The sequence below is a fragment of the Panthera uncia genome, assembly GCF_023721935.1.
Source record: "Panthera uncia isolate 11264 chromosome A1 unlocalized genomic scaffold, Puncia_PCG_1.0 HiC_scaffold_16, whole genome shotgun sequence".
NCBI lineage: Eukaryota > Metazoa > Chordata > Mammalia > Carnivora > Felidae > Panthera > Panthera uncia.
In genome coordinates, this window is record NW_026057576.1 from 19,245,173 (window position 1) to 19,389,351 (window position 144,179).

Genomic DNA, 144,179 nt, shown 5'->3' on the forward strand with positions numbered 1-144,179 from the left:
TATCACACTGTGTTGTTCTGAGGATTAAAAATAGAATGATCATAAAGCTTTTAGCATGGTGCCTGGCACGTAGTTGATACTCAGTAAATGAAAGGGTAACTTTTCCAGTGAACCATACATATATTTTCTCTTTTAACCTACTAGATTATTTAAAAACATTTTTTTTCCCCAGTCATAAAGATGAAAAGCAAAAGGTTGGAAGTGGCTGGAAGTAAAAGCTCCTCCTTCTGTCCCCTGTAGATATTTTTTCCACCTGTCATGTTTCAGAGGGCGTTTGGAATTCTCCAGAAGCCAGTAATGGGGTCAGGTACTGTCTCTCTAGAATGTGGTCAGGTCTTTCTACACTAGACGTTGGTTTTATCACTGGCTCTGATTAGGCTAATGCTACAGTGACCCTGAAAGTAGTAATTTGGATGGGACAGAGGGGGAAGAACAAAAAAATTGGTATCAGTCATGACTTCCTCGAGCCTTTTGCAAAGATATTTTATTCCACATTATAAAAACAGCTTCTGCTTAATTCATATCTCTTTGTTCCTTCATCATGCATTTTTCCTTCGTGTTTAAATCTTTCCTCCTGGTCTCCCTCTCCATTTGGTCCAAACATCCTCTTCGGTTATTTCTGGTTCAGCCGTTTAGAACATGCTGATTTATGGTGCCTTGCTAAAGATATGTGGTAGGGGAGGAAGCTGCCAAATGCAATGGAAGACATTTGCAATTCAGCAGAACGGTCTTAACTACAGTGCTATGTTTCCGCTGCAGGAATTTTAGACAGTGTCATTAAATGAATAGACAAAAATCCAGACAGGCAGGATGGTTGCTTTGAGGACCCTCTATTTGTGATAGGAAAATCAAATACTCCCATTCCCAAATTGATTGAGCTTAGCTGGGGAAAGGCTGGATGAACTCTGATGGTCCGAGGGAACTCTGTGACGGGCTTTGCGCAAATGCCCCTCATTCAGGAGTGAAATCTGTGTGTGGGACCATGGGACTCGTTTGCCTGCGCGTTCCAGATGCCTCATCTCGTTGCTTCATTTGTTCTGATGACCCCTGGGCTCAGCTGCATGCTCCCAGCCCTCGACTCCACTCCTGATTCCAGAGGTAGACATTATAACTTTCCAAAGAGAGCAAATGAAAATGAATTTTGTTTTGAAAATTTTGTGACCTCTATTGACCTAATTGAAAATGTCACAGATCTGATTTTTATAAACTATGTGATCGTGCACACATTATGATGCCTTTTCAATGCCTGATCGTGCTAATTTGTGATCAGTGTTTTAATGTTTTTTATATTTATTTATTCTGAGAGAGGGAGAGAGAGAGAGAGAGTGAGTAGGGGAGGGGTAGAGAGAGAGGGAGACAGAATCCCAAGCAGGCTCCGCATCTTCAGCGTGGAGCCAGATGTGGGGCTTGAACCCACAAACTGTGAGATCATGGCCTGAGCTGAAATCAAGAGTTGGTTGCTTAACGGATCGAGCCACTCAGGTGACCCAGTGATCAGCGTTTTAAAATACCTGCTCTCCATGGCCACCAAAAGGCACTGTAGAGATGCAAATTCTCCATCCCACTTTGAAGTAAAGAGTGTGAAGAGTGCTTTCCTGGTGTTGATGTACAGGGTTGAGTCAGGGCCTCCTAGGAACACCCAGGTACCCTGCTAAGGCCTCCCCATGTCTCTTGACCCTCAAAACCACAGCAGTGAGGAGCTCTGTGGGGAGCTCAGTGTGGAGCTCTGCTTTCATTTCTTCTGTCCTCGCTCCTCTTACCCCCTAGTTATTTCCATGTCTTCTTCTCTTCTGCTTCAAGCATCAAAATGGCGGGAAGAATTTGGTTTTTGGTTGAAGGTGGAAGGAAGGCAGAGACTCCTCCCCCTTTCCAGGCTCTGTGGTTGCAGAGAGAACAGCTGGTCTCCCAGTCAAATCACAAATGTGACCAAGACCGTTGAAACGCAACTATGTGGTCCTCAGTGTGCCAACTACGGATGGGCCTGGAATTTTGTGTATTTGACTCTCCTAGAACCAGATCTTTCATGTGTTATACCTGGATATTCCTGATGACCTTCCAAAGGCAGGGTCAGACTTGTAAGTTGGCACACCCCCCTTCCATCTGATGTAAGCAGGGCCTCTTATTTAAAAGGAGACGGGTTTCTCTCTAGTTAGTCTTGTTAATGACCATAATTAAGTCACAAGGATAGAATTCTAATAGAATCTGCTGATAACTCCTGAAACCTGAATTTAGCCCTGGACAACTGTGTGCTGCTCCTCCTGGGCTAATCCCCATCAGGTGTCGTGTCTGAGAAGAACCATCCTGTGAATTCTGCTTACAGTTAAATTTGTGAACAAGTAAATAAAATGCATTAATATTTTGCTAACAAAAGAATGAGAAAATGATGCATGCTATACTGGATGTAGCTGGTTTAATTACTCCTGTTTTGGGAAATCTCAACTTAAGAAGTGTTTTTGCCTAGAAAAACTTTCTCACATTTTATTCTTAAAATTTCAGCCTTCTTCACAACGCAGCACAGTTGTTACTTGCTTTCACAGGAGTGATTCCTCACTTCTTTACAAGAACAGAACGCTCCTATCACTTGCCAGGCACCTCACTCTTCCTCCTAGGTTGTCGGTGTTGTTTCATTTCACCTGCTGTACCACAAATTCCCCAGGGGGAAGTTCAAGTTACATAGAACTTTGTATGTTTTGATGTCATTTAGAAATTCTGAGTGTATTTATTTAACAGAATGAATGAATGAATGATAATAATGTATTATTTCCTAGCTATGTGATCTAGGACAATTTCCTATCGACTCTGTGCTTGTTTCCTTGTGAGTAAAATGGTGAAAACTACAACTTTATATGTCTAAGATTAAATGAGATCATGTGTATAAAATAGCACAAGGCATGGCACATTGAATTCTCAATAAATGTCAGCTGTTTGTTTTATCATCATTGACAAGGAATGCAGTTTTTCAGTGGCTACCTGGAGGTGAGGTGGTTTCTTTGCTGACCAAGGGCTTAGTGGTAAATGAAGGATAGATATGATCACAGTATCTCATAAAAGCAAAGTAACAGCAATAAAGCTAGAGTCATTTCAACTGGTAAAATGATGCTTCAAGTTCTCTATACAATAATGGGCAGGTTTCCAGAAGGGCCCAATGTACTCTTAAGCATACATTCACCGCATAAAAATACAACTCAGCCTCATCATAAATTTGATCTATAGCCAAGATAATCTTGTCCATTATCAAGTGAGTGCATATCGCGTTGGTCTCCCTGTGATCCAGTGTGCCTTTGGTGGTATCTTGAGTCGTCTGCTCTTTGAAAAGGACTCTACAAGGAAGGTTGAATTAATGCCTTATTTCTCTCTGCGTTCATTTCCCATAGCGAGCAGAGACCTTTGCGATCTATGACCCTCAAGTCAACAATCAAGTAGGTTTGGCTAATATCTCTGGACAATGAGGTGGGGGCAGTTTCTTCACTAGAGATTCTTTTTTCAAAAAGCTGTATCCAGCATGTTTTCTCTTCATGTTCTCTACCTTCCCTAATTACCCCAAAGCCATTCTGTATCCCTTTTCTCTGGCATCGTGGCTTTCACTCATCTTCCCGAACAAAACCCAAACATTCACCTCCCCCAGGAAGCTTTCCTTATTCCCCAGGAAGAGTTAGTTGTCCTCATTCTGGGCAACGCATATGGTTCTTACCTGGGTCACTGCCATTACCTTACCGTAGGGCAAGGTTTAAAGGTTTGTGTCTATTGGTAGACTATGAGCCACTAGAAAGTATGGATTTGTTTATGTCTCTAACACTGTAACAGGAGGGCTTGGGGACAGTGAGAAGACCATCTCTGAAGTCTTCTTTGAGCCTCCTTGGGGCAAAGTGCTTGTTATACTTGGGACCAGAGTGCTACTCCAATGGCCATGATGGCTACCACCATGGACCAGCCCCAGCCCCAACCCCTCTCCTGATTTCCCAGCACCAAGTAAGCCCACATTATTATGTGATTCCTGGAGAGGGTGTGGGAGCCCCAGTGAAGGCCAGGATAAATTTCCTATGGGGACATGCACATGGCAGGTCAGTGCTTCAGTAGATGACATTTGATCTATGGAAACAAAGGAATCCAATAGATCACGTACTGTAGAGATGTGGACGAATGTCATTCAATACCTAATAAGTGCTCCTCATTTGTGTGGATATTCATTTACTCATCCTTTCAACAAATATTTGTTGAGCACCTGTCAAATGTAAGGCCAACGGTATGCGAGTTAGAGGAGGGCCTTGCTGTCAGGAGGGTACTTTAGTCAGGGTGCCAAATAAAAAATAATGCAATATACGGAGAAGACACTTAAAAATTGTGATCCGTATCTGGAAGAAAGGCCAGAGGCTGAAAAGGAATGCAGGGAAGGGGATGCATGTGTGTGTAGATAGTTAGGTGGCAAGAAGACACAGACAAGTGGTCCATCAAGGAAGTCCTTTCAGAAGAGATGGCATTTTCTTGGAGTCCAAAAGAATAAGGCAATCAAGGCGCAAAGCAGAGGCAGAAGAGCATCACGGGTGGAGGGACTGCATGTGTAGATTGTACGTAGTGTTGGGTGACCTGTAAGAAGTATGTTGCATCAGCAGAGAGTGAGCCAGGCAGAGAAGGGGGTTGGGAGGGAGGTTGAGAGAGATGAGGGACCAGGTCATGTAGGCCTCTGTGGCTCGGGGACAGGCAAATGGAATTTTAGTCCAAAGACAATGAGAAGCCACTGAAGGACTTGAAATGGGACAGTGACGTGACCCACCACACAGATTCCATGACCTTCTCCTCTTTATTTTTCTACTGGGCTGTGAATGCCTCACCAGCTCCTGCGGTGTCTTATGCAGGGAGGTTCTTACTGCACGTTCCCAGGCGATCTGGTGCTGCCTCTTCTCCCAGGGTAGAGCGGGACACGCTGGCCCTCTTGAGGTCTGACCAATCTGAGGAAGGTGGCCTCAAAGCTGCTGGTGCACTAAGAGGGAGGCCAGGGCTCTGAGAACTGCCCTTGAAACAGACAGGTGGCCTCCCTCCTCCTCGATCATTGTTTGCCTCACACTGCTGGGTTATTGCACCACATTTCCTAGTACCCTAGTGTTGAGTCTGCTAGCTGTTGGATTTTTTTTTTTTTTACTGTTTTATTTATTTTTGGGTGGGTGGGGGGAAGAGAGAGAGAGAGAGAGAGAGAGAGAGAGAGAGAGAGAATATGAGCGAGCAGGGGAGGGGCAGAGAGAGAGGGAGACACAGAATCTGAAGCAGGCTCCAGGCTCCAAGCTGTTAGCACAGAACCCGACGTGGGGCACAAATTCATGAACTGTGAGATTATGACCTGAGCTGACGTTGGATGCTTAACCGACTGAGCTACCCAGATGTCCCATCTGTTAGATTTTTTAAAATATATGAATAATTGCATGGTAAGTGCATGGGCATGATGAAAACGGGACCCGCAGCTCCAGGGCGCGGCTGTGGCTCTGAATGAGATTCTCCATGCACAGCCCCATCCGAGGGGACCCCGGGCTGTTTTGTGTTACACATGTGGCATTGGAGGGTACAAAATCTCCAAGGGCTTGGGTTGGTCTACCCTGAGGGAAATCTTGGAAGGTGACGATGGAAATGACTTTCAGTCTGAGGCTAAGAAACAGGTCAAATACCTGAGCCCTCAGATCTTCCTTGAAAGGCTGGGATTCTAACCTGAGGAACATTAAAGAGAGCAAGTAAGTGCGTTTATGCCATTTCAGTGTTCTTCAAACATGTGGATTTAAGCCAGCTGGGTTTGAAATCCATTCAGTTGGTGTTTTTGCCAAGAGTTTTGTGGGTGTAGAGTTTAAAAATAGCTATGTACACATAGGATGTCTGTAGGGAAATATGGGCAAATTCTAGGCTGGAAAAAGGTTCCGTGAGCAAGTGCCCTCAGTGTTTAGCCCCGAATGTTTGTAAAGACAAGAAACATTTTAGAGGTCAGAGTAACAAGCCTGTGTTACTCTTGGTCCAAACCAGGGTGTGTCTGGATCCAAATGTGGGTGTGGATAGAGTGACTCAGAAATACGTAATGGGGAGAACGAAGGGCCCAGAAATAATAACTGAAATTTAAACAGAGGTGAGGAGGGGGGAACAGAGAAAATTTCATACAAACAGATCAGAAAAGTCAGGGTTTTTCAGTCTGGAAGCATAAGGGCAGATGGGGTTGAAAATAGAAAACAAAGTTAAAAATGGCGGAGGTTCTGTGTACATCCAGACTTGCTCAGCATGGCCTCGTGAGTCTTCCTCCTTGCCTACAATTCCTTCCTCTCCGCCCCCCCTGCAGGACATTTGGGTTGAATAACCACGAAGTGAACAGCCTGAGGCGGGTCAGGGGCCTTGACTTGGGAATGTGAAAATGGGGATTTATCATGAGTGGCACACCAGCGAGGCCGCTGAAGAGCTGTGACAAACGTGAATGCCTCCCTCGTGTGCTCATTTGAATCTTACTTATTCAGGTACTGCTTTGGACCAAGGACTAGTTTATAATTTGCCTGGGTAGATCGGCCTTGTACCTAAACAACAGCAAGACTACCTGTGATTTGTCCTGAGTTGCGGACGACCGAGTGTTTACACAGAATGGCACCAGAAAGTGCTCTGGTAGCAAGAACCGGTCAGACTTCCTGAGGGAGGCGCTGTTCGCACTGGCCTTGGTGGAAGGTAGGGTTTGGGTGTTGGATGGGCGGAGAGTTGGAGGAATAAGCTGAGCTTTGGCATGCGGGTGGGGAAGCACAGGGTATATTTAGTGGAGAGTTAAGAGCCTGTTTGGCCAGAGCATAGAATAGTGCTAGTATGTACAAGGTGACGGGGGCCAGGTGGTGAGAACCTTGAGGGTGTATCTGGGGAGCGGGTACTTTTGCTTGGTTCGCAAGAAGGGGCCATGGCAGGAGGGTGTGCAAAGCACTTCTCAAAAAAAAATTGGCAGGAGTGGGGAGATGCGGGGGCCATGAAACTAGTTGGGAGTCTGTGGCCGTAGACGAGGGCAGTGGTAACACGGTTTATAAAGACACTGGATAGTGGGCGTGGCTCTCAGGCAGCAACATCAGGGGTGCAGAAATACTTTTGTAAATCAAACTGATTGGGACGTGGAGCCATCGTCCTGTGTGTCGTAGGGAAGTTCCACTGTAGTTACAATTGAGTGCTGCCCTCCCCCGAATGGGGACATACAGGAGTCCAGGAGGATTAATGGTAGGTGAACTGGGGAAGGGTCTCTGGTCTCTTGTAGTCTTACTGACAACCTTGTCATCCTTGCCGTTCAGCCCCAGAGGCGTTCTTGAAGCCGGTTTCTGTATGGTGTAGACAAATTTCTTGAGAGGCGAAGTATCTGACCGCCCTCACTTTACAGATGGGGAAGTGGAGTCATGGAAGGTTACAGAACTTGTCCAGGGCTTCACAGCTAGTAAGGAAGGAGCCAGGATTAGAAGACCCTTGCTCTAATCACTAGTCTACAACACCTGTGTGGCTGGGGTTGGGGGGAAGGAACAGAAGGCACGTAAAACCTGGAGAGGGCGAAGAAGCAGGAATGGGGACAGAAGTGATGTGAAAATTGAGAACCCTCAAAGTGGCTGGGTTTCTCTAGTTTTACAATCCTTATTTGTTCATTATAAAATTAATAAATGTTTATCATGGAAAATGTGTCAAGTGCAAAAAAGAAAATGAAACAGAAAAAATACCCCCCATGATGATACTATCCGGAAGCAAAAGCTGTTCTGCTTTGACATACTCCTTGGCAGTCTGTGTTTCTCTGCACTGTTTTACATGGTCAAGGGCAATCTATACACACGTGTTCAGGTTGTTTCCTAGTGGTTTGCTATTACAAATTGTACTATGACCAACAGATGCATAAGGCTTTACTTCCGTCTTGGATAATTTCTTTATCCATCCAGGGATAGAGGCCTGGAAATTGAGTTACAAGGCATGAGCATTTGTAAGGCTACTGAGATCTATTGCCACGCTTCTCTCCAAAAAGGTTGCACCAATTACTGCTAAGAGCCATGTAGAAACATAAATTGAGTATTAAGAACCTTTGCTCACTTGAAAAGTGAAAACGACCTCTTGCTGTGCCAGACTTGGCCACTTGATCTCGTTTGTTCCTTAGAATGACCCTATGAAGAAGGCCTCGTTTCTTAAAATATTATTAATCTTGCTGCCTCAGTTTGTGAGAAATGAAGGTGGTTTGTTTTTGTTTTTGTCTCTTTTTAAAATTTTTTTAGAGAGAGTGAGCAGGGGAGAGGAAGAGAGAGACTCTTAAGCAGGCTCCATGCTCAGCCCAGAGCCCGACGCAGGGCTTGATCCCATGACCCTGAGATCATGACTTGAGCTGAAATCAAGAGTTGGACACTCAACCACCTGAGCCACCCCAGTGCCCCGAGAAATGAAGTATTTTGATTCGGGTCACACGGCCAGTATGTCTCAGTGATGACATTCAAATCTGGTTTTTTGGATGTGAATGCTGAAGAGAGAAGAAACCATGAACAGAACTGAGGACTCATACGGCAGAAGGAGCTGGTCTTGCCTGGTATGTGAGTGTGGTGCTAGTTGGGTGTGGGTCACACTGATTTGGGGACCGGATGTGTCCATGTGGCAGGAAGCTGGTCACATGTGGTTGGGTCACGATCCTGAGCCTGCCTCCACAGCTGCCGCCGGTTCCCTGGATCCAGCAAAGGCACAAAGGCGAAGCTGGACAGGGAATCACTCCTGGGAAGTACGGGGCAGGGCCGTGAGCTCGGACACTGACCAAAGAAGCAAAGGGGTCCCTGTGGGTCCGCACAGCCAGCTCAGGTCATAGACCCAGACTGCCACTGAGCTTTATGGGTAAGGAGAATTCCAGAGCTGCTGGCATGGGGTGATTTACTTGTATAGGACACAGGAGGCTCATTTTGCAGGAAGTGGAACATAACTGTCGGAGTGGAAATAGGACCAGGACTCTCCTTGCTCAACAGATCAGCTTCCTCTGTTGAGCTGGGCTGCATTTCCGGTCTTTAAACCACGTCCAAGGGCAGAGGACCTGGCGGTCAATCCGTTCTACCCATTAGTGTTGTGTCCTCTCTGATGAGAATCAGACACACGGCAGGTGATGAGGAGGGAGGCGGAGGGGACGGTGGGCAGTTCTGGTCGTGGCCGGATAGGGGGCAGGCTCGCTGCTGAGGGCAGTGCAAACCCAGGCAGCTGAGGGGCGGTTGGCAAGTCGGAGCAGGTGTGGACGGTTGGAGCCTGTGAGTTGCGTGGAAGTTGGCCAAGCAGCGATGAAGGTTGGGTGGATGGGTGAGCCCCCCGCCCCGGGGAGGCCGGGCAGTGAGGCCGGGCCAGCGCTTGCAGGGACAGGACAGAGGGGAGCGTTGCAGGTGCCACACGGCCCGCGGCGCCCGAAGGAGAGAAGAGGCGGGAAGGCACAACGGGTTGCACAGGCTTGAGGCGTTGGGGGTTGGCGAAGGGAAGCTCAGCTGGAGATCTGGGAGCAGCAGTGGCGGCAGGTGGGCACAAGCACAAGGTCTGGCTTTGCCAGCAGCCGCTTGAGATGGAGGAGAGACAGAAGCCGGGAAGCTGAGGATGTGATGACGGACAGGCATTTTCCTGTCGGGGGGAATCGTCCAGAGAGACGGTGGCGAGGGGACGGCGGAACTTGTGTTGTAAAAAGCGCTGGGAAGCCAGCCCTCGCCGTGCTCCCTGCACTAGGGAATGTGAGGAGCCTGGAGCCCCGGGGTCAGAACACGTGCCATCCTGCAGCCCCAGTGTAGGAGGAAAGAACCTCAGCCTTCACTCAGTATGGCTGTGCTGTAGGCATCGCAGGGCTTTCATGCAAATTACGCAATTTAAGTCTCCTAATTATCCCCCAAGGTAGGTATTGTTGTCCGTATCTTACAGATGGTGAAACTGAGGCCCAGGAGAGTGAAATAACTTGCCCTCAGCTCACACAGTGGGTGATGGTCAGAATTGGAAGCCAGGCCTGCTTGATGCCAAAATCTGAACACGTAGGTACTTGCACCAGAGGTTAATTCCATCAGAACGATCAGCGGGACTATAAAATCTAAACATTAATGATGGTAGTAGGGGCGGCTGGTTCTCTGAGGGAGAGACGACGTCTCTTCTGTTCAGTCCCGGGTCCTGAGCACCCAGCCTGACACGTAGTGGAGCTCAGTAAATGCTTGTTGGATGAATAAGTGAATCTCTTCAGAGCAATGAAGAAAGAAGTACGGGGACCTGAATTCGTATCAATTCTCAGGAAGCTCGGGGAGGGATGCTGAGGGGATCTGTAACTTATCAGGAAGGGCTTCCAAGTGCCAGGGAGAGGGGTAGAGAGTGGAGTAGACTTTGGAACCACAGAGCATGGGTGAGGATGCAGAGGGGCCTCCAGAAGATGTGGTCTCTCTTTGCGTGTACCATGGGTAGAAGCCTCTGCTTTCTCAGTGGGATGTTGGCCTCATCACCTGCCCTCCACGTGCCAAACTATAGATTTGGTCTCCAGAGTGGAGGAAGCCAGCCTTCAGGCTTTCTGCCCTCTCCCCACAGTGTGGCTGGAGATGTCTAGCAAGGCTCAGTCAACCCATGGTTGTGTCTGCTCCTCCAGATCTTGTAAATTCCATCCTTCAATCAAGAAAGCTATCAACTTGGACCAAACTGGTATCCCTTGAGAGAAAATCACTCCTGGAAATCCCTTTCTAAGTGATTTTTAGAAATCTGTGCTAAGGAAAACTTGGTTCCCATTGAGGAATACCATCAAGGCAACTTAAATTATAATGAATTTAAGGCAATGTCACTAGATTTTCAAATCCTATGTGAGAACCAGGCTACTCACGTTTCCCTTTTTGCTTTGGCTTCTGGGAGAGTCATCCACAACAGTTAGGTTTTTCTTTCGTTATGGTTGGCATTATTTATGGACCCTTTAGCCCTTAGCCCTGCTTTTCTACTTCTATTTGCATTGTCTTCAGTCGTGATTTCAGTTGCTGTGATACCTTGTAGAAATAAAATAAATGCAGAATAATAAGTGGAAATGAAATGCTTTCTCGTTCATCTGGGTGGAGCCGTCTTCAACGAAAAGGGTGGTTGCTGGCCCTCCTGGGCATGGCGGCCAGCAGGTGGCACCAAAGCTTTCCCACAGCCAGCTAGCTAGGGAGGTGAGTTGGCCTGAAGGATTTCGTTCATCAGGCCCTTTCTTGGACTGTGCCACACACATGTGGAGTTGCTCCTGTTCCAAAATGCTCTGACCTTTGTTCTAGAGATTGGGCAAGGCTGACCTCGGGGAACCTGGCTGGCTTCTTCCAGATGCTCAACTTATAAGACCAGTGTTTCAAATAACGGGGTGGTTGCAGCAATCTCCAACTGGACTAGGCCAGTTGGGGCCTGTGCCTCATCTAGCTAAGCATTTTTTCTATATCATCTTAGGCAGCTGGGAGTGGGACCCTCATCACAGATGGAGAGTTCAGAAAGCATGCCATAGGGACCCAGAGAAGGGGCCTTTTCAGTTTCACCAAATAACTCTGGAGACTTCTGAAATGGATATGTTGATCCTAATTTTGGGCACATAATTGGACAATAGTTATCACATCTCTAGAAAAATTATTAAAGACCAAAGTGTGCCAACATTACCATTGATATTTCTTCCGTTATTCACTCAAATTATGTGATTTAAAGACATTTTGTATCTAGACTTCTATGCCCAGGATTAGAAAACAGCCTTCAGTAAAAGTTGGAAGAGTTTAATTATATAAAAATCTTTAAATTCAGGTTCCTGACCCCTCCTGAATCCATTTTTATAAGGTAAAGTCAATTTCTCATGTTATTTTTCTCAAGCCTCTACTGTATCTGATCAATTATATTTCCAAGGAATTAAAGAGAAACAGAACCCTATAAATCATAAGAGGCATTTGTGTTGAGACCAGAAACACGGAGAGATGTGGTGGGCAGGGAGGGGGAAAGAGGACTATTTAGCTCTCTCCACTGCTCTCCTGAAATTCAGATTTGAGATCATTGACCACAATGGCTCGTTGATAGCATTCTGGGGGTTTGGGAGGGAGGAGCTCTTCACGATTACTTTTATTTGTCCTAAAGAATCTCTTCCAGGAATTCTGAATCTACTTAGGTGTTTCTTACCTGATGAATTGGAGAATTCATTCATCTACACAGACTCCAGCAGGGGGAAAGAAAGACTCCTGTATTTTTCCTGATTTACATGGTTTTCCCAATAAAAGTAAACATTTGGTCTTACTTGGAACGCACTTTACAGCACGGTCCCACTGACTTCCGTGTGACCGTTCCCCTGTTCTTGGGTCACAGGGCTCAAAGAACACCCAGGACTATATTCCATTTTGTACACACGTCAGCCCTCCGATCACAAAATTATCTTTGGTAGCTCACCAACCCACCCCCCATGGGTGACCCAAGATGATTTCTGTAGGGGCTGGCAGGTCAGTTAGGAACTACCTAAGAAGCATTTGATCTTTCTAGCCCATACTGGGTGGTATTTAGAGTAGACCACGGTGGGACCATAAGCAGTAATTTGGGGAGTCTTTTTGGAAAAGAGACAAGAGATGGGTTGTCCTAGACCAGGACATGTGGCACCATGCCCCACCGCCTGTGCAACGCTGGGGGGAGATATAAGGTCAACAAGAGATTGGGCTCCATTAAATGACAAAAAACTAGGGCTAAAATCTAGATTTCCTACACCACAGAGCCTAATCCAGGAGGGAAATAATTTGAGACTGCCTCGTGTGTTTCAATTGAACAAATTTATTGAGCATTTACAGTATGTCAGCATCTATCATGACAAAAGTAATGAGGATCCCCCAGTGCGTGTCAGGAGACTTCCTGGATGAGGAAAATGCTGGTGCACAGCCAGAAGTTGAAGCTGGGGCTTTGTCAACATCTCTCTGTGACATTCTTCTGCACAGGGTGTACGGGCACTTCTGACCACAGCCTGGGAGGGAAGGCGGGGGGGGAATGCATGAATGTGTGTAGTGGGCTTCCCTCAGTGCTCCCCTTGTGTTACAGGGGCATCTTGCGTTTCCTGCTTTTAAATGGCATCGCTGACATCCTTTGGGGTCGCTGAACTGGGTAGACTGGACTGTGCCGAGGGTGGGTCACAAAGAAGGGATCGGATCAGACAGCATCAGGGTTGGGCTCCGAAGCAATCCTGGGGGTGCATGCAAGTATAATAAGGGTACTGGTGGGGGGGGGAAGCCAGGAGGAACCAAACTTGGCAGTTGGTCCACTTCTTTATGTCTCATGGACCTTTGCTACGCACGAGCTTGCCTCCTGTTCCTCAGAGGCTGCATCGACACCTCGGAGTTTTCTCTTCCCTAACGTTAACATGTTTCTCATCCTCAGCTGCCGTGAGTCACATTTCCGGAGGGGAGGTACACAGCTAGTGGCTTTCTAGGAACCATCTCAGCAGAAAGAAGTCCCTCACTGCTCTGAGCCCTGTGGTTCTGTAGTCACTGGCATGACGTGAGGACCCCACAGCAGCAGAGGGCTGCAGACTGAGAAGCTTTACTGTGGACTGTGCCTGAGATCGTAAATCAACCTCAGTCCAGCACGAGGCTTAGGCCGGTTCTTGTGAAGAAAGCTCTACTGGAACTCAGCCACGCCCATTCACATACACATCTTCCATGGCTGCTTTCGCACTGTGATGACAGAGTTGAGTAGTTGCAACAGAAACCCAATGGCTGGCAAAACCTAACATGTTCATTACCTAGCCCTTTCTAGAAAAAAGTTTGCTCTCTCCTGGCCCAGAATTATAAGAGATCATGTTTTTATTTACTTAAAATGGAGCATATTATGATTTGGGAGGCCGGGAATATCCGGGATGTTTGGGACAGGATCTGAGCTTCTCGTTACAGGGAAGGCAGAGGCTTAACGGCAGCTTGGAGGACAGTGTCGACGAGGATTCTGAGGCGGTGTCTGGACTGGTCTGGGCACTTCCAGAGAGGTGAGAGCTGGGCTACGAGTCATGTAGGCGAGGAGCACCCGATGAGGAAATGAGCAAGGCAAATAAATCCATGCCCTTCTTTCCCAAAGGTGAAAGCACTTGGCACTGCTGCGTTTGGAACTGTAAACATACCCTCACTGGAGTGAGAAAGGTGACACTGAACTACCATTCAAGCTTGACAGAGGCAGACAACAAACAGGCAGAAAAGGCTAAGGTTGGGCTAGAGCTCCTGCTTCAGTTAAGGCTTCTATGTACTCATGGGAGGCTAGCAATGAAAGTGTTCGTCCAGGGCGGCATTTCCTGTAAAGCTTCCCATTTGGAGAAGACGGGGGCATTTATTAATCTGTGCAATCGAAATGCCGCTTAAAAAATGTTACAAATTATTTAAGGACGAAAAGATCAGGGTGTGTGACAATGCACGTTTATTGGAGACAGTGGTATAAAATGTGGCTCCTGTCATTTATATAGAGACGTATATACGTAGCCCTTGGACTGTGGGTTTTAAAGTTGAAGAATCTTAACACTACCTACTCCAATGAGCAATTCTTCAGTGATCCAAATAAATCCGGGTAGTGGAGTGGTCCTCCGCAGACTCTCCTTGTTATGGTGAAGGTGTCACTGAAAGGTGGATGCCAGTCTGGTTTTGGGAACTCAAATCACAGAGTCTGTCACTCAGGATAAATCCTTCTAAAATATATTAGCTACCTTCGCATAAATCCAGATTTCCCGATGTCGCACGGCATCCAAGTGAGACGCTACCATAGTCTGATATATGTTTACTGTTTTATCAAGCTGAGGTTTTTCACTATTAAGCACTCCCTGGAAATTCTCAGGGCCACTGGTCCCTGGTAATGCAAATACGTACGCAGAATCCAGTAAGCTGTACATTACGTTATGGTGCACTAATCTCTCCTACAGGTCACTTAGTATCTTTCCCACATTCAACGTTTTGGCTTTGTTTTTCCTTCACAGCATGAAAAATTGCCAAATCAGCTCCGGCTGACTAGGTTTTCTTTTCATTTCAAATAATTATAGGAAGCATTTAAATTGTATTAAGTGCACTAGACCGTATCTCAAAGAGAACGGAGGATTCAAAAAATTTTTACAACAGAAGCTTGAGAATTTATTTGCATAAAAACGCTGGTTTTTTTCCACCGAGTGTCTAGAAACCTGCCCCTTCTCAGGTAAGCATGGGCCGTGCGGCCAACGTGTGATGAGCCGGATCCCAGACAGACCGGGGAGCGGGGCTGAGAACGCGGGCGGGGTTCGGGCCCCAGCGGGGCCAGTAGGACCCGAGCCAGTGTGTCTGAAAAGCAAGGGCAGAGGGTGTTCAGATGTAGAATTCCTCTATGGCATTGTCCACAGGTCCGGCCAACGCTGGGGGCGGTGGGGCATCCCCGCCGGTCTGCTCGGCGCTGGGAGCAGCACAGGGAGGCTCTGGCGCGGACTCTGTCAGCGAGGAGGGGCCGGAAGCAGTGGGAGAAGCAGCAGCTGTCGCGGAGGAGCTGGCGGGCCCTTTGGTGAAGAAAGGGAGGGAAGCCCAGGAGGTGTCTGTGGTCACCCCGCCCCCAGCGGGCAGTGGTCCGTCTCTGGAACCCCTGGGCTTGGACCAGTGGCCGCCGCATCTTGCAGAGGGGAGGGCTGCTTCCCCGGTGCCGCAGAACCTACTGGGTGCGGAATACGCAGAGACCACAGAGAGGTCCGAGGAGGACAGGCGGAGGCCCGTGTCCACGTCCGTCTCCTGGGCCCCCTCCAAGTCATCGATGGAGAGGAGGCAGCCATGCCTCCACTCCGATGCCCTGTGCCCCGCGTCACCTGTGTTTGAGAACCACTGTGGTAGGGCCGAGGAGCCCGGGGAGGGGTCTCCCGTGGGCAAACAAAACAAGGACTTGCTTCTCTGGAAAGACCAGGGGAGGCTGGGAGGGCCGCTGGCTCGTTGGGGCCCAGGAGGCAGGCCCGTGGGGCCGGGCCCCAGGTGTGACCCTTCCGGCAGGGGCTGCTGGCTGCCGCCAGGTGTGCTGCTCGGGGCCGGGGCCGGGGCCGCGGTGCTCGGCGGAGGCGCGGGATGAGGTCTCTGCTCTGACGGGGGCTGAGTTCTGCCGGGTTTCGGAAACTTCCTGTGCACCCTTTGCGCCTGTAGGGGGAAGAGGGCGCATCAGGTTAGCGGTGGGCGGGACTGTCACGAGACACACTTCCTGGTCACTAGAAAATTCCAGCAGGGTCACGGCCATCAAACAAGACCAGGAATTTCCTTCTCCGAACTCTAACGCGAAGACAGAGGCGGCAGAGCTGGGGAGAGTGTGGCTCATCTCAGCCTGAGGAGCCCTCTCTGAACCTGGGAGGAGATGCAGGCCCTGGCCTTGCAGGGAGTAACTGCTTGCTCAGCGGATTAGCCACAAGAATGAGGGTTGGGCTGCGCACGGAGGAGGGAGATAAGAATTACCAGTAAGTGCAAACAGGATGCTGGGAGGATGTGTTTCTCTCCAACCAGAGCACCACTATTTGCATGTAACGCATGGGAAGATGAGGGCGATCAGGGTGGGGTAGCACAGAGCATCTCGGCTCAGAAAACACGGGACTTGATTCCAGTACATGTGTGATTGCCAGGACATATCCTAGGGGTGGCCCGTGGCTCAGGGCAGTATATCTGTGACGAGTGAGGGGCTATCAGGAAATTAGCATTTATTTACTTGCCGTCTGGGGCCACCGATCCTCCACAGACCTTGCCTTCCAGGACCTGGACAGGAAAGGGGGCTGTTGACTACTGCCTGACACCGTGGATGCCCCACAGACCTTGGATAAGCCGTCTCTCTGCCTTTAACACCTCACCCTGTTGTGCTATTCCCCCACCCTCCCTGTGGCGCACCAAGAACCTGCTTCCGTTGCACAGAACTGGGGACTTCTCTTTCCGCTGCACATTCGCACTTGGGTCTGCTTCTCTGAGATTCTCCGCCTGGCCTAGCTCAGTGCCCAAGCTTACGGGCCAACCTTACTATGCCAAGTTTCCATGAAATAATGGTTTTGGGACTAGCAGGTTTGGCTCTATTAAGTACAGGATCATCTGATTTATGAATCCTTGAGATAAGGATTAGGAGGATGGTTTACTATTAGAGATATTTCCTGGCACCCAGCAGGCTATGAGACACCGGCCCTTCCCTACACAACAAGCACTCTTACCTCCCTATTAAATGGGAACTGAGTCTTCCCACAGCACTTGGGGAATAGTTGAATGTAATATACATTTATCGTGCATCTGTTACAGGCAAAGGAGAAAGGACTGCAATGAGACTCAGTCTTTGACCGCATGAAACTTACATTTCATTGAAAGGATAGGAGACAAAAAAGAAATTGGTCAGACAAGAACGAGACTGTGATGAGGGGCACAATAATAGGGCTATGAGGGCAAGACCATGCCTACCCGGTAGGAGCAGAGGAGTCTTCAGGGGAGGTGGCCCTCAAAGTGAGCCTTTGAGATGGGCAGCTGTTCTCCTGGTGGATGGCATGAGTGGAGAGGAGGCTGTTCTGGAGAGAGGCCAACTCAAACAGAGGCTGACTGTTGGCAGGTAAGCAAGGAACTTGCAGGGGGCACTGGTAGTCTGGCTTGATTACAGTGCAGGTGCATGAAAAGCAGTGACAGAAGATAAGTTGCAAATGGAGTCTAGTGCCATAGTGGTCAAGGAGACCTTGACTAACTGGGTAAGAAATCTACATACTTCTCTTTATGTTGAAGTCTTAATTGTTGGAGTTATTTTGACCAACAAATATATGAATATATGACCATTCCTTTCATCGATTTCTAAGATCTTTGCCTAATTGCAGATATTGCAATTTTTTTTTAAAGTTTTAAAATTTATTTTGAGAGAGAGCACGCACATGTGGGGGAGGGGCACAGAGGGAGAGAAAGAATCCCAAACAGGATCTGCGCTGATGTGGGGCTTGATACCACGGCCATGAGATCGTGACCTGAGCCAAAATCAAGAGTCAGATGCTTAATGGCTGAACCACCCAGGGGCCCTGATATCTCTTAATCTTATAAACAGACTCACTGACTCATTCTTTCAATCAACATCAAGGAGGGTCTTTTATGCAGGGCTTCCTCACTGGTGTGTTTATGCTTTGAATGGGTTATCAAAGGCGAGCTGAGATCTGGATCTCTTTCACCAGCAGCCTGTTGCACTATATAAATATTATCATTTTCTATGTGCTCTTTGGTGTGAGAAATGTCTGGAGGGCCAGGCCAGATAATTTTGCGTAAGACATGGTCTTAGCCCCCAACAATTAACAATACAATGTTCAAGTATAATAAAGTGAGCTCTGATGATAAAGTGAATGGCAATATACAAGCCATGTTAAGGCACAGAGGAGGGAGAGGTTGAATAGGGGTGAGGCAGCATGGGGAAAGGTAGGGTCACACTTGGATGAAATCTTAGAAGTGGAAGAAGTGTTTGCCACCTGGAGGGCAACAGGTGAAGCATGGAACCACACTCAGGCACAAAAGCAGCCTGATCAGAGGCTGGAGGCAAGAACCAAAGCCAAGAGGTGAGCTCTGAGAGGCGAGAGGAGTCTTGTCGTGGTGGACCCCAAATCATGTAGTATGTATAAGGCACCTGCATTTCAAAACCCAAAGGCCTGAAAGCAAGATGGTGGCATGGCCAAATCTGTGGCAGCAGGCTAAAGGAGAAAGGACTGGATGGGGAGGGGAGGCAAGACTGGTGGCAGAAAGAGCATTTGGAAGATACTGCTGTAGTCTTTCACTTTTTAAGATTCATGTCAAGTAAGCTGTATTTTCAGTTGCTCGCATGAGTTTCTTAAACATCAGTTCAGATATTCAGGATTTTGTATGGCTTTGCTGTCCACCCTTCCTGATCCTCTCCTTAATTCTCAGTCTCTACATCCTGTAGCGTGGATGTGTACCCTTGTCCTGCCGATTCTACTCCTGCCCTCCAGGCTCTGGAGAGCATCCTGAAATTCCCAAATCATTCTGCCAAGGGTGGCTTAAGGAGCTAAAGGTGAAAGCGGCAATTGAGATTTCTGACGGTCTGAAATTATTGACGCTTGAAGAATGTGACGCAGAGTGCTTTTAGTGCAGGTTGTGAGTGGGTTCGGTGTCAGTCTTCTAAAGATAGCACTCCACAAGGCTGTCCTCACCATGACACTTCAGTTTGCAGCGGCCCCAGCTTTTATGTGCACGGGGGACCTTGCTGAACACGGCAAGAAGACTTGGAGCCGAGCTGGTTCCTGCTGGAGGTACGATCCACTCAGTAGGGCTTGCTTCTCCATGCCCCGGCATCTCCCGGACTCCCACCCAGCCCTTCTGACTCTGGAAGGGTAAGCATGAAGAGTCCTACCTTTGGGATGGGGACAGGAGCAGCCTCTGAAGGCACAGCTGTGCCCAAGAGGTATCACAGCGAGGTGGCTGTCGGGGAGGCAAACTGATTTTCTTACTCGCCGGAGTTTGGCCAAACAAGAGAAGATAAATCATGAAACTCTTTACAGAAGGAAGTCCTCGGGGATGGAGGATGCTTTGGGAGGGGAGAGGCAATGTTTATTAATTAAAATGTCTACCAGGGCCAATTCCCCGGGGTGCCCCAGTGTATTTTCTTATTTGGAAATTTTCTTACACATTACCATATCACGTCCATCTTTGGAGCCTTATTCGAGGAGCACGCTCTTGGCGAGCATGTTTGCATTCTCAGTATGCTTGAAAAAGGGAGCCTCTGAATATTACTTCCTGAGAAGCCAAAGGCCAAGCTTCCCAAGAAAGAAAGTGCTAGGAGACATCTCAATCTTTCCGCTGTCAGGGACAGTGTGGTGTTAACTTTGACTTAAAACCAGGAACAACTGGCAGAGGAGGAACACTTGATGGCAGGTATTGTCATCGCTGTGCTTGTTTAACAAACCTACCTGTGCTCTCTTATTTTTACTCCATTATGAAGGCAGGAATTCAGATAAACCCTAAATTATGCTGCTTTGAAGAGAGGAGGAGGCACCTGGTGTTTGTCACCAGAGGGGGGCCCAGGTGCACCGTGGAAGTGCCAGCTGGGCAGGTGGGGCTCCAACTGGACCGGTGTTGGCTGGTGGTAATGACAGGGTCTGGGGGCAGGGAGCTGCAGGAGGGTGGCTGCGAGCCTCCACACCCCAGCTCTCGGGCTGAGCACACGTGGGATGTGTTTGCAGCACATCTGGTATTCCCTGGTGGTATTCCCCAGCTCTGTACAGAAGAAGCAGGGTCTTGTCTGTTTGAAAGACAAGTCGCGTAGACCAAACACGGAGCTGCTTTCTTGTGTCCTCCTGGCTGCGGTAGCTGTTTCCGGACTCTCTCGTCTGCTCGTCTGACTTGACCAGGAACACTAGAGGCTGAGAATGAATGGTTGGAGATGTCTCAGGAAACCCCTCCCCAGATGATCTTTCCAGAGTTGAAACAATACCCTATGTGCCCTCCTTCCTTGGAAGCCTCTCTCTGCCCTGGCTTTTGTCTCTCAGGACTGCCTTCTGTGACAGCAGCAATGTACCTCGGGGTCACCTTCCTTTCTCTTTGAAGCAGTGCAGGCTAGCTGACTCACTGGAAGCCAGTGGTTCCCCCCTTTGCTATTTATGGAACAGAATGGCATTAGATAAATGAATCTGCTTAAGGCAGCTAGCCAGGAGATCTGATTATGTCTCTGAAATCCTCAAAAACTTGAAATTGCAGTAATCAACCCAGAAGCTTCTCATGCAACTTTGAGCATAAACAGTTTGCAGTTAGGGAGGTAAAGGAGTCTGAGCCGAAGCATCTTTTTCAATGATCTGGGTGTCAGTAGGTTCATTCCCTGGCACATGGGTAGATTCCCCAGTGAAGGGGATGGGATTCTGCCCCTGACCCAGTGACCCTGGGCAGTGTCACACCGGAGTTCACGTTCATCCTCACACTTCCTTTCTGAGAAAGGTCATTTCTTGTTGTGTCCTTGGCACAAACACAACTACTGTGGCATTGTCTGCTATGTAATGAGCCAGCAATAGAGCTTTTAACCCAGGGACTAATAAAAAAAAAAATTAGGGGCAATTCAAGGAAATTGGGCAATGGGTTCACATGAGAAATCAGATTTTTGTTCTAAAGAAAAACACATCCTCCTTCTCCTTTCACTGTCCTTTGGGAAGTTTCCATATAACCACTAAGAGGGATACACACAGGCAAAGCCTATGTTGTTTGTGAAATTCTTCAAAAATTTTTGAATAAAATTATTTTACCAAAACAATTCTTATTAAAATATAGTTGATATATAACATCAGTTCCTGGTGTACAACATAATTTTTCGATGTTTATGTATATTGTGAAATAAGCCTAGTTAATCCATCACCACAGATAGACTTTTTTTTTTCCTGTAATGAGAACTTTTAATTTGCTTAGCAACTTTCAGTATACAGCCCAGTATTGTTAACTACAGTCATCAAGCTGTGTTACATCCCCAGGGCTTATTTGATAATTGAACGTTTACATCTTTTGAACAGCTTCACTCCCCATCTCCCAATTCTGACAATCACTAGTCAGTTCCTTGTATCTATGATTTTTTTTTTAATCCACATATAAGTAAGATCATATGGTACCTCTCTTTCTCTGACTTATCTTGCTTAGCATACTGCCTTAGCATAGATAGACCCTCTGTTGTCATAACTGGTGGAATTTCCTTCTTTTTCTATGGCTAAAAAAAAAACATTTTTCTTTACACGTTCATCTGCTGGTGGGCACATAGGTGGCTTTCGTACCTTGGCTATTTTAAATAATGCTGCAGTGTACGTGGGAGGGTGCGTGCAACTATCTTTTTGCGTTACTGTTTTCATTTTCTTTGGATGAACGCTTACGAGAGGAACTGCTGGATCACATGGTGGTTCTATTTTTAGTTTTTGAGGAATCTCCATGATGTTTTCCACAGCGGCTGCAACAATTTACATTCCACAGCCTTTACTCCTCATCCTTGAGAACACGTTGTTTCTTGTCTGTTTGGTAACAGCCATTCTGATTGGGGGGGAGGTGGTAGATAGCGTTTGTGGTTTAGATTTGCATGTCCCTGATGATTAGCGACGTGAGCACCGTATTATGTACCTGCTGGCCCTCTGAAAGCCCCCTATAGAAAAATCTCCATTCAGCATCTCTGCCCATTTTTTAATAAGATTTTTTTGTTTATCTGCTACTGAGTCACGTGAATTCTTTATCTGGATATCAACCCCTTACCAGATACATATTTTCTTCCACTCAGTAGGTTGCCTTTTCATTTTGTTGACGGTTGCTTTTACTCTGCTGTGCAGAGGCCTTCTAGGGTGCAGCCTCACTGTTCATTTTTGCTTCTGCTGCCTTTCCTTTTGGTGTCAAATCCAAAAAATCATCACCAAGACCAATGTCAAGCAGCTTACCACCTGTTTTCTTCTAGGGATCTTATTTCAGTTCTTAAGTTCAAGCATTTAATCCATTTCGAGTTTGTTTGTATGTGTGGTATAAAACAGTGGTCCAGTTTCATTCTTCTGCATGTGGCTGGCTGTCCAATTTTCCCAGTCCCAGTTGCTGAAGAAACTGTCCTTTCTGCATTGTTTATTCTTGGCTCCACTGTTGTAAATTAACCAACCACATAAGTGTGAGTTTATTTCTGGGCTCCCTATTCTGTTCCATGACTCTTTGTGTCTGTTTTCATGCCAATACCATACTGTTTTTATTGTTATAGCTTTGTAATATAGTTTGGAATCAGGAAGTGTGAAGTCCCCAGATTTGTTGTTTTCTTATGATTGCTTTGGCTATTCAGGATCCTCTGTGGTTCCATACACATTTTAGGATTATTTGTTCTAGGTGTATGAAAAATACCATTGAGATTTTGATAAGGATTGCACTGAATACGTAGATTGCTTTAGGCTGTATGGACATTTTTTTTTTTTTTTTTTTTTGGGCAATACTGATCATTTCCTTCCAAACCATGAGCATGAAATACCTTTCCATAATCTGTGTCTTCTTCAATTTCATCAATGTCTTTGGTTTTCAATGTATAGGTCTCTCAACTTGGTTAAATTCATTTTATGTACTTTATTCTTTTGATGAAATTATAAATGGTATTGTCTTAATTTCTCTTTCTGATAGTTCATTAGTGTATAGAAATGCCAGAAATTTGTACATATTGATATTGTATCCTGCAGTATTACTGAATTCATTAGTTTTAACAGGGCTTTTTTTGTTTTTTTGTTTTTGTTTTTTTTGGTATAGGCTTAAGGGTTTTCTATTTATAGTATATAATCCATCAATAGTGACAGTTTTACTTTTTTCTTTGCAATTTGGGTGACTTTTATTTCTCTGTCTTCGTTAACTGATGTAAGACTTGCAATATTATACTGAATAAATGTGGGGAGAGTGGGAATCTTTTGTTTCTGGCCTTAGAAGAAAAGTTTTCAGCGTTTTACCACTATGTATGATGTTAGCAGTGGGCTTAACTGTTATATATATATATACCTTTATGATGTTAAGGTGTGTTGCTTCTATACCCAACCCCAGTTTTTTTTGTAAATGTGGAATTCTGTCAAATGCTTTTTCTGCATCTATTGTAATGACCATACAATTTTTATCCTTCATTTTGTTAATGTGGTATATAACACTGATATGCAGATTTTGAACTATCCTTGCATCCCTGGAATAAATCCCCCCTTGATCATGGTGTATAATCCTTTTAATGTATTGTTCAATTCAGTCTGCTAATATTATTTTGTTGAGGATTTTTCCATGTATGTTGATAAGGGATAATGATTTGTAATTTTCTTGTGGCATCTTTGTCTGGTTTTGGTATCAAGGCAATGCTGGCCTCGTAAAATGAGTTTGGAGTGTTCCCTTCTCTCCTATTTTTTGGACGAGTTTGAGAGGGATTGGTATTAATACTTCTTTAAATGTTTGGTAGAATTCACCAGTGAAGACATCTGGTCCTGGACTTCCATTGGGAAGTTTTTGATTATTCATTCAGTCTCCTTATTAGTAATTGGTTTGTTCAGATTATCTATTTCTTCATGATTTAGTCTTGGTAGATTTTATGTTTCTGACAATTTATCCATTCTTTCTTTTCTTAAAATTAAAAAAAAATATTTTTGATAGAGTGTGCAGGGGAGGGACGGAGAGAGAGGGAGACACAGGATCTGAAGCAGGCTCTGTGCTGACAGCAGAGAGAAAGCCCAATGCTGGGCTCAAAGTTATGAACTGTGAGGTCATGACCTGAGCCAAAGTTCAATGCTTAACTGGCTGAGCCACCCAGGTGCCCTGGCATATAATTTTTCATAGTAGTCTCCTATGATCCTTTTTTTCTGTGGTACTCAGTTTAACATCTCTTTCATTTCTGATTTTTTTTTTTGAAGGATGTCCTTGTTTTTTTTTGTGATGAGTTGAACTAATGGTTTGTCAATTCTGTTTTAGCTTTTCTTAGGTTCATTGATCCTTTTATTATCTCCTTTCTACTAAATCTGGGTTTTCTTTTTTCTTTTTCTAATTTCTTGAGGTGTAAAGTTAGGTTGTTTATTTGAGCTCATTGTGGTCTCTTGATGTAGGCATTTATCTCTATGAACTTCTGTCACAGAAATGCTTTAGCTGTGTCGCACATTTTAGCATGTGGAATTTCCATTTTAATTTGTCTCATTGACAAATGAGACACTATAAAATCATTATAAAATAACCTTTGTCTCTTATTACAGTCTTTCTTAAAGTCTATTTTGTCTGATAGAAGTATAGCTTACCCCTGCTTTCTTTCCATTTCTATTTGTATGGAAAATCTTTATCCCTTTACTTTCTGTCCGGAAGCATCTTGTAGGTAGTATATAGATACATCTTGTATAGAGATATGTTTTTTAAAATCCATTCAGCCATTATGTCTTTGAGGGGAGAATTTAGTCCATTCACACTTGCTTATTTATTTGCTTATTTATTTATTTTGATAGAGACAGAGAGCAAGGAGGGAGGGAAGGGGCAGAGATAGAGGGAAACAAAGAATCCCAAGCAGGTTCCATACTGTCAGCATGGAGACCAATGCAGGGCTTGAACTCATGAACCATGAGATCATGACCTGAGCTGAAATCAAGAGTCAGATGCTTAACCAACTGAATCACCCAAGTTCCCCCATTTACATTTAAAGCCATTATGGCCAGGTATGTACTTATTGCCATTTTGTTAAAACTGTTTTCTGTTTTATAATCCCTTTCTTTTCTTGATCTCTTCCTTTATGACTTAATGATTTTCTGCAGTGGTGTGTTTAGATTCCTTTCTCTTTATCTTGTGTGTATATACTACAGGCTTTTGCTTTGGGGTACCATGAGGCTTACAAAAAAACAACTTATATACTGTAGTTTATTTTAATGTAATAAGTTTGAACACATCCTAAAGCTCTAAATATTTATGCTCCACCCCAACATTTTTGTTTTGATGCCATAATTTATATCATTTTATCCTGTATATCCAATAACAAATTACTGTATAGTTATTCCTACAACTTTGTCTTTTAACCTCCATACTAGCATCATAAATGATGAACCCATCACCTTTACAAAATTAGATTTTTCTGAATTTTACTATATATTTACTTTTAGCAGTGAGATTTATACTTTTTTTGTTTTCCTGTTACTCATTAACATCCTTTTGTTTCAACTAAAAGTAGTCCCCTCAACATTTCTTGTAAGACTGCTTTAGTGGTAATGAACTCTAGCTTTTGATTGTGTGAAAAACTTTCTCTTCTTCAACTGAAGGACAGCTTCATCCTGTATTCTTTGTTGGCAGTTTTTTTCTTTTCCTTTCAGCACTTTGAGTGTATCATTCCACACGCTTCTGGCCTGCAAAATTGCTGCTGACAAATCCAGTGATGGTCTTACAGAGGTTCCCTTGTATGTAAGAAGTTGTTTTTCTGCTTTTAAGATTCTCTCCTTGTCTTTAACTTTTAACACTTTAATTATAATGTGTCTTACATGGGTCTCTTTGGGTTCATCTTCTTTGAAACTCTCTGGACTTCTTGGATATGGATGTCTGTTTCCTTCCCCAGATCAGGAATGTTTTCAGCCATTATTTTGTCAGATTTTCTGCTCCTTTTTCACTTCTCCCTCTGGGGACCCTTATAATATGAACGTTAGTTAGCTTCATAGTGTCCCATAAGTTCCTTAAGCTATCTTCACTCTTGTTCTTATTTTTTTCTGTTTGCTGGTCTAATTGGAGGAATTCCAAAGCCCTGTCTTGAAGTTTACTGATCCTTTCTTCTGCTTCATCTAATCTGTTGTTGAACCCGTCCAGTGCATTTTTCAGTTCAATAACTGTTCTTCAGCTCTATGACTCCTTATGTGGTACTTTCTTATATTTTCTTTTTGTTGAACTTCTCCCTTTGTTCATTCATTTTCTCCTGAGCTCAGTGAGCATCTTCATCAGGTAAGTAACTTATCTCTGTTTCATTAAGGTCTTTTTCTGAGATTTCATCTTGTTATTTCGTTTGGGACATGTTCTCTCGTTCATTTTCTTTGATTTTCTGTGTTGGTTGTGTTAGAGAAAAGAGCCACACTTCCCAGTCTGAAGGACTTATTCATCCTTGCTCTAGCTCTTTATCTCAAAAACTTTGTGTTTGTCCAAGCAGCCCATTTTATTCCTAATTGCTCCAAACAATTGAGGGCGCTCTAAGACCTGTGAGTATCCCAGAGGGAGGATCTCAGTCAGCACCTAGATTCAGGCTGATGGAAAGCAAGAACCTCAAGCAGCACATTTGAAAGTATGCAAATATACCTCTTTCAGCAGAAGACTGGGTGACAGGCATTATTGTCTGCTCCCTCTGCACTGAGCTCTGGGATGACAGCCAGTTAAGAACCATTTCTTTGTTTGCTACCATCCCACTGAATCCGGGAACACAAGCCCTGCTGGACACCAGAGCCAAGCTATCAAGGAATGTTTTCTCAGGGTGGCAGCCACAAAACCTAGGGCACCAAAAAATATAAAAGCTCCTTTCGTGGAGACACTGGCAAACTTGGGCCAGGAAGAGGAAAAGTGTGAAGATGGAGAGCACAAGGATGGTGCCCACCAGCCCTCCTGGTCTCTGGAGAGGACTGTAGTCAGCTCCTATACAAGTGTTTAAATAAAAGCATGCCCCACAGGCCATAGCTATAAAGATATGCTAATAAGCTTCTTTTAAAGAGTATTTCAGTCTGATGCTTCTTTGCTGTGCCCTGATGTATAGCTGGTTAAGAACTCTTTTTCAGTTTGTTAAAATCCTGAGGAACCCATGAAAGTAAGACCCCCTGGACACTAGAGCAAGCAGCCAAGGAGTGTCTCCTGGATGACAGCTGCAAAAGTCAGGGCACTGTCTAGCCCTTTAAGAACTATTTCTCAGGGCCCCTGGGGCTCGGTCAGTTAAGCATCTGACTCTCGGTTTTGGCTTAGGTCACGATCTCATGGTTTTGTGAGTTCAAGCCCCGAGTCAGGCTCTGCATTGATAGTGCAGAGCCTGCTTGGGATTCTACCTCTCTCTGCCCCTCCCCTACTCACACTGTCTCTGCCTTTCTCAAAATAAGTAAACTTTATTTTTTTAATAAAAAATTAAATAAAAAAGAACTATTTTCCAGATCACTATAGCCTTGTGGGTCTCATGGACATGAGGCCCATGGTTTTCAAAGCTAGATGTTTTGGGGACTTATCTCCCAGGTTCAGGTCTTAGAAGCTGTAGTACCACAAGAGGAGTTCAAAGCCTTTACTCCACAGGGAGAGATTATGAGTTGTGAGATCCCTCTTGATGGTGGGTTACCTTGCCAGGGCTGAGATTCATTGTGAGACTGTGTCTCAGTCTCTCTGACCATTTTTTTTTTAAATTGAAGTAGAGTTGGCACACCACATTACGTTAGTTACGGGTACACAACACAGTGATTCAACAAGTCTGTATGTTACACTATGCTCACCTCAATTGTAGCTACCAACTGTCACCATAAGACACTATGACAATAACATTGACTGTGTTCCCTATGCTCCACCTTTCATCCACAGGACCTACTCATTCACTAAGAGGAAGCCTGTATCTCCCACTCCCCTCCCCTCTGGCAACCATCAGTTCTCTGTATTAATGGGTCTGTTTCTGTTTTTTCTTTCATTTTAGTTCACTTAGCATCCTACGTTCTAGGTCCATCCATGTTGTTACAAATGGCAATCTTATCCTTTCTTATAGCTAATATTCCATTGTGTGTATGTATGCATTTGTGTATACGCGCACACACATCTTCTTTATCCATTCATCTATCAGTGGACACTTGGGTTGCTTCCATATCTTGGCTAATGCTACACTAAACATAGGGGTGCATATATCTTTTTGAATTAGTGTGTTTGTTTCCTTTGGCTAAATACCTAGTAGTGGAATTACTGGATCATAGGGTATTGGCTTTTAATTTTTTGAGGCACTTCCATACTGCTTTCCACAGTGGCTGTACCAATTTATATTCCCAACAGCAGTGCATCAAGGTTCCCTTTTCTCCATATTCCTGCCAACAGTTCTTTCTTACCGTTTTGAAACTAGCTATTCTGATAGGTGTTGATATTTCATTGTGGTTTTGATTTGCATTTCCCTGATGATTAGTGATGCATCCTTTCATGTGTCCTTTCATGTGTCTGTTGGCCATCTTTATGTTTTCTTTGGAGAGATGTCTATTCAGATCCTCTGCCCATTTTTTAATCAGATTATTTTTCTGATGTTGAGTTGTGTAAGTTCTTTGTATATTTTGGATATTAACTGCTTATCAGATATATCATTTGAAAATATCTTTTCTCACTCAGTAGGTTGCCTTTTCATTTTGTTGACAGTTTCCTTTGCTGTGCAAAAGCTTTTAATTTTTGGTGTAGTCCCAGTAGTTTATTTTTGTTTTTAGGAGACATATCTAGAAAAATGTTGCCAAGGCTCATGTTCAGTAGATTGCTGCCTATGTTTCTTCCAGAAGCTTTATGGTTTCAGGTCTCACATCTAAGTTCTTAATCCATTTGGAGTGGTGTAAGAAAGCGGTCCAGTTTTATTCTTTTGCATGTAGCTGTCCAGTTTTCCCAGCACCATCTGTTGAAGAGACTGTCTTTGTTGTATATTCTTGCCTCTCTTGTTGAGATTAATTGACCATATAAATGTGGGCTTATTTCTGGGCTCTCTATTCTGTTCCATTGATCTGTCATTTTTGTGCCAGCACCATCCTGTTTTGATCACTATAGCTTTGTAGTATATCTTGACGTCAGGATTGTGATACCTCCAGCTTTGTTCTTTCCCAAGATTGCTTTGGTCATTCAGGGTCTTTGTGAGCCCATACAAATATTGGGATCATTTTTTCTGGTTCTGTGAAAAATACTATTGGTATTTTGATCGGGGTTGCACTGTATTTGCAGATTGCTTTGGGTAGTATGGATATTTTAACAATATTTTTCTAATCCATGAGCATGGAATAACTTTCCATTTGTTTGTCTTCGGTTTCTTTCACCAATGTTTTGTAGTTTTCAGAGTGTAGGTCTTTCAGCTCCTTGGATTAGTTTACTGGTACATATGTATTCTTTTTTTTTTTAATTTTTTTTTAACGTTTATTTATTTTTGAGACAGAGAGAGACAGAGCATGAACGGGGGAGGGGCAGAGAGAGAGGGAGACACAGAATCGGAAGCAGGCTCCAGGCTCTGAGCCACCAGCCCAGAGCCCGATGCGGGGCTCGAACTCGCGGACCGCGAGATCGTGACCTGAGCCGAAGTCGGATGCTTAACCGACTGAGCCACCCAGGTGCCCCCGTATGTATTCTTTTTTAATGAAGTTATAAATAGAATTGTTTTCTTAGTTTTTCTGCTACTTTGTTATTAGTGTATAGAAACACAACCAGTTTCTGTGTATTCATTTTGTATCCTACAACCTCATTTAATTCATTTATCACTTCTAATAGTTCCTTTGGTGGAATCTTTAGGGTTTTCCACACATATAGTATCATGTCATCGGCAAGCAAGTAGTGACAGTTTAACTTCTTCCTTACCAATCTGGATAACCTTTATTTCTTTTTCTTATTGCTGTGGCTAGGACTTTCAGTTCTATTTTAAATGAAAGTGGCAAGACTGGACATCCTTGTCTTGCTCCTGATCTCAGAGGAAAAGCTCTCAGGTTTTCATGAGTAGCAGGTTAGCTGTGAGCTTGTCATATACGGCTTTTATTATGTTGAGGTAGGTTTCCTCTAAACTCCCCACTTTGTTGAGTTTTATTATGAATGAAGGTTGAATTTTGTCAGATGTCTTTTCTGCATCTATTGAGATGACCGTATGATTTTTATTCTTAGTTTTGTTAATGTGGGTATCGTGTTGATTGATATGCTAATATCAAAGCCTGCATGCATCCTGGAATGAATCCCACTTAAGGTGAATGATTGATCCTTCTAATGTACTACTGAATGCAGTGTGCTAGGATTTTGTTGAGGATTTTTACATCTGTGCTTATCAGGGATACTGGCCTATAGCTTTATTTTTTTCATAGTGTCCCTGTCTGGTTTTGGTATCAGGACAATACTGGCCCTGAAGAACATGTTTGGAAGCTTTCCTTCCTCTTCTATTTTTTTTTTTTTTTTTTTTTTTGGAATAGCTAGTGAATAGGTATTGACTCTTCTTTAAGTGTTTAGTAGATTCACCTGTGAATCCATCTGGTACTGGACTTTTGTTGGGAGTGTTTTGATTACCAACTCAATTTTGTTACTAGTAATTGGTCTGTTCAGATTTTATATTTTTTCCTATTTCTTCTGGGTTGTCCTATTTGTTGGTCTATAATTTTTTTTTGTGGTGGTCTCTTAGAACCACACATTCTGTGGTGTTGGTTTTTACTTCTGTTTCTGATTTTATTTGGGGCCTCTCTTTTTTTGAGTCTGGCCAAAGGCTTATCAATTTTGTTTATATTTTAAGGAACCAGCTCTTGGTTCCATTGATCTTTTCTGTTTTTCTTTTTTTTTCTTTTTCCAGTCCTTATTTCATTTATTTCTGCTCTTTATTATTTCCTTCCTTCTACTTAACCTTGGGCTTTGTTCTCTTTCTAGTTCCTTTATTTGTAAGGTTAGTTTATTTGAGATTGTTTTTATTTCTTGAGATGGGCCTGTTTCACTATAAATTCCTCTCTTAGAATTGTCATCGTTGTGTCTCAAAGATTTTGGACCATTGTGTATTCATTTGTTTCCATGTATTTTTCGATTTCCTCTTTGATTTCTTCATTGACCCATCCATTGGTTGTTCAGTAGCATGCTGTTTAGCTTCCATATATTTCTGGGTTTATTTTCCAGTTTTTTTTCTTGTGATTGATTTCTACTTTTCATACTGTTATGGAGAAAAAAGATGCTGATTTATTAAAACTTGTTTTTGGCCTATATGTGATCTAGTCTGGAAAATATTCCATGTGTACTTGAAAAGAATGTTATTCTGTTGTTTTTAGGTGCAGTGTTCTGTTTACATCTGTTAAGTCCATCTGGTCTAATGAGTCATTCAAAGACACTGTTTCCCTATTTTCTGCCTGCAGGATCTATTCATTGATATATGTAGGGTGGTAAAATTCCCTACTATTCTTGTATTTCTGTCAATTTTTCTCTTTATGCCTGTTAATAGTTGCTTTATGTATTTAGATGCTCCAATGTTAGGTACATAGATATTTACAATTGTTATATCCTCTTGTTGGATTCCTTTTACTTATGTAATGCCCTTCTTTAAAACAAAAGATAAAGACTGTAACAAAAGAGAAAGTCTATTTCATCTGATAAAGCACTGCTACCCTATGTTTTGTTTTGTTTTTTTTTTTTGCATGGAATATGTTTTTGAATCCTTTCACTTTCAGTCTTTAGGCATCTTTAGATCTGAAGTCTCTTGTAGGCAGCATAAAGATGGGTGTTGTTCTTTTTTTTTTTTTTTAATCTGTTCTGCCACCCTATGCTTTTTGATTGGAGCATTCAGATTATTTACATTTAACGTAATATTGGGACACCTGGGTGGTTCAGTTGGTTAAGCATCTGACTTCGGGTCAGGTCATGATCTTGTGGTTCATGAGTTCGAGCCCTGCGGCAGACTCTGTGCTGACAGCTCAGAGCCTGCTTTGGACTGTGACTCCTTTTCTCTCTGCCCCTCCGCCACTCATGCTTTGTCTCTTTCTCTCTCAAAAAATAAATACCACGTTAAAAAATTTTTTTAAAGGGGGAAGATTTATGCGATCTGAAGAGAAACCAGAGTTATTGACATGTGTGTCCTTATTGCCATTTTGTTAATTGTTTTCTGGTTGTTTTTGTAGTTCTTCTCCACTCATTTTTTTCTCTTGGTCTCTTCCCTTGTGATTGATGACTTTCTGTAGTGTTATGCTTGGCTTTCTCTGTTCTTTTATCTATTACAGGTTTTTGGTTTATCATTACTATGAGCTTTATATATAGCATCATGTCTATATCAAGTGGATGGTCACTTAAGTTTTAGAATGTGTCCAAAGAACTTTTCTACTCCCCCTCCACATATAAAAATGCTGTCAGTTTTATATCTTTTTATTCATAATTTCCTTCTAATTATGGCCTTTTCCACATCAACCTGTCCCTTTATCATTACTTTTAAGGCTGGTTTAGTGGTGATGTAGTCCTTTAACTTTTGTTTATCTGGGAAACTTGTGATCTCTCCTTCACTTATGAACGATAACCATGCCGGGTAGAATATTTTTGGTTGTAAGATTTTTTTCTCTCCCAGCTTTTTGCATTCCAGAAGGGAGTAGCATGATACATTCCATTTCTGCTGAAAAATCAGTTAATAGCCTTATGGGGTGTCCTTTATATGTAACTTTTTGCTTCTTGCAACTTTTAAAATTCTCTTGACCTTTAAACCGTGGTATTTTAATTATTATGTGTTATGGTGTAGAACTCCATGGGTTTATCTTGTTTGGAACTCTTTCTTCAACTTGGATGTCTATTTATCTCCTTAGGTTAGGGATGTTTTAAATTATTTCTTCAAATAAGTTTTCTATACCTTTCTTTCTTATTCTTTTGGGACCCCCCCCCCATAATTCAAGTTTTTGTCTGTTTGATGTCCAAGAAATCCCTTAACCTACTTCACTTTTCAAAATTTTCTCCTTTAGCTGTTCTATTGTTTTCCAGATCACTGATCCGTTCTTCTGCATCTGGTAATCTACTGCTGACTCCCTCTAATATATTTGTCATTTCAGTTATTGTATTTTCCAGCTCTGATTCTTTTTTACATTTTTTTCTTGGTTGAAGTTCTCATTGGGTCCTTCTACTTTTCTCTCCAGTCCAGTTAGTACCTTCATGTACCATCACTTTACAGCCATTATGAGGCATGTTGCTTATCTCCATTTAATTTGGGTCTTTTTCTGAAATTTTTTGTTTTTATTTGAAACGTATTCTTCTGTCTCCTCATATTGCTTGACTTTCTGTGGATCCATGAGTTAGGTAGAATAGCTACTTCTAAACTCAAAGGAATGGTCTTGGGTATAGTCATCCCCTTTGTAGACTGTGGGTGCAAGCCAGGGTGTCCTGGGCTCTTCAGCAGAGGGCACTCTGGTAGGGCACCTGGAACTAAGGCATGGTGCCACTGGGGGGTCCTGGGATGTTCTGGACTAAGAACTAAGAGCTGAGGCAGGCATGAGCTGCTCCAGAGCACTCTGTACTGGGGGTACCCAGCTGAAGTTGAAGTGGTATGAGCCTGGAGTACTTCAGGTTGCTTGTGCCTGTGTCACCTTCGTGCAATAGCTGAAAATGTATTAAGTGCTGAGCAGGGCTGTCCTGGTGTGTGCAGCACTGTGTTGAGGCCACCTCAGGGGGACAGCTGGTGTGCTGTGGGCTAGGGGCCTGGAGGTCACTGAGTTAGGCTGGCTCGGGCACATGGACCCTGCTCCCACCCGTACTGCCAAGCTTAGGGGTGGGGAAGCCTGCCCCTTAGACCCAGGGAGAGGTCCAGCAGCTCTCTTGCCTTGCGGCCGGGTTATAGTGCTAGTTCCTTTGTATTGTAGTTGCTGTTTTAAACTGCAGCCTTTTTTTTCTGTGCCCTAGGACAGATGAATCCGCTCACAGCCCCTTTGTACTAGCTCTTCCCACTTCAGTTCATAATGTCAAGGGTTGGGGGGGGGTTCCCTTCATGCCCCCAACTCTCTTGATATGTGACTTCTCGGTCTTCTGTTATGCAGAAGCTGTTCATTCAGCCCTCAGGGGGGAACTGCTCCATAAACAGGTACAGATTTGGTGTGCCCATGGAGGAGGGTGAGTTCAAGGTCTTCCTACATTGTCATCTTGGATCAGGACTCCCGCTCTTACCCACTTTAATGTGGGTGTGCTTCTTGTTTGCCTGATCTGGGGGATCTGCTTAACTTAGTTTTTGGGTTTCCTTCAGAAGAAAGCAAATCTCACAGCTGTAGTCTTAGTGTGTCCAGGGAAGGAGGTGAATCTGGGACCCTCCTATGTCACCAGCTCAACCTGAAACCCTGTGTTGTTTTTTAGAGTGGTCAGCTCAACCTGAAACCCTGTGTTGTTTTTTAGAGTGGTCATTGGAAAGAAATGAGGACGGTTTAGAGGAAAATCACACTGTAAAGGTAAACAAAACCTGTGCGCATTTGGTGAAATCAGTGACATTTCTAGATAGGACATTTGAATAGTGTCAAAGAGATTTTTCTAGGCCATATAAATCTTGGCTAGATGGTTATTTTATCCTGTGTGTCATTCTATAATAGAAGAAAAGTACTTTTTCTCCAGAACTGGCCAAATGGCAGCCAAGTGATAACCATCCGCACTGCCTGGCTTCCTGCTAACAGTCACACAGCCTCCCTAATTTCACGGCACACACCAATCTGCGTGATGTGGAGAAGGACAAATCTGAACGTGTCCCTTGGCGGAACAGACCCAGTAGCAAGCTCTGCAACACTGTACAGTTCCAGAAAGACACAAGACTGAAGGAGTAATCTTTGTGTTTTGCACCTATTTGGAAATAATATTGTTCCCCAACACACCAGGTAGGCTTATATCTCCATGACTTCATGCTTGTCTGCTTAGAGAACACTTGCCCATCTTCAGAAACCAAACTCAAGGTGATGGTGGGAAGCCTCCTATCGCCACCTTCCCTCTTTTGTGAACAATGTGCACTCACTTCTCTTGGGTGTATATCTAAAGGTGAGCTTATTTTTTTAGCATTAGAAGGTACTGGAAAACAAATGTCCAAACTGACTGTATCAATATATACTTCTACTAAGAATTTGTTTCAGTTGCCTCACACACTCACCAACATTTGGTGTTACTGTTCTTTAAAATTTTTGCCATCCTGGTGGGTTTGGCATTTTCCAGATGACTGATGATATGGAGTATCTTTTTATATTTTTATTGGCCTTTTGGATATCCTCTTTAGTGAAGTGTTTGTTCTTTGTGTATATTCTGGATTCAATTCTCTTTTCAGATGTATACATTCAGATGTAAATATCATCATTTAAGGCTGGTACTTACTATGCTGTGTTTTAAGAAATTGTTGCTACCCATCTACCAGCTGTGCTAAGTCACAGTGTGGAGAACCTAACACAAAAAAAGCTTGGAACCCTGAGGACTGCCACACATAAGACAGAGAAAGCAGCATGTATCTAATAAAGCCACTATCTGTCCTTTCATAAGCCTGACCTTGCAAATCGCCAAAACAGAGCCATTCTGCAGAAATGTATATTTATATGTAGTTAGAGGGACTGGTTTAACTATAAAATCCCGGTGCTGCAAGGCTTTTAGCAACTGGGTTGAATGACTTCTAATATTGGTATAAATGTTCATATTTGCACATAACAGTCACTTAATAAATTCCTACTGAATACAAAAATACATGTGAGGTAAAAATACAGATATTCTAAAAGTGATTATCAAGGGAATTTTAAAGTGCTTATACATATATATATATATATATATATGTATATGTATATATACACACACACAAGTATTCATAAATGGTTTTTGTAGGAAAAGAAATCATGAGAACTCTGGGATTATGGTAAAGTGGCAGCAGCATCTATGATAAAAATAAATTTTTCAAGTCAAGGAATGCCTCAGGGACCAGCTTTGTTTAATATCAGTGGCAGCTCTTGGGAATATGTGGCAAGCATCATAGAAGATACTACATAGAAAGGGACTATAAACAGCTGGAACTGCTAGGAACCTACCAGGCTATTGGATATATATTAAAAAGCTATCCATTTGAGGAACAATAGAGAAAATCTGAGAAAAATGGATCCGAGGCTGATAAATTTAATGACAGAATCTGTATCTAAATACGATTCATTAGAGGAGCATATCATGCCCAAAAGTTAAGCTTGGTCTAAGTCCTACAATTTTCCCTGAATGCTTTATGTATTACCTTACTATTGGTTGTAAAGTAAGGAGGCAAACCGAGCTGAGTTTTGTATTAACAAAGGAACGTTAAGAATTTGATTAAGGATTTTCAAAAGAGAAACATCCCTTGTCATAGTTCAAATGAAGAGATCTTAGAAGTAGCTGGCTGAAACGGTTACCAACAACTTAAACAAAAATCCCATTTTTTGAAATTCAAAGAAAATGAAGAAATCCTATTTGAACTATGGGGCATGATCAAAGAAACCAACTCCTTCTGGGACTTCTAAAACAAGGATAAGAAGGGAGAAAGGAAAAGAAATCTTAATGGCTGAAAACTCCCCCAAATCTGGGGAGATATATGGTCATCCAGGCACAGGAAGCTCGAAGATCCCCAAAAAGATTTAAGCCAAAGAGAAATCTTCACCAAGACACATTATAATCAACTTCTGAAAAATCAAAGACGAAACTTGAAACCAGCAAGAGGAAAAAGAACCATCATTACATACAAAGAACTCCCAATAAGGCTTTCAGTAGATGTCTCAACAGAAACCTTGCAGGAGAGTGGGGTGATATATTCAAAGTGCTTAAAGAAAAAAAAAAAACTCATCCGACTTTCTCATACAAACAAAAGGTGAGGAAATTTATCACCACTAGACCTGCTCTACAAGTAATGCTAATTGAGTCTTCAAACTGGAATAGGAGGATGCTAATTAGTAACATAAAAATATATTAAAGTATAAAATTTACTGTGAATATATATTGAAATTCAAAATAGCACAATGGCGGTACATAAATCACTTTGAAATCTAGCATACAAGAGACAAAAGGGTTGAAAATAACCATGGCTACAATATTATGTTAATGGACACAATATAAAAAGATGTAAATTGAGACATGAAGTCAAGGGGTAGAACTTTCTCATGCAATTGAAGTTTTTACCAGCCTAAAATAGAAGGTTATAAGATACCTTATGAAAGCTTATGGTAACTGCAGAGCAAAAGTCTATGACAGATAAACAAATGATAGAGAAAGGAAGGAAACCACTACAAAAAATGACAGCAAGGAAGGAACTGTAAGGCGATCAGGAAGCAATTCACAAAATGGCTACAGTAAGTGCTTACTTATCAATAATTAGGCTAAATTCTCCAATTAGAGGACAAAGACTAGCTGAATGGGTTAAAAAAAAAATGACCCATCTATATGCTGTCTACACAGGACTCACTTAAGCATTGAAAGACACACAGGCTGAGTGTGAAGGGATGAACAAATATTTCAAGTAAATGAAGACCAAAAGAGCAGAGGTAGTTATATGAGATAAAACAAACAGTAAGTCAAAAATTATAACTAATGTAAGGCGGTCAATTCATCGGAAGGATATAATAATTTTAAACATCCATGCACCAGATATGAGAGCACTTAGAAATACTAAACAGTTGTTAACAGAGAGCAACAGACAGCAATACAAATAATAGTAGACTTCAGTATGCCACTTGTAACAATGGGCAGATTATCCAGACAGAAAATCACTAAGGAAATGGATTTGATGACACTTCAGACAAAACGGATATGAGACAGATACAGAACATTCCATCCAACAGCAGAATATACGTTCTGAAGTGCACACAAAACATGTCTTAGCAAATTTAGGAGTAAATAATACCAAGTATACTTTCTGATGTTAATGCCATGAAATCAGAAAACAGTAATAGGAGGCAAGATTCACAATTCACAATTGTGGAGATTAAACAACATACTCATGAAAAAGCAATGGGTGAAAAAAATCAAAAGGGAAGTAAAAAATATCTATCAAGACTTATGGGATGTAGCAAAAGCAGTACTAAAAGTTCAGAGCAATAAATGTCCACATCTAGAAACAAAAAAAGATCTCAAACAACCTCCCTTTAACCTCAAGGAACTTGAGAAACAATAAGCTAACACCAAAGTTAGTGGAAGGAAGGAAATAAAGATCAGGGCAGAAATAAATGAAACAGTAACTGAAAAGTTAATAGAACAGATCAGTGAAAGGGCACCGGGTGGCTCAGTCGGTTAAGCATCCAACTTCAGCTCAGGTCTTGATCTCAGTTTGTGGGTTCGAGCCCCATGCTGGGCTCTGTGCTGACAGCTCAGAGCGTGGAGCCTGCTTTGGATGTGTGTCCCTCTCTATCTGCCTCTCCCCTGCTTGTGCTCTCTCAAAAATATACATTAAAAAAATCAGTGAAACCAAGTGTCGTTTTTTGTAAGGTAAAATGGACAAACCTTTAGCTACACTCACCACAAAAAGGACTCAAAATCAGAAATGAAAGAGATGTTAAAACGGATACCACAGAAATATAAAGAAACATAAGAGACTACTATGAACAATTATATGCCAACAAACTGGACAACCTAGAAGAAATGGATACATTCCTATAAATATACAATATACCATGACCGAATCATGAAGAAATAAAAATGGGTTAAAGACTTCTAGAGAAAACATAGGAAGTAAGCCCCTTAACATTGGTCTTGGTGATGATCTTTGAATTTGACACCAAAAGCAAAATAGACAAGTGGGAACACATCAAACTAAAAGGCTTCTACACAGCAAAGGAAACCATCAACAAAAGGAAAAGGTTACCTATAAAATGAGAGAAAATACTTGTAAAAATTTGCACATCATATATCTGATAAAGGGTTAATATCCAACAAACTAAAGTCCTAACTCAATAAGAAAAAAAAAAACAAAACAATCTGAGTAAAAAAGGGGCAGAGGATCTGAATAGACATGTTTCTAAAGAAGACCCACAGGTGGCTAGCAGGTATATGATAAAATGCTCAACCTCAGGAATCATCAGGGAAATGCAAATCAAAACCACAATGAGGTATCCCCTCACATCCATTAGAATGATTTACAGAAAAAAGACCAGAGATAACAAATTTTGGCGAGGATGTGTAGAAAAGGAAAACTTTATACACTGTTGGTGGAATGTAAACTGGTATAGCCATTATGGAAAACAGGATTGTGGTTCCTCAGAGTACAAAAGATCTAATTACCATATCATCCAGTATTCCCATTCTTGGATATATACCCAAAGGAATTGAGATCAGTATCTTGGAGAGAGAGCTGCATACCCATATTCACTGCAGCAGGTTATTTCCATATCTTAGCTAAGTAACCATCAATGGATGCACGGATAAAGAAAATTGGTACATATACACAAGAATATTACTCAGCCGTGAAAAAGAAGGAAATCCTGCTATTTGTGACAACATGGGAGGCCTTTGAGGGCATGATGCTAAGATAAGTTGGACAAAGATAAATATCACTTAGATCTGGGGTCTAAAAATAATAAACTTGTAAAAACAGAACACAGCGATGGTTACCAGGGGCTGGGGGAACTGGGGAGACATTATTTAGGATTACAAACTTATAATAGGCAAGTTCTGAAGATCTTATATACAACAAAATGATTATGGTCAACAATACTGTATTATAACACTCCACGTTGCTAAGGAACTAGATCTTAACTATTCTCAGCAAAAATTATGTCATGTGATAAAAGTGTTAGCTAATGCTATTGTAGTAATCCTACTGCAATGTTTTCAAAGCAACACATCGTGCACCTGAAACTTACACAATATGTCAATCATATCTCAAAAATATGGAAAGAACTCAGCTTTTGTTATTTTTGGTTTGAATTATCCAAGTAATTGCTGCCGTTCTTCCTTTTAATTTTCTAGTGCACTAATGCTAGACTGGGGGACTCAACCTTGGCCAATTAATATACTGCAGGCTATGGGATTATTCATTAAAGTAAAAAAAAAAAACCAAAAAACATTTGGGGGCCTGACTGGATCACAGGGATTAGTTTAATTCAAGGTTTCTCTCCTTCAGCACAACTAACATCTTGGGCTCGATAGTTCTTTGCTGCGGGTGGGGGGAGGTGTTCTATACACTGTAGGATGCCAGAAGCATCCTACTCACTGCCCCCGCCCCCCCCCCCAAACATGTTACAACCAAAACTGTCTCAGGACTTTGCCAAATGTTCCCAGACATGGCAGGGGTGGAGAGATTCCCTCAGTTGAGAAGCACGGCTAGTCTTTTGTATTATGGAAACATAATGCCCTTTTATTAGCTCAGGGATCAAAATTCCATGGGAACGTCTCTCCATCATTTTTTTCTAAACTAAATTTTTATTTTTATCAACTGAAATGTGGGCAGACTTTTAAAAACAAAGTAGTGCTGGAGCACCTGGGTTGTTCAGTTGGTTATGAGTCTGACTTTGGCTCAGGTCACGATCTTGAGGTTTTTGAGTTCAAGCCCCATATCGGGCTCTCTGCCATCAGTGTGGAGCTTGCTTGGGAACCTCAGTCTCCCTCTCTATGCCCCTCCCCTGCCGGCGTGCGTGCACTCTCTCAAAAATAAACATTAGGAAAAAAAGTTCTACAAAGCTTATGATGGAAAAAAAAAATGTTCTGCTCTGACCGCTGAGTCTCATTTCTTAGAGCAGCACTGTTCAATAGAACTTTATGCAATGAGAGAAACATTCTAGATCTGTACTCTCTGGTATGTTAGGCACTCACCTGTCCATTTTCCCTAGTCTCTCTCCATCTTTCGCTTTGGCATTTTAGAAATCCGGTAGCTTATATTCTTGAATCCAGTCAGGAAGGACGTTTGGCTGGTGCATGGCTGTCAAGGCCACAGAATTCCACCTGCTTTTTTCTGGGTTCAGTACAGCACTGCTACCCTCCATTAGGTTTGGTGTCCCCCCTTTCCAGAGAATAAACTTCAGTATTCTGATGGAATCAGGAAGAGGCGGCTGATTTGGGGTTCAACTGCTGTGTTTACAGGAAGAGGCAACAGGCCAGACGTGGCCCATGGTTCTGCTTTGTTGAATTCTGTCAGCAAAGCTTTTTATACCAACTTTTGAACCAATTTTACCACCCCCTCACCTAGGCCAGAAATACTGTGCATGTACTCCGGCCCATTTACCTTGGTCATCCTCCTTCCTCAGGGTCCTGGCGACACTGGGCCTGGGCCATCCAATCTTGGGCATTCAGTGGGTTGGAATGATAGTTTGTGGGGGGAGGTAGGGCATGTGGTTTGGGGACCCTTGATCCTGTAGGGAGCAGAGGGGATGTATTCTCCCAAAGATAACCTATTGACCTGACATGCCCCCAGCACTCCTATATGGAGACGGGGGTGGAAGGAGCTCTGGTTCTGCTGAATTGGGCCCCCCAGCATGCTTTGAAAAGAGAAATGGCTGGTTTCACAGTTGGAGCTTCTGTGAACTTCAAGTGTGGGGTACTTATCACCTTCTTTGTTTTTTGGCCTGGACTCCAATTACTAATTTATGGATAAGTGTGTGTTCCTTACCACGTTCTAACATAAACCAATAAAAATGGGTTATCAAAACTCAAAGGCAGTGGTATTTCAAGGCTGAGTTAGCTGTCCATATCCGACAAGGAACTGCACCTAAAATAAGGCAAGACAAAGGCACGTCTACTAACCATCTTCGAAAACTTGAAGTGGGCTTGGCCAATGTACATGACTGCTAGACTACTGCTGGTCATGATGGTCCCCTCCTGGCTGTCTTCAAATTTGGCCCCTGACACCATCATCAGGATCGCTGAATACGTGTTTACCAGAACAAATTTAATACATTAATTTTCCAGAACAGAGTCCTTAAAACCCAAGTTATCTGAAAGCAGAATGTATCGTATTGCCTAGGTCGGTAGTTTACAATCCTGGCTGTACACACCGGGGAAGCTTTTAAACAATATTCCACTCTAACTGAAACAATCTCTGGGGTGGGCATCAGTTGAAAAACTTCCTAGGTGATTGTAATGTGAAGCCAGGACAGGAACGGCTGTTTTATTTTTTTAAAGTTTATTTATTTTGAGGGAGAGAGAGAGACTGTGTATCAGCATGTGTATCTGAATGGGGGAGGCGGAGGGAGAGAGAGAATCCTAGGCAGGCTCTGCACTGTGAGCGCAGAGCCCAAAGTGGGGCTCAAACTCACAAACTGTGAGATGATGACCCAAGTGGAAATCAAGAGTCAGACGCTTAATGGACAGCCACCTAGGCTCCCCCAGGGACTGCTGTTTTAGTTCAACTTCCTGATTTACCCTTAGCCCTGGCTTTATTTCTCTTGGGCCTGGTCCCATACCTATTTTTATGGCTACTGAAAGTGTATATTTTCAGGGCTGTATACTTTTCAAAACTTTAAAAACCCTTCTTCTATCGCTGGGAAGATGGACCCTAAGCTCATCTTGTCCACATACACAATTACGTAGCACTCACATCAGTGTAAGTAACCCAGAAAATGACCCAAAGACTGGCAGAACAAAGTCCACAACTAAACTTAGGGAAGAGGCCACACTGAAGAGGGTAGGAAGGGCAGGAGAGGCGGTGGGGAGCTAAAGGATCTGTACAACAGTCTGTGGGAAGGAGGGGCCTGTGGGTGAAACTGTCACACCAGTGAGCCCATGCTGGGAGGATAAATACCCATAACATTTGGCTTTGAAAACCAGAAGGGCTGAATTTCATGAGTTCTTACAATCAGCAGGACTTAAAAACTGGAATTTAAAAAAATCAGCAAGCTCAGCTCTGGGAGAGCTGGTAGGGCAAGAGGAAACTGAGTCCCTGCCTTTAAAGAGACAGCACAAAAAACAGACTGGGGAGATCACAATAGCAGCAGTTTGAGAAATGCCTGGGGCATATGGGAGGGAGAATTGTTTACTAATTTCAGAGCCTATCCTAGAGGGCCAGAGATCATTGGGAGACTCTTCCAGGAACAAAGGAGCTGGCTGGTGCCATTTCCCTCCTCAGCTGCCCACCCCCCCCCAAGCCTGGCAGAAACACAGAGCCACCTGCATGAACCAGCAGGCACTGACTCTTGTTACCTAACCTGCTAACACCGCAAATCCTGCTTTACCCACCCCCCCACACTTCAGTGGATCCATCTCCTCTAGCCAGGCCTGCCTCAATCCTGGCCCTGCAGGTCTCCATCCCCCAGAAGACCAGCTCAAACCTTGCTAACACTGTGTCCTGCCCTTGCACAAGTTGGGGATCTGCCTCCTTCCATATATTCCTGGCTAAAGCCCATCCAAAGCGATGCTGTTGGCAAGCAGCCCCGACAGGGGCCAGCACCACCTCAAAGTGACTATTACCCCAGGGAGAGGAAAAGATGACCACAGACACCAGTCAGACTATGGCCCCAGCAGTGGGCTGAGGGCAGACAGCTGGTCTGACTGCAGGCCCTGCCCACCAACAAAAGCTTCTCAAGGTACAACAGAGGAAAGTGTCCTGCCGTTTGGTCCTACTGCAGATGGCTGGTCGGCCTCAACTCAAGGCCAAGGTGGCCCCAGACTGGCCCATTAACAACACAGAGACCAAACCCTGCCCCAAACAGGCAAAAACCATTGCAAATGACTGAAGGCAAAAGTGGCTCAGCCACAACAGCAGGGCACAAGCAACAACACATAGGAAACACCCCTGAAGCACCAGGTTCTGGTGAACAGGGGACACTGCACTGTAGGGCACTATAGAACCTCTTTTTCACAGGGCCACTACTTTCAAGAGCAGGAGATGTAGCTGACTTTACTAACCCAGAGAAAGAGACACAGAGAGGTAAACAAATGAGGAGATACAGGAATATGTCCCACATGAAAGAAAAGAACAAAATCACAGCAAGATACCTAAGCAAAATGAAGATAAGTAATATGCCTGACAGAAAATTTAAAGTAATGATCATTACTTGAGGAAATAGTGGAGGGCACAAGTAAGACCCTTAACAAAGACATAAAAAAAGAACCAACCAGAGATGAAGAACACAATAAATGAAATGAAAAACACACTAGATGGAATAAATAGACTGGAGGAAGCAGAAGAACGAATCAATGACCTGAAGGACAGAGTACTGGAAGGTCATCAAGCTAAGCAGATGACAGAAAAAAAATTACGCAAAATGAGAGTAGACTTAGGGAACTCAGCTACTGCATCATGTGTAATTAACGTTCACATTATAGGGATCTCAGAAGGAGAAGAGAGAGAAATCATAGCTGACAACCCCCCAAATCTGAGAAGGAAATAGAAATCCAGATTCAGGAGGTACAGAGCTCCTCCAACAAAATCAACCTCAGGATGTCCACACCAAGACACATAGTAATTAAAATGGCAAAAAGTCATGATAAAGAATTTTAGAAGCAGCAAGAGAAAAGGCAATTACACACAAGGGAAACCCCGTAAGGCTATCAGTGGAGTTTTCAGCAGAAACTTTGTAGGCCAGAAGGGAGGGGGCATGATATAATCAAAGTATAGGGAGGAAAAAAATGTGCAGTGAAGAATACTCTATTCAGCAAGGGTATAATTCAGAACAGAAGGCGAGAGAGAGAGTTTCCCAAACAAAAGTTAAAGAAATTCATGATCACTAAACCAGCCCCACATAAAATGTTAAAGGGGACTCTCTGAGTGGAAAGGAAAGACCATAAATAAAAGTAAGAAAAGGAGGAAGCAAAGTATACAAGTCATACAAGTATATCTGTAAAAATGAGTCAAGGGACTTACAAAATAAAAAGATGTAAAGTATGATACCATATGCCTAAAACATTGGGCTGGGGGAGAAGAGTAAAGAATGGGTTGAAATTTAAGCAACCATTAACTTAAGATAGACTGCTGTATGCAGAAGATGTTATATACAAACCTAATGGTAACCACAAATCAAAAGTAATAGGTATGCAAAAAATAAAGAGACAGGAATCCAGAGAAATATATCACAAAAAAGCCAACTAATTGTGGGAGAACAGAAAAAAGGAAGAAACAACTACAAAATCAACCATAAAACAAGTAACAAAATAGCAATAAATACATACCTATTGATAATTAGTTTGAATGCAAATGGACTAAACACTCCAATCAAAAGACACAGGGTGACAGAATGGATAAACAACAACAACAACTCATCTATATGCTGCCTGCAAGAGACTCATTTCAGGCCTAAAGACACATGCAGATTGAAAGTGAGTGGATGGAGAAGCATTTATGCAAATGTATGTGAAAAGAAAGCCAGGGTATCAATACTTATATTGGACAAAACAGACTATAAAACAAAGACTGTAACAAGAGACAAAGAAGGTATTGTATAATCATAAAGGGAACAATCCAACAAGAAGATATAACAATTGTAAATATTTATGTTCCCAACATGCAAGCACCCAAATACATAAAGCAGTCAATAACAAACATAAAGTAATCAATAATAATACAATAATAGTAGGGGACTTTAACACCCCACTTACATCAATGGACAGATCATCCAAACAGAACATCAACAAGGAAATAGTGGCTTTCAATGACACATTGGACCACATGGATTTAATAGATATATTCAAAACATTCCATCCTGAAACAGAAGACACGTTCTTTTCAAGTGCACATGGAACACTGTCCAGAATAGATTACATATTAGGCCACAAAACAAGTCTCAACAAATTAAAAAAGATTGAAGTCATACCATGCATCTCTTCTGACCACAATGCTATGAAACTAAGAATCAGCCACAAGAAAAAATCTGCAAAGAGCACAAATGCATGGAGGTTAAATAACATGCTACTGGGGCACCTGGGTGGCTCAGTCAGTTGCGCGTCTCTTGATTTCAGCTCAGCTCATGATCTCACGGTTCATGAGATGGAGCCCCACTTCAGGCTGACAGTACAGAGCCTACTTGGGATTCTCTCTCTCCCTCCCTCTCTCTCTGCCCCTTCCCTGCTCACTCGTGTATACTCTCTCTCTCTCAAAATAAATAAACTTAAAAAAAATAACATGGTATAAAGAATGGGTCAACTAAGTACTCAAAGAAGAAATAAAAAGAATACATAGAAACAAATGAGAATGTAAACACAATGGTCCAAAATGTATGGGATGCACAAAAGCTTTACTAAAAGGGAAGTTTATACAATACAGGCCTACCTCAAGGAGCAAGAAAAATCTCAAATTAACAACCTAAACTTACACCTAAAGAAGCTAGAAAGAGAACAAAACCCCAAACCAGTAGGAAAAAGGAAATAATAAAAACTAGAGAAGAAATAAATGAAACAGAACTAAAAAAACAATAGAACAGACCAATGAAACCAGGATAAAAACAATTGATAAACCTTTTATCAATTGAAAAGATAAACCTTTTATCTTTGAAAAGATAAAAAACAATTGATAAACCTTTAGCCAGACTCGTCAGAAAGAGTGTGAGAACGTGCATATGAGAGTGCTCAAACAAAATCAGATATGAGAAAGGACACATGGCAACCAACAGCACAGAAATACAAAGGATTGTAAGAGAATATTATGAGAAGCTATATGTCAGCATACTGGACAACCTAGAAAAAAAATGGATGAATTCCTAGAAACATATAACCTTCCAAAAAATCAGGAAGAAAGAGAAAATCTGAACTGATTAACAGCAATGAAATTGAATCATTAATCAAAAAACTCCCAACTAACAAAAGTCCAGGACCAGATGGATTCACAGGTGAATTCCACCACATATTTAAAGAAGAGTCCAAACTATTCCAAAAAACAGAAGAGGAAAGAAAACTACCAAATTCATTCTAAAAGGCCAGAATTACCCTTATAACAAAACCAGATAAAGACACTACAAAAAAGGAGAACTACAGGCCAATACTTCTGATGAACATAGATGCAAAAATACTGAATAAAATATCAGCAAACTGAATCCAACAATACATTAAAACAATCATTCACAACCTTCCTAGGTTGCAAGGGTGGATCAGTATTTGCAAATCAATCTATGTGTGATACATCACATCAATAAAAGAAAAGTAAAAACCATATGATCATTTCAACAGACACACAAAAAAGCATTTGACAAAGCACAACATCCATTCATGATAAAAACCGTCAACAAAGTAGGTTTAGAGGGAACAAACCTCAACATAATAAAGGCCATATATGAAAGACCCACAGCTAAAATTATATTCAATGGTGGAAAACTGAGAACTTTCCCAAGTCAGGGACAAGATAAAGATGTTTACTCTCACCACCTTTATTAAGCATGGTACTAGAAGTCCTAGGCACAACAATAAGACAAGAAAAAGGAATAAAAGACATCCAAATGGTAAGAAAGAAGTAAAAATTTCACTATTTTCAGATGACATGATACCATATATACAGAGCCCTAAGGTTAGTAAGGTCACAGGATACAAAATCAATGTACAGAAATCTGTTGCATTTGTATACAATAATAATGAAAGAGCAGAAAGAGAAATTAAGAAAACAATCCCATTTACAATTGGACCAAAAATAACAAAATACCTAGGAAGAAACTTAACCAGGAGGTGAAAGACCTGTTGTACTCTGAAAACTATAAAACACTGATGAAAGAAATTGAAGATGACACAAATGGAAAGATATTCCATGCTTATGGATTAGAAGAACAAATATTGTTAAAATGTCCATACTACCCAAAGAAATCTACATATTTTAATGCAATCCCTATCAAAATATCAGCAGCATTTTATATGGAACTAGAATAAACAATCCTAAAATCCATGTGGAACCACGAAGACCCTGAATAGCCAAAGCAATCTTGAAAAAGAAACACAAAGCTTCACAATTCCCGATTTGCAGATCTATCGTAGTAATCAAAACAGTATGATACAGGCACAAAAACAGATACATAGGTCAATGGAACAAAACAGAAAGTCCAGACATAATCCCATGATTATATGGCCAATTACTCTTTGACAAAGGAGGCAAGAATATGCAATGAGAAAACGACAATCTCTTCAAAAATGGTACTGGGAAAACTGGATTGCTACATGCAAAAGAGTGAAACTGGACCACTTTCTTACACCATATACAAAAAAGAAATTGAAAATGAATTAAGGACCTATTAAGGTCCTATTAAGGACCGATGCCCTGCATCGGGTTCTGCACTAGCAGCATGGAGCCTGCTTGGGATTCTCTCTCTCCCTCTCTCTGCCCCTCCCTCCCTCCTTCTCTCTCTCAAAATAAATAAACTTAATTAAAAAGTTTATTTAAGAGTACACTTATCATGATGAGCACTGAGTAATGCAGAGAACTGTTGATTCTCTATAGTGTACCTCTGAAAACAATATAACACTGTATGTTAACTATACTGGAATTAAAAAAAAAAAACCACAACAAACTCTCTTTCTTACTTTTTGTGAAATGAACTCTTACAACCTTCCAGCCCCCAAAATTTGTGATTCTAAAACACCACGAAAACCAAGACCCAGAAAATTGAGCCTGGTATAATTTGCACTGAGAAAGCTAGTGGGAGAGGTGCAGCCAGCACACAGGAATATTCTCTTCTCTTTTTTACCCCTCTCGAATCAATCAGAACAGCATTCACTTTTTCCTCATGTTATACAATTATTTTGGCTTAAGTACACTGAACTTGTTCTCTCAATTAACCTCTGTCTGGAAAATGATACAGATAATGGAAATTCCGAAGAAAAAGTTTCCACTGCCACCTTCCCCTCTCAGTAATTTTTTACTCTGTTCTTATCTGAAAATCTGTTTTAATAACAAAATGTGCCTTTTAGCCTTGAATCCTCATCAGTCCCAACCACTGCTGTGGCTTACATAAGTTTCTTCTTGCAGTATTATCTGTTAACTCACTTAGAACAGACACAACTATTGAATGCATTTATAATGCTTACGCCAGAAACACAAGGCTGCCTCCATCAGAAGAGATCAACTAACTGCCCTACAGAACAAAGACCCAGGCTGAACAAAAGCCCCATCCAGCCTTCCCCAGAACACACAGACGTCATTGGCACTGTACATTCTAAAGAGCAAAGATGGATCTAATCTTTTCCGTGAATCTGCCTCGCTGGGGAAAAACACTGATTGCTGAGATTAGTCTTGTAATAACAATGCCTCCACTCAGCGAACAAAATTTAGGACAGCACCTGAAAGTTTCATGGGTTAGTAACATGTCAAGAACTCTCTATTGCTATTATTTGCAATGCAGCAGTACTAAGTCCTTAGGTGCTCTCCTGGCTAGAACTGTGTGTGGGCTTTCCTGGGTGATGAAAAGTAAGTAAAAAAAAAAAAAAAAAATCCTGTCTTTGAAGAGCTTACTATTCAAGACACAGATGCAGAAACAGAAGGACCTAAAGATGGAACAACTTGATAGATGTGCAACAAATACGTCAATGAAATAACCACTTTTACTGAAAATAAGATGGGATGCAAGTATCTTCATATGTTGCAAAGGATGAGTCATTTCAGGCTTGTATTTTCAGATACGGTGACAACCTGACATATGTTCAGTTGGCTGTTTGCCTGAAGAAATATTAGCCACTTAACCAGATATCAGGCCCGGAGGACAAATACAGGTCCAGGGTCACTGCTTGGGGTTGGGCCCACCCTGGGGTTGCAGAGGATCATCAAAGGGATGGGCTGGATCCCAATTTCCATGGGATCTTGGAGAGCCCTAAGTAAACAGAACCTCTCCCAGAATGCCATGAGTGGGAGTGGGTCCCCAGAACTGTCTCACTGGTCCTAAACTCACCCAGTTCAGTAGCTGGGTCCTTGGACTTTCTCCAGTCTTGGGGATGACTCCAGCTGTACATGGACTCGTTCTGGCTGGGATTAAACTCATCTTCCATTAGTTACTCACTTAAAATTCTAGAAGTTTTCTGATCTGCTTTTGTGTACAGAAAAATATCCAAAACTACTTTCGAAAAATTAATATCCCATTAATTAAAGTTACCAATTTCAAGTCCAATTTCTTCTTAAACTTACTGATTTGAGCTCAACTCCCAAATCTTATTATTCTCCTAATCTATCAAATGTTAACAATTAACACTTATTTTTAAAAGGGCTTTTGCAGCCTAATTAACTAATTTCCTTTAACATCTTAAAATACACTTATATATTTAATGTACTGATTTTCTAAGTAGTTAGTTCAGTGACTGCTGATTTAACAAGAAAAACCTTTAAAATACTTTAAATATTCGTGTAAAGCTGATTAAACATATAAACATGGTGAATATTAAATCCTCTTAAGCGTTTCAATTTTACAAATTTACTAAAACTTTACCCTATACCCCTCAACTTAATACTGCAAATATAAATCAATTATAAACTACATTTTAAATTGGAATCACAAAGTTGATCTCTTGCTCTAATAGACCAAATTCTCTAAAACACAACAAATTCTTTTTTTTTTTTTTTTAATTTATCTTTGAGAGAGACAGAGTGCCAGCAGGGGAGGGGAAGAGAGAGACAAAGACACAGAATCTGAAGCAGGCTCCAGGTTCTGAGCTGTCAGCACAGAGCCCAACATGGGGTTTGAGCCCACAAACTGTGAGATCATGACTTCAGTTGAAGTCGGACACTTAACCGACTGAGCCACCCAGGTGCCCCAACAAATTCTTAAAATATCAAACATGAACAAATTATTTCTGAACCTAAAGCAGAAATGTTAATATTATAGATTTTATTTATTATTTCTGTACTTAATTTTTTTCTTGGATTAAAACATAAATATCCACTAAGGGGATAACTATGTTATTCCAAATAATTTGGGGTTGCTTTTCTAGTGGACTGAGGTTACACATGGATAGCTGTTTGGCCAGGAGATGTCCCAACAGGGAAAGAGAAGTAGGACCCTCTTCTATGGTTGCTATACCAGGGATTCCAGGACTTAAAGGGCCCATCTCCCTGGATAGGTTCACTCATTATGTAATTTCTCTCTACTAACAGCCTCTGCAACCTGCTCTCAGTCTGTGGCTAACTTCCATCACTGCTTCGTTAGGTCTCCATGTCTGTTTCTCTGAAGATATTTACATGTTACCCCATTGGATTCCTACCTTTTAAGGCTTTGCGGACTCTACAGTCCCCTGATAACCAGATATTCTTGGGTTCATGAAGCAGAGGAGCCTGTAAGGCCCAGCTATTTGAAATACCCCATGTGAATCTGGTGTTAATGGAACGACCCCAAAGCAGGTGGGAACTGAGGAGAGAGGAAGGGTCAGGAAAGAAAGGTGCTAAGCTGCTTGGGACTCAACTAGCAACCCCATAAAACTTAACGGGATCATGGAAAAGCAATTTGATGCCCTGGCTTCCAGGGCCCTAAAAACTTGGCACCTTCTTGGGGCCATTTGTGGGCCCACAGGCTTCTAGAGTCTCTGCCTCCTCCTGAGGTCCCGCTTGGGCATGTTCATGCCACATGGTCCTGCTCCCATTACCTCGGTTACAGAGCCAAGAAAGAACCCCCTCCCCAAGGGAAAGGAAGCGAAACAATGGGGTGAGTAACTGGATTCGCTCCTGAACAAATACACACAGCCTAGGGTGGTCACACAAACAGCATAGCAGGAGGCTGAAGTTATGTCTAACAGAAAAAGTATTAGTTCTGACCTTGCCCCACTTATTCTGATGAAAAGGAGATGAAAGGCCTTTTCATAGTATTGGAATAGGTTATAAAGTTGTTTCTTTATTCAACAATGCCCAAGCTCTGGAAGCTTCCTCCATGATCGTGTTTATTATTTAACTGTTTTCATTGATCCTTTCTACAGCCTTCTCAAAAGACGGTGATCCAAACTGAATTTTGTCCTATAAGACTGAACGTACTACCCTTTCAGTTGTCGAGGACAGAAACTCGCCTCATGCTTTTTAATAAAGGAAAATGTAATACTGAAGAAACACTCATAGCTGCAGAAGTGCAGTGAGCCACAGGAATAAGTGGAGCTAAGGATTCACATGCAGTGCGGTCCATTCTTTTCTCTTCTCTGGCTTTTTCTTGTTGGTCAGCACCATTCTTCTCTCTCACGGTGGTGTGGCTTTCTCTATGTGGTGGAAAACACAGCTGCTAACCGCTCCATAGCTTTACATGTTAGAGCTTCAGCCACCTGGAGGGAGACTAACTTTTCTTTCCCAGCCAATACCAGTTCCCCAATGCCAAAATGACATCAGTGCACGGTCTAAATAGTTCAACTAGAGGTGGGAGGCAGGACTGGGTTATCCTACCCTGGTGTTCCGCATGTACCTGTGTGAATGGGGGAGAGGGCTCTTGACAACCAAGTACTAGGAAGGGAATACCTTACTTGGCCACGATACAGAGATGACCAGTGCTAAACATGAACAGAAGAACGTCTTAACCCTTATACTTCATATCATAACTTAGATGGTTCAACATCAGGCTTTGTCTTAAATAAATTACATTTCTCATTTACATTGCATGTCTTTAGAATCTGAAAAGGTAGAACATAAAAAAGAATCTTACTTACATGAAAGTTAGGTGACAAATAAATTGCAAAACCTAATTTCCTGGAAATGTGTAGGGAGTGTAGTCAATAACTTAATGACTTAGGTGTGATTTCAGCCTGGCTGTATTAGGCATTTTCTTTACTTCTCTTTTTAGGGAAGATACCCTTCTCTTTTGAGGTCCAAGGGAGAAAAATCCATTTGTAGTTTCTGACAGCAAATATTACAGATAAGCGATATATTGGGATCAGACTAAGATGACATGTATTTTGTAATTTTCAAAGTTACATACATATATTGTCAAGTGCACATGGAAGATTCTCTAGGATAGATCACATGTTAAACCACAGGCAAGTCTTGATAAATTTAAGAGTTTTGAATCCTATCCTATCAACCTTTTTTTTTTTTCACCACAATGATATGAAACTAAAAATCAATTACAAGAAGACTGGAAAATTCACAAATACATGGAGATTGAACAACACCGTACTGAGCAGCCAAAGGGTCAAAGAAGAAGTCAAACGAGAATTCAAAAATTACCTTGAGAAAAACACAAATGTAAATACAACACACCAAACCTGTGAGATGTAGCAAAAGCAGTTCTGACAGAGAGTTTTGCAACAATCAATTCCTATATCAAGAAACAAGAAAGATCTCAAATAGCCTCACCCAACACCTCAACGAAGTAGAAAAACAGCAAACAAAACCGAAAGGTAGTAGAGGAAGGAAATAACAAAGATCAGAGCAGAAATACGTTAAAGAGAGATCAAAAAGACAATAAAGAAGATCAATGAAACTAAGAGGTTTTTGTTTTTTTTTTAAATTTTAACTCCAGTGGAGTTAACATAGTGTTATATTCATTCCAGGTGTACAGTATAGCATTTCAACAATGAAGAGGTGATTTTTTAGAGATAAACAAAATTGACAACCTTAGACAGACCCACCAATAAAAAAAGAGAGGACTCAAATAAAATTAGACATGAAAGTGGTGTTAAAACTGATACCACAGAAATACAAAGGATCAAAGATACTACTGTGAACAATTATATGGCAATAAATTAAGCAGCCCACAAGAAATGGATAAATTCCTGGAAACATACAGCTTACCAAGACTAAATCATGAAGAAACAGAAAATCTAAACAGATCAATTATTAGTAAGGAAAGTGAATCAGTAATCAAAACCTCCCAATCGACAAAAAAAGTCCAGGACCAGAGGGCTTCAGTGGTGAAATCTACCAAACATTTAAAGAATTTATGCTAATTCCTTCTCAAACGCTGCCAAAAAAATAGAATTGGAGAGAACACTTTCATTTTATGAGGTCAGCACTGCCCTGATAGCAGAACTAGACAAGGGTACGACAAGAAAAAGAAATTACAGGCTAATATTCCTGATGAACGTAGATATACAATTCCTTAACAAAATATTAGCAAACTGAATTCACAAGATATTAAAAAGATCATACACCATGTTCAAGTGGGATTTATTCCAGGATTACAATGGTTAAGCATTAATCAATACAATATACCACATCAACAAAATGAGGATAAAACATACATGATCATCTCAATAGATGCAGAAAAAGCATTTGACAAAATTCAACTCCCAGTTACGATAAACACTCTCAACATACTAGGTATGGAGGGAACATACTTCAACATAATAAAGGCCATATGGGACAAGTGAACAGCTAACATCTTACCCAATGGTGAAAACTGAAAGCTTTTCCTCTAAGATCAAGAACAAGGCAAGATGGCCACTCTCACCACTTTAATTCAATATAGTATTGGAAGTCCTAGCCAGAGTCATTAAACAAGAAAAAGAGATAAAAAGCATCCAAATAAAAAGGAATTAAAACTGTCTCCTATTTGCAGATGACACTATATTGTATATAGAAAGCCTTAAAGACTTCACCAAAAACCAGTTAGAACTAATAAATTCAGTACAGCTGCAAGATACAAAATCAATACACAAGAATCTGTTGCATTTATATACACAAATAATGAATTACCAGAAAGAGAAATTTTAAAAATCCCATTTGCAGTTGCATCAAAAATGAAATGAAATGAAATGAAATAAAATAAAATAACTAGGATTCAATTTAAGCAAGAAGATAACAAATTTGTATACTGAAAAGTGTAAGGCGTTGGATGAAAGAAACTGAAGATGACACAAGTCAATGGAAAAGTATTCCATGCTAATGGGTTGGAAGAATTAATACTGTTAAAATGTCCAGACTATCCATGGCAACCTACAGATTTAATACAATCCCTATCAACATTCCAATGGTATTTTTCATAGGAATAGAAGAAACGGTCCTAAAATTTGGATGGAATCACAAAAGACCCCAAATAGCCAAAGCAATCTTCAGAAAGAATAAAGCTGGAGGCATCACGCTTCCTGATTTTAAACTACATTACAAGGCTAGAGTAATCAAAACAGTGGTATTGCCATAGAAACAGACAAATGGATCAACTGAAACAGAACAGAGAGCCCAGAAATAAACACATGTCACATGTATGTATGGTCAATTAATTTATGACAAAGGAGCAAAAAAATACAATGAGGAAGATAATGTCTTTAATAAATAGAGTTGGGAAAACTGCACAGCTACATGCAAAAGAAGGAAACTGGACGACCATCCTACACCACTCACAAAAATTAACCTGAAATGGATCAAAGATTAAAATGTAAGATTTGAAACCATAGAACTCCTAGATCTTTGACACTGTTTTGGCAATAATTTCTTGGGTAGTCACCCAAAGTACAGGCAACAAAAGCTAAAACAAACAAATGGGCATACATAAAAACTCAAAATGGATTAAAAACTTGAACGTAAGACCTGAAACCTAAAGCTCTGAGAAGAAAACATAGACAGTAAGCTCTTGACATTGGTCTCGGTGATGACTTTTTGGATTTGACACCAAATACCAAGGTGACGAAAGCAAAAATAAGTAGGACTAAATTGAACTAAAAAGCTTCTGCACAGCAAAGGAAATCATCAACAAAATGCAAAGGCAACCTACTGAATGGGAGAAAATATTTGCAAATCATTTATCTGATAAAGGGTTAGTATCCAAAATCTATGAAGAACTCTACAACTCAATATCAAAGAAACAAACAAAAAACCCAACCTGATTGAAAAATGAGCAGAGATCTGAAAAGACATTTTTCCCAAAGACATATAGATGTGCCAAGAGACACACGAAAAGATGCTCAACATCACTAGTCATCAGGGAAATGCGAATCAAAACAATAATGAAATATTACCTTACACCTGTCAGAATGGTTATTTTCAAAAAGAAAAGGAATAACAAGTGTTGGCGAGGGAGGGCGTGGAGACAAGGAAACCCTTGTGCACTGTTGGTGGGAATGTAAATTGGTGCAGCCACTGTGAAAAACAGTATGAAGATTCCTCAAGAAGTTAAAAATAGAGCTACCCTACTATCTGGCAATTCCTTCTGGGTATTTATCTGAAGGAAACAAAAACACTAACTTGAAAAAATACCTGCACCATGTTCTTTGTAGCACTGTTTATAATAGCCAAGACACGGACACCTTAAGTGTCCACTGGTGGATGAACAGATAAAGAAAAGTAATACACACACACACACACACACACACACACACACACACACACACGAATATTACTCGGCCATAAAAAAGAGAACATGCAACAACATGGATGGACCCTGAGGACATTATGCTAAGTGAAACCAAGTCAGGGAAAGACAAGGGCTGTGTTATTTCTCTTCTCTGTGGTGTCTAATAGATACAGAGAACACACTGGTGATTGCCAGTGGGAGGGGGTGAGGGTGGGCGAAATGGATGAAACTGGTCAAAAGGTACAAACTTCCAGTCAGGAAATAAGTAAGTCACGGGGATATAACATACAGCATGGTGACTACAGCTACATAATACTCACTTACCTACTGGAAGTTTCTAAGGGTAGATCTTAAAAGTTCAGGTAATGGAGGGGTGCCTGGGTGGTTCAGTGAAGCATTCAACTTTTGATTTCAGCTCAGGGCTTGATTTCATGGCTTGTGAGTTTGAGCCCTGCATTGGGATCTACACTGACAGAACTGAGCCGGCTTGGGATTCTCTCTCCCTCCCTCTCTGTCCCTCCCATGTCTGTGATCTCTTTCTCTCTCTCAAAATAAATAAATAAACTTAAAAAAAGGTTCTGGTGATGGATGTTAACTAGACTTACTGTGATCATTTTGCGACACATACAAATCATGATGTTGTACATCTGAAACTACTATTATTTTTGTTAATTGTACCTCAATTAGCAAACGCCAGAGAAATAAATCATCACCAAGGTTCCTGAAGCATAGAATAGAACAAAACATGTTGGTCCAGATTCATTAGCTTCAGTCAAAAGAACATGAATCGGTAGGTATGATGGTATATGCATTTTTATCAAATACTCTAGGAGATTTTGATGCAAGTGTTCAGAAAAATAAATTCTATATATATATTTTGTATAATATATTCTGCAAAAGCGGAAGAGGGCATTTGAAAGCTAATATGGTCACTTTTCCCAAAGGAAGTTTATCCAGATGTTTCTAGAAGTTTTTGCTCTGTGTGACAGTGAATCTTAGCATCTATGAGGACAAATACTGCTTGACTAAAGTAAATCAAAATTCTTAGGCTTTGAAGGTTTAATTAGCAGTGTTTTGATAAACAGAATCAGCCTTGCACTGCAAGTTTTACAAAGTGTGAATCCATTTGTCCCCCCAAAGTATCTCCTCTAACATACTATAGAATTTATTATCTGTCTCCTCCTGCTCCTATAGAAATTTCATGAGGGTGGGGATTTCTGCCTTGTTTACTGCTGTGTTCTGAGCTCACAGTGCCTGGCACAGAGTAGGTAGTCTGTAAATTGGGTGAATGAACAACTGGTTAAATTTAGGCATGATGTAAATTCCCTGTGACCTACAGATTACAGGTCTGTGTTGACGCCACAAACTGCCGTAAGGATTAATTATGGGAGCGGATGGCGTTGCAGGACTGATTTATTCCCAAGGGCCAGCATGAGAACAGCAGTGCCCAGTGGAAGCCACAGGACCTTTTGTGGGCAGAGACCAAGGAACATGGCCACACAGGAGGCAGGCCATACTCTCCCTAGGTGGGTGGCCTTTTCTTTTACTGGGAGAATACTCAAGTTTCTGCTCTTGCAACCTCCATTCCTTATAGACATTTTTACAATGGCTATAAACTTATGGTATTGTAAATCATTAACCTATATCGCCCATAATGGGCCTCATCCCCTTCTTTTTTTTTTTTTTTTTCATCCCCTTCTTTAGAGTCAAGCTGCCAAGTGCTGCGATAGGCAAACTGCACGTGCTTACTAAGCATTACTGAGCCCCACTCGCTCAACTGGCTTTGGGGTCAGATAAGAGGATTCCTGGTTACTAATGCACGTTAAAATGCTGCTTTAGACATCCAATTCAAGAGTAAAGGAGCACTGTATTTGTTTTATATTTTACCTAGTATATTATAGTTTTTATATATTCTAAATACATATCCTACAATGTCTATGCAGTAGACTTTAATGAAAGGCCCTCCAAACTATCCCCTAAAAATGACTGAAAATATGTGTATTTTTTGCCAGTTTATTATTTAACTTTTCAAGTATAGAAAAAATGTTGAAAGAATAGTACTAGGAATGCCCCACATACCACAGTTATTTTGTCTCATTTTCTTTATTTATATATGTACAGATATATTTTATACGTGTGTATATTTTACCCTTCAATTTGCCTATATGTATACACCTATTTATGAGAATATGTATATGTAGTAGGATCAATATATAGCTTTTTGCTGAACCCCCTGAAAGCAATTTGTGGCTCTCATAACATTTTATTCTTACATATTGCAGCCTGCATCTCCCAAGAATAATGTAGGCATATCCCATTTATGTGGCAGAGGTGAGCACATGTTCATATGTACCAGTCAAGTATCTTGAATTCTTGTTTCAGGCAGAAAGGTGCCAGAATTGTTATATTCTGGAGAGAGGCCCCAGAGGTTGGGAGGTCCTGGCAGCCACCAGTTCAGCTAATGGCAGAGCCACCTGTGTGCATGTGAAACCTTAGTGAGCCACTTATTAGCTCTGTGGCCTGGGGCAAGTGGCTCACTAGCTCTGAAGATGATGATAGCGATAACAGCAGCAAACACCTACTAGCTTACTATGTGCCAGGATTTACTATTCTAGATCTTCTCCCTAGGAGGGACATCTCCAAGATGGTAACATAGGTAATTGCTACCTTTACTCGCCTTCACAAGAATAGGCACAACTAACAACTATTTGTGAATGAGACACCACTGAGAAAATCGTAGACCTGGGGGGCAAGGCTGATGCACCCCCTGCACCACAGAAAACAAGACAGATTCATTAGAAGGGTAAGAGAAGCAACTACACCTTGACCGCATTGCCCCATCCCCAGGACAGCACAGCACCATGCAGAGAGGTCTCCCTTGAGCCTCCAGTGGGAAGAGAGAGCCCAGGGTGGACATCCCGCTCTGCCAGCATTGTGCGTTGCTCCTTGGGAGCCCCCACTCCTGTCTCACCTCATGAGGATCATGAGGGCATCTGCAGAGCTTGACGACTGGAAATCTGATCATGATGGAGAAGGTGGGAGGGGATTGCAACCACCAGTAGTCGGATCTTGGCTGAGTTTCTACCTGCAGCACCCAAGTAGTAGTCCCAACCGACCTTGCTCATCTGCAGAGCCACGATGGTGGCACAGTCTGACCAGGGAACTAAAACACAGGTCTGCCTGATTCAGGACTCAAGCCTTCACAGTTCTGGGGCCCGGTCTGTCCTCTCACCCAGGCAGGGGAGCTGAGTCACAGTCCCGTCCACTGCTGAGTATAGCTCCTCGTCCCGCCTAACCAGGAAGCCACACTGGAACACATGAAAGCTGCACAGTCCAGCCACACTTGAGTGGAGTCCCACAGGCAGAAGAGACACAGAAGAAAGCCAGTGGCACCATTCAGCCAGGGTACCTGAGGTATGTGTTGACTTGAGTCAAGACCACACAGAGCCTTGTCAGGCTTGGGGCCAGTTCTCTGTTCCACCCAGGTAAGGGGGTTAATTCAGAGTTCCATCAGAACACCTCGGAAATTACATGAAGTCAGCTCTCCTACTCTGTCTGGAAAAGGGAGCTAATTCATAGCTTCACTCTACTGAGGGTAGCTTTGAGCCCTGCCCAACAGGGAAGCCTGGCCTGAGCACCTGGGTAACAGCTTGGCCCAGCAGCGCTGGAGAAGAAAGCCCAATGAGCAGCCCAGCCTGTCTTCAGAGGCAAGCTGGTGACGCAGTCTAGGCAGAGAGTTTGGTGTACAAGTCTGCCTGATTAGCTCCCCAGACAAGAGTCTTGTCAGCTTTCGGGTATACTCTGTGTGCCATGTCCCCTGACCCCTTACCCCTCTGGGACAGGGAAGCTAACCTGTAGCCCTGTCCAGTGCTGAATACAGCCTCCATCCCTGCTAACCAGGAAACCTAACAAGAGCTCCTGAGAATCTCAGTAGCCCACCCTGCAGCCCTGATTACTATGGCATTTGAGCAGAAAATCCGACTAGTAGCTCTGTATCCACAGAGCCAATATTGTAACCTCATCTGTACAGGGAGCTTAACGTGTAGGTCTGTGTGATTTGATTCCCAAGGAGCCTTGCCAGACCTGGGGACGGCTCTGCAACCGTGCAGGGAAGAGAATTTATTGCCACACCCAAAGCAGAAGAGTCTCCAGCTCTGGAAACTTAATCAGAGCTCCCAAGAATCTGTATAGCCCAATTTGTAACTCTTATAGAAGCACTGAGTGGAGAGCCCAGCCAGTGGGCCCACTCATCTCAAGAGCTGGGACAGTGCTCTGTCAGGCCACAGAACTTGGTGCATAGTTCTGACTAATGTGATCCCCAAACAAGAGCCTTGCCAGTCTTGGAGCCTGTATGGGGCCCTGCCTGGGCAGAGAAACTAATTTGTAGCCCCATCCACTACTGAATATAGCTGTCAGCCCACCCAACCAGGAGACCTAAACAGAGCACATGAGAAGCTGTATAGTCCACCCTACAGCCCTGCTTACAGTGACACATGAATGGAGAGCACAACACAGGGCTTTGCCCATCTGCACGGCAAAATTGGTAGCCTTGTCTGACCAGGATATCCAGTCCTCAGATAATGAGCAGCATGGGCCTCGAAGCCTATTCTGGTACCCCACCAGGACAGGGAAGCTAATTCATAGCTGTGCCTACTACAGAGTATAGTACCCAGTCCCAATCACCTGGGAAGCCTGACCAGAAAACTCCAGGAATCATGGAGCCTATCCTACAGCCTTGCTTGAACAGGGAGCAGTCCTATCCAGTGTTATCAGCCAGTTAGCACTCCCACCCACCCATGACCTCAGAGCCTTGTCAGTGGCCTCATCCAAAGATAGACTCTGGGGGCACCTGGGTGGCTCAGTCTGTTAAGCGGCCGACTTCGGCTCAGGTCATGATCTCGCAGTCCGTGAGTTTGAGCCCCGTGTCGGGCTCTGTGCTGACAGCTCAGAGCCTGGAGCCTGTTTCAGATTCTGTGTCTCCCTCTCTCTGACCCTCCCCTGTTCGTGCTCTGTCTCTGTCTCAAAAATAAAAATAAACGTTAAAAAAAAATAAAAAAAATAAATAAAAAAAAAAAACAAAAAACCAAAGATAGACTCTGATAGCAACCTCCACCTGCTTGAGTATGTTATCAGCTGACATGGCCAGATCACCAAGCAGAATGGTGAAGGACTGTCTGACAGAGTGAATGTGCAAAGTCTGGAAAAGGAAATAGCTTATTCAAATGCACAGACACTAATGTAAGGAATCAAGGATTGTGAAAAATTGGGTAAACATGAAACCATCATGGGAAATTTATAAAGCTCCAATAACTGACTTAAAGAAATGGAGATCCATGAAATCGATGAACTGTCAGACAATGAATTCAGAATAATCCTCTTAAAGATATTTAATCAACTAAAGCAACGCACACACAACTAAATGAAATTAGGAAAACAATGCATGAACAAAAATAAGTTCAATAAAGAGATGGAAACCATTTAAAAAAACACCCCAGAAATCCTAAAGCTAAAAAAATACAATGACCGATCTAGAGAATTCAATAGAGAGTTTCAAAAGCAGACTTGACCATGGAGAAAAAAGAATCAATGACCTGGCACAGGACATTGGAAATTATCCAGTCAGAGGAGCAAAAAAGAAAAAAGAGTGAAAAATAGTGAAAAAAGCCTACAGGATGTGTGCAACACAATCAAAAGAAAAAACATCCACATTATGGGAATTCCTGAAGGAGAAAAGAAAAAGGACAGAAAGTAGATTTAAAAACAATAATGGCTGAAAACTTCCCAAACCTGTAGAGAGAAATGGACACCCAGAACCATGAAGCCCAAAGGACCCCAGACAGGTTGAACCTAAATAGGACTACCACCACCCCACATTATAATTAAAATTTCAAAAGTCAAAGACAAAGAATTCTGAAAGTAGCAAGAGAGAAGAGACAAGTTTCGTGCAAAGTAACTCCCATCACATTATCATCAGGTTTCTCAACCGAAACTTTTCAGACCAGAAGTGAACGGGATGATATATACAAAATAATGAAAGAAAAAACTCTCAACCAAGAACTGTATACCCAGCAAAGCTGTCCTTCAGAAATGGAGAGATAGACTTTCCCAAACAAGCAAAAGCCGAGGAAGTTCATCATGACTAGACCTGTTTTACAGGAAGCCAAAGGGAGTTATTGGAGTGAAAGTAAAAGGACACTATTTAACAGCATAAAAACATAAGAAGATAGAGTGAAATTCACTAGTAATGGTAAATATATAGTCAAAGTTAGATTCTGTAATAGGGTAATTAAAGGTGGTGTATAATAAACTTACAACTTTAGTTTCAAAGTTAAAAATACAAACAAAATAAAAATAGTCACAACTGCAATAATCTGTTATGGAACGCAAAGTACAAAAATACTAAAATGTGAGTGGGAGGAGAAGTAAAAGTATACAGTTGTTATCAGTTTAAAATAGGGTGCTATAATTTTAACATATTTTATGTATGCCTCATGGTAACCATAAGGGAAAAATCTGTAGTAATTACACAAAGGAGCATGATACAGAAGTCAAGGCATACTGATCCTGAAAGACATCGATATATTTACATATGTATGTATATATACATATAAAAATGTATAAAATATGTACATATAAATATATGTAAAATATATATACTATATATGAATATACATAAAAGCAAAAGAAACAAGGAAAAATGGATATACAAAACAGTCAGAAAACGATGAACAAAATAGCAATATTAAGGATCTATCAATAATTATTATAAATGTAAATGGATTAATTTCTCCAATCCAAAGGTAGAGAATGGCTGAATGTATATATACATGTATATATAACCCCACAAGATCTAATGATATGTTACCTACAAGAGACTGACTTAAATTAAAGATACATGTAGACTGAGAGTAAAAGAATGGAAAAAGATATTCAAGCAAGTGTTAATTAAAAAAAGCAACAAATAATGGAAAGACGATACAAAAATGGCCATTATAAAATGATAAAGAGGTCAATCCTTCAAGAAAATATAACAATTTTGAGTATTTATACTGCCAACATTGGTCCACCTCAATATATAAAGCAAAAACTAACATAAATAAACACCAATAAATAATAGTTTGGGTCTTTGTAAAACCCTCTCAACAATGGTTTGGTCATTCATACATTAAATTAATAAGGAAACAGAAGATTTGAGCAAGACTATAGACCAAATGGACCTAACAGTCATGTACAGAACAGCTTATCTAACAAAGCACGATACACATTCTTCTCAAGCACACATGAAACATTTTCTAGGACAGACCATACGTCACATCACTAAACAAGTCTTAGCAAATTCAAGATGACTGAAATTATACCAAGTATCTTCTCTGAACACAATGGTATAAAACTAAAAAATCAGTAACACGAGAAAGCTGCAAAACTCACAAATACGTGGAAATTAATGCTCTCTTGAGCAACCAATGGATCAAAGAATAAATTAAAAGAGAAATTTCTAAGTATCTTTAGACAAATGAAAATGAAAACATAATGTATCAAAACTTACAGGATGCAGCAGAAGCATCTGTAAGAGGAAAGTTCTTAACAATAAATACCTTCATAAGCAACAAGATAACAAACTTAAGTCTACGCCTCAAAGAAGAGAAAACTAAGTCCTTCAGCTGGAGGAAGGCACTAGTAAAGAGCACCAATATATGAAACAGAGAGAAGGAAAACAACTGAAAAGATTAATGAAATTAATGTTGGCTCTTTAAAAAGGTAAACAAACTTGACAAAACTTTAGCTAGACACCAAGGAAAAAAGAGGGAGGACCCAAATAAACAAAAGTATAAAGGAAAAGAGGAGACATTACAACAGATATTACAGAAATTTAAAAGATCATGAGAAGCTACTATGAACATGACAAACTGAACAATCTAGAAGAAATGGAAAAATTCTTACAAACATACAACCTACCAAGGCTGAATCGTTAAGAAATAGAAAATCTAAAAACACCAATTGAATATGTACATTGAATATGTAATAAAAAAAATCCCCCCCCCCCAAAAAAAAAAACAACCCAGGACCATATGGCTTCACAGGTGAATTTTACCAAACATTTACAAAAGAATTAACACCAATCCTTCTCAAATGCTTCCAAAACATTGAAGAGCAGGGGACACTCCCAAACTCATTTTACAAGGCCAGTATTACCCTGACACCAAAGCCAGAAAAGGACACCACAAGAAAACTATAGACCTATTCCTGATGAATATATATCCAAAAAATGCTCAATAAAATAGTAGCAAACGAAATTCAGTGGCATGTTATAAGGATCAGCCACCATGATCAAGTGAGATTTATCCTTGGAGTGCAAGATGTTTCAACATATGCAAATCAACAAATATGATACATTAATAGAATGAAAGAAAAGAAATCATATGATCATCTCAATAGAGGCAGAAGAAGCATTTGACAAAACTTAACATCCATTTATGATAAAATTCTTTTTTCTTCAATACAAATTCTTAACAAATTAGGTATAGAAGGAATTACCTGAACATTATAAAGGTCACATATGACAAACCCACAGCTAACATCACACTCAATGGTGAAAGGTTGAAAGCGTTTCCTCTATAATCAGGAATTAGACCATGGTGCCCACTCTCATTACTCCTATTCAACACTTTACTGGAACTCCTAGTCAGAACAATCAGGCAAATAAATTAATTAATTAAATGAAGATAAATAAGACATTAAAAAAATTAAAAAAAAGATAAAAGGAATCAGCACTGGAAAGAAAGAAGTAAAATGGTCTCTAGTTTCAGGTGACATGATTTTACATGTAGAAAATCCTAATTATGCCACCAAAAAAACTGTTGGATCTAACAATGAATTCGGTAAAGTTGCAGGATACAAAATCATATGCAAAAATCAGTAGCATTTATATAACAGCAAATTATCTGAAAAAGAAATAGAGAAAACGATGACATTTTATAATAGCATCAAAACCAGCAAAATACTTAGGAATAAATTTAACCAAGGAAATGAAAGTTCTCTACACTTAAAACTACAAGATAATGATGAAAGAAACTGAAGATTACACAAACATAAAGGGGTTCAATGTACATGGATTAGAAGAACTAATATTAAAAGTGTCCACATCACCCAAAGACTTGTATAGATTCAATGCAATCCCTATCAAGATTCTAATGCCATTTGTTATAGAAGTAGAAAAAACAATCCTAAGGTTTACATGGAACCACAAAAGACCCTGAATATCCAAAGCATTGTTGAAAAAGAGGAACAAAGCTAGAGGTATCACACTTCTAGATTTGAAGCTATTTTATAAAGCTATGATAATCAAAACAGTATGGCACTGGCATAAAACCAGACACAGAGAACAACAGAACACATCTGAGAGACCAGGAATAAACCCATAAGTAGTCAACTAATATATGACAAGGGAGCCAAGAATACTCAATGGAGAAAAGATAGTTTCTTCAATTAATGCTGTTGAGAAACTGGATATTCACATGTAGAAGAAAGAAATTAGACCCCTATCTTACCACTCACGAAGTAACTCAAAATGGATCAAAGACTTAAATGTAAAATTAGAAACCATAAAACTCCTAGAAGAAAACATAGGAAAAAAAGCTCCATGATATGGGTTTTGGCAATGAATTTTTGGATATGATCCCTAAGGCACAGCAGCAAAATAAAAAATAAGTGAGATTACATCAAACTAAAAAGGTTCTTCACAGAAAAAAAATTAAGAAGTGAAAGGAACACCTATGGAATAGGAAAAAAATTGAAAACTACATATCTGGTTATTTTTGTATACTATTTGTATATAAAATATAAATATATGTGTGCGTGTATGTATATGTGTATACACACACTTATATATATATATATATAAATATAACATATTTATATAAAGATATATATAGTAATTATATGTAAATAATATATATTTATATATTTATATAAATTTATATAAATTTATATTTATATGTCATATTTATATAATATTAAAATTTACATTTTACATATATACATATATACATTTTTACATTGATTTACATACAAATATAAAAATATTACAAATATTTACATATAAATTTACATTTATATAAATATAAATTTATATAAATACGATATATAAAGATATATTTATATAAATATAATGTATATAAAAATATACTTATGTATATATTTATACAACTATATATATTTATACAAATATATATTTATACATATATTTATATATATAAAATCACTCAATAACAAAACACCAAATAATCCAATTTAAAAATGGGCAAAGAATCTGAATGGTAATTTTTCCAAAATGGCACACATATGGCTAACAGGTACATGGAAAAGTGCTCAACATCACTAGTTATCAGGGAGATGCAAATCAAAACCACAATGAGACAATGCCTCATGCCTGTTAGGATGGCCATGCCCAAAAAGACAAGAGATAACAAATGCTGGCAAGTGTGTGGAAAATTCCTTTGTGTACTGTTGGTGGGATTGTGAAGTGGTGGGCCACCATGGGAAACAATATGGTGGTTCCTCAAAAAATTACAAATGTAATTACCCTATGACCCAGCAACTCTACTTCTGGGTACATAGCCAAAGGAAACAAAAAAATCATGATGTCAAAAGATATCGGAAACACCATGTTCACAGCTGTATTATACACAAAACAGCTGAAACATGGAAACAACCTAAGTGTCCATAGTGACGGACACTTCTTTGAGTAAAGAAGTTGTGGTATATATTCACACTGGAATGTTACTGAGCTATTAAAAAGGAGGAAATCCTGCTCTTTGTGACAACATGGAAAGGTTTTGAGGGCATTATGCTATGTGAAATAAACCAGAGAAAGACAAATATGTGATCTCACCTATAAGTAGAATCTAAGAAAAAGCAAGCTCATAGAAAAAGAGATCAGATTTGTGGTTCCAGGGGTTGGGTAGGGGGATGTGTGTGGGAACTGGATGAAACTGGTCAAAAAGTACCAACCCGGAGTTATAAGAAAAATAAGTACTAAGGATGTCACGTACAAAATGATGGCTGTTCACAAGGCCATATGGCATGTTTGAAAGTCATTAAGAGCAAATCCGAAGAATTCTCATCACAAGGAATAAACTTTTTCTTTTGGTAACTATATGAAACGCCTGGTGTTCACTAAACATCTCAGGGTGATCATCTCACAATACATGTAGGTCAAATCACGCTGTATACTTATATACAGTGCTATATGTCAAATATATCTCAATAAAACTAGAAAAGAATAAAAATAAGATCCTTCCCTGTATTTCAGTGACTTCATCCCATAATCATCACGGCTTTGCATTGGGTCAACTTAGCTATGTGGAAACTATGTTTCCTGGAATTCCCTTCTCTGCATGATTCTGTGTAAGGTTGGTCACAAGAGAAATGTGCTTGGGACATGAGGTGGAAATGAAGGAGCAGCCATTTTTCACGCTCTACAGGTTGGAGCAGGGTGCTAGGCACCGTGGCGGCTTGTACATGCAGTGCTGGTCTGCTTGCTTGCCTGGTGGGCATGTGGCTGCCCCTGGGGCCTGTGGACTCCGGCTCCCACTGGACCTCCATCGTCAGCTGCTCCTGGCCCTGGTCAGGTGTCAGGTGCATTTCAGGTCCATTCCAGCACACCTTTGACCTTGACTTCCCCTCAGCTTTTTCTCCTAACTGTTGATCAGATCTGGGGAAATCTCAGGTCCAACACCAGGGGCACAGCCTTCTCTGCCACTTCCCATGATTATGTACAGTCCTTATGGTAGGTCACTCATAAGCCTGAGTGAGCCCTGGTTGATACAGCTGTCCTACGAGGTGCTTATTTTTATTACCCTCCTTGACAGATCTAGAAACTGAGGCAGAGAGAATGTAACTTGCCCGGGGTCATAGAGTTAAGTTTCTGGAAGACATGGGATACAAATGCAAACTGTGGCTCAGAGGCCAAACCTGGGATAATCATTTTTCTAATATGCAAAATGGTAAAAAAAAAAAAAAAAAAAAAAAAATTCTCAGCTTTTGGAGATTAAAGGTGATATATATCCACAAGAGAGGCAGATATATGCTTATTAAGTAGAAGCCATTGGTTTCAGCAGAGACACATCTTAAAGCATGAGCCACCAAACCCAGTGACAGAAGGGGACTGATATGTGGGGGCAGGGGGTGTTGGGTAGGAGTGAGGATTGAGTCCCGAAGGATGTACCAGCAGAAGGTGACTTGGGTTTTGAGGGACCCTATGAGAACAGGAACAAGGACAAGCGGCAGGGAAAGAAGGTGCCTCATGGGTCCACCTGAATGGTTGCTCCCATCCTGCCACAATAAGGTTTTATGTACGCCATCTATAATTTATTTCCTCTTCCCAAGTCTTTGACAAATAACAAGCATTAAAACACTTCCAGAGCAAACAGGACAGCATCTCTCACCTAAACACAGCAATGGTAACAGCGACTAAAGTCATCAGTCATCCTCGACTTTATCCCTGGCCACACAAAAAACATTTCTGCATCTTCTAAAAGTCATAGCTGAAGACCATCCACTGTTATCTTGACTGATTGTTATAAAAGGAACCTGCTGAAACTCAGCACCCAGAAACGTTTGTGTTTTCAGATCTGGATTTTTTTTAAATCAAACAATGAAAATTGTACTTCTCTTTCTGCTTTGGCTTTCAGGAAGCTCAACAACGAATCCCCAATTCCTTTTTCTCTGCCCTTCTCTATATGTTTTCTGATCTCTCAAGACAACTATTCTGTGATATACACACTTACTTAAAACACTTGCAGAAGTAAGGCAGTACATAATTTATATATACCAAATACAGACATTAAGAAGTATTAACAAAAGTAAAACCAAGCAGGATTATGTAATATTATCAGTAAGTGGAAGTAAAATGAGGGATACTGCTTGCTTGCCTCCTTCCCAAGGTGATTGGAGATATTTGTGTGCCCACGTGGAATGCTACACTAGTTTTAACCACATCCCCCCTACTTACAAGTCACTGAGTCTAAAGCCCATTTAGAAAAGGCTCACTTGGCTGAGCAAGAGCCTTACTGTGAGACCCAGTAGAGATGTGTCTCTGTCACTTGTTAATCACAGTGGCTCTTCAGCCAGGGGATGCATGATGGCCTTTTATTTAGCAGGGAAGGACTCGGTGAAGAGGCATCTTCGGGGATACAGTGAGATCCAGGGGCCAGGGAGGTGGGCAAAGAGGCCGGGAACCATTCAGATCCCTTTTGGACAGAGCAGGACAGTCGAATCCAGGCATCTTCCTCCCGCACTTGCAGAGTGCTCACAGACAAGGCACTCTACCCGACCTGGAGTCACACTTGGTCTCCTGGGAGCAGAGCTGGCATTGGGGCACGCAGGCCACCAGCTTTCAGCAGCAGGTGGAGAGAGAGCCCTGTGGGCCAGGCCTGGGGGTTGTCCAGGCTCTTCCTCCTGCTGCCACTGCCCCTCCCCGTGACTGAAACCCTCCACTCCTTCCTGCCTCCCTTCAGGACCTACTGATTACCCTGCCCCACCCTTGGTCCACACAGCAGAAGGAAAGGTCACAGCCCAAGGTCACTCAGTGGGAAAGGTTAGGGCTCCCCCCCGAGGGTCTGCAGACCTTCTGGCTCCCACGGACATCAGCAGGGGCTATACTGGGTCCAGGAGCCCTCTCTACTTCACCATGGCCCCGGGGGGGGGGGGGTGGTGATTCTAAACTTCTGATGCCAGTTGGTACTGGCAATGTGGGGCTATTATTTAAAAGCAGGTGTTTACTGGAGCCTGCTGTGAGCAGGCTCTGTGACAGCCACTCTGGTACATATTAACTGGATCCTCCCAGATGTCCCCTTCCAGACCACCTTGGGAAGACAGTGATTCCTCTTAGGTGACAAAAATCCAAACTAGTGGAACCTAGGCTTCTCAGGTGGCAAAGCTGTATGTGAATACAAAGAGGGAGATAGAAATTCCCTCAGCATAAAGTTTCAGAGGGTCCAGGGGCTCATTCTCCCGGCATGAAGCCAAGAATCAGGCAGAAAGTTCCTTAAACTCAAAGTAACATCTGAATTTCCATTTCGTTGGGTAGAAGGTTGGAGGCGAGAGAGAGAAAATCAAGCAAAAGATCTGAAGCCCTTTAGCAAAATGTCTTTGCTGACATTTTTTTTTTTTGAGGACAGGTGAGAAAGAGAAAGGGAACAAAATAGGTTTTTAAAGAAAATGGATGTATACGGTTTACGTGACCAAAACCCCAAACAAAATAAAACAAAAACCGAAAGCTGAAAGAAAATGCACAAAAACGTTCCGTTATGGTGGTAGCAACAGCGTCGTTGAGAAAAACTCTCACTTCCAAAAGTAAATTTGGGGAATTTGGTTTCATTACTTTCTAAGGAAACTTAGAAAGTAATGAACATATCAAAGAATGCCTAATTGGAAGGTGACAAAAAAGTCTATTAACACAGGAGGAAAAGTCACTGGAGACTCAAGTAGGTGTTTGGTGTGGCGTTTCACGGTTTGGCCAAGCTGACAGGGCTGGCAGGGTATCAGACAAATAGGATTCGGTCTGGATCTGTGAGATCTGCAGCCCAAACTCCTAACGGCTGGCTCCCAGAAGGCATCGGCCGAGGTCCTGTTGTCCCCGGCCCCAGAGGGAGGCGCCCCAACTCCGGAGCATACACACCACACCCCACTTGGCCGCACCACATTGTACACATCCTGCTCCATGGAATGGTCTGGACTGGCTGTGCACTTGGAGCCCAGGGACTCTCCTGGTCTTGAGAGGAGACATTCAAGGTGTTTGCTGACTCAGACGGCTCCCCAGAGTGCCAGACTATCCGTTTCTGTTGCAGTTTACTTACAGACACAGTGAGGTTGGCCTGGAGGGGACTGGCCCAGCTGGCCGGGAGCCGTTTGCCAGGTGCAGAAACAGCAGCACTTTCTTCCAGATCTACCACCAAACCTGACCCCTTTGGGAGCACAGCCCTGGACAGACCAAACTAAATAAACTAAGTGAGACAGGCAGGCCAAAAGGAAAGGTGCTCTAAGACTAAGAGCAGAAAACATGCTTAAAATTCCTCATTCTCCTCCCTCTGCCTCAGAGAGCTGATTCTGAGTCTTGCCAAGGCTTAAAATCACAGTTTGCTTCTCCCCCCCCCCCCCCCCCCCCCCCCAAGGAGAAAATTACTCTTCCTTCCAAGCCTGAAAGAGCTATGATGTCACTTACACATTCTGCAGAAATACCAAAGCCAGACGATGCTCTGGGAAATGATTTTCAGGGGGTGACTTTCAACCACCCTGGGTAGCCTGCACAGATAAAATAGCCCAGTATCGGCACTGTAGTTGGTTGAAAACAGTAATTTTCTTCAGAGTCTGGACTGGGAGCCACAAACCTTGTGAGTAGAGCCAAGTGGCATGCCCGATGGCCTCTGGTTCACGTGGTGTGAGTAGATACCTTGCCCTTTGGGTCACTGCACCCCTACCCTGAGAATACTAGAGACCAAGGGGGAGGAGCTAATGTTTACTGAGTAGCTGCCGTGCACTGGACATCAGGCTTAGCGCTGGGAACAGGATAAAAACAGTTTTAGGTTTTGCACAGCAAAGGAAACCATCCACAAAACAAAAAGGCAACCTACTAAGTGGGAGATCTCTCAAATCATATGTCTGACAAGGGATTAATACCCAAAATATATAAATAACTCCTACAACTCAATATCAAAACAATAAACAATCCAATTAAAAAATGGGCAAAGGACCTGAAAGACATTTCTCCTAAAAAGGCATCCAGATGGCCAACAGACACATGACAAGATGCTCAACATTGCTGATCATCAGGGACATGCAAATCAAAACCACAATGAGCTATAACTTCACACCCATCAGAGGGCTATTTTCAAAAAGACAAGAAATAACAAGTGTTAATGAGGATGTAGAGAAAAGGGAACCCTCATGCGTTGTTGGTAAGAATGTAAATTGGTGCAGCCACTGGGGAAAACAGTATAGAGGTTCCTCAAAAAATTAGAACTACCCTATGACCCAGCAATTCTGCTTCATGGGTGTGCGTATGAAGAAAACAAAGACATTAATTCTAAAAAATATATGTATCCCTATGTTTATTGCAGCAGTTTTTCCAATAGATGTGGAAGCAACCTAAGTGTGCATTAGTAGACGAATGGGTAAAGATGTGGTCAACGTAAGTATGCGCGTGTGCATGCATTGTGCACGCACACACACAGAGAAATATTACTCAGTTACAAAAAAGAACGCAACCTGGCCATGTGCAACAACATGGATGGACCTAGAGGATAATATGATGAATAAGTCAGACAGAGGCAAATACTATATGATTTCTCTTCTACGAGACATGTGAAAAAAGAAAACAAACTAAACAAAACAGAGGGGCGCCTGGGTGGCTCAGCTGGTTAAGTGTCCGACTTCAGCTCAGGTCATGATCTCTCATGGCTCGTGGGTTGGAGACCCACAGGGGGCTCTCGGCTGTCAGCACAGAGCCCGCCCGCTTCAGATCCTCTGTCTCCCTCTCTCTCTGCCCCTCCCCAGCTCATCTCTCTCAAAATTAAACATTAAAAAAAAATGTTAGGAAAAAAAACCAAAACCAAACAAACAAAGCAAAAGCAAAACAGAAATGAACTCATAGACATTTGTATGGTGATAGATGGCAGCCAGATTTCTCGTGGGGATCACTTCATAAGGCACATAAACATTGAATCGCTGTTGTATACCTGAAGCTAATATGTCAATCACACTTCAATAAAATAAAATAAAAAATACCCTCAACAAACAAATTGGCTCCAGTGGGTTTCTTGTCACTGAGGGGAGGTAGAGAATATATTTTTTTAAGAGGAAAAAAGCACAGTAGCAATTTCATTCTGATGAAAACAAAACAAAACAAAAACAGCGTGAGGAAGTTCTGCCCACTCTCCAGATACTTCCTGCGATTTGACTTTTTTGTCCTTTAAAAAAAGAATGATACGTAACTGACACGTAACATTATGTTCATTCCAGTCATACAACACAATGATTCAATACGTGTATGTATTGGGAAATGATCACCACAAAACTGTGACTTGTGTTCTTGGTGTTCTGTCCCGAGCCTGCTATTAAGTACAAGTATAATATACTTTAGAAAGTGGACATGCCCCAGGCAGCAATAATCGAACACAAGCGGCCACTGGGTAGTCCTGCCTTATAATATCCCGCGTATGGTGAACAGAGAGGGTATTACCAGCCGCAGCACCTGGGAGCTGGTCAGAAATGCAGGATCTCAGGCCTCACAGTCTCTGCAGGCACGCCCCGACAATCTGTGATTTTCATGCCTGCTGAACTTAGAGAAGCACTGCTAGAGGGAATGCCCAGGCCCCCACCGGGTCCCTCGGACAAGGACACGGAATAGCACGACCAATGTGTGCTCACGAGTCAAAGGTGCCGAGGACCACTGCTAGTCCCCCCAGTTGCTGTTGGTGATAACGCCCCAGGGGGACGGGCAGGGAGAGGCCAGGGGAGGCCGCCCACCCCTCCTCTTTGCCCTCTGCCCAGTGTTCAGTGGCCTGAGTCCCACCGCAGTCAGCTAGGTCACTCCTGTCTCAGTCTCCTCCTCCAGGTCCTTGTCTCTCTACATCCCCCTCGCCCCCAACCTCCTCCTAACAGCCACGTGCGGGCTTTCCACCACTCAGTCTGCCTGCACTGGGCAGGTCCGAAACAGCCCAAAGTCTCCCACCTCTCTCCCCTTCGGTCTTTCCTTCTTTTATTCATTCAAACACTGAGCGTCGAGTATAGGCCAGACACTATTCTGGACGCTAGAGATTCACCAGTGGGCAAATCAGATAAAGTCGCTGCCCTCAAGGTGCTTATGCTCAGTCCCTAGAGAGCAGGTGAAAAGGTGACAGTGCAGTGGAGACAAAGAAGGCAGGGCAGGGAGCCGGAGCGTCTGTGTGCGAGAGAACAGGAAACGGGTGTTTTTCATTGGGTGGCTGGGGAGGCGTTGCTCATGAGGGCACGCTGAGCGGAGACCCGAGGGGGCTGAGGGAGCAGCCACAGGGCCCTTGTGTGGCTCCAGGCAGAGGGGACAGAGCGGAACAGTGTGTTCCACCGGACAGACAGCAAGGCCGGTGGCCGGGTGGAGTGTGGCAGGCGAGGCAAGAACAGTGGACCTTGGAGAAGCAGGCTTGTGTTCCACGTGGGGCGGGATGGGCAGCCCCCAGGGGCTCTGAGCAGAGGACTCCCACGGTGTCACTTATGTCTGAGAGGGCCCTCTAGCTGTGCAGTGGAGAGTCAGCTGCAGAAATCAGGACACTATTCAGGGGCTCCCCGGGAAACACCAGCGGCTGAGCCGGCCTGAGAGGCAGGTAGAGTCTGCGTGTATTCTGGAAGTGGAATAAACAGGGACCTCCTGAAAGAGAAGGCCCCAGAATGACTCTGGCGTCTCTGTCCTGAGCATCTGAAGAGTGGTTTGCGTTCCCAGTAGCTGGTTTCTCACCAGCTGCCTCCCTGCCCTCAGGACGGCAGCTCGGAACCCTGACCCCTGCCCTGGGCCCAGCAGCCCTGCCCGGGTCTCTGTGTCTGCTGCTGCCCTGGGGCTCCCCTGAAACCCCCGGACCCACGGCCACCCTCAGTCAGCTCAGCTCAGGCATCGGTTCTTCTAAGAAGACTCTCGTGACCATCTGACCCCTGGCCAGCATCAACCAATCCACCCTTTGTGTAACAATAGCCCCTGTTCACTGATTCATGGGTGCTGACTGAGAGGTAGCGCAAAGGCATTCCTTCCAAATGTCCAACCTTGCATGGTTAAGAGTTATAATTCTGTATTTTCAGGTTGGAAAACAGAGTTTTAGCAACGTAATGTCACGTGCCTGGAGTTACTCAACTCGCAAGTAAAAGAGTTAGGGTCCGATCCCAATTCATCTGACTACAAAGCCTGTGTCGTATACTGCCCTGTGTGAGTATTTCAAATCACAGCATCCGGAACATTTTGCTGGATATTTTGGTTTGCATGACTGCTGCCTCCACTGGCCTGTGAGCTACTGAAGGGGGGTGTGGGGTGCGGTGGTGGTGACGGGGATACTGTTGGCACAGAGGGGTTATCTAATAAATGTTTGCCAAAGTTTGTTTTCAACAGGGGATCACAACCCAGACGTAAGAAGCTATAGGGCGGTCATGGACCCATTTGAGATTCCAGTTATGGCTCTAGGCCCTCTTGCCCAACACACATTCATTCATATACTTATTCATTTGACAATCTAGTAGTAGAGATAGATAATATAGAGGTAAACAGATAAATATACAAAATAATTTTAGATGGTAGTAAGTATGTGAAAAAAAAAGATAATATAATAGAGAGTGCTGGGGTCAGGCAAACGGAGCTACTTTAAGTGAGGCAGCAGGGAAGGCATCTCTGAAACCCAAATGATGAGAAGATCTTGGAGGAGATGACTCCAGGTGGAGAGAACACTGGGTGCAAAGGCCCTGAGGCAGGAGTGAGCTTGCCACATCGGAGGAACAGAAAGCAGGCCAATATGGAAGGCATGAGGGACCAAGAGGAGAGAGAAGTGGGAGATAAAGCTGGAGAGGTAAGTAGTGACCAGCTAATGTAAAGCTTTAGGCCTTGGTGAAGGTCTGGAAGGGCCTGCAAGGGCCATGAGACGCCTCTGGAGAGTCTTAATCTTGAAAGAGGCAGATCTGATGCACCTTTTCCAATGATGCACGTAAACACATGCATACAACCTGTGCGTGGGGTCCAAGGATGGCAAGTCAAGAATTTCTGCTGTAGAGTCTAGTTCTAGAGTACATGGGGCGCATCATAATAAGACAAGTCTCACCTCAATGTTTGCTCTATTCTTTCCAACCTCCTAGAGCAGAAAATGACATGATGTGGCCTCACAAACAAAGAGCAAGGCTTTCTCTTCTTTGGTAAAAAATAAGTCTTACCCTGTGCATTGTTGGTAGAAATAGAAAATAGTACAGTTGCTACAGGAAACAGTATGGTGGTTCTTCCCTATAAAAAAATGAACACAAATTACCATACGATCCAGCAACTGCACTTCTGGGTATACGCCTGGAAGAAGCAAAAGTAGGAACTCGAAGAGATATTTGTACACTCACGTTCACAGCAGCATCATTCGCAAAAGCCCAAAGGTGGAAGCGACCCCAGTACCCATCAGATGAGTGGATAAACAAAATGCGGCATGTTCAGGAGGGAATATCGGTCAGACTTAGAAAAGAAGGAAATCCTGACATGTGCTACCACGTGGATGACCCTTGAGGGCGTTATGCTGGGTGAAACGAGCCGGTCATGGAAAGGCAGATACTGTATGATTCCCCTTATGTGAGGTCCCTAAAGTAGCCGAATTCACAGGGACAGAAAGTAGAGTGGAGGTTGCCGAGGGCTGGGGGAGGCGGCGCGGGGGTTGCTGTGTGATGGGTAAAGTTTCAGTTTTGTAAGATGAAGAGAGACCTAGAGATGGATGGTGGTGGTGTGGGCACGATGTGGATGCACTTCACACTACTGAACTGCACGTTTTAAAACGGTTAGGATGGGGGCGCCTGGGTGGCTCAGTCAGTTAAGCCTCCAACTTTGGCTCGGGTTCACGACCTCACAGACTGTGAGTTCGAGCCCCGCACCGGGCTCCGTGCTGACAGCGTGGAGCCTGCTTGGGATTCTCTCTCCCTCTCTTTCTCTCTCTGTCCCTCCCCCAATTGCCCTCTCTCTGTCAAAATAAATTTAAAAAATAAAGGCAGAAAAAATGTTTAGGATGGTAAATTTTATTGTTATCTGTCTTTTACCACAATTAAGCACTTTTAAGAAGTCTCTGGAGCCCCCTCAGTCCCTCAACTGCATCCTCATCAGCCTCTGTCCCCATGACCTCACAGCACCGGTGTCCCCCGTGTCCCGAGACTGGTGGTCCACTCAATCCCCTCACTATGTAAGAAGACAAGTAAAGTAGCTGGCATGGATGAGGCCTTAAAAGCTCTCCAGTGAAGAGAGTCTCAGAGGTCGAGCCTGGCATCTCAACAATTGTGTGTCTGATTTCTTGCCTATTTTTAAAAGTTTATTTTCTTTTGAGAGAGAGAGAAAGAGAGAGAGCATGCGCACTCATGAGCAGAGAAGGGGCAGAAAGAGAGGGAGAGAGAATCCCAAGCAGGCTCCACACTGTCGGCACGGCGCTTGATGTGGGGCTCGAACTCAGAAACCGTGAGATCCTGACCTGAGCCGAAATCAAGAGGTGGACGCCCAACCGACCGATTGAAATCAGCGGGTGCCCCTGATTTCTTGCCCTTCAAATCTTACCTGACCTATTTTGTCCAACTGGATTTCCTCTTTTGCCTTTTGCGGACACAAAGAACAGCTGGTGACCATCCCCTATGGAATAAGACTCCCAAAGCCTTCGACAGCATTGTTCAATTACCTTGCTTCTTTGAAGATGCTGTCAACGTTCCCCAGCCTGAAGCTGCAGTCACTTGCTCTTGAGGAACCGAGCCCTGCGCCCTCAACTGTGCTTTGCGTGTGAGTTTGGGTGCATCCCAAATCATTCCTTAAGGACAGCTCCGGCCCTGCCCATGGCAGGGCCTCCAAAGGAGGCAGGTGGCCCTCCATTCAGGCCTCGGAGAAACAAACTTGAGGAGACTGCTTGAAGATGTATCCCTCCTTTTAGGATTAAGCCAAGTGCCCAGGGGCTGCTGGCGGAGACTGCCTTGTTTTGCCCACCCTCTGTGCGGTGGCTTTTCCACACTATGCTTGGCAAGGTACCCCGGCCCACTCTGAGGACACCGTATAAGAAAGAGGTCTGTAAGGTCTCGGTGCAGTTATACTAGGGGTACAGGTGAGGGCGGGCTGTTGATCCTACCGTGGACATGAGAAGGTGTGGGTGGCACTGCTCCCACGACTCAGAACGAGGCAAACCTGCACATCTTAGGCATGGCTTATTTTTCCCCATGGACTCTAAGTCCTGTCACTGATGAGTGTCCCCTGTGTTTCTGCTGCTAGAGAACTCTAAATCAAATATGAGGACTACTCCTGGAAGGATGCTGTCCAACAGAACTTTCTGTGATGATGGCAATTTTATGTATCTGTGCTAGTCAATAGTGTAGCCACTAGCCACGTGTGGCTACCGAGTCCTTGAAGTGTGTTGAGGTTGAGAAACTGGAGTTTGCATTTTAATTAATTCTGAGTTTAAATTTAAACGGCCACATGTGGCTAGTGGCTACCAATGAGCTCTAGACACTCTACGGGAAATGCATGCATCCTGATATCACCGTTGGCTTATGTGATTTTCCTAGCAATATATTCTATCTACTTCAAATCCCTTTGCTGTCTAATTATTTATAATAATCTTCTTGTGTGGTATATATCATTGTCAGCTACCTTAAATCTTTTTAAAATTTGAGATCTTCTTATAAGTACAAAAAAAAAAAAAGATAACATACCCACATTCCCAATTTCTTGGACTAGGTACTTCTTCCCCACTTGCTGCAAAACGGAGTAATTAATATGTTCATTTGCGGGAAGGGCATTGCAGGAGTGGGGAAGAAGCCTTCTCTACCGTTTCTTACACAAATGTTCACTTTGTGAAAACTCACTGAGCTGTGCACTTAGGATATATGCACTTTTACTATATCATTTCTTCTTCAATAAAAAGTAAAGGGAAACCTATAAAGAGAACCTGCTGTGTCCAACACACAATGTTAGTTTAGCTCTAGGGGATGCGGAAAGATTCAGACAACTCGGATCGTGACTCCAGAAAGCTGCAGTTTAGTGTCACTGAGCACGAATGGAAATTTCTAGGATGCATTTTCCAGAGGGATCTCGGGCAGCTTGTGCGAGCAACTCCCCACCCTCCTCTTCCCTGCCTTCCCCCGCCGAAGCAAGCAGTGCCAAGAAAGGAGAGAGGAGTTTCAGGAGGAGGAGGTCTTTCTTTCCATCTTATCGTATTTTAGTAAAAAACATTTCCAGGAGTGCCTGGCTGACTCTGTGGGTAGAGCAGGTGGCTCTTGGTATCAGGGTCATGAGTTCAAGCCCCATGTTGGGCGTGGCGCCTACTTAATTAAAAAAGAAACAAATAAAAACCAAAACATTTCCAAATTCTTATAAAAGGCTGGGTAACTCCCAGAAAAAAACCTTCCATCTCTTCCAGGGGAATTAAATCAAAGGAAGAGTTCTCTGGAATACGGAATGTTAATAGGGCAGGATGAGGAAATAAAATGCAATCTGTATTTTAAGAAAGCAACTAAAAACTACCCAAGATTTGCTTCAGTGTATGGTAACTCCACCCAACTGAACAAAAGCATTTATATTAGAAATTATAATTGAAAATATAACTTGGGAGACATACACTGCTAAGGATGATGTGGCTAAAAGGTACTCTTCCAGGCAGGTCCCTCTCTCCATGACTTAACTATCTTAATGTTGCTAAAGACTGACACGTACATTTTTATTTTAAAAGTAACTTAAAGAGATGGGCGGGTGCATATTTCATGCTAGAGCAGAAGGTTGCTTTCTGCACTGATTCTGTCACAGTAACCTGTACAAATGGCCATAATCAAGAATTATGGGGGGGCGAATATTAGTCATTTCTGTCCGCATTAATTTGCCTCCTCGACATATTACTATATGGAACAAAGGCCTGCATTCCTGAGACCCAAGATACAAATCTTTTTTCTTATCTTTTTCACACTTTGATGCTCTAACTTCAAAAGCCTGCACCTGTACAGATTTTATAACCATTTAAATGTGTGAATCTTTGAAATATTCTTTCAATGGTTCCTCTGAGCACAGTCCAGGCCAAGTTTTTATACTTTGTTCTTTCACTTCCGTTATTACAGGCCTCAAGAGAAAAAGTATTCTAATTACTGAAAAAAAAGAAGGAGTCCCTTCAAAACAATCATATTCATTTTGGTCTTTTAGCATAAACAAAACCCTTCCATTTACTTTTACTTATTCAACTGCATTATATTTTGCATACAAGCATCGGCAATCTTCAAACACAAGTTTTTTCTCACATTTCAAAAGAGACAATTAGCGTTCAGTTCACTGAATAATAAAGCAATATTATTGAGTTTCTTATCTGTATAGTTCAAAGAAAAAACTGAAAAGTATCTGTGTCCCATAAACAGTAAATATCTCAAGGTGATCTTTCTGACTTGAGCAGTGTGGCCCGCCTAAAGTTTTAACCAGCTATCTGACATGTGCCAAATTCTCACTTCATTTTGGGATGTGTGGATTACAGTTCTGATGCTTAATGTCAAAATCAAGAACTATGAAGCTGTACCTGTGATTCAAGTAACTACAATCAGCATCTTCAGGAGGTGATTTCAAGATAATGGCCCCTAATTCGCTATCAACTTTCTCCTTCTAGGTAGCCAAATGTGAAAACTGAGATGCCCAGGCCAGGGGTTTTTCAGAAAAACAAAGTCCTGGGGCACCTGGGTGGCTCAGTCAGTTAAGTGTCCAACTTAGGCTCAGGTCATGATCTCACAGCTGGAGTTGGAACCCTGCATCCGGCTCTGCAGACAGTTCAGGGCCTGGAGGCTGCTTCCCATTCTGTGTCTCCCTCTGTCTCTGCCCCTCCCCCACTCGCGCGCATGCGTGCTCTCTCTCTCTCTCTCAAAAATAAATAAAAATTAAAAAAAAAAAAGAAAGAAACAAAGTCCTATGTGCTTGGAACTGATTTACATGTTAATTCCAGAAAGCCTGGGTTTGGAAAGCATTTACAGGTAGGGCCAAGTGCAGGACATTCTTAAATCTACCTGCTGAATTTTGAATTCTAGAGTATGATTAATGATCCTGAAAGGGTGTCAGACAGCCACTGGAAGGATGGGAGGAGAAAGGGATCCAGCAATTGAGTGAAGGATTAACCACAGAACAGGACTTTCTACTGCATCCATTTCCTTAAAATGTATTCACTCGCCTCCTCCCAGACTTAATGAAACCAAAAACTCCAAAGGCATCACTTACTCCTTACAATGTTTATGAGAAAGTAATTTTTCAAGCGATCACTTGATTCTAACAACTTACTTACTGCCTAGTGGTAGAAGGGATGGGAGGTGGAGAGACACTAAAGGGAAGAAGAAAACAAGCACATCCTCTCTACGGAATGTCAATATAGTTTACAATTTTCAAAGAGCTGGGTTTTCCTGAAGTCCTTTGTGGAAGGGAAGAATACACTGGTAAAAACTCCCTAAGTGTGAGGGAGTAGATTCAGGAACCTTCCATAACAAGCAAGGTCCCTGGGATATAAGCTCATCTGAAATCCCCAGGAGTCACTGGCATTTAGCCGATGCTCAAACAGTGGGTGAAGAGGGGCACAGAGGACCTGGAAGTTGCTTGCTGAGGCACAGAGCCAAGGCGGTGAAGTGAAAACAACCCATGCAAAGAACCCTTGATGCCTCCTCTTGTGTTCGGGCACAGTACGGATGCCTCGATTTCGTCTAAGAGCCAGACAGGGGGCCACTGATCCCTCCTTTTTGTTTCTTAGCTCATTGCTCTTTACCAGGTACTAACCAGAGTTTCTGGCAGAGCCAACCCCCTGGTTTCTCTGTTCCCCCAAACAGACAGGGAGGTAGACACAGACAGACAGAGACCTTCCCCCCCCCCCACCCCCCTCCGCCCCAGGTACCTGCAGGAGGATCTTGTTCCCGTCGAGGTCCTCCGTCTGCCAGCGCCCCTCACTGATGGGGCTGCAGGGGTTGGGCAAGAGAGGCACGAGCTCGCCGATGTCCTTGACCCGGAACTCCAGCACCGAGGAGTCGGTGGGGACGGGGGTCTGGTCACAGGGCAGTCTCTTCAGGGAGAACTGGATGTCCACATCCAGATTGGAGAAAATGGGGAAGATGCAGAAGTCCGTCTTCTTCTGGCTGGGGCTGCGCCGGAGGATCAGCTCGTAGAACTTGAGGATGTCGGCGTAGTTGTCGTGGCGACAGTAGATGGTGAAGCGCACGATTTCCTTGCCGTAGTGCACGGGCCGGATGGCCCACAGCGGCGTCCCAGGGGCCAGCGTGAAGAAGTCCTGGCTGCAGGGCAGGTAGGGCAGGAGCCTGCGCGGCACGCGCTCCGTGTGGTGGTGGCGCCAGGGCGGCCGCTGCAGCGTGCGGTGCAGCTGCAGGATGGGCTCCTCGCCGTACTCCTCCTGAAGGAACAGCACCACGGCCAGCGCCGGCTGCGCCACCTTCGGGGGCTTCCTCCGCCGCCGGGGCGCCCGCCTCTCCGAGACCCGGAAGAGCTGCAGGTCCGGGTGGATCCAGGCCAAGACCTTGTCGATGGCCTCCTGCAGGGGCTGGGATTCCCCTGGGTCTGCGATTATGTGGATGCTAACCAGGAAAGGGTCCTGCGCCTCCTCCACGGAGAGCTCACCTGGGGGGCGCAGAGAGAGAAACGAAAAGGCCGTGTCATTAAAGGCGTCCCGTGATGACATGCAAGGCTTTCACGGGAGGAGAGGCTAAATCGTCACTGCGCCGACTCCGTGATCGTTCGGAGCCGAGAAGCGGAGACCTGACTACTGCTGGGAAGTTCCCACGCCGGCCGGTGCTAGGAGGTCCCCGGTGCCGGACTTCATCAGGTCCAGTGTTACTTTGTATTAGGCGGCAGAAAGTCCAATCTCCACGGATGTGGAAGGGACAGCACGCCCATTAGAAGAGACGCGGCCGCATTAAGTGCACGTAGGCCATTTAGTATTTCCCGAAGGAGCTGCAGGGCCTCGCCCCACGAAAGGTCCCTGTAACACTGCACTCCTCTGATTGGCTTGTTTTGCTGGTTTACGTTGTTCACTCATTTAACAAACATTTATGGAATCCTTTCTTTACACTTCCTGCTAGGTGCTGAGCCAGGTACTCACTCTGACAGATAAAGCCCTGGCAGGGGAGGCTCGCTGTGTCCTTTGAGTAGGCTGATCAGGTGGGGTGGCCTGGTCCTGACCACCTTGCTGCTGGAGCAACCATGGGGGTGGGGGAGGGGACTGTGCACGGGGAGCATAGTGTTCTCACAGTGTTCTTGCTGAGGCTGCTTACTGGGGCTGTGGTTACGGATGGGGGGGCGCATGAGGGGGCCATTGCTGCCTGCTTAATGCTATCTTATGGGCTTCTCCTTCCGCAACGTCCACTCAGGGGCCCACACATCCTGAACGGGTTGTGTACCTTCCCGATGTCTCTGGCAGAAAGAACATCTGGGAGCATTGAATTCAAGTGTGAGGTTGGCCATTTAACTTGGCAACGCTACCCCACAGGGTGAAAAGTTTGCTGGCCACACTGGTGTATTTCTAATTCGGAAATATTGAGCACATTTTCTCAGCCTGATATAAGACTTGTTCTTGGGGCGCCTGGGTGGCTCAGTTGGTTGGGCGTCCGACTTTGGCTCAGGTCATGATCTTACGGTTTGTGAGCCCCGTGTTGGGCTCTGTGCTGACAGCTCAGAGCCTGGAGCCTGCTTCGGATTCTGTGTTGCCCTCTCTCTCTCTGCCCCTCCCTGCTCACACTCTCTTTCTCTTATAAATAAACATTAAAAAAATTAAAAAAAAAAAGAGACTTGTTCTTTTAAAAGGTAACTCTATTTGCATTTTTACAGGCTTTATGATTCATCCAAAGGAAATCAAGAAATCTTTAAGTCCACTGCAACTTGGTGGGGGGGGGTGGGGAGCGGCAAGATTCATTTAGAATGTAGATCTGTCATCACACACATGCCTCACAATGTCCACTAGGGTATTAGACCGAAGTCAATCATGCAGTCAATAACATTTGAGAAGCGTGATGTGCTTTTAGGAACAATAAACTCGATCAATTCACAGGATGAAAAGTCAATTTTTTTTTTCTAGGTTCGCAAGACATGCCAAATGGGCTTGCAGGTATATTTCATTATATTCACCTGTAATAACACGGTTTTAACTCTGTTGGATCAAAACCTGTCTGAATTTCCATCCCAACTCCGGCTGTTAGATTATTTCACTTGGGAACAGTGAATTCAGTCTGTTGTGGCCTTTCTTGTTTACTCATTTATTTACGCAGTTGTTGAGGAATCAGTATGTTGCAGACCCTTGAGAGACGAGGAAGCTGGTGTCATCGAGTACCATGGGAGTCTGTCTACGTAGACCCCGGTGTGAATGGTGCTGCTCCCCTAGAAGTGTGCAGGATATAACCCGGACAACCACAACAGCAGCCCTCTAAAGAACCATTAAGTCACAAATGAGAACGTCGTAAATACAGTCATAAAAAATTAAAAGTCAATCTGATATATGCCTATAGGAAACACGACAGAGTAGCATTTTAGGCAGGGGTTAGAGTCTAAGGTTACCTTGCGCTAAAAATTACCTATAGACAATATTACTATTGAAAAGTCCCTTAAATTTCCAATATGGCACTGAAGGTCCTGCTTGTAACAAGACAGCATAGTCAGACAGGTGTTCCTCTGGCTGAACCCCAGATGAAATAACAGGCTTGCCGCATGGCTTATGTTATAAAAGAATCGTCTTGTATCAGTAAGCACCAGATCCCTACTCAGCAGGCTGTGCCTTTTCCCCTGCGAGAGGCTTCTGGAACATAAGGATGGCCAAGGTAACAGCAAAGTCAAGTCTCGGCACTTCCATGATCATGGACTAGAATGGTGGGTGAAATTATATAACTCCAGCCCCTTATGGCTGAGCATGTATTCTTGAACTTGTACCAGTTAAATATGAGCGTGATGTCCTTCCAATTTACTACTGTGTGACAAAGGACGGAGCAACTTTTCTTCCAGACTGCTTCTGGGAAGGTTTTCTGGAGTTTTCTGAACTGGGCCTTGAAGGGTAAACAACATCTCACTCCTAATAACCTCCAATGTGGGGGAGATCACTGCAGGAAGAGGGAAGACTGTTTATGAAGGCACAGAATGGTGCAAAAAAACAAGCACATTTGGAAGGGGGTGGTGAGTAATTCTGAAACGTGGTAACAGACGCAGCGGGGAAAAATGGACTGGAGCCAAGTTGTACAGGGCTTTAGCTCAATTTGGTAGTGATAAGGGGCAGTGGAAAGTTTTAATAAAGGGATGCTGGAATCCAGTCAGGGGGAAGCCAAGTGAGAAGTCATAAAATGAGTAAACAGCCTAGACAACAGATAACAAGACTTGGCCTTGGAGGAGATGGCGTTACTGGCCCTCGTTCTTTTCCTGCCCTGTATCCTTGCTCTCTGCCATGGGACTTTATAGTTCCTCCCACTAATGGGTGAAGTGCTTTCCCTTCCCTTTGACTTCGGGTTCGACCATATGTCTAACTCTGCTCAACAGAAAGACACAATGGTGACGTGTGTTGGGGCCTGCCTTCTTGTGCTTCTGACATTTCCCTGAGAAGAATGTGCTCAGGCTAGCACATTAGTGCCAGAAAGCAGGATAGGAGACACATGGATCACAGCTGCCCTAGCTGAGTCCGGCCTGTATCAGCCAATCTCATACACCCACAGAAGAAACATGGTAAGAGCCACCTAGCTGGGCCTGGTCTGGAGTACCTAAGACATGTGAGAAATAAGAATTGACTGTTGTTTCAAGCCAGTGATTGGGGGGGGGGGGTGGTTGTTACACAGCAATATTTCCAGTTTCAGTGGATATACAGAAAAGGCCCAGATTCACAGGCTCTTGAGGAGGCACAGGGGACTAGCTTTGGAGCCCACAGGCCTGGGATGGGAGGCAGGGAAAGCAGGAGAGGAGTGTACCATGATGTTTCTGGCTTGAGTAACTGGTCAGTTATCGATGCTTAACTAAGACACACAAAATAGAGGAAGAAGGGCAGATTTGTGGGTAAAGACAAGGAGTTCCACTTTGGCCATGTTGGTGAGACGGACAGCCGGAACGACTGTCAGGAGGGATGTCCTGTTAGCAATGGGACCTATGCGCTGTTGAGGTCATGGGCTGAACTGAAGGATGGATCAAGTTACCTTTCGACTGTATTCTCGCTTTCATGCAGTGATCTGATACGTGTGTGCCCCCATATAGATCTGAATCAGTGGAAATCATCATGGTGGCTTAAGAAACAAATCAGAATTCATGGGCTCTTGTGGTTTTTCTCTTTGTTTGCTCTTCTGCTCACCTGGCTACTTTCTGTTTCGCTGAACAACCACTATCAGCAGAAGTGCAGCACAAGGCAAACCAATGAAATTTCCCACTGGTCGGCAACTCCAGCAAAGGTAGGGGAAGGTACCACAGCCAAGTAAAAGGCGTATTTCACTTTTCCGTGGTCACTTGATCTCCCAACAGTGGGGACACGTGACTTTGCTGAACATTTATGAATGTTCAGTATGAACAGAAAGAGGTAGAAAGGCTTGGAAAGATTTAGGGGATGAAGAAATGTACTTGAGAAAACTACAGATGATTTCTGCGAGAGGAGAAAAGGACATATGGAGTAGAAAAAATATTTGAGAAAAGGAGCTGTCAGAACAGTGAGGCAGTCCCGTTGAGATACTGAGCCCACTCTCAGGGTGTGTGCGTAGCCACGTATGTGGAGAGACGTTAGCTAAGACACATATGATGTTCTCTGTGGGCCAGCACTTTCTCAGTGTTCTATGTATATAAACTCATTTAATCCTTAAAACGACCCTGGGGGGGGGGGGCACTATCATTGTCTCCATTTTAGAGAGCAGAAAATCGAGGCACAGAGAGGCGAAGTAATCTGCCAAGGTCGCACAGCATCCGAGGCGCATCTGCACAGTCACGGACAGTTCTGCAGGGAAGTGTGCTTACCCTCCAGCGCTGTATTCGTTTCATAGCAGGAGGAGAGCGGCCCCGCCCCATCATTTCTGGTCACACTACTAGTCACCACTCTCCACTGCTTTCCTGCCTCCTTCTGGCCGGCTGGCTTCTCAACCACCGGCCACCAGCTCCATGTCCTGGTCACTCATTTACATCTCTTTCTTCTGGCCCTGGGTGTGTGAAGAAGAAGAATCCAGAAACCACCTCCCCAATGGCACACACCCAGGTCTTTACATCCGAGTGCTGCCCTCTCATGCTTGCAGGCGAGCGTGAGGCCTGGGTGTGGAGAGGTCGCGGGGAAGGTGGCTTCTGAGTCCCCGAGACAGAGTTGTCAGGGTGCCTGGCATCAGGACACCTCCATCCGCCACACAAAGGTTTCCCAGAGAGAGCAGTAACAAAGGCCATGCTGAAGCCCCCGCGGATGAGTGCGTGTTGACAGCTTTGCAGAAAGGCAAGATGCCCAGCCTTCGAGCAGGGTGGGGGCACGGCGAGAGGCATCTGACCGAGCACCAGCTCGCCTGGGCAGCCTGGGATGCAGCCAAGAGCAAGCAGGGAAGGAAGATGAAGACCCGACCCCCGAGCTCCCTTTGCACTGCGTGCATCAGGGCGATGTAAGTCGATAAAATCCTACCCTGAGAAGAATGAGGAGAGTGAGCGGTGGCATTAATAGGCTCCAGCCATCACCAGCACGTGCCCACTGCACGAGGCCCTAAAATAAACGGGCCCCAGGAGCCACAGTGTGCAGCTCCAAACCGTCACTGGGTGCTGGGTGCTAGGGTTATCCACACCCCAGAGAAAATGTGCCTCCTGGAGCTGGATAGGAAACCAAGTATTTGAGGGGAAGGAGAGGAAATGTGAATAATTAATTGTCACGGAAAGCCTCTCTGCCTCCCTGGAGAAGCAGGGATGTTGCGACTGTGGGAGACGCTCTGCCTTTATCGTATCTATTACACGTCTTCTCGGAGGGCCTCAGACCGCACCTGTTCACTTAGGGTGAGACACAGACCAGACATGAACTGGGCAACAGACGGACTTCCCCAGGGCCAGTTAGAGGATGGGAGCTGTTCACAAATTTACAGGTATTACCAAAGCTGTCAGATTCCTTCCTGTGTGATCATACAAAGTTTTTTTTTGTTTTGTGTTTTTTTTTTGTTTTGTTTTGTTTTGTTTTGTTTTGTTTTGTTTTGTTTTGTTTTTTTGATAATGTAAAACAAAAAGCAGCTCTAAGTAAAGCACTGTAAGAGTCAGGCCTTCTATGAGGCAGAAGGTGTACTATGAATCTGTGTATTTGTTACATTTCCCCCCAATATTTCACCTCTCTTGTATATCCCTTGTCTCTTATTTAGGTATTAAGAAAAAATGTTTTTTTTTTTTTAATAGAAATTTCTCTTGAGAGAGAGAGAGAGAGAGCGAGCGAGTGCGCAAGCAAGCATGACTAGGGTAGGGGCAGAGAGAGGGAGAGAGAATTCTGAGCAGGCTCCGTGCTGTCAGCACAGAGCCTGATGCCAGGCTCTAACTCGTGAACCGTGAGATCACGACTTGAGCCGATATCAAGAGTCAGACGCTTAACCGATTGAGCCACCCAGGTGCCCCGGGTCTCTGAAGTTCAAAAGATAACAATTTAGACAGTAATAACCATATATGAAGCTCTTATTTGCCAGACACTGTCCTAAAAGCTTTACATATATTATCTCATTTAGTTTAAAACAATACCATGATAAAGGTGTATTCTCCCCACGCTGCAGGTGAAATATTCACGGATCTGACAAGGGCCCACCCAGAACAGGGTCTCCGTGCTCTGCACCTATGCGCTTTCTCGCTCTCTAGCTCACCGTCCTTGCTTTGCTTGGCTGGGCCCTGAAAGTGTGGCTCAGCTCCTTCAGGCAATGCGGCAGGAGATTCTGCCGTGAATGGAGGAGGACCATTATGCCTGGGCAGTTTCTGGCAATTCCGGGCCTGCATGGACACGTTAAGCTGGAGTCTGGTAAAGTCTGGGCAGGGACTGAGGTCCTTCTGCCTGTTGACGGACATCCTGATGCCGGACCTCCCACTCAGCTGTCTCAGTGCTGCCTGCACCGGGACTCCTGCCATCCTTCGCACCCGGGGGGCTTCACCCCATTCTTGCCTGTGCTGTCTCCCACTGCCTGGAGCCTGCCAGGCTGGCCCTCCTCCCAGAACTGGCAAACTACTGTGTGTCCCCAAAGTATTTCCTTCCCAGCAGCAGGTATGTCTAGTTCAAAGTCCGGATCTCTCATTTCAAAGGCAAGGCCCAGCCAACTCTCAGGATACAAGTTCAGATGCCTCCTTCTAGAAGTTTTGGACGATGGCTGACGTCTCTGTCATTTTATCCACCATTTATCACCGACAACTTACAATACAAATCATTTACTGAACCAGGCAATGTTGACTGAACACCTACTCTGTGCTGGGCACCGCAGGATACAGTGGAGAACGAAAGACTTTCTGCCTTCCTGGAACTTATAATCTAGTGGGGGAGTCAGAGCAAGCAAATATAGAAGATGAAGTCAGGCAGCTAAGTGCAAGGGACAGACACTTCACGGAGCAACCTATCCTGAACGTGGTACCGTAACAGGTTCCCAAGGCAACAGCCACAACCAGTTAGCATCACCTGAATAAACTACCATGTGCCATTCCAGTGCCACAAGAGGCTAAAAGAATCAGACCAAGGGCACCTCCAGCTGCTGCCGGTTTAGGGAATTTGGCCCTGGAGCTTGCCTGGACATTTCTGGAACCGCATATGCAGGAGGCTGAATAAACTCCTTATTTGCATTTCTAAAGCCCCTCTGTGTGGCACTGAGCGGTTCAGGGACTTGGATCCTTGGTCTGGTCAACCAGACCCTCATGACTGAGTGGCAGAAAACCCAGGTGAGACGGCGGATCGGGTGTGCAACAAAGGCAGGCTGGGCGCAGGCGGACGCTGGGAAGAAAAATTAGGTCAGGAAGCGGGAGGAAAAGAGGCTCCAGGGTGACGAACACAAAACCGACTCCATTGTCAAGTGCCACAAAAGAGCCAGCCTCCCCCCACTAAGCTGCCTGGTCTTCCCGGGAATGCCTGCCTGAAGTGAATGCTCCCAGAAAGGGGCTTCCAAATTCCTTCTCCAGAGAGTCTATTCATCCCGAATGTAATGAATAACCTGCCTTCATCGTTTTTTTTTTTCTTTTTTAACAGTTTTCCTTTAAAGCTAGTTCCTCAAACCTCTGAACTAATGAACAAACTGAAGCAATTCCCTTTGCCCCTGCCAATAGCTAAGATAAAATCTCAGGCTTTCTCAATCCTTAGTAGTTTTAGGATTTTGACAAGGCTTTTGGTTGACCTCCAATGCTGGGCTGTGAAAGTGGCAAGGCTGACCCCAGTGCCAGCCCCAGCCGAAGCCAAAATTAGAGGCAGGGTGGGAATAGCGAGAATCTGGTGGCAACAAGGTGACACGCAAGGTTTTTTAACATTGGGGATCCGAATAATGCAGATAAAATCGTGCTCCTCTTGGGGCACCTGGGTGGCTCAGTCGGTTGAGCGTCCGACTTTGGCTCAGGTTATGATCCCACGGTTCACGAGTTCAAACCCCACGTCAAGCTTTCTGTGGTCAGCGCAGAAACCACTTGGGGTCCTCTGTCTCTCCCTCTCTCTGCCCCTTGCCCACATTTTCTCGCTCGCTGGCTCAAAGATAAACAAACATTAAAAAAAAAAAAAAAGTTCTCCTCGGGGCACCTGGATGGCTCAGTCGGTTGAGCCTCCGACTTTGGCTCAGGACATGATATCACGGTTCGTGAGTTCAAGTCCCGCATGGGGTTCTGTGCTGACAGCTCAGAGCCTGGAGCGTGCTTCAGATTCTGGGTCTCCCTTTCTCTCTGTTCCTCCCCTGCTTGTGCTCTCTCTCTCTCAAAAATAAAGAAAGATTAAAAAAAAAAAAAAAAAAAAAGTTCTCCTCTCTCAGCCTGAGTTCACAGTACTTTCTTGTAATTGAAAAATGGAATATAGGCTGAGGTGGTTAAGCCAAAACCTGTATTTTCATTTGGCAGAGGAAAACAATGTGGAATCTTTCTGATCCTTAGGCCTTTTACAGCCGTAACGATAGCTGCCTGCCTTCTCTATTCTCACCATCTGCTGCAGGAACGATGTCAGGGATCTGGAAGTGTGGCACTGGCGTGCCAGTGTCCTGCTACACTATTGAGACCCTATTAAGGACACTGTTAAGGACGACATAATAGAGAAAGTAAGACAGGGTCTTTAGACACCCTGCATATTTTTTCCCCTTGAAAAGGAAATATGCATTTTATTTTGTACGTACTTCTAAGTTTCACTCTGAAATAAACCTCCAGATAGGAAGAAGAGGGGGAAGCAAAGGCCAGCCACTCACCAGAGAGCAACGACAAAGACCCTTTAAATTCCAACACAGCCTGGCATAAATTCTGAAAGGGGACTAGGAGGTTGCTAGGTCATTAGTGTGAGAAGGTATAAAAGTGGTAGGAACGAGGGCCATCTCTTGATGGCAGAGTTGTTATCTAAGTCCTTACGACTGTAGTGACTTTGAAAGTTTATGAGAAGGTAACACAGGTCTGTTGCCCACCGAAGTCTGATGCTTAATACTGGACAAAGACCCTCGGAGTATAAAAGGTAAAGGGCTCGACATGACAGAAGCGATGCTAGTATTTGACACAGAATCCTTTCTTCTACTCAGGAATGTGCACTCGTTTTCAACCGCTTCATATATACCTTGTCATTTTCAGCAGTAGCAAAGTCATCCTGAGAGCCAGGAGCTCAAGAAAATTCTACAGACTGGGAGATGAGGCAGCAGGGCTCGCAAACAACAGGGTTAGGATATTCATTGTGTTTTGAGAGGTAAGTTACATCTATCACAACGGAACAGACAAAAGAGGAGGACGGTGACCAAAACCTACCCCAATGATTTGTTCATCAACCAACCCCAGACCTCTAATAACTGGAGCTGGTGGGAGAAGTCCTCACAATTACAGCAATTAAGACTTATTTTACAAAGGGATTTATTCTGGCAGGATGTTGAAAAATCAAACGTTTAGCTATTACAACCGTTTTAGGAAAAAGCACTACGTAGGTGCTCATAAAATATATCCTGACCGCCACAGGAGGAAGACCAGTGATGAGATCTGGTGCTGGCTTTGCTCAGGATCAAACTAGCAATGCAGGGAAGGGAGCCTGCGGACTTTTTTTTTTTCTTTCTGGTTTAAAATTCGATCAAATGTTCCACTGCTTGACCAATCTCAACATGATACTGACATGTTCCTGGTCCTTGTTTCCATTTCCTTAGAAAATATGTACCTTCCAACCCCCTGAAGAACAAGCCTACTGGACAGGACTAGAAAATTAAAGATGGAGGAGGCATTTAGTCTAGCCTCCTCATGTCACAGATGAGGTCCAGCGACTTGCCCAAGTTGACCAGCCACTTAATGGCAGGTCTAGAAAGGAGCAGACATCTCCCAGACTCCCAGTTCGGGGCTCTGCTTCAGCTCTCCTGTAAACAGCCCCAACGACTGCACAGCAGGAGGACACATGTCCCTTCTGGAGCTCACAATCTCAGAAAGCAAGGTATTCACACATGACAAAGAGAAGGAAAACAAAGTGGGAGATGTGTTCTAAACGACACAGCAGATGAATTTTAGAGAGAATACCCAAAGTTCCCATTTACCACAATTTTCTTCTTGCCTTGTGTTCCTCCACCTGCACATTTAGGGCTGTTCATGGCTTCCAGGAGGGTGGGGGCAGATAGGCCCATGAGTCAAGCTCCTGAACTCATATATAGTTTCCAGATCACAGCAGAGAAAACAGTCTTGAAGGGCAAAGGCTCTCTATTGCAAGGGCTGGGGCTCTGGAGACAGAAGAGGCTTTCTGAGCTAAGAAAAGCTAAAAACCTAGAGCAGAGAGGGTTTTCCCCCTGCATCACCCGTGCCATGTTGCCAGAGTGGCCTTTTCAGCTCAGAGATTGTCAGGTTTGGGCTTCCGGTGGAAGGAAGAAGACTGGAAGGGACCTGACCGACGTCTGGATGGCAGAGGGTTTCTGAGAAAGGATCATGTACCGAAACTTCTGGGCCAAGGCCTGCAGGGGTGGAGGTCCCACAGCAGAGAGCACCGTGCCTTCAGCTGCTAGGCGTGAGGGCAGCTCAGAGTGAAGTTCAGCTTCAGTGTAAGTACAGTGGTTCTAGTCTTATGCCTGAGCATGTGACTGTAAAAATTCATACTCACTATAACAGGAGGTTCAAATAGAGTTCTCAACAGAGAGTAGAAAATGCTAGAATGTGACTCCTGAAGCATGCCACCTCATAGAAAGATGCGTCCAAGCTTGAGTCCAGGTTATCCGTGACCTACACACATTTTAGCCTCGCTGTGCTCAAGCCTGAGGCTGTGAAATAAAGACGAATCACAGAGGAAGCCCAGCTCTTTCTGCAACAGACAAATGAAGGACTTCTCACAACTGCTCTTGTTACAAAGGACAGAGAAGCCTTCCAGTCACAGGCTGCACTGCCTTTCTGTGCAAACAATAGTGGCAGGAGATGCCAGGTGAGATAAAAACAAGAGGGGGAGGGAGAGCAGATGGAATATTCCTTCCCTCCCGTAACTAGCGGGTCGTACAAAATAGACGTTTGATCGACGTGGAGGAAGGAGAGAAAGTTTACAAAGAAGAAACGAAGGAAGATGGGCAGGATCCTCTTTGCCTTCCTAATCAATTCTGAATATCGTAAGCTTTAGTGGGTACGACCTGGCTTTTTGCACAATAGTCCCCAAACACTTCCAACTTGTCATAACGCCTGTGCAGAGTACTGATGGATTTGCTGGCTGTTCCTGCTGCTATGTCACAGTGGGAGTGTAATCAATACTGTACTTTTCAGGAGAAACACAGAAAAGACTTCAGGTTGCAGGTCTCCAAAACCCAAGAGTCTCCCCATTTATCACCGTCTCTTCAGAGCACTTTTGACCATTGTTATTGTGTGTGTATCCGTCAATATTGTTTTTCATTCACAAAAATCACAGTTTTTATGAGGCCCTGGCACCCTCATCCATGCCAGGGGGGGGCGAGTGAAATGGTACCCCTGGAGAATGAGCTGACAGTAAGCATCAAAAGCTTTACATGCTTATAGCAATTTCACTTGTAGGAATTTATCCTAAGGAAATAATGAAGGATACACACAAGGATTTAGTATAAAAATACTCCTGGCAATGCTGTTTATAATAATAAAAAAGCCAACAACTGGGCACTGGTGAATGTAAAGAAATATAATGGAATACTGCACAAACTATTGTAGAAGTTTACTGACAACAAAGAAGCTCACATATACTTATTGAGAAAATTAGACTATAAAACTATACTATTTTTGCTAATAATATATAACTCTAGCAATATAGATGCTCAGAAAAAAATCTATAAAGGCAAATTACGACTGTTGGTTATTTCTAGATGGTAGCAATCTGAGTTTTCTTCTTTTTGCTAATATGTATTTTCTGAATTGTCTACAATGACTATGTATTATTTGAGTAATGATAATTACTTAAAATTGAGAAAAGCACCAAGCATGTCAGGAAGGTGGGATGGAAACTACTCACTGCAGACTGTGTTCCCTCCCTCCTTGGGGCGGGTAGTCCGGACGACCCCGGTAGACCAGCTGTCCCTGAAGGGTTACTTCAGCTTCTAAAGGAGAACGTGGTTGTGAGAAGTCGGCCCCCATTTTTCCTTCCTATCCTGGACAGAAACTGACACCACCTCTAGGAGCTGAAGTCACACAGTTAGAACTTATCTTTGGACCCACTGGACTGCACCCTATTTGGGGGGAAGCGGATGCCAGCGTAACAGAGCATCAAAGGAGTTGTTTAGGTGGTAGATGGTCTTCGCCGCTTGATTTCCTAACGTGTACCTTTGCTTGTCGCTTTTTTCTTACCAACTGCCAAATACCAGTGTTTCCCAGCCTTCCGGATTCCCATGCAGAGGACTTTGGCCGTACAGAACCCACACTGTCCAATAACGTCTAAGTGCACTGGTTTTCAGCTCCAGTACCCTCGTTCATCTCAGGCTTCATTCGCTAGTCTGTGATCTTACAGATAAGGCTGGCGCCTGCTTCTCAAAAAAACGAACAAACAAAACAAAACAAAAACAAAACAAAAAAACCCCAAACACACATCTCTAGCTTGCTTGATAAGGACAAACTCTATGTTGTAAAACAAACTACTCAGGAGATAAGGACAAAATTCTATGTTTTAAAATGAACTACTCAGGAGAGGAACACAGTTTTCTTCTTTTAAATGATCAATAATCTATAATTTAAACATTTGTCAAGTGAATTTTTTTTCTCATGTAGATATTATACAAGTCCAAGAGTATACAGATTATGCCATTAAAAATCAGAATCTGAAAGAAATCTGGATAGACCATACCTACCTTGCTCACTGGGGAGATGAGCTAGATTAGTGCCCCTTAAAACTTCAGTACAAACAACTCACATGGCTCAGGGGGTCTGGAGCGGGGCCTGGAATTCTGCATTTCTAATAGTCTCCGGGGTGATGTTGAAGCAGTGGTCTGTGGACCATACTCTGAGTAGCAAGTTTTCCAGTTTGGAGATTTATGTGCTCTGCCAGACCAAGAATACCTTCACTGGGCAGCTGACAAAATGCTGAGCGAGTGGACCCCAACCTGCACCAGCTGGCATTCTGTGGCTCTCAGGCTGCGGCTAAGCCTCCACCTGAGTGGCTTCAAGACCCAGACTTGCCAAAAATGACGCAAGTGGCCTTTTCATTAGAGTTTCCTGCAAGCTAAGTGGCTCCAGATCTAAGAGGAAGGTCCAGGAACATGAGCGTCTCAAACCAGGAGCCATGCTTGTCACAGAAAGCCTCGACGCTTGGAAGCATGAGAAGAGCCACCAACAGCAGGGCCCTCTCTCTAAAAGTCAGGGCAAGCTGGAAGGAGGCCAGAGCATTCCCAGGAGGAGGGAAGAAGCCTTAAGGGCTCTTTCTCACGTAGTGACAGGAGCAATGGCTGTAAGTGTACCAGGTGCCCATTGCCAGGGGATACAAGAGAGACTTCTGAGTCCAAGCTTTAATCCTACAGTCACCGTGGAAGGCAGAGCCACAAAGGAGGACAGAATGGACAAAGCAAGCAGACTATCTGTCCACATGCAAAACATCTTCATGATTTCCGATTGGTCTCTGCAGCCATGGCCACATGTCTAGGAGGGCTGTGTTATCAGGGCCACCAGCGTTCAACACAAGGCCACTCACGGAGACCTTGCCTAGGGTTGCAGATTCATTCCAGCTATGTGGCAGGTCACCCTGAATCTCCTTCAAGAGCAGTCCTGGACGCGAGCGTGCTTTTAATGCACACTGAAGATGGAAATCGTTCTTATTTAGGGTTCACTTCTGGATGCTGCAAAATTAAGAGCTCCCGGCTCAATGGAATGACCAAGTAGGAGTTCAAAACCCTGACTTTCCTCTACTTGGAAATAAGTAGAGTGTTTCTCCCATGCTTTGTTTTATGTCACCTGTTGGCTTTATGACAGTATATCAAACATCATTAGTATCACTAATGAGCCCCTAGGACACTGAAGATGTGGGAAATGGATGACAGTCGTGATAGTCTTGAATGAAGCTACTTAAGACACTTGTCAGATTAGCCCCACAGACCATATTACTATCCATAACCAACTTTGCCTACAAGGCCACATTCTGATCTAGAGAAAATTCGTGACTTTTCTTCTGATGGTTTCACTGCAATAGGAGTGTTTAGCTGGGGATGGACAGGTGGATGTTTTAGTCTCTTTGAAAAACTGTGTACATTGCCAACTTCATGCTGGTCACAAAATTATGCACAGGCAATGGCTAAAATTGTTCTTCATAAGGATTAATGAATAGATCTGGGTTTTTTCCGGATCTTAGGAAATAAGAGCCTACAGGAGCAAGCATTTATTCTGAAAATCATAATGGAGAAAGTATTGTACACAGAAGAAAAAAATGAAAACTATGAAATTTACCCATGGATCAAAGTTAAATTGGCTACCATCACCTTCTCTAAGATACTGACCGTCCTTATTTGCACAACTGGCTTCTTTAAAACATCCATCTGTCAATAACTTGTCTAACAAACCCAGAAAGAAAACAATGAATTTCATTATCCCAAGTCTGAAGTTAGCTCTTGGATACAGAGCCACAGATCATTTTTATTTCAACCTTACCCACCAGCAACAAGTTCCACAGAGCACCCCATGTCCTTTCAGTGTATTGCCTTCAAGGCTCCTTACTTTTACTAATTAAATCGCAATGAGGCTGACCTTTCCCTCTGTGCTGAGGGGAGGCACAGATATGGCCGAAGACAAAATTAAAACGTGGGGTATTTTAATACCTTAAAACTTCAAGGAAATGATGAGACTATGAAGACATGAAAGGGAGAAGATGGTATTTATGTGGAAAGATGTGCCTGTGAGACGAGGCAGCCTTAGGAAGGGATAAGATGTCCTCGCAGACAGCAGGAAGGCAAGACCCACAAGCCCCTGTAGCAGCTCTAAACCAGCCACAAGGCCTTGTGATGAACCGAAGACGCCTGACTTTCCTATTTGAAAAATGCCTGGGATCACTTGACCCTTTTTCCTCAAGAAGAGATTGGGTCCAGAGGCCCGCGGCATCAGGTCACAGATATGGCGGACCCAGGAAAGCTAAGAGGACAGAACTCCACCGGACTTACAGCCTGTGGGAGCTCTGGACCAGCAGGGAGAATGCAGGCAGGAAACAGGGAAGCTGCCTGAGTCACTGGAAGGACAGAGCAGGGAGCTAGGAAAAGAAAGCTGGGGAAACAACAGGAGAGCAGGAATCTGAGGGCTGCGTGGGTTGAAGAACAGATTCCGTGACTCCTGCCCACCCCATGATGTGTCCCTTCCCTGCATACCTTGGTATGCGGTCTGAGGCTCAAATCAGCAGAACACGCTGTACATGACCCTTTCTCCATAATTTCAGATACGGGGAATTCCTCAGGGCATTGCCAAGGGCCTCGGTATCACTTCAAAGGATCTTCTACCATTTGCATTTTGAAAAGTATGAAGTGGCACAAAATTGTGAGGCATTTCTGCTGCCATTGGCAGTTTATACGGTAAAGAGTTAATGACTATACCTGAATTGTGAGAAGGAGCAGTTTTAAGGCACAGATTAGGAGGGCAAACAGAGGAGGCTGTTGGAGAACAGTCTCCAATAAAGAGAACTAGTTAATTCTTTGACCCCCTTCTCCTGGCCGTATCCTGGGGCTAGAGATCCTCAAGAAATGTCACATTGTCCTAAAGATACCATTTTTAAGCTCCCAACGTATTCTAAGAATAATTCTCCAAGTCTGATTATAATCTTTATCTGAATGAAAATATTCAATCATACATGATGGGAATTTCATTAGCATTACCTGGCACAGTTGATTTTCTTCTCCCAGCATAATTATTGTTTTTATTTTATCCTGTTTATAAATTTTATTTAAATCACTTAAGAATGCAAATTGTACATACTGGCTTGATGATCTTCTAACCAGTTTTCAGGAAAAACCACCTAAAATTCTGGGAGTATAAATCAAATTCATCCTTCCTAGGAAGTATTGTGATTTATTGAGATCTGAGTGTTAACAGTGTGTTTCGCTTTGTAGAAAGCACGAAGGAAAAGCTTGTCAGCTCTGCCAGTCTAAAAAAGGCAAAGGGACCCATTGCAAGTAGAAAAAAAACTTACCCAAATTGACATTCACCCCATTTACAAAACTATCCATTAAAGAAGCCTCCCCAGCCACTTCCCCAAGAACTGGAAGTGACACCAAACACATTCAATGGAAATGTGATTCTGTGGTCCTTGAGGTCAAGGGAAAACAGAATGCCCAGTGAGCCGCATGCCCTCCCTGACTCCATTCCAGAAGTAGGATGTAGGAGACCTAAGTCCCACACCACACCACTGCTTCACTACTTTGTCTTGGTGATGACCTTTCTTCTTCTGCCATCAGGGGCAGGCAGCATGAGGAAACAGCCCCTGCATTCTGAGGGAAAAGAGGATACCTAAATAGCAACCAGTGCCCTCGGAGGAAGCTTTCCTGCCAATTCTAGCAATGATGAAACCCGACCGTGGACAAACGGACTCTAACCCTAGCTCAACCCACGCAAGTTCTTATGCCCCTGTGAACTCAGGAATGAATGGATAAAAGAGCATCATGTGAATGTTGAACAGGAACCACTAGAAGACAGAAAAATCCATTTCCTAACAGTAAATGGTTAGAACCAAGGCTCAGATCCCAACCAGAAATCAGAACTGAGTCATTCAGAGAGACTGCCCAAGGGCAGGGGAATGACGATGAGATGCAGGGTCAGGACGACAAGTGGGAACTGGGACTAGTCAGCTCTGTGGGTCCTGCCAGTCACATAGAGGGTGTTGGCACAGGTGGGGCTGTGACAAGGAGCGACCCTAGAACTGAATCCTTCAGGATGGACAGTAAAATCTTTCTACTCAGTCCTCTGAATGTGATTATCTCGTTCATGGGGAAATGAGGTTTTTAACATCTACCTGGAAAATACTTTTTATTATTAGAGCACTGTCAAACTTATGTTTTTAAAGGACAGATTTAAGGCTTCAGACTTAGTTTTTTTTTCTTTTCAGAAAGGGCCCACTCTGTTACCTTTCACTGACTGCTAAAGGGGCCTTCTCCTACATCTGGGTGTGGCCAGGATTTGTGCTCCTGGCTGGGAGGAAAGACAGGCCAGGCAAACACTAGGCAAAGACAGCCAGGGACCCAGCAGTATCCACTCACCCCTTCTTCCTGCCCAGAACAAGGATGTGATGCCTGTGGTAGAGGCAGCCATCTTGTAACTCTGAGGCAACCCTAAGGACAGAAGCCAAAAGCCAAGCAAAACGATAAAAGAAGCTTCCCTATCAGACCTGCATTGTCTCCTCTGAGGTTTTTTTTTTTTTTAATGTTAGAGGAAAACAAACCCCTACCTAAGTCCTTATTTTTTTCTCTATTATTTATAGCCAAATACATGTCCTAACTAAAATATGAAATGCATACACATCCTCACTTACCTAGAGGTCCCAACACTGAAGACTGAGGCAGGAATCACCAAACATTTAAAGAGAAAAGGAAGAGCAATAAACGGCTATTGATCCCAGTTGCACTGAGAGAAATTCCAACTCAGAGATGGCAATTAAAATAATGGAGAGGAAAGCGTCCCAAACCAAATTACCGGTTTCGCTGACAAGAGAGGTGCTTTGTTGTGACCCAGAGGACTGATTTGAGAGCTACGAATTGAGCAAAGGCTTTAGGCAAGTATTTCATAAAAATCATTCTTAAAGAAATGTAGCTTCTGGGCAAAACTGAGTGGAATGAGAATGGCAGCGTAGAGAGAGAGAGTTCAAGACAGGCTTCCCTGGTTTGTAGGAATCCAGAAGCTTCTGGGAGGGAATGCAAATCACTGGAGCATTATTCTCATTATTACTAATGGTTCTTAATAACTAAGGGGCAATGTTGGGTCTCCAGTTGGCTGAAATGATCACAGATTATTCGCCGCAGTTATACTAATAACTAAATATAATTTGACACTAAATTACAATTCCAGAAATACAGCTTTCTGCACAGTCTCTTATTGCAAAGGAAAACTAAGCAAGAACATCAATAAATAGAATAATCCAATTAAGTGGCCTTCCATTTGAGTACTATTTAGAATTGAGGCTTAACAGGGAAGTAAGATAGGAAAAACGATTCAGTATTTACTGATTCAAATAATCAGGGCTTTTATTGTAAGACAATTTTTTGTTATTTTAAAATAGGTGTTTAATTAATCTGAATGGCTTTGGTCATTTATGTAGTGATCCTAATCACTGCAAATTGTTCCTAGATATAAGGCCTAATTTCCCATGAGTAGATTTACTTGTAAATTAGCGTTTAATACAGGCATATTTTTCTATGCTTACAGTGTGTTTATAAACATATTCCCAATCACTTCTTTTTTTAACCACATAGGACAATCACCTATGACATCTGTCTGCAGATACAAAACTACAAGGGAGGACATTGACCCAACAGATGAACCGAGGCCACCCCATGCATGCTCTGAGCTGTTAGCCTTTGGGCTGTAGGTTTTTGATAAATGTTTGTTGAATGAATAACCTCAGATTATTCAGAGAGGCTGTTTTAGAAGCATCCGTCCTAACGGAGCCTAGGCTACTTCCTCTAGACTCAGTTTCCAAAGGGAAAGTAGTGGCCTTAACAGAAGAATCACCCAAGGTATCCTTGCCAAAGAGCATGATACGGGATCCTCTGACTCTGAAAGCTGGGGCTTTTCCTGGAGAATTTAAGAACTAGTTAGTTCTTAGAGCTAGTTAGTTCTGAAATCAAGGTACAAATAAATTCTCCAGGAAAAGCCCCAACTTTCAGAGTCAGAGGATCCTGCATCATGCTCTTTGGCAAGGATACCTTGGGTGATTCTTCTGTTAAAGCATGGGTTACACAGGTAGGTGGGGCTGAGAGGCCAGTGCTGAAGGACATTTAAACCATACTTACTGCTGGTGGAGGACATGTGGCTGTAGTCAGACCTGAAACACAAAACCTTGGTGTTAGTAGGATTAGACATTATTTTTCTTTATCCAAATGATTTCTTCATGCCAGAATTTTAAAAAACAGTCTTACAGTGTGGTAAGTAGCCATTTAAATGTGAGGAAATACCACAAATCAAAAATTGTAGTGCAGAGGGATTTTGTGTAAAATAAAATTACGTCTGAATGTGAAGGCAAAATTTTAAAGGCATTTTATTTTTTAAAAATTTTTTTAAATGTTTATTTTTCAGAAAGAGAGAGTGAGTGAGAGCGAGAGCACGCGTGCGAGTGGGGTAGGGGCAAAGATGGGGTGGGGACAGAGGATCCAAAGCCGGCTCCATGCGGAGAGCAGACAGCACAAAATGGGGCTAGAACCCATGAACTGAGAGATCATGACCGGAGCCGCAGTTGGACACTCAACCGACTGAGCCACTCAGGCACCCCCAAAGGCACTTCAGAAAGCGGGGTTCCTTCATGTGGGCTCTCTGGATCTCCAAGATGGCAGACCAGCTGGGTCCTGAACCATCTAAATTCACTGGCAAATTTTTGAATGGAAGCTTATCTTTCTGGGGAGAAGGCTCAAAGTTTTCAACACATTCTCAAGGGGGTTCATGATTCTCCAGAAGGTTAAACCTCCGCAAATGAGCACCCTTCAAGTTAGCTCCACACCACGGGGAAATGTTTCTTGGCTGCCATCAGCAGAGCGATGATGGAACCCGGCGGCAGCAGTGTGAAGGGACCCTGGCTCATGAGGGCTTCCACAATCAGGGTGTGGCTGGCCCTCAGGAAACACAAAGGCACAATGATGCTTGACTGATTTCAGTTCCAGCTGAGACGAAATCCTGCTGCATATTAGAGTAACAGGATGTGGGCTGTGATAGGGAAAGGGAAAAAGGCAGGGTAAGGGCCAGGGTGAAATTACCCATCAGTTTCTAGGCTGAAAGACCAGCTCCTGGCACTCAGCCTCTGTGAGAATGGGAATCTGGCCAAGGATCTGCCTGCTTAATCTCTATGAAGTTTCTGCTCTACTTGTGTGGCTGGGAAGCCTTCCCTCTCTGGCAACGTATAAGGTATAGAAGCTCTTGGTTTTCTCCCCCCAGTGTCCCAAAGTCATTCTCAGTAGAAAATTAATCTCTCAAGCATGTAGGGATTTATTATGCAAGTGGTAGTTAGGGGATATGGTTATGCAAATAAAGTAGTTAATTATGTTTAATTTTCTACATACACCCTCCTTTTATTTACTTAGTCTCATGTTGCCTTTCTTAAATTATCCAATTTTCACTCCACTGACTTTGTTACCACATCAACAAAGCATATACAAAGCTTCAAAAAACATCACAAAAAAAACACACCTCTTACCCGTTGAAATAACCTACATCTCTCATGCCAAATGATGCACTGATTTATTGGTAGAGGAACAAAATGGAAGGAAAACAGCATGTAGTTTCCCCTTTTCAAATGAAATGCTTTAGCAGTTACAGAATCACTGAATTTTAAAGCTGGAGAGAATAGCAACTACTAACATTTGCAAATCCCTTTATGTATTACAAACTGCATCCGCCTACATCTAATCCAAGTTTTTACATTCCTGGTTAGGAAACTAAACTGATACTATTGGTGAGGAGACCAGGAGGTGAGCAACGATAGGGACTTGAAGTACGAGGGCAGGGTGATGGCAAGACAGGAGCTGAAAGGTGGAAGGATTGGCTGGGGCATGGTGACACGCTGGCTAAGGAAAATGCAAGGGAGGACGGTCAGGATCATTAACCCCAGTGTTGGGGCATTAAATTCTTTCTGGAACCAGGGGGACTAAATTAACTTTAGGACAAAACTTAGAAATCTAACTGTAGGGCCGCCTGGATGGCTCAGTCAGTTAAGCACCTGACTCTTGATTTCAGCTCAGGTCCTGATCTCCCAGTTTGTGAGATTGAGCCCCATGTCGGGCTTGGCACTGACAGAGCAGAGCCTGCTTGGGATTCTCTCTCTCTTCCTCCCTCCCTGTCTCTTGCTATCAAAATAAATAAACTTAAAAAAAAAAAAACAAGAAATGTAATTGTATATGAATGCAACAAATGGTCAACAGGCATTTTGCAACGACCAAACAATCCCAATCCAATATGATCATCTTAGGATGGTCAGGCTTTAAAGCAATTTCATGACAATTCAAATGAAACATTCAATGGCAATGTGTGATTGGACTATGTATTAAAAATGTGTATTTTCAGCTAGGATTTTCCAAATACTCCTGAGGCAGATGCGTTTCACAAATGCATAAGGGCATGCATGCAGATGGATGTGAATGAAGAATGGAATTTACATGCGACACCTATTTCGAGAATCTTAAGGTATAACGGCAGTATTTTTAGGCTAGGTGCTTGTGTAACAAAGGTCCCGGCCGTGCATCTCTCTGTATGTAGTTCTTGTGACTAAAGGCACCGCCTGGGTCAGGCCTGACAGCTGGTCAGTCTCCTGACTGTCACTCTCGTCTCGCTCCAGTTCCTTCCCCAAACAGCAGCCAGTCTTTGCGAAGCACAAATCTGATCCTGTCACTCTCTGGATGAAGCCCCAGCTCAACAGTGTACCACATAAACCCCTCTTTCCATGAATGATGGCCTCTGTCCAGCTCTGCAGTCTCATCCATCACCCCAACCTCCATCCCTGTCCACCATCAAAACGGAAATCAAACAGGAAGAAAAGTCACCTAAAGACTCACAGTGCTCTCCAACCGCTGATCCTGTTTATGTAATTTGTACACAGTTGCCATAATGATGGAGATACAATTCTAAACTGCTCTTTTCACCAAATACCGTCACGACATGTTGCTATAGTTCCTGTAATTATAATTGTAAAGTGATGTACTGTAATTTATTCAACCATTTGCCTGTTGTTTGCTATATGATTGTTTCTGATTGTTCACTTCTGAAAGCACACAGAGATGAGATACTCATAAATATAGCTTGAGATTTACTTTCTTTTCCTTACAAAAATTATCATGAGGGGAAACAGGAACTGAGTCAAGCTATGGGCACTTTTATAGCTCATAAAATACATTCCAAATAACTCCAAAAGATTATTTACTGCAATTATTATATTGCTGGTGAAAGACAAACTGTAAAGCTTAAAACAATTTTGTGCTTAAAGAGGTTCAAAAAGTTTCAGCTAATGACTACAGTTCTCTGGAGGGGCAGATAATCTCCAGTTTTTAAAAAAATTTTTCTTAATGTTTACTTATTTTTGGCAGAGAGAGACAGGGCATGAGCAGGGGAGGGGCAGAGAGAGAGGGAGACACAGAATCCGAAACAGGCTCCAGGCTCTGAGCTGTCAGCACAGAGCCCGACGCGGGGCTCGACCTCACGGACCGCGAGATCATGACCTGAGCTGAAGTCGGACGCTCAACCTCAAATGAGCTTTTTTAAGGTAGGAGGGAACAGTAGTGAATCCTGTTTATTGGTCTCACATCCTAAGAATTGATCCACCTGGTTTTGCACAAGACATTCAACTCTACGAGAATAAAGCATGAAAGGAGAACCCATGAATTTTAGGAAGAAAATGTATGGGCACATGACACAGATAAGTAGAATAATGCAAGGATTGTAGATCTTCACACATCTGACACATATAGGAGACACATTTGCAAACATTACATTTATTTGGTACCTCTGCCAATAATGACCAGAAAGTCAGATGCAGTGCCTTCACTGTAGTTTACTTACAATTATACATATAGGGATTATATATAAAAGGGTCTGCACTTAAGACAGGTTATCACTGTCAGAAGCCATATACCTTCTTAAATTCTCTTTTCCAGGAAAATCTTGGCAGAAGAATTGATCTTGGCATTTTAGTAATATTGATCTTGAGGTTTCTCTAAAACATCAGCTCAGTGCATTATGGATCTCATCTGTTAGCTCTCAGTCCATTGAATTAGATGCCATGGTAATTTAGAGCTAACTAGCCCCACCTTGAACACAAAGATAATAGAGTGCCTAATAGATCATCCTGTCTTCTCTGCAAGATTTCACCTTTTACTGTTCTCTAAACCTGTCCCATCTTCAAATGTATTCCCCCTAACCTTTCCCATTCACCTGCTTTATAAACAGTAGACCTGTGAATTGTTTGCTATCTCTTAAATCAACTGAAATGTCAGGTGGAGGTCACCCAAAGGGTATGGTATGACCCTATGTTTTCAGAAGCTCAGTGACAGGTGACATGGAAGTGGAGGTTCATTAGTGCCAGATCAACCGTCTGAATGAAAATAATCCAGGGTGCCTGGGTGGCTCAGTTGGTTAAGCATCCAACTTCACCCTAGGTCATGATCTCATGGCTCATGAGTTTGAGCCCCGTGTCGGGCTCTGTGCTGACAGCACAGAGCCTGCTTCAAATCCTCTCTCTCTCTCTCTGCCCCTCCCCCGCTCACCTCTCTCTCAAAATAAGTACACAAACGTTTATACAGTATTAAAAGTATAATTTATCAGATAACGGTCATATTTGAAAGAGTGTCTCAGAAGCCAAATCTGGGAGACACCACTAATGAAACACCCGTTGTAAAGCATTTGTCTCACTCTGTGTCTTTTATTTTGGTTTACAACAACACTGCCCATCCCTCTGTTAAGGGATTCTGTTTCTTAAGATAGTTTCTTAAGATAGTAACTGGCTTGCCAGTTTTTTTCTAACGAAAAGTACACAGAAGCACAAAGCTTGCTTTCACGTGCATTTGGAAAAGGAGAGCTTCAAAATGACATCAATTGCCACAGAAGAATACTAGTTTGCCTTTAATCTTGGCCTGTACTAGGTGGGTCAGACAGCAGAGATAGCATTTCGAGCAAAAGACAATGCCTGAGCAGGAAACGAGAATTAATTGCAGATCGATGGCTCTTTGAGAGGCACGAGGTGGGAAGCAAGCTGGAGACCCAGGCTTCCATTTTAGGCCACTAACTAGTCGTGCACCCTCTGAACCTCCATTTCCTCCTCTGTAAAATCATAACATTTATCCTATCCTCTCGCAGATGTTCTGAACGATGATCAAATTTCTTAGGGCATTGAAAAACATCAGAGCATCCACTGCGATGAGTATAAAGAACATATGATCTTGAGGGCACCTGGAAATACACATTTTTATTAAATACAACTGTAAGTTTGTCATTTGGAGTGTTGTTCGTAACAGCAGTAATAGCGTGATGAGAAATAACGTACTGAGGGTTAACTTACACCAGGCACTGTTCTAGGGGCTTTAAATGTAGAGGCTAATTCTCACAAGCACCCTGTCAGGTGGGTACTTCTATCGTCATCCCCGTTTTACAGCAGAGAAAACTAAAGGCACAGAGTTGAACCCCAGTAACCCGACTCTTTTGACTGTCACTTTTTAAAAATGTTTTTATTTGTTTTTGAGTGAGTGAGAGAGAGCCTGTGAGTCGGGGAGGGGCAGAGAGAGAGAGAAGGGGACAGAGGATCAGAGAGCCCGATGCAGAGCCTGAACTCATGAGCTGTGGGATCATGACCTGAACCGATGCTGGAAGCTTAACTGACTGAGCCACGCAGGCACCCCTGATTGTCAATGTCAGAGTGAGCAGCACAGTTGCCCACCGGCAGTTGGGATGCACAAAAATTCTTAGAGCCTTCTCTTTGATCATGCTGCCGAAAGGATTGATAGCTCCGTCGATACCTCCAAATCCCTTGCTCCTATGTTTTGTTCACACTGGCCTGGCAATAGGCCTTCTCCCCCCAAACCTTGATGATCTCAACCACTCACCGTCTCCCTTACTGCCTGTCCCTAAGGAGCTGACCACCGCTTCAGGAAAGTAAATAGCAAGGTGGAGCGGTACCTTCATCCAGTCACAATCACTGATCCCAGTGATCCCAGGCGGGTTCTCACTCAGCGGTGCCCAAACTATTTCAAACCTCCATTTTCCTGGGGCCCCTGGGTGGCTCAGTCGGTTAAGCATCCGACTTCGGCTCAGGTCATGATCTCGCGGTCCGTGAGTTCGAGCCCCACATCAGGCTCTGTGCTGACAGCTCAGAGCCTGTTGCAGATTCTGTGTCTCCCTCTCTCTCTGACCCTCCCCCGTTCATGCTGTCTCTCCCTGTCTCAAAAATAAATAAACGTTAAAAAAAAAATTATTAAAAAAACCCCTCCATTTTCCTGAGGGAGGGGGCCGCACCTGCCTGGAACGGAAAGCCATCTTCCCCGCCAGGTTGTAAGAAGAGACGGGCCTCCCCTTCTATGCAAAGCCCATCTAACCGAGGGGTCTGAAGTCCAACATATCTCCACCTTTTCAGAAAGTGGACGTCACAAACCATTGGTTTTTCTGTATCTCCATTCTTTCCCTTTCACAGAGTCTTTTCTATAAACACGTATTTATAGGAGACCGATTATTGCCTATGTTTCGGGAATCCTTCCTGCACCCCCCCTACCCTCCTCCTGCTACGGCCTCTCCTCGCCCCTCCCTTTCTCGGACACAGCACTCTAGCGACCTCCTCTGCAGCACGTTCTGCTCCCTCCTGGAGTCAGGAGGAGAGGACGTGGCTTCTGCCTCCACCACTCCTCTACTCCACCCTTCCTTCATTACCTCCATTTGAGAAAAAGAGCACCTCGAGTTCCTGCATCTTAATGCACTTCTCAGTGGCACAGCTGATGCCTTTCCCTTCTTCCCCTTGGCCTCTAGGAAACCACATTCCTCCTTTTGGTCCCCATGCCTACTTTCCCTTAGGCCCCTTTATTAGCTCCTCCTCCTTCACCCACTTCTCAAGGCTGGTCTTAAATAGTACCTGCTTCACAGCGTTGTTGAAGGATTACATAAAAGGCTCAGCGCAGTACCCAGCATGGAGTAAATGCTAGTAAGGGTTTGCTATTTACTGCCTTTAGTTGATTTAAATCTGCTCCCAGGACTGCAACTGCCATTTTTAGGCCGACGGTTCCCCCGATGCAGTGTCATCAGGCTGACCTCCTAAGACAGATACACTCAACGGCTGGCTCATCACCTTTCAGACGTCTCCCAATACCTCAGACACAACATGTTGAAAATGAAACTTCTCCTACGCTACCCAACTTCCTTTGGAGGGGATCACAGGCTACTTCGAGCATCTGATGAAAAACCAGTCTCTTCTCACAAAAAGCCACAAAGAACATCATTTTGCATAAAATTTCAAACAATTCATGGACCTCAAATTAACGATCCCTGCCCGAGCATATGTGTCACTTGAGCTGAGTCTGGAATGAAGGTAGAGTTTCACCCGGTGGACAGGCATGCCAGGTGGAGAAGGGCATAGCTGGCGAAAAGGGCGGCCCGACAAAGGCAAGGAATCAGAAACACCTTGCTCATGTGGCTTGATGCTGGGTACGAGGGCGGTCCTGCCGAAAAATAAGGCCAGAGAGACAGAGAAGGACCCAGTAACACCAGGGGGACTCATAGGCCAGTCTAAGCTCTTTGTTATAGATGCCAGAGCCGCTAAAAGTTTGGAAGGGAGAGGGAGAGAATCAGGTTTGTATTTTAAAAATAGTCATGACAGCAAACACGTATTAAGTGCTTTCTACATGCTTGGTAGATAGTCTTGACAGGTAGTTTTAGGAAAGCGAGAGAGGGCTAGAGGGGGCAAACTCTGCAAAAGCTAGGAAACTGCGAGCGGCTTTTTCGTCACCAAACCAAATTTCAGGAAATATATGACTATGTGGCCAATGCAAGATTACTAACTCTACATCAAAACTCTTTTATTTTAGTGCATGCCATTTTACTTTGATCTTTAGCTTAAGGATGCTACTAAGGCCATAAGTAAACAATTCTATTCTGTTACAACTACACACTTCAGTGACAGAAGCAGTGAACAGAAGTTCTGGTGTCCGTATGTTCAGCAAGCCCCTCCCAGGAACGCTGGCAGCTGTCATGTTGTTCGCGGGGATCCCAGGGAGTTGTCACTCCTGGGTCAGGGCCTCCCCTCCACTTCTCCGGGACAGAATCTTTGGGGAAAACACCTGTCTTAGGTGAGCTTTGCAAACTGAAAATGGATGAACCTGTTAGTGCCTTATTTAACCCAGCTGAAAACGAGCTAGTTTGTTTTGCTTTGTTTTCTTCTTCTATTCATGGCCTAGCTAACTAGGGGCAGAAGGAAAAAAAAAAAAAAAAGCCAGGATCTTCAATTAAAATTGATAAATGCCTTATACACTACATGTGGGGGGAAAAAACAAGGGAGTGCAGTGTTTGGAATCAGGTTACTTCACCAGAATGTAACTGGGCTCCACAGTGAGCCATAAATGATTGCAAGTTGGGATGACAGGGAAAGCCCATTGCTGTAGGGTGTAAGGTCCCAGATTTGGGCTAGGAATGCGTGGAGCCTGCAGGGGCTGGGTCCGCAGGAGTGAGTGCCTAGGAAGCCTAACCCCTTGTGCCCATTCTGGGACTGGACTCTCTTCCTGTCCTCACAGGGCTGCCAAGCCCCGAGATTATAGTCTAAATGTCCTCAACTTTCCAGGAATGAGGCTTTCTGTTATCTGGGCAGCTCCAGCCCACCCCCAGGGTTACTCCAGAGAGGAAAGGACATCCTTTCCTCCTGGGTCAGAATTCGCATCCTGGATGTTTGCTGACTCTGCACAGGGAAATCCTCTGGCGATAGGAGCTGGGTGGAAGCATTTACAATGACATTCATCTCCTTAAAGATACTCGGTCTTTTGTCCCACTCAGGAAAACCGTGTCGTTGGGAGAAGGCTAATTAGTCCCCAGAGATAAAGGTCTGGGCTACATGTTTGAGTCCGATGAAGCTGTTTCTTTAAGCAGGGCTGGATCATAGCACCATTTTCACCCCACCTGTACCCAAGGCTGGGACAGGTGCGCAGAGAGAAGTTCGGCGGAGAAATAGGAGTCGAGCAGCGGGTCTCAGCAAGCACAATAAAGCCGGGAATGAAAAATGTCACCCTCTTACAGGATTCTGAAAGAATTTAGGTGCCGGGTGTCCTATCCTCTTTCCGTCCCCAGCCCCCAGCCCGGACTCCAGAGAGCTGCGGGGCTAGAAGAATAAAGTCCTCGTAGAAGGTGGAAACAAGTGCAAGCGCATCTCCTAACGATGATCTCAGGGGGGCACCGCATTTGCCGGGTACTCGACATCATCTCCGCGATAACGGGGGGCAAGGAGGGGCGGGATGTGGTGGTGTGCGGGGGGTGGGGGGAGTTACTCTGAACCTTGAGTCCTTGCACTTTCCTCCCCCGGGGGGTGGGGCCCGCCCTGCCCGGGGCAGCTACGGACCACGCTGCGCTGCCCTCGGGGACCGCCCAGGAGGAAGCCGGCCCGCCACAGCCCCTCTGCCTTCCACCGGGGGTCCGGCAGGAGGGGCAGCCCGCGCGGCCCCGTCCGGCCCCAGCGGCTCCGGTTCTGCCGCGGGGTCCGGGAAGGTCCCGGGCAGGGAGCAGCCGCAGCGCAACTCGGAGAGCGTCCCCCGCCCACGGCCCGGCCCGGCGCGGCTCACCCTCCGGTCTCGGCGCCCGAGTCCACGCAGTCATCCTCCTCGCCACCGCCCGTTTTGGGGTCCATGGCGCGCTCCCCGCCGCGCTCGGCTGGCGGGCGCCGGCGTGACCCGGGGCGAGCTCCCTGTGGGCCGCCCCGCCCGGCCCCGCCTAGCCCAGCCCGGCCCGAGCTGGCTGGGCTCACTGCGAGCGTCTCGCGGCTCCGGGCTCCGGGAAACAACTCGGGCGCCAGCCGCGCTCCGCAGCCCCGCGCCGCGCCCTCTCCTGGCGGCGCCCGGCCGCGCACTGGCTGCCGCTCCCCGCCCGGCCCCGCCCCTCGCCGCTCGGCCGTGTGAGCGTGTGCGTGTGCGCGCGGGGGTGCGCCCGCGTGTGTGCGGGTGAGCGGGGGCACGTGCGCGCGCAAGAGGGTGGGTGCACGGGGCGTGTGCGCGTGTGCGCGCGCGCGTGCCGGCGAGCGAGGGGGTGGGCACGCGCGCGAGAGGGTGTGTGCCCGGGGTGTGAGCGTGTGCGCGAGCCTGTGCCAGCTCGTGTTTTGCGCTTCCGTGTGTGGTTTGAGTGCAGGAGCGGGCGAGGCGTGTGAAGTCGCGTGCCCCTTGTTGTGTGATGTGGGTGGTTGGGTGAGGTAGATGTTTGTCGGTGCGCGCTTGCGACCGCGGGTGGTGTGTGAGTGTGTGTGTGTGTGTGTGTGTGTGCGCGCGCGCATAGGAGCCGCCCCTCCCGCTGGGGCCCACAGCCCCAGAATTCTGCGTCCCCGGGATTGCCCAAAGGTGCCTGAGCCCCGTAGCTGGGAGCAGCACCGAGGAATAACCCGACCCCGACCGCACCGCGAAAGCAAGGAGGGATCTGGTTCACTACTGGGACCAATTGGAACACCTAGGTGTTTTCGTATAGTTTCCTGAGAATTGCCAACACTGAATTCATTATCGCCTTTCGTAGCGCAGGTCTGAGTGGCTTCCCGCCACCCCACGACACTTACAATCTGTGTCATGCATTCTTTTGCTATTTTTAAAAAATGCCTTTAAAAATAAAGACCATTGGATGTACCTGCAGGGGTTGTTGCAGTAAGGATATGATAATGGATGTTTGTAAAGGACCCCCATCAGCGCCTTGGGGGGAGGTAATGATCACTCTTGGAGGGGCACACCTCTCCCTAGTAGGTAGTGTGAGGCTGAAAGGAAACTCGAGGGGAGGCGGGATGAAAACAATTCGGATTTCATTCTGACAGCCCTCTCCAAGGCACTCATTTCTACTTTCTTCTGTGTTAAGGCCAAGTTATTTAACTTCTTTGAGCCTTAATTTACTTATCTAAAAGATGGGGCTATTGATATCTATTTTAGAGCCTGTTGTGAGTTTAATGAGAACACGCATGTAAAAATACTTAGCATCTATCCTGATAATGTCAAGTACTACTCACCGGCAGCTATTGTTACATTGAAAGCATGAGCTAGCTACATTTCCAATCCTAACTTGCAAAGCAGTGATAAGCTATATCTTGAAGAGGAATATAATTTCTTTCCTCCCTCCTTCTCCCCTCTCTTCTGTTCTTCCTTCCTTACCTACCTAAATATCACTCTTTTTAATTTGTATCTTAATTAAATTACACAAAAGAGAAATCCAATTAATAAAAGAATACAAGTGCAACCTCATATCAAGAAAACGAGCACAGGTAAACATGCCAACGCCAAATCTTAACTGAATTATCTTTACTGGACATAAAATTCCTTGCATGGAAAACAGAAATGGGTGTATTATACTCAATTTGTGCTCATTAGCTGGAAGAAAGAAGAGTGCCAGTACTTTAGGGGAAACTCCCCTCACCCCACCCTATGTACTGACTTTTAAAAGAAAATTCTCACACGAGGCAAAATTACACTGTGTGAGGAGTACCTGAGTGGCTCAGTTGGCGTTTGACTTTTAATTTTCAGCCCAGGTCAGGATCTCTTGGTTCGTGAGACTGAGCGCTGCATTGGGCTCTGTGCCGCCAGCACGGAGCCTGCTTGGGATCCTCTCTCTCCCTCTCTCTGCCCCTCCTCCACTTGTTCTCTCTCTCTCTCTCTCTCTCTCTCTCTCTCAAAATAAATAAACTTAAAAAAATTACACTGTGTAAGTGATCTGCCCAATGCCATTAATAACCATTTTCAATGTATCAATTCATTCAATAACTATTTAAATATCAGACAAGAGGGTGAATTCTGGATACACAAATAAAAGAAAATGGGAACAGATAGGACACCTGCCATCATGGGGTTTATAATCCAGAGGGGGAGACTAATTAAATTCCATATGTTAATATAAAACACACAAATGGAGAAAAACACTCCAAGGAGAATGGTGTGTCCTGAGAGAGAGAAAACACAATTTAAGTTGGGGTGTCAAGGAAAGCTCTCTCAGGAAGGGATATTTTAGCCCTCCTCTGCCTCAGGCCCTTTGCACTTGCTGTTCCTTCTCCCTGGAATACTTTTTCCCAGATTTTCTGCAAGATTCCTGCCACGTGTCCTTCAGGACTATGTTCAGATGGCCCTTTCCTTGGAGAACACTTCCTAGCTAAACCTGAATCACAGTATCGCCTTATCCTGCTAGTCTTTCTTAAAGCTCTACCAGCCATGGGCGTATGAGAGATTTATTTACTAATTAGCTGCTCTTCCCTCCCCTCCCCTCTGAATGCCAGCTCCATGAGAGCAGGGACTCTGTTTAGTTCACTGCCACATCCCCAATATCTGGAGCAATGAATATGTGTTAGTGAATGAAAGGGAAACAGTCCCAGGGTGGAGGCAGGAGTGAGGAGAGCTTTCCAGGTAGAGACCCGGGGGTGTGAGGCAGGCGGGGGCGCTAAGCATTCAGTTAGAGTGGAGGAAAGCTGGGTGATGAGAGGAACACCAAATGGCAGAGGCAGGGAGGCATTTCAACGTAAACACGACATCCCCGGGAGGTCAACAGACCATCATAGCCTACGTGCAAAGTAGAAGGACAAATTGTGTCAACGCAACCAGATCTAAAAAATGGATAAAACGGACAGAATGTGTAAGTAACAGACATTCTACCATGTTATTATCCTTAGAGCTGTGAGGAAACCTACTTGGTCAGTTCTGTGTGGGGACGGTTCATTTTTGTCCCCAATGCCACCTCATTTAGTCGTCAGTAAAGGTCGGTGAGGTACGTTCAGTTTTTCATCCTACAGTCGAGGAAACTAAACCTCAGCAAGTCTAGGCGCCTTGCCCCAGGCCACCCGTGGGGAGCAGAGGAGCAGGGTGCCCGTTTAGTGTGGACGGAACCTACGTCACCTAACTGGAAGGCCGACCGGTAGGCCAGGCACAGCCTCGAAGGATGGCAGGAGAAAAGGGCGGAGGAGAAAGGGTGAACTAAGTACGGGCCCAAGAAGGAAGGCCATGGGAAATGGGTGCTCCTTGAATTACTTCCGTTTTCCTCCGATATCTCAAAAAAGGTCAGACCAGGCCAAAACCCCGGGCTGCCCCTCAACATGATGCACTGATTCAGGCCCCCTCAACCACGGGGGCTGCAAGTGCTGCTTATCATTGGCACAAGGGCTCATGGTAACTCAGTGATGCGTTTGTTATCGGGAAGAGAGGTTTGAACGGTAATCGTGGTCCCTCTGAGCAGCCGTGTCTCAGTTACAGGAGGGCTCCCACGTCAGTCCTCGGGTCTTAGGAGCCTCACTTGGTTTATTTGGTACAAGAGCCGCCAGCAGGTAATCAGCATGAGGACCTTATGGCAAAACCACACAGGGGGTGTCTTGCCCGTCACCTGTACATGGTTCCCGGGCTCTACTTCCAGTCACTGAGCATCGATGGCTTTAGTCCTGGGGCGCGACGCCCGCCTCCCTCCCCCCTGTAAGATGGGGGCAGGGGAGTATCCGTGGTCTTCTGAAGGTGGTGTGCCTGCTTCCTGAAGGACATCAAGTCTGTCTGAGGATGGTGTCATAGGCCAGGAAATGTAAACCCTGGGTTCTGGAGCTGAACGTCACGTCACTAGAAGAGAGGGTGCCTCGCAACTGTTTCAAAAGCTCTTCCCGCATCCCGGGCATTGTGCCAGGGGGCTTTACATACACCATCTCTTTAATCCTCACAAAATTCTCGTGAGGCTTCCTTCGTCCTTAAACTAGGGCTGTTGGTGTCAATCTCGCAGGAGACTTGAAGCCCTCTAGAAATTGCGAAGCATACCAACACAAGATGTCCCTGATTTTTTAATGACTCTCTCTCAGACAAATTGAACAGCATTCTCATGTTGTATTTCACCTATAATGCCCACTTCAGTCTCTGTTGATGCTGTTGCCTGTGTCGGTGTGTTAGAAAATAAGGCCACTGATCCATTTATTTATTGGGCACTCACGGTGTGCCAGGCAATGGCTGGATGCCAGGGACAGGATGGAGAACGAGCCAGAGGCGGGGCCTGGCCTAATGGAGCTTTCGAGGTCAGGAGAGGGCAGTTTATCAGGTTCCGGGCCCCCAGGGCAGAGCTGGTTTCCTACCAAGCCTAGCCTCCCTTAGAGGGCCCCTCAGAGCCCCACAGTGCTCCCGACAGGTGCACGGTGCTGTTGTCACTAGAGTGGGACCGGAATATCAAAGCCTTTAACCAGAGGCGGTGGGGGGGGGGGGGGGGAGGAACCTCAAACTAATCTGATGGTAAGTAAGAGCATCAATTTTACTGACGGAAGACACAGATTAGTAATTAACAAGGTCACAAGTAATTGGGAGGGGCTGAGGGTTTGGAACAACCAGAAGATAAGTAGCTTTAAGAATAAGAACTTGAAGCAATACAGATTGAGAAAGATAAACATTTAAATCTCCTGGGCATGGGATTTGCCTGGGTTTTAGTTTCAGTTTGGAGGGAAGCTGGGCCACACCTTCTGTGAGTGTAAACCTTCTGGACCATTTGCTGTGAGGCCAGCCCAGATCGAAGATAAGCTCTTGAAATGAAATACTAGTTTAGGTTATCCAGAAGCAAATAGAATGGGAAGATACGTTGGTTTGGGAAGTTTTGCTCATTCTTATTTATTTATTTAGTTATTTAGTTAAGAGAAAGAGAGTGAGCAGGGGAGAGGGGCAGAGGGAAAGAGAGAGAGAATCTCAAGCAGGATCCATGATCAGCGTGGAGCCTGAAGTGGAGCTCAATCCCACGACCCTGGGATCATGACCTGAGTCAAGGTCAAGAGTCAGACGCTCAGCTGACTGAACCACGCAGGCACCCTATTCACTTTTATTTAATACCTTATTTATAAACCACGTGTTCCAGAAGCAAACATTTCAGGTTAAAGAGAGATATGGGGTGGGGGGGGGGGGGGGGGTGGAAATCTCTTTCTTCCAAGTCTCCAGAAGAGTTTGTCTGATGTGAAAAATAAATATTATGATCATGACAAGAAAAATTATCAACTATTGACAAATCTACTTAGACAAAGAAAGCCACTAGCCTTACATGCAAGCATAAGGGGACCAGATGGCCAAGGGATAAAGGAAACTAAAGATAAACCGGTTGAGTTGGAAAATAATCTCATTCAAGTATAAATGACTCGGCTTGGATAAGGGACAGCAGAGACAGTGGTCTGGCCTGGGAGGCTTCTTAAGACTCTGAGCCTACAGTTCCCGGTGTGAGCTCTGGAGTTTAAGGTCAGACCCCCCACGGTATACCCACGGTTACCCCTCCAACCGCCAGGGGTGGCCGAAAAGTGAGACAGGGTGGGGAAAGACCTCTGGAAAAGTGCTGTGGAAATTCAAAAGTACAATGAAACCCGGGACTCAGGACACTGAGGATAGCCACACCTCCTGGGAATTATGGCCAGGTCACCCATTCGTCATCATACTAATGATCTAGACTTGGAAAGGTTGGCTGTCTGTCTTCTTGACATTTTGACACTTTCCTTCAGTGACCCAATCTTCCACAGCTCTGACCGCCTGCATTAATATGCTAGACATGTCAGGGTCACCTGACATGCTCATTCTGTTGAGCGTCTGACTTTGGCTCAGGTCATGATCCCACGGTTCACGAGTTAAAGCCCCACATCAGCCTCTCTGCAGTCAGCACAGAGCCCGATTCGGATCCTCTGTCCCCCTCTCTCTCTGCCCCTCCCCTGCTCACACACTCTCTCTCAAAAAGAAATAAAAACATTAAAAAAATCTGCTAGAACTGTTATAATAAAGTACCACAGACCAAGTGGCTTAAAGAACAGGAATTTCTTACAGTTCTGGAGGCTACAAGACCCAGATCACAGTGGTGATGAGTTCGCTTTTTCCAGAGGTCTCTCTCGTTGGCTTGCACATGGCCACCTTCTCTCTGTGCCCTCACATGGTCATTCTTCTGTGCACGCACATTCCTTTGTCTCTTTCTGTGTCCAAATTTCCTCTTTTTATAAGGACACCTGTCTGATTGGATTAAGGTCTACCCTAATGGCCTCATTTTAACTGAATTATTTCTCTAAAGACCTTATCTCTAAATATAGTCACATTCTGGGGTGCTGGGGGTTAGGCTTCGGTCTATGGATTAGAAGGCACACAATTGAGCCCATCACACTACCTTTGAAGGAGTCTCATGTAGGACGCAGGATAGTCTGTATAATGGGTAAGACTGAGTTTTGATGCTGGCCAGACTGCCCAAGTTTAAACTGTCCCTCCATCACTTGCTACGTTTGTGATCTGGGGCAAGTAAGCTCTCTAAGGGACAGATCCCTTGCTTGTATCTCGGGCATACTTAGGGCTTTGGGAGGATGGAGAAGCTACCTCGCAGAGCTTGTGCCTGGTGTGTGAGAAGCATTGGGCGTTATCATCTTGCTCTACAGTCAGGTTCCAAATCCGTATCTCTCTTTGTGAGCTCTCTTGGGTTCCATGTATGACCATCCAAATGCTCTTGACTCTCTCCACGCAAATGCCATGCACTCACTCACTCACTCCTCAAAATGATACTGACTTGGGGATCCCGTAGGATCTGGTCCACATAAGAGAGAGAGAGAGAGATCCTGCCTTTGAATCTTGACAGTCATTAGTGGGAGATCCAGGCAAGTAAAGCCTAATCCTCAACACGATGTAATGAACGTTATGACAGACGTGTGTGCGGTTCAGTCTAGAAACACGTACAAAATGCTGTTAGAGCCAGTGGACGTGAGCGAACAATACATCCTGAGCAGCGTGGGAGGGGCGGGGGAAGGAGGGTGAAGTGACAGGGAAAGGTTTCACAGACTAGAAGATGTAGGTTGATTAAGCAGGTGGTGTGGATTCAGGAGTGCCCTTGTGATGAGCACCGGGTGATGTATGGAAGTGTGAATCACTATATTCTACACCTGAAACTAATATAACACTGTTTATTAGTTTATATATATTAATGTTGATGATTGATTTATTAACTACCTGGAATTAAAATAAAAACTTTAAAATAGAATAAACTTTCTTCCATAAAAAAACAAAAAGAAAAAGATGTTTGTTGAGATTGAAGGAAGGAATAGAGTTCACAGACAGACAGGGGAAGGGCAGAAACCTTGCTTCTCTGAGGCTCCCTTCCCACTCCCTGGACCCCACTTCTGAGGAGTGGACATTACAGACATCTTGGTTCCTCCCCTGGTCCAACAAGGACCCTAGTATTTGCCCACATTCATCCTTTCTATCCCAACCCTGCCTTCATTTTCCACCTGCTCCAAATGCAATTGGCAATTCCCAGATGCAAATCTATGACTCCCAGTTCCAACCTTCCCACTCTCGTTTCTGTCTCCCGGTCTGTTCCTTAGCCTCACAAAGACTTCTATTTGCACATCTTTAAGTGAAACCACCCTGAAATGGGTCCGGATAGATCTGCTGCTATCGCCCGACAGCACAGCACTTAACTTTCATCACTACCGCCTGACTCATGGAATACAGGCAAACACGTCGACGTGACACTTGTCTTTCCAGCGTCATTTCTGTCTCTACCTTCTTTCTACTCCCTGTGATGAATCTTTCCTGGTCCATCAACTGCTCTGTATCAGGTACAGCACTGGGCATTGTGAACACACACATGGGGCACAACCCATGCCTTTAAGCCGCTACCAGCTGTATCCAAGAATTAAAAAGGAACTAGACAGTTGGGAAACCATGTGATAACCTTTCTCAAATCCAAAGCCAGGCTGAGGGAGCTCTCCTTACCTCTTTGACCTCCCAGACCTTTTATGTAACACCTATTGGTGTACTCACCTTGTTCCCTTATTTTATTTATTTATTTTTTTCCAGAACTATGTCTGGACCCCTGGAGACTTCTGTGAGATATGTTTACAAGTATCATGAACCACAGAATGAGAAGATTGCTCTATTTTTTGGGGTGCCTGGGGTTGTTGAGCAAAGCTCAGGCTCAGGCAACCACCGTCCTGGGTAGACCAGTAGACAATGCCCTGACCAGACCGGCTGTCCTCAGCATGGCAAGGACAAGATCAACTGACAGTATCTTTGGGATTCCCTGACACTGGCAATGATGCTACTTGCTCTGGTAATGTGGTCATTGTTTTTTTTATAGTCTAAGAAACTGACCTTGTCAACACCCACAATGACTACCTTCAAAATATAGTCTTTCCACTTAAGGCTTCTATCCCCTCTAGCCTTCTCAGAAATTGTTCTCTATTGCTTGCTCCTTCTATCTGCGGTCTCTTCAACCTCTCATGGGTCTCTCCACTGACATTGAAATACACTCATCTGTCTCATGTTGAAAAAGAGAAAGACCAGGGCACCTGGGTGGCTCAGGCAGCTACGTGGCTGACTCAGTCTCAGCTCAGGTCTTGATCTTAGGGTTATGAGTTAAAGCCTATGTTGGGTCCCATCCTGGGTGTGAAGCCTACTTAAAAAAAGTAAGGAAGGAAGAGAAAGAAAGAAAGAAAGAAAGAAAGAAAGAAAGAAAGAAAGAAAGAAAAGGAAAGAGAAAATCCCCATCCTGTTTAGCCTGTTTACCGCCATGTTTTCTCTCATCAACTGCCACTCCTCACACAGCACATTTTCGGAAAGCATATCTCTGTTTACAACCCCTGTTTCCTTTCTACTCTAGGTAGGTTTTCATTTCCCTAGACACTGTTAACTTGTCGTTTCTTCTTGGACAGACTCTTCCCTTGGTATCACACTCCCTAATTTTCTTCCCACCCCTCTGATCACATCTGCTTTGTCTCCCACGTGGGCTTCCCCCTGGGTCTTCACCGAAGGTCTCATCTCTGTCCCTAGGCCCCCTTCTCCTCTTCCGTTGCATTCTCTCCCTTGGCCTATGGTTTCAGCTGGGACTTCTAACATGAATCTCCAGCTCTGACACTTCCTCCGTGCCTCAGGCCTGACCGCCTTACTATCTCTTTGGCATCTTTCTTTGAATGTTTCAAAAGCACTTCCAATTAAAGGTATACAAAACTTAGCTCATGATCACCTCCCCCACCCTCACCCCTGCCATGATGCTCCCATCCCTCATCCCGGTGAAGACTACCAGCATGTATCCTACTCGCCAGCTAGAGATCTAGGGGTCCTCCTTGAAAACTCTCTCTCCCTTAACTGCTTATCAATGCCTCATCAAGTCCTGTCGTTTCTGCTTGTTAGAGGTGCCCTGAAATCTTCGACTTGTCCCCAACTCCACTGCCATCATGTCAGTCCTTTCTTCCTCCTCTCTAGGCGAGTCACCATACTCTTCCTGAAGGACAAGTCTGGTGGTGTCACCGCCTCCACAGCCTAAAGGATTGTAATAGCTTCCTGTTGCTCTTAGGACAGAGACCAGAATGGTACCAAACCTCCAGTCACATGTCATCACAGCCACCCCTACCCCATTCTCTCTCCACTCTCTGTGCTCCAACCGCAGCGGCCTTCGTTACCTCCTCAGACGACCAACTGTGCTTCCTCTCCCAGCCTAGAGCATTTGCATATGCTGGTTTCTCTATCTGGAATACTCTTCCTGGCCCATCTTTACCTACTTGGTCATCATCAGATCACCTGTCAATAATTGTTTCCTTCCTGACTAGATGGATCTCCCTATTTATGCCTTCAGAGGGTCTTAACGAAGAGGTGATTTTTGCATTTGGTTTGGTGGTTCCTTGATCATTCCCTTTTTCCACCTGTAAATTACGAGCTCCATGAAGACTAGGCTATTCTGCTCACCCCTGAACCTTCACGGTCTAAAACGGGGCTTCACACGTGGTGAGTGTTACTACCACAGATACTTCTGTGCCTAGCATTGGATACTGAGTCTGGCACACAGCAGGCATTCAGCAAATGTTGCTGAAAGGGTGACCGAACACAGGGGCTGTGAGTGTTCTAAGCCCTTGGAGGAAACCAGAAAATTCTCAAAGATGTTCACCTTGTTTTAGAAAAAAGACTTACAGTTTTATTAAAGCATTCATCATGGGCAAGGCAGAATACGTAACAGAGCAGACATGGTCCAAATAATTAAGTTTCATCCCACTGGGAGACTTACTTACTGGAAGAAGTCTGGAAAAAGGGTACCATGAGTGACAGTGGTTAATTCCCATAGCCTCTCAAGAGTTGACCCAAGTGACCTCTGGACTCTTCCAGGCGTGAGTAATATAATGTGGAAAACATTACATTGTGAACTGGCTGTGCTTTGATGCCTTCACTGTTCCATGATGTTTTCCAGAATTCAAAGTATTATACGGAGTCATCTCGAGGTAAATTAGGTCATTTTCTTCCCATTCTATCTTTGGTTAGCGGTCTTCGACTGCAATGGTCGCTTTGACATGGCACCTAGGATTCTCACAGGGTAGAGGTTGCTAAGCACAGAGAACTGTTTGCCAGAGGTTGTATAATCTTCTCTTCTGAAAGGGAAAGCAGCTCTTTTAAATACAAGGATTCCTTAGTTCCTCGGGGTCAGGTGAGATGTTCTCCCGCTGAAGGGGAGTGTATTGACCCCGTGAGTTCCCCAGGCCTCCCTCTGCATTATGATTCCATGATCCTATTAATGTTTGACAGAAGGGCAAGTCTAAATGTGCAATTCCATATAACCCTTGAGTTTTCTCCTGGGGATGAAATTGAATAGAAAATGGAATATATCATAGTGATGGGAATCTAGCCGTGTGCTTTGGAATAGTAACTAACTGCACAGCTTCATCACCTTGGAAACAAGCGAGGCCTGATATGGCAACCTCAGAGGGCGTGTGCGGCTGACTCAAAATTGATCTGGATTTGGCTTCATGGTGGGAGGAAACACATGTGATGGTTCATCTGTGAGTCTGGGAACATTGACAAATGGTGTTCTAAGTGATTTAAGAAACCAACAGTGCATTAACCCAAAAGATCAAGGCGCAACCCCCTGGTTTTATGCTAAAAGGAAGGGAATCTGGGTCAGTGTGCTGTGGAAAGTTTTGGGTTGTTTTGCACATGATGCTAAATATTGGGATGATTCATGGAAAAAAAAAAAAAGACTGTCACACATCTGCCCATTTCGTTTATATGATGCCAAACACTGAGATATTTGGAAACATTGAAATGTGTGACATCGCAGTGACCAACTTTCTGGATGAACAATTATGTGAGGGTTGTTTTTTTTGTTTTTTGTTTTTTTCAATTCCTTATTTTGGTGCTGCATAAATCATTTTTGAAAAGTTGCTTTATTATATGTAACTAGGATTTACATTGCATTTCAAAACATAACCTAGGGCTGTCCAGAGAGGTTTTTGTTATTGTTGTTGTTTCTTTTAATAAGTGTTTTCCAATCCTATCATAGAATTTTTCCCAACAGAAAGACTATAGAAACTTTTTGACCTCTCAGCAGCAGCCCACACAGGCAGCCACACCCTCCTCCCTGGAGCACTCCCTTTCCTTGATATCATCCCCTGTTGGTTCTCTTCCCACATCTCTGAAAATTGCTTCTCAGATTCCTCTGCCAAATCCTACAGATCAATCTGACTTCCTGTATTAGAATCTGTCTTAATTTCTCTCTCTCTCTCTTCTCATTCTCCACTCATTACCTTGGTGACCCTATGCAAGCTCACAAATACGAGCACTATCAATATGCTGATGACTTCTAAATATGCATCTTTAAAAAGAAAGTTTGTTGACTTATTTTGAGAGAGAGAGCAGGGGAGCAGCAGAGGGAGAGGGAGAGAGAAACTCTTAAGCAGGCTCCGCCCTGTCGGCTTGGAGCCCGATGTGGGGCTCAAACTCAGGAACTGTGAGATCATGACCTGAGCCGAAATCAAGAGTCTGACACTCAACAGATTGAGCCACCCAGGTGCCCCCTAAATTTGCATCTTTGACCCATTTCTCCTAGCTGAGCTCCAACCTGAAGTTCAATTCCCTACCTGGTATTTTTCCTTCAGATACCTCAGAGATATGTCAGACGCAACATGTCCAAAACAGAAATTATGATCCTTCTCCACAAACCTGCTGCTTTTCTTAGTATACAATCCCACCATCCACCAGAAACCAGGGAATCATCTTTGGTACTTCCATCTGTCCCACCTTTCACATCCAATCATCATAAGTACACCTTGTCAATGTTTCTTGAATTGTCCCCTTTTCTTCATCTCCGATGGAAAGAACTCAGTCAACATTGTTGCTAATTAGATGATAGAAATCGCTCTCAACTGGCATCCCTGTACCCACTCCTGCCCTCTAACAATATATTCTCTACACCAGATAAAGAAGTTTTATAGAAATGCAAACCCAATCATGCTACTTCTCTGCTTAAATCCCTTCCATAATCTCCCAGCACCCTTAGGGGCAGAAGGAAGAGTGGGATTGCAGGACAAGACTACACACTATATCTTAAAAATGTTGAGCCTTGACATGTCTGTGGGATTCAGTTAGGGTTCCCTGGCAGATAGAGGCCATAGCAGGAGATGTAGCTATGGTAGTCGCTACAGGAACAAAGAACCAAATGGAGATGTTATAAAGGTAAACCAGGTGGATCCCCATCAGGGCTTACAAAATGGCAATCAAAATTGAACGTGGCCATGGCATTCTAGAAGCTTCAGAGGATGAAGAACTCTACTTTGCCAGGCCCCGCAGAACTAACCGGTGTTTTAGGGGCTGTTTTGTATACATCTAACTCACAAGTGATTGATGTATGGCCAACACGTCAGTTCATTAATTTAGAGTGAGAAATAGGACCACTAAGTTCTCCCAAAGACTTAAGTTCACTGCTCAGTACATTCTCTGTCTGAGGACAAATCAGTGTAAGACACATTATAATCAGAAGGCTGTTTGGTGAGTATAAAACCCATGATAGAGAAGTGAGGTTAATGATTCTTTTTGAACTGTTGGTCCAGAACAATCACATACAAGTTTCTAGGCACTGTTTGAGGCTGTGTCTTAAAGTGTTGTTTGTGCTTTTAGCTAAACTTGAGGTTAGGGTGAAAATAATGAAGCAGTTTCTGTCTATACATGAGAATTATTTTCTACAGATGGTTTTTGCTCCCTTATAAAAACAAAAAAGCAAACAACCAACCTAGAAGACACCAGGCTGCAGAAATGTTCTGCATTTAGACAGAAATATTTAGCTCAAAATATATCATAATTCAAAAGGTAACTTTGTACTCTCCACAGGAACCAGCTGGAAGAATGTTCTAATTTATTAAACTTTTTACCCTGAGGAAGATAAAGCAGTTGAGCGAATAGTTCTTTGATTCCTTTCTTCTGCTTGGGTCTTAGAAAAAAATAACCAGAGAGAGAAGCGCCATGCTTCTGATGTAATTGCCATGGGGGGAAAAGAATCAGTGAGGAGGCAAGCTCTGCTCTAATGAGCAGAAATTAGGAGAGGCACAATGAATGTTCTGAGCACAAGACTGCTGAGATTTGTGGTATTTCTCCTGCTCCTCCCTGCCCATTAGGAGGATAGTGAGACTTTAACTCCGAGCCAGGCACTGTTCGACACGCTTCAAATATATTAACTCATTGGATGCTTAAAACCCTGTGAGTTAGATGCTCTACTTATCCCCAGTTGACAGACCAGAAAAATGAGGTACCGTGAGGCAGGTAATTTGCTGAAGGCATATAACCAGTCAGTGGATGAGCTGGGATTTGAGCGTAGGAGGTTTGATTCTTGAGTTAACAGTCTCGAGATCCCAGCCTCTTCCTTTTGCTCTCCTTGGAAGTGACAGAATCTCAAGTTGATGATTTATGGTCCTGGAAGAGCCCGTTACATCTGCTTGCAGGAAGCCACAATCAGTTTGAGGGGACATATGCCTGCACCCATGGAGGGGTTCCACCGGAGGACCAAGATAAGGAAGGGGCTGAGGTAGGGGCTGGGACATTGGTGCCTTTTCGATTTTTTTCTTTCTTGCCCACATAGCAAAAGATGAGATTCTTTTCTTAAGTACCCTGGCTCTGGGCTGCTTACTTCAGGCAGATTATGGGATAGGGGGGTGGGAAAACAGGGTATGAACCATGGCAGTGAGCTCTCAGATCTGGCCACAAGGGTTCCCTCTCCTCTGGTCTGTGTGTTGGACACGTGGACAGATTGGCATTGTCTTGTTACTCTTTCTTTAGGCCACCTGCTAGCCACACCCTTCTATTCAAGTCTTTCTTCAGCAAGAACAAAGTGCGATAGTTCAGATTTCGGCTTTCTTAGTTAAAAATCTCCAGTTGTGCCTTTGGGAGGGGAAGGTACTCCCAAGCCAGTTTATTGGGCTTGGACAGACACAAACAGCTTTAGTTTTGTATTTATGCGCCATCTCTCTATTTTCTTCTATATATGGTTAATATTATTCTCTGCGTTACTGACTTTTCTGTTTAACGCTGAGCAGGTGACATTACTCATGAGTTATGTTGACAGTGGTGGTGGGGATGGGGTGGAAATTGTCTCACTTCTCCCAGTGGATTAATATAGGAAGAATGCTATGAGCATTTAATCGAGAGCCGTTGCCAGGAAGAGAAGGAAAAGAGTCCAAGAGACCCTGGGAACATCACTGTTTAAGAGAGGAGCACAAGAAGGAGGAAACTTGGAAATATCTAGATTAGTGGGAAACTATCTTACAGAAGCCAAAGTAGAGTTTGGGCAAGGACCTTTGTCATCAAGAATGTCAGATAATCTGTAAGAACCAAGAAGGTATGCAAGTAGGCCAAGTGTCCATCGATAGATGACTGAATAGAGATGTGGTACATATGTGTGTGTGTATTCATATGTATATAAAATATGTATAAATTATAAAATATATAAAATATGTACACAATGGAATATTATTCGGCCATACAAAGAAGGAGATCTTGCCATTTGTGACAGCATGGGTGGATCTGGAACATGATATTTTAAGTGAAATAAGCCAGACAAAGAAAGACAAATACCCTATGAGTTCACTTATATGTGGAATCTAAAAAACAAACAAACAAATAAAAATCTAGAACCCTACTCGTAAATACAGAGAGCAAACCGGTGGTTGGTTGTCAGAGAGGAAGGGGGTCAGGGATGGGCCAAATAGGTAAAAGGGATTGAGAGGTACGAATTTCCATGTATACAATAAGTAAGCCATGGAGATAAAAAGCACAGCGTAGGGAATATAGGTAATAATATCGTAATAATTTTGTGTGGTAGAGACGGTGACTACAGATATCTTGGTGAGCACTGAGTCAGGTAAAGAATTGTCAAATCACTATGTTGTACACCCGAAACTAATACAACATTGTACGTTAACTATACTTCAAAAAAAAAAAAGAGTGTCAAATATCACGAGGAGGTCAAGTAGAATGAGATGAAGAGGTTGTTGAGAGAATCAGAAAGCCCTGGCAGAAAAGCAAAACAAGGTGTTACCACAGTGATGGAGAAGCTATAGCTCATAGTCAGACATGCTGGGAATCAGGTGTTGGAGAGGTGGATTAACACAGGGAGAATGTTATGAACATTTAATTGAGAGCCGTTGCCAGGAAGAGAAAGAACAGAGTCCAACAGACCCTGGGAACATCACTGTTGAAGCGAGGAGCACAAGGAGGAGACTCGGAAAGATCTAGATGAGTGGGAAACCATCTTATGGAAGGCGAAATAGAGTTTATTGATCCCAGTCCATGGGGTTGCAGACTCAAATCAGACTTGAGAATTAGGCAATGTGAACCTGAATCCAGGTATGAGCTAAGAGATTACTCCATTACACCAGTGTGGACCGCGTGTCCTTACTGGGATGATGTCCATAAAAGGGTGCTCAAATCTTGTGGCTCAGGGTCATTTGCAAAACTGCCCTGCATAGCTGCAACTTGTTAAGAGGCAGCTTTGGTTCTCAGGAATCACCCAGGATTTCTCAAGTCACCCCAATTCTCTTGAGATAGTAACCTCAGCTCTAATCCCCTGAGAACAGTAATCTCCATGTGCTTGAAATAACAAAACTATTTACTTGGTTAGTGTGTTTAACTCTGCGAATTAAAGAAATGATGAAATACACAAAATCTATTGCATTCATATTCATTCGTTAAGTTTTAAAGTGATCTCGTACACATGAATGTAAAATTTGAAAGAAATTCAGCATATTATTTGATCAACCTCTCCTACCTCAGGACCTTTGCACTTGCTACTCTTCTGCTTAGAAATCTCTTACTTCCAATAGTCTCATGCCTTGCTTTACTCAATCCGCTGTCTTTACTCAAATATCAACTTATCAATAAAACTTCCTCCAGTCACCTTTTAAAAACTTATACTTTATCCCTCCCAACCTCCGCTCAATTTTCTTCACAGCGCTAGCCACCATCTGCCATGCTATATATTTTCATTATTTATTTGCCTTCGCTGTGCATGAGGTACTATTCTAAGTGCTGTGAGATACAATGATAAGCAAGCAAAACAGACTTGCCCTTTTTGGAAGAATGGTTCTGGTTTACTGCTTGCGGTTGGAGTGAATCTAAACAGGCACAGTTGAGTAATGGATACTAACTGAAGGCACGATAAAAACGAACAGGACAAAATTGTCTAGAAGGATTTCAAGCACCTTACATGATTTTATTAAGTTATATTAAGCTATTACTGAGTCATTGATGTGATTTCTTAAGCTTTAGGATAGATGCATATGGTAAAAAAAAAAAAAATTCAAATAGAACAAAACCATATAAATGCAAAGTCAGGTTTTTTCCACCCCAAACATCTTGTCCTTTCGACCTAACTCCCTCCAACAGTTTTTCTGCTTCCTTTCAGACATTTTTCATGCACATGCTCACATACAAGAATATATTTTTTAGGTAATTTGCAACATTATTACAGACTGTGCTGCCTTGATTTTTGTCACTGAAGGTATTTTTGTCACTGCTGTGGTTAGCAGGAGAGCTTTCTATGAACACATTGAGTGGGGGGAGGAAAACCCCTGCGTCCTAGGGCATCACGGGGCATCCAGCCCCTCCCAGAACATCTGGGCTCGCTCCACCTCTGTCTGTAACCACGTGTCAGGTACACTGTAGGGATGGAACAGCCCATGTGGAAGTCCTTGCAGAGAATATTAGAGTCAGGGAGCCGACCTACAAGTTTCAGTCTCACGAGCAGCTCTTAGAACATCACAGGCTTAAGAGCAGTCTTGGGAGAAAAAGTGCTGATGAAGTCAAACTTATTATTATTATTTTTTTTTGCAATCAGGTGGAAATATTATTATCAAAAAAAAATGCAGCAGCACATTTCTAATGGTGTGCTGCTAAGCCATTGCTCCGGAGGGGGAGCAAAAAGCCCTAATTTGTAGTGCTTGCCAATTCCTATGGCGTAAGTATTTCCACTGTGGCCAGTCTGGAAGGTATGCACAGGCTCATAAGCCAGTATGAACTGCCCCTGGCACACCACAGCACATTGCCTTTACACGGAAGTGAAAGAACGGTTCCCGTCGCCAGACAGAAAGAACCCTTGTGTGCAGATTTTCACAACTGTATCAACATTGCCACTTGTCCAATTGATAGAGGTTAGGGATCATTTTATAACTAACAACAAAGAATATCAGTGTTCCAGTGGCCATCGCTGTTAACAAAACCCTAAAACATAATGGCCTCGAAAACCTGTTTCATTCAGGGGCACCTGGGTGGCTCAGTCGGTTAAGCAGCTGACTTTGGCTCAGGTCATGATCTCGCGGTTGGTGAGTTGGAGCCCTGCGTCGGGCTCGGTGCTGACAGCTCAGAGCCTGGAGCCGCTTCAGATTCTGTGCCTCTCTCTGCCCCTCCCCCACTTGTACTCTGTCTCTCTCTCTCTCTCTCTCTCTCAAAAGTAAATAAACATTGAAAAAGAAATAAAGTCCAAAAACTGTTTTATTCAGTCAACAAGACTAAAAGGCAACTCAAGGAATGGGAGAAGATATTTGCAAATACATGCCAGATAAAGACAGATATCACATGGTTTCACTCTTATGTGGATCCTAAGAAACTTACCAGAAGACCATGGGGGAGGGGAAGGAAAAAAAATGGTCAGAGAGGGAGGGAGCCAAACCATAATAGACTCTTAAAAACTGAGAATAAACTGAGGGTTGATGGGGGGTGGGAGGGAGGGGAGGGTGGGTGATGGGCATTGAGGAGGGCACCTGTTGGGATGAGCACTGGGTGTTGTATGGAAACCAATTGGACAGTAAATTTCATATGAATAAAAATAAAGGGTTAGTATCCAAAAGCTATAAAGAACTTATCAAACTTAACCTCCAAAAAACAAATGATCGGGTGAAGAAATAGGCAAAAGACATGAACAAACAATTTTTCAAAGAATACATCCAGACACACGAAAGGATGCTCGACATCACTCATCATCAGGGAAATACAAATCAAAGCCACAATGAGACACCACCTCCCACCTGTCAGAATGGCTAAAAGTAACAACTCAGGAACCAACAGATACTGGCCAGGACGTGGAGAAAGAGGAACCCTTTTGCATTGTTGCTGGGAATGCAAACTGGTGCAGAAACTCTGGAAAACAGATTGGAGGTTCCTCAAAAAATTAAAAATAGAACTACCCTACGACCAGCAATTGCACTACTAGGTATTTATCCAGAGGATACAGGAATGCTGATTTGAAGGGGCACACTGCCCCCCCCCCCATATATATAGCAGCACTATCAACAGTAGCCAAAGTATGGAAAGAGCCCAAATGTCCATTGACTGACAAACGGATAAAGCAAATGTGGTATATTTATACAATGGAATAGTACTCGACAATCAAAAAGAAGGAAATTTTGCCCATTTGCAACAACGTGGATGGAACTAGAGTGTATTATGCTAAGCGAAATAAGTCAGTCAGAGAAAGACAAACGTCATATGGTTTCGCTCATATGTGGAATTTAAGAAACAAAACAGATGAACACAGGTGAAGGGAAGGAAAAATAAGATAAAAACAGAGACAAAGGCAAACCATAAGAGACATACAGAGAACAAACTGAGGGTTGCTGGTGGGGCGTTGAGTGGGGGGATGGGCTAGATGGGAAGGGCATTACGGAGGGCACTTTTTGTGATGAGCACTGGGTGTTGTATGTAAGTGATGAATCACTGGGTTCTGCTCCTGAAACCATTATTGCAATATATGTTAACTAACGTGGACTTAAATAATAAACAAACAAAAATATCTGTTTTATAATGCTCACAGATTTTTGTAGATCAGGAATTTGGACAGGGGAGGTTTGGGGATGGCTTACCTCTGTTATATTATTGGGACCTCAATTAGGAAGACTCCAAGGCTGGGTATGATAACTGGGGGAATGGGATCATCTGTCAGGTTTCCTCACACATCTGGTGGCCGACATTGGCTTTCCTCTGTTACTGCATCTGAGGCTGTTGGCCAGAGCATCTATTAACGGCCTCTCCATGAGGCTGCTTGAGCATTCTCGTAGATTGGCAGCTACGTTTCAAGAGCAAGCATTCCCAGAGAACTAGATGAAAGATGTATTGCTTTTTTTTTTTTAAAGTTTATTTAGGGGCACCTGGGTGGCTCAGTCGTTTGAACAGCTGACTTCAGCTCAGGGCATGATGTCTCAGTTCGTGAGTTCAAGCCCCACAACAGGCTCTGTGCTGACAACTCCGACCCTGGAGCCTGGAGCCTGCTTCCAATTCTGTGTCTCCCTCTCTCTCTGCTCCTCCCCTACTTGCCATCTGTCTCTCTCTCAAAAATAAATAAGCATGAAAAAATTTAAAAAAATAAAATTTATTTATTTTGAGAGAGAGCTCAAGTGGGGGAGGGGCAGAGAGAGAGAGAGAGAGAGAGAGAAAATCCCAAGCAGGCTTCATGCTGCCAGTGCAGAGTGTGATGCAGGACTTGAACTCACAAAACTTTGAGATCATGACCTGAGCCAATATCAAGAGTTGGGCGCTTAACTGACTCAGCCACCCAGCTGCCCCAAAGCTGTAGTGCCTTTTATGATGTAGCCTTGTTTCATATTTGCTTATTTCTTCAAGGGAGTTTTTAAGACACAATGTCATTGCTAAAATTATAAGCCCATCAGGGTTCAAGGGGAGGGAATATAGATGCTACCTCTCAATAGGAGGAGTATCAAAGCCACATTTCAAGAAGATTATGTGGAATGGGAGGTATTTTTATGGCTATTTTTGGAAAAATACAATGGGTCAGAATTGGCATTTAGGGAACTCTTCAGAGAAGTAGACTGGGAATTACTCCCACCCAGTTCTCCCAAACTCCCTTGAAGCTTTGATCCTTCAGGGAGACATCTAAAAGCTCTGTTAACTATCCATTTTTTTGAGGTGTTCCAGACTCTATGTTCTAGACTCAATCACCAGAGAACAGTGTGAGGGGACTCTTAGCTTAAGAAGCCACAAGAATCATATTCATCTATCCAACAAAAATGTAGTGGCACCTGCTGTGTGCCTGGCACCATGCTGGATACTTGGGAGAACAGACAGATATGGTCCTGCACTCCAGGTGATTGCCTCCTACTGAAGGAGGCAAACAACAAAGTAACAAATAAATACGCAAAATGTTGATAACTTGCAGCAAATACTACAAGGACAATAAATAGGGTATGTGATTGAGAATGACTGGCAGGGCCCTTGCTTATGCTGGATAATGCAAGTCTAAAGTCCCCGAGGTAGGAAGGAGGGAAGTGTGTTTCAGAGGCGCATATGACCAAGGGGCTGGGTGGAGATAACACTGTGAAGCCATCAACCCAAAGATGACATTAACACTGTGGGGGAAGTAAAAGGTGATCCAGAGAGAGCGGTCAGGTGGCAGGGATGGGGAGACCTGGTGCACAGAGGCACACCCTGTTTGGAAGTATGAAGGGGAAAGAAGAGGGAGGGAGGGAGGGCAGTGATGGAAGAGGGGAACTAGAAACCACAACGACACAAATGCTACTGAAGGGAAGGCTTCCAGAATGCGAGAGCCGCCATCTGCTGAATCCCTCGCTCTCTGCCCCTCCCCCACTAGTGTGCTCACGCACCCTCTCTCTCTCAAAATAAACATTTTTTAAAGCTTTACATTTACATGAAACCAATTATTACTAAATGTGTCCCCCCAAATTCACATGTTGAAATCCTAACCCCCACTGTGATGGTAGTGGGAGGCGGGATCGTTGAGGGATGCTGAGGTCAGAAGGGTGGAGCCCTCATGAGTGAGATTGGTACCCTCCTACAAGGGACCCTAGAGAGCTCTTTCCCACTTTCCCCACCACATGGGAATACCATGACAAGATGGCAGTCTGCACCCCGGAAGAGGGCTCTCTGCGCTGTCAGCACAGAGCCTGATGTGGGGCTCCATCCCATAACCGGGAGGTCGTGACCTGATGCTTAACTGACTGAGCCACCCAGGTGCCCCGCAAACGAAAAGTTTTGAGAAACGTAGCTCTAAAAACAAGTCTTTACGACCTATCCTTATAGAGCCTTGGCAAGCTAATGTGCATTATGACTTTTCCTCCTTGTTTGATCACAGAAAGCTTTATCTTTAAAATCTTTTAATTTCTCTTTTCAAGAATTGTAATTACATTTTAATTAACATTTATTTATTTCTTTTTTTATTTAAAATTTTAACTTTAATTGTATTTTGCAACCAAGACTAATGGAACAAGCTTTAGGAAATATTGAGTTGACTTTTACTTTTTGTCCTCAAGTTTTATGCGAGGAGGTCATGAGAAAAGCTTACTAAACGTGCATTTCTTTTTTTTTTTTTTTTACTATTTTCTTTTTTTCTTACTTTAAAAAATTTTAACCATGTTTGTTTGTTTGTTTTAATTTATATCCAAGTTGGTTAGCATATAGTGCAACAATGATTTCAGGAGTAGATTCCTTAAGCCCCTTACCCATTTAGCCCATTTCCCCCTCCCACAACCCCTCCAGCAACCCTGTGTTTGTTCTTTCTATATAGGAGTCTCTTATGTTTTGTCCCCCTCCCTGTTTTTATATTATTTTTGCTTCCCTTCCCTTAGGTTCATCTGTTTTATATCTTTTTTTTTTTTAACGTTTATTTATTTTTGAGACAGAGAGAGACAGAGCATGAACGGGGGAGGGTCAGAGAGAGAGGGAGACACAGAATCTGAAACAGGCCCCAGGCTCTGAGCAGTCAGCACAGAGCCCGACGCGGGGTTCGAACTCCCGGACCGTGAGATCATGACCTGAGCTGAAGTTGGATGCTTAACCGACTGAGCCACCCAGGCGCCTCTGTTTTGTATCTTAAAGTCCTCATATGAGTGAAGTCATATGATATTTGTCTTTCTCTAATTCGCTAAATGTGCATTTCTTTATCCTTTGCAAAATGATAGTAAGCACATTATCAGTTAAGTTAGTCAATGTGCCTTATATAAAGAACTTTGTGACAAATTTCCTCTACAAATCAATGCTAGGAAAAATAAATTGCTTCTCTGGATGAACTGGGGCAGTTAAAAATACCGATCTGTGAATCAAGGATGAATCACAGCATTGTAGATCTAAAAATGACCTGAAGTTAACCTTGTCAATCCCACTACTTTTACAGAGGAGAACGCAGTCCCAGAGATGTTAAAGAGCCTGCTGATGTCCTGGGCTCCTCAGCAGCAATCTCTCCGCCCAGCCAGTCCTTGGGTCATGCCCAGTGGGGAAATGTTAGGAGATGTTTCTTCACCATACAGACCTCCCAGGAGTCTTTGGCAGTAACTCTTGTTCTCAACCACAGTAACCAATTTATCCTAACCTCCTGATAACATCTACTATACTTTCTTAAAATTATTGTTTTTTCTTCCTGTTTTAAAATTTTTTTTTTAACGTTTATTTATTTTTGAAACAGAGAGAGACAGAGCATGAACGGGGGAGGGGCAGAGAGAGAGGGAGACACAGAATCGGAAGCAGGGTCCAGGCTCTGAGCCATCAGCCCAGAGCCCGACGCGGGGCTCGAACTCACGGACAATGAAATCGTGACCTGAGCTGAAGTCGGACGCTTAACCGACTGAGCCACCCAGGCGCCCCCTTCCTGTTTTTAAAGAGTATGCTTTACTTGGCTTTTAGTTAACAGCTCCAGATACTCTTAGAAAGCATAATCATAACTATGTTAATGAAAAAAATGAGTGCATAGAGAAATGTACAAATTTCATGTGTCCAGAACCCAGAAAGTAATTTCCTGTATAAACCATGTTAAACACGATGGTTAGTTTCTACCACCAAAATCCTGAATCCGTAATGAAGTTTATCCACCTGTTCCCCCTTGGGCTGGTCCATTATTGCCCTATGAAGGGTTGCATGGTAAACCTTTATTCCTGCCCTTTAGGACTGAGAGTTGTGAAGCAGCAGTGAGCACAACAGAGCCCTCTATGGGTCACACGCAGCAGGGCAAGCTGAGGTCTGTACTTTCCTGCTGACCCTCCTCCACTTACATGGTTTTAAAGGCATGTTATTAATTTGTCTAAAATAACCTGCTCTCCTATAAACCACCATTAAAACCCACAGTGTTTTGGTTTGGTATTTAAATGATATTTTTGGAGTGAAATCGTCTTTAGGGTTCTGACTACCGTACCCAGGGGCTGGTTACGTTAACCGAAAATATAGTCATACCCAGAAAAAAAAAAAGAAAACTTTAGAAAGTAGCAGAAGGAGTATACAGCAAGAAAATCTCAACCTACATTAAATCAGACCAAAAAAGAGTGGAGAGAATGAGGAAGAAGCTCTACTTCTTGAGACAGTGACTATTTTCTATGGAAGGACGCCAATCACATATTTAAGGATTGTATGACTCCCAAGAAGGAAAGTTAAAAGGATGCCACACCTAATACAGCCCTACTTTCACTGGGGACCCAGAGCCAAGAATTACTGACAGAAAACTAAAGACGAAGAGGCTATCTTAAAAGCGATTAAAGAAAAAAAGACATATTGCTTTTAAAGAATTGATGGCAATACGTTTCGTGAGCAATAAAAGAAGTCAGAAAGCAGTGAACTTACTTCCTCAATGAATTAAGAAAGTCTAGATGTCTGTATCTAGCTAAAATACCCATAAAGTAGGAGTCTCAATAAAGATATAATCAAACACACACACACACACAAATGAGTTTTTTACTATCAGCCTTACAGATAACATAAACAGTAGATTAATACATATTTTGTATGTTACATGTATTATATGCTGTACTCTTACAATGAAGTGAGATAGAGAAAAGATAATTTTCTTTTTACTAAGAAAATCATGAGGCAAAAATACATCTACAATGCTGTGCCGTATTTATTGGAAAAAAAATCTGTGTGTAAGTGGGCTCACACAGTTCAAATCCATGTTGCTCAAGGGTCAACCATATTATATCAGTTTTCTTTTAGTGGTTACACTAGAAATTACAGCATGCATTGTTACCTTACCAAGGTCTAATGTTAAATACTTTTCGTCTCCTTTTGGCTAATATAAGGACATTGGAATACTTTAAGTACATTCACACCCTTTCTGATTTACATACTATTTTCGTTGGGTGAGGAGGGTGGAGGCCTCTTCGGGAAGGTCTGGACTTTGGAGAACAGTAATTATTATACCATATGGGATGTGACCTTTCTGCGTGATTTCACAAAATCTTTAGCAATGACGTCAGAAATCCTGACATTCTTAGGTCATTCGATTTCCTATGGAAACCGCAGTAAGGCTGAGTTCATGTTCTGACTGATTTCACCTGATTCAGGGTCAATAGGCATGGACGAAGGACTACAAGTCTGACCGATAAACGATTTTTGATAAGAAAGTGGGAAGTTGGCCTTCAGGGTGTCAGAGGTGGACAATGCCTGTTGATAGCCTCGTCCAGGGTCTAGTCATGGGAGGGGTTATTGAAAGGGTGTGGCAGAAGTTTCTGGAAGTGAGGAAGCAAAGACACAGAGGCAGAATTCATTCATAACAACCCTCATATTTTGATTATCATTGCTTACTCCGTATGGCTTTCATTATAACCAGCCAATCACTTTTGGGTGTATGTTTTCAATCTACTGCCTCTATATGACATCAAAATATCCAGATGAAAAGTGAAAAGTTGAGGACCACTCAGAAGGTGGTTTGAGTAACACCAAGCATGCAGCAGTGGGAAGATAAAATGTCACAGTGATTGATGAATCACCTTTATCCAGACATTTTGAAGTCAAGTAGGAACAGCCAGAAAATGGATATTGACAATTTCCTAGAGATGAAATTGAGTACTTGGAATAGGTCGTTGCATCTAGCCTGAGAGCCTACAGAAAACGGGGTCTCCGTGTTACCCAAAATTAAAGTTGGTCAGTAAGATGAAAGGCAAGAGCCTGGGAAGTCTGTCAAAGGAACGATTTTGAAAATTTAGTAGCAGAAGATGAAAGACAATGTCACGAATAAGATAAAACAGCCTTGGAAGTAAAACCTACATGGCAAGCAAAGGTCAAGAAATACAAGAAGATAAAGCTCAGGACGCGTTAGTGGTCCAGGCCTACAGGGAATATACTTCTGAGAATAAATGGAATGAGACATTAAAGAGGACCTTTACAAAGTTTAAAGCCTATTCTTCCTGTGGTCTAAGATCGGATTTAAATTTTGTTGGAGCAAGGTACGGATGAAGAATAAATCAAATTGAAGTGCACTACATAATATTCTTAATTAAGTAGAAGTCAGAATTTTTGATAATAGGAATGGAGCGGTAAGGGAGCAGGTCTGTTGACCATGATCTGTAGACGCTATTTGACACTGATGTGCAAAGAATCACATGGGGATTTTTGTTGCAGATTCTGATTCAGCATGGCTGTCGTGGAGCCAGAGATTCTACATTTCTAAAAAGCTCTCCGGTGATGCTAGTGCAGCTTGTCCCTGGACCACACTGTGAGTGACAGGCTGTAGAGTAGAGGCTTGCACACCTGGATTCCAAAAAAAGCTCCCCAGGTAGTACTGATATGCAGCAGGAGTTTGGAACTAAACCGATTGAAAACCTTGGGGATTAATTAATACAGGAACAGGAGGAAACAGGAAGGAGAATCATAAAGCCTCTTCAAAGAAAATTATTATTTTTTCCCTAGCAGCATGTAGAAAAAATATTGTAGATGATTGTATAAAATATCTAAGGCAGCCATCAGAAATTTGGAGAGGGGCTGGTATGTTTTTAGTAAACCATACAGTGTCTATTTGGAAGATGTTAAAGGCCTGGAGTGGATAAAAAAGGAGAGATGGAATGAGTGAATCTGTAGACACGTTTACACTTTTGAAAGTCTTTAATTATATTTTTAATCTTTTGGATAATAAATGTGGCCGGTAACTCCTTGTGTTTAAAGAGCCAGGAATGGAGACAGAGAAGGAGAGAGAGAGAGTATCTGAGCTGATGTGTGTATGAGCATGCATGTAGTGAAAGTGTGTGTGTGTATGTGTGTGTGTGTGTGTGTGTGTGTGTGTGTGTGTGTGTGTGCATTTAGTCAGAGAAGCCCTACTTTCACTGGGAACCCAGAGCCAAGAAATACTGACATCCTGCATGAGTGCTATGCCTCGTGTTACATTCAGGTGGTGAAAATATAATGCTCTTCACACATCTACTCTCGTCCAACTTTACCAGACTCTTATAATTTCTGTAGACTCCCTTTCCTCTTCAGGACTGAATGGGATTCAGTCTCTGCCACCTCCTATTTTGTTCCTTTTAGTAAAACGTAATTAGATGCAAATATAAATCACAACTATTGTCAGAATTCAAATGGGTTCTGATGAGAATTAATATTTTCCATTCATAGAAGTACTAATTCATAACACACAATAAGGCAAAAATTCAAAATTAGGCAGAAACCACTCATTTCTCAAGCAGAAATAGCTATATTCTAGTCATCTTACAGAGATTAGAATTTTGCAATGGAGATATCAGGGCTTTATGCTATAAATGATTTCTTATCCTCTTTCCCAAATCTTACCCTTCATGATGACAATTGAATAAATGAATATGTGACAGAATTAATTGAATGCTATTATCTTCACTTTAGAGTTTTAATTTCAGATCTTGTCTCATTAACACAATTATCTAGGAGAGCGTTATGTCAAACGAACACACAACTGTGATGTACTGTATATATTAATCAGAATTCTTGGTTTGCAAGCGACAAACTCAACTCATACTGATTCAGATCAAAGGAAAATGAATGTGTTGGTTCATGTAACTGTAGAACTGAAGTGCACTTGAGGTACATTTGGACCCAAAGAGTTGATTATTCAATCTTTTTCTCTGTCTTCTTCTTCTGTTTCCTTTCAGTGTTGGCCTTATTCTTCCCATAGCAGGCAGCTTTTTCCAATCAAGGAAGCTGTCTCAAAGCATCTTGAATTTATAGATTTTAGGACTCAAGTTCCCAGAACAAGAAAAAGAAACTTTTTCCATATCCGCGGCAGAAAAATCCTTGGGAAGACTATGCTTCAGCCTGGCTTACACGTCTTGTCTCTGAGACCATCATGATGGCCATAGAGCCGAGCCTTCTGATTGTCCTCGCTTGAGTCACATGCCCATCCCCGGCACTAAAGTGTGGTCAGCATGGTCCCCACCTTGACAACTTTGATTGTAAGGAGAATGCTTCTCCTGAAGGAAGGAGTGATAGGCAGGTTGATGATGTATTTCTACGCCATTATAAGCCTCGCTTGAACAGTAGGTAAGCTGAGACTCACGCGGGGGCTGTCAAGAACAGGAAGACAAGTACCTGGAAGGGGCTCAGGGAAGGTTAAAAGGACAAGACATAGAAATAACAGAGGAGTCTCAAATTAACTATTAGTCATAGTAAGATTTCTGCGTATTGACAGCAGACTTCGGAAAAGCTATCAAGGCTGTAATGACCGTAATAGAAGAAAAAGGTTGTCTGGCTACAGTGGGCCTTCTTAGGAGACCTAACAAACATAAAAGCATGTATTATTATTTTTTTAAATCTTTGTTTATTTATTTAGAGGGAGAGAGAGAGAGCTGAGGAGGGGCAGAGAGAGAGGGAGAGAGAGAATCCTAAGCAGGGCCCCCTGCAGAGGAGGGCTCGATCTCATGAACCGTGAGATCATGACTAGAACCAAAATCAAGAGTCAAGATACTTAACGAACTGAGCCACCCAGGTGCCCCTAAAAGCATGTATCAGTGAATGCAGGAGTAGTTCACAATGATGTGTGTTATGAGATCTAAAATTAACCTCTGATATCTTTAAAGCATATTATCATGATTGTGTGTTTTGTCCGGAGCTCAGCTGAGCCGAAGGGTGTCAGAGTAGCTGACTAAAACCCCAAACACAAAAGCAACAGGGAAGCCTTTAATCGCTTATTGTGACAGCGTGAGCAAGAGGCCTAACTCAGGAAAACTCCAGCTCCCCTTGTTCCGCTTTCCCATGGAGTGATGCTCCTGGCAAGGTTCAAGTGGATCGAGCAGACATGGGGATTGTCTCACTGTTGAGGGAGGGAGCACAGGCTCTTGCAGTGAAAAAAAAAATTTTTTTTAATGTTTATTTATTTTTGAGAGAGAGAGAGAGAGAGACACAGCACGAACAGGAGAGGGGCAGAGAGAGAGAGGGAGACGCAGAATCTGGAGCAGGCTCCAGGCTCCGAACTGTCAGCACAGAGCCCGACGTGGGGCTTGAACTCACAAACTTCGAGATCATGACGTGCAAGGTTCTTGCAGTTTAATGGTTCCTATGGTTTTATGGATCATATATAAACGTGACCTGTCTCATGTTTAATCTATGGGCTGGAAGGAGGGAAGGAGGGAGGGCTAGAAGTGGAAAGATGTCTTCAAGGTTTCCAATAAGGAGACCTCCAAATCAAGGTGCCAGGGCTAGGAATGCAGGTTTGTTAAAGAGTGTGGTCAGCCTTCTCAGCCGTAGCAATCTCTTACTCGGCACATCCCCAAAGGCAAGGGAATTAAAAGCCAAAGTGAATTACTGGGACCTTATGAAGATAAAAAGCTTCTGCACAGCAAAGGAAACAACCAACAAAACTAAAAGGCAACCAACGGAATGGGAAAAGATATTTGCAAATGACATATCGGACAAAGGGCTAGTGTCCAAAATCTATAAAGAGCTCACCAAACTCCACACTCGAAAAACAAATAACCCAGTGAAGAAATGGGCAGAAGACATGAATAGACACTTCTCTAAAGAAGACATCCACATGGCCAACAGGCACATGAAAAGATGTTCAACGTCGCTCCTCATCAGGGAAATACAAATCAAAACCACACTCAGATATCACCTCACGCCAGTCAGAGTGGCCAAAATGAACAAATCAGGAGACTATAGATACTGGCGAGGATGTGGAGAAACGGGAACCCTCTTGCACTGTTGGTGGGAATGCAAACTGGTGCAGCCGCTCTGGAAAGCAGTGTGGAGGTTCCTCAGAAAATTAAAAATAGACCTACCCTATGACCCAGAAATAGCACTGCTAGGAATTTACCCAAGGGATACAGGAGTACTGATGCATAGGGGCACCTGTACCCCAATGTGTATAGCAGCACTCTCAACAATAGCCAAAGTATGGAAAGAACCTAAATGTCCATCAACTGATGAATGGATAAGGAAATTGTGGTTTATATACACAATGGAGTACTACGTGGCAATGAGAAAGGATGAAATATGGCCTTTTGTAGCAATGTGGATGGAACTGGAGAGTGTGATGCTAAGTGAAATAAGCCATACAGAGAAAGACAGATACCATATGGTTTCACTCTTATGTGGATCCTGAGAAACTTAACAGAAACCCATGGGGGAGGGGAAGGAAAAAAAAAAAAAAAGAGGTTAGAGTGGGAGAGAGCCAAAGCATAAGAGACTGTTAAAAACAGAACAAACTGAGGGTTGTTGGGGGGTGGGAGGGAGGGGAGGGTGGGGGGTGGGTATTGAGGAGGGCACCTTTTGGGATGAGCACTGGGTGTTGTATGGAAACCAATTTGACAGTAAATTTCATATATTAAAAAAATAAATTAATTAAAAAAAAAAAAAACAGAGTGTGGTCAGCCTTAACTGGAGCTTTCAGGACAGCTGGCAATGCGCTGTGTGGGCGAGGCACTTCCTTCCAAGAGGCCTGCCAGGTAAAAGCCTCTGTAACTGCTTGTGGCTGGGCCTGAAAAATCACACAGAGGTTTTAAACTTTTTTTAAAGTTTGTTTGTTTGAAGAGTGTGTGTGTCAATGGAGTACTATGTGGCAATGAGAAAGAATGAAATATGGCCCTTTGTAGCAATGTGGATGGAACTGGAGAGTGTGATGCTAAGTGAAATAAGCCAGACAGAGAAAGACAGATGCCATATGGTTTCACTCTTATGTGGATCCTGAGAAACTTAACAGAAACCCATGGGGGAGGGGAAGGGAAAAAAAAAGGGTTAGAGTGGGAGAGAGCCAAAGCATAAGAGACTCTTAAAAACTGAGAACAAACTGAGGGTTGATGGGGGGTGGGAGGGAGGGAAGGGTGGGTGATGGGTATTGAGGAGGGCACCTTTTGGGATGAGCACTGGGTGTTGTATGGAAACCAATTTGACAATAAATTTCATATATTGAAAAAAAAAAGAGTGTGTGTGTGTGTGTGTGTGTGTGTGTGCACGCGCACGCAGAAGCAGGGGAGGGGCAGAGAGAGAGAGTGGGGAAAGAGAGAATCCCAAACAGGCTCTGCAGTGTCAGCACGGAGCCTGACAAGGGGCTCAATCTCACCAACCTGAGCTGAAATCATGACCGGAGCTGAAATCAAGAGTTGGATGCTTCAGGGGCGCCTGGGTGGCGCAGTCGGTTGAGTGTCCGACTTCGGCCAGGTCACAATCTCGCGGTCCGTGAGTTCGAGCCCCGCGTCGGGCTCTGGGCTGATGGCTCAGAGCCTGGAGCCTGCTTCCGATTCTGTGTCTCCCTCTCTCTTTGCCCCTCCCCCGTTCAAGCTCTGTCTCTCTCTGTCTCAAAAATAAATAAACATTAAAAAAAAAAAAACTTAAAAAAAAAAAGAGTTGGATGCTTCACCTACTGAGCCACCCAGGAGCCCCAATCACATATAGGTGTTTAGCCAGGAGCCCAACTCCTCAAATCTGTTTCTATTAACTCATATCAAGGGTAGAGTTTTGGTAGCATTTTAACATAAGATGACACAACATAAAAGATGTATTTTTTCCCGTGGCTCATTCTTATCATGGTAGGGAAATGAAGTAGGAATTGACAATAAATGGGGCATTGTTATTTCTATAGCTCCTGGTCCCAGGGGGGTTTTGTGCCCCACAGAATAACAAGAATTCAAAGACCTGCAGGATTAAAAGGACTCATAGATTTCATTTTACACGAACTTTTGATACTTATCCATTATTCATCCCCAAGTGGTCATCCTGCCTATGATTACATTCCAGTGACAAGAATCTTGTACTTAAAAAAAAATGTTTATTTGTCTATTTAGAGAGAGAGCACCAGCATGTACAATCAAGGGGAGGGGCAGAGAGAGAGGAGAGAGAGAATCCCAAGCAGGCTCTCTGCTCACAGCACAGAGCCCCACATGGGGCTTGATCCCATGAACCGTGAGATCATGACTTGAGCCAAAGTCAAGAGTCAGACGCTTAACTGAGCTAAACAGGTGCCCCAAGAATCTTGTATTTTTAAGGTAAATCATAACATTTCCTCAGACTTTGATGGCCAGAAAATTCTTTATGAGACAAATTTGTCTGGCTCTTCACCCACTGATCTTGGGATCCTGTGGAACAACTATGTTCTCTTTTTCAACAGGCTATTCTTCAGATGTTTGGAGACAATGGTCACCTATCTTTCAGACTAGTCTTTCCAGAGCAAACATCCTTCGTCACTTCATCATCCTTGTACGATATGGTTTTGAGAACCTTCTCTCTGCCCATCTCCTCTGAGCAACCTTGCCTGCCTGGGGTTCCTATAGAACCATTATAGTGCCTACAACCATTCAAACAGCGTAGAGAACAGCCCCATCTCTCTTGTTTTAGGTTTGGTAGTTCTATCAATGGAGCCAAAGACCAAGGTTCCCTCTTAGGAACTGTTCTATCACCCTGTTAACACACATTGAACTTGCGAGAAAACTTCCAAGTTGTTTCATGCAAAGTTTACATCTCCTTTATTTCTACTTGTTCAGTTGCTTTGGGACTCAATTTTTTAGTGCAAAAAATGCAACCTAATATATTTCTCAATTTGACATTTATAATATGATCCTCTGTCTTAATTGCACAATAAACAAGCAGTAAAGAATAATGGCTAACACATAGATTCTTTAAAAAAATCTATATATTTTAAAATAAAACTGATGCAAAAGAAGCTGCAAAGCAAATGTTTGCTCAATGAGTTATAAGGGAAACAATCAGGTCAAGAAATAGAACTTTGCCAGTCACACCAGAAGCCCCTCCAATGCGGCTGATTCAAGTCTGAACACCTGTCTCCCCTAATCAGATATGACTATATAAATATGGTAATACAAATGAATCTCGTAGTCAATTTTTTGTGTCATTTAGATATTTTCAATATACAGATACATCAGTAGACACTATTGTTTTCCCATTTAAAGAAGTTATGACTAAGTCTCTCTTAATCTCTAGTTCCCCCACCCCCAACCCCCATCTCTTTACTTCTCTTAAAAGTTACCTGTTGCATTTGACCTGAAGAGTCACCTACAGTGTGGAATTTTTTACAGCACGATCATGGTACAATTTAACGTGCTCCTTTGCCCTTTGTATTTCCTGCCAGTTGGTGGTTAGATCTAAAGTCTTGATCAGACTCATGTTTAATCCTTCTGGCAAGACCATAAGTGGTGGTGTGTTTGTTTTTCCTTCCAGCTTGAGATATCATTGACACATAACATTGTATAAGTGTCAGGTGTACAATATGTTTTTCCCCATAAATTAAAAACATTTTTTATTTGAGTATAATTGACACAAAATGTTATATTAGTTTTAGGTGTACAACATACTGATTCGACTTCTCTGTACGTTATGCTGTGCTCACCTTAAGTGTAGCTATCATCTGTCATAAGGTACACAATGTGTTACTTGGATACACTTATAAGTTGCAAAATAATTATCACCATAGCTTTAATACCTGCTTCGTGTCCCATAATTAGTATTTGCGTGTGTGTGTGTGTGGTGAGAATACTTAAGATCTACTTTGGTAGCAACTTTT

The 144,179-nt window shown here is 43.6% G+C and overlaps 1 protein-coding gene across 1 annotated transcript; it reads right to left on the reverse strand.

Annotated features, from left to right (window-relative positions):
* Positions 1 to 13,655: 13,655 nt before the first annotated feature.
* FAM124A (family with sequence similarity 124 member A) lies at positions 13,656 to 111,114 on the reverse strand. The gene is made up of 4 exons (XM_049647444.1): positions 110,828 to 111,114; positions 101,345 to 101,376; positions 81,721 to 82,454; positions 13,656 to 16,079 (listed from the first exon to the last, which is right to left on the reverse strand). The coding sequence occupies exons 1-4, from the start codon at positions 110,890 to 110,892 to the stop codon at positions 15,276 to 15,278; spliced, it is 1,635 nt and encodes a 544-aa protein (XP_049503401.1). The 5' UTR covers positions 110,893 to 111,114; the 3' UTR covers positions 13,656 to 15,275.
* Between the last annotated feature and the right edge of the window lie 33,065 nt (positions 111,115 to 144,179).

Bases quoted from the DNA above. Each gene is read 5' to 3' on its own strand.
- FAM124A (XM_049647444.1), bottom strand. From the start codon at position 110,892: ATGGACCCCAAAACGGGCGGTGGCGAGGAGGATGACTGCGTGGACTCG. The intron at 101,377-110,827 runs GTGAGCCGCGCC...TTTGTGTTTCAG, and splicing joins TCGGGCGCCGAGACCGGAGG to GTCTGACTACAGCCACATGT. The intron at 16,080-81,720 runs GTACCTGGGGCG...TTCCCCCTACAG, and splicing joins GGAACAAGATCCTCCTGCAG to GCGCAAAGGGTGCACAGGAA.